General features: G+C 45.1%; 1 protein-coding gene across 1 annotated transcript; it reads right to left on the bottom strand.

Moving 5' to 3' along the window:
* Positions 1–3,747: 3,747 nt before the first annotated feature.
* LOC141134933 (C-type lectin domain family 4 member E-like) lies at positions 3,748–107,372 on the bottom strand. The gene is made up of 9 exons (XM_073624365.1): positions 107,266–107,372; positions 106,377–106,457; positions 96,172–96,270; positions 93,410–93,451; positions 81,022–81,063; positions 77,944–78,006; positions 71,790–71,941; positions 4,677–4,783; positions 3,748–4,477 (listed from the first exon to the last, which is right to left on the bottom strand). The coding sequence occupies exons 1-9, from the start codon at positions 107,297–107,299 to the stop codon at positions 4,345–4,347; spliced, it is 753 nt and encodes a 250-aa protein (XP_073480466.1). The 5' UTR covers positions 107,300–107,372; the 3' UTR covers positions 3,748–4,344.
* Positions 107,373–121,896: the final 14,524 nt, after the last annotated feature.

Below are 121,896 nucleotides of genomic sequence, written 5' to 3'. Positions count from 1 at the left end.
CGTCAGAGCCCTTCTGTTTCTAGACGGTGCTCCACCTCACCTTCCCCAACCAAATGCAGTAAGCCGGCTGCATGAGAGGCATTTTCCTTTTGTCCTCCAAAGTACCCCTACCCAACAAACCCCCCAAAAAAGATGTTGTGTCTGCAGCAATCGCAGATATAGGCGTGACACCCGCTATTATTGTCCCTCCTGTTCTGACAATCCTGGTCTTTGCATTGGTGAATATTTTGAACGCTATCATACACTAGTTGAGTATTAGCGTAGGGTACAGAACTGCACAGACTAGGCACACTAACACAGGGTCTCCCAAGATGCCATCGCATTTTGAGAGACCCGAACCTGGAACCGGTTACAGTTACAAAAGTTACACTTACAAAAAAAAAGGGTAAAAAAAAAAAAACACAAAAAAATATATAAAATAAAGAAACCAAAAATAGCTGTTGTTTTATTGTTCTCTCTCTCTCTATTCTCTCTCTATTGTTCTGCTCTTTTTTACTGTATTCTATTCTGCAATGTTTTATTGTTATTATCAATTATCAATTATCATGTTTGCTTTTCAGGTATGCAATTTTTTATACTTTACTGTTTACTGTGTTTTATTGTTAACCATTTTTTTGTTTCGAGGTACGCAATTCAGCTGCAGCGCGGATTTATTTATCTTGACAGCAACAGCGTTTGCTCTCATGATGCATAAAGCTGTGACTCCAGCGCTGTCGGAGGTGATTTCACCACCACAGTTAAAAAAAAGAGCATATATGCCGAAGCATGGGGGCAGCAGGGGCGGAGGTGCGATTTGCTCCTACCTTTTGCGGGTGGATGCCCCCATACTTCGGCAATCTATATATTTTAGGCACAGTTTGCGTTAAAAAATGTTTTATTTTTTATTTCTTTGTATTTGCTTTGCAGGTATGGTATGTCTTACTGTTATACTTTAATGTTAGTTAAATTGTTTTATTGTTAACAATCATTTGCTTAGCAGGTATGCCATTCAGTTGCAGCGCGGATTTATTTATCTTGACAGCAACAGCGTTTTCTCCCACGATACATAAAGCCGTGACTCCAGCTCTGTAGGAGGTGATTTCACCAACACAGTTAAAAAAAAGAGCATATATGCCAGAGCATGGGGGCAGCAGTGGGTGGAGGAGCGATTTGCTTCTAACTTTTGGGGTGGATGCCCCCATGCATCGGCATATATAAATGGTGCATGTATGCCCATCAAGGGGGTGGATGAAGGGAGATATTTTAATGGTGGGCATACCCACCGATCAATCTCTTTCTTTCATTCAGTCCACAGGCTGCATGAAAAAAAAGATTACAATATATGCCCAACAAGGATCAGCAATGTACTGGTATGTTGCTGGACTTTGAGTGGTTATGCCTGCAGGTTTAGGTAACATCTTGGTATCATTCTTTTCAGCCAGCGGCCGGCTTTCATGTAAAAGCAATCCTAGTGGCTAATTAGCCTCTTGACTGCTTTTACAAGCAGTGGGAGGGAATGTCCCCCCCCCCACCGTCTTCCATGTTTTTCTCTGGCTCTCCTGTCCCAACAGGGAACCTGAGAATGCAGCCGGTGATTCAGCCAGCTGACCATAGAGCTGATCAGAGACCAGAATGGCTCCAATCATCTCTATGGCCTAAGAAACCGGAAGCTACGAGCATTTAATGTCTTAGATTTCACCGGATGTAAACAGCGTCATTGGGAAATTGGGAAAGCATTTTATCACACCGATCTTGGTGTGGTCAGATGCTTTGAGGGCAGAGGAGAGTTCTAGGGTCTAATAGACCCCAATTTTTTCAAAAAAGAGTACCTGTCACTACCAATAGCTATCATAGGGGATATTTATATATGTATAAAGTGCAGCGCTGGACAAATAAATTTGTTATCAAAATGAATTAATAAAGTGCTAGTGAAATAGTGATAGAAAAATCAACACTTCATACAATTAAATATTCTTGAAATACCAAACTAAAATAGTGAAATGGTTCAAAAAATAGTGAAAGTCCAGAGAAAAAGTCCAAAGATGATTGCATATATGAAGAACGTGTTAAAAAATCCCCATACGATGCTCCAACTTAGTAGTGCTGCCCGTCACCAAGTGAAAGAAAGATGGAGGCTTACCAGAACACCTGCGACCGCCCTTACTCAGGGGGGTCAGTACAGGCTTAGTAGATCACCACGGGAATCACGGTAGGGTACTAGCTGATGGTCCTCGAATCCCCTTCCTCCTTCCCAAATGTATCCTTAATGGCAGCAGTGAACGCTCAAGAGGATGTAGTGACAGGATACCTTGAAACAGCGGGCACTCCAGGAGGGGTAAACTTATTTTACTTTATCTCCTCATTCTTCTCACAGTACCCATTTTCATTAAGGAAAGATGAAGCCATCTCTCTTTACTTCCTGGAACTCTGGGTTTGCTCCTTTCCAAGAAACAGGTGGAGCTCTCGGTATCTTCTCATTTGTTTTCCAGGCTAATCTTATTTGATCTGCCCACTTAGAAATTCTAAAGCTTGTTTCTGGGTGGAGGAGTTTAGTACAAACCCATGGTATGTATGTGAGCCACCCAGGCTGCAATACAAAATAAGAACCGCAGAGGTGATCAAATACCATCAAAAGAAATCTCTATTTGTGGGAAAAAAAGGACGCAAATTTTGTTTGAGTACAGCATTCCATGACCGAGCAATTAAAGCAATGCAGTGCCAAATTGTAAAAAGTGCTCTGGTCAGGAAGGGCTGAAGTGGAAAAACAGAAACTTTTTTATTTATTTATTTATTTATTTTTCTTCAGCTGCCTAAAACCTTGGCTTGTATAGCATAGCTTTGTCCCGTCTGCACCACAGCAACTACATTTATAAACATACATACAAAAGTACTTACCACTCTCACGATATTTGGATATAAGCAAGGGAGATTTCTAATTACTTTGTCCCTATTTCTGACTAAAATTCCTGATCGACCTTTTTTTTTTCCAGGAGCACCAAGCCTCCAATGGGCATGTACACTTTTCTACAGCATTTCCAAAATGCTTCTATAGTGTTCCTAAAACGCTTAAAGCCAACCTGGGCATAACATTATAGAAACTCCAAGCTGCTACAAAACATGCAAATAATCTAGCAATACCAACCAGCAATCATAAGTTATGTTACCAGTGTAGCAATACTAATCTGCACACACTTCCTACACTGAGGCGTTTATCCTATAAGGATAAAGGATTCGGACCTGGATTTGGTGGAGGGATATCTTTCCCTTGTCTTTGACCCATAATGCAAAATACTGTAGACCACTTTGACTGTCCTACCTTACAGCCAGTGTATCCACACCACAAATTATATTATTACTGCAACAGAAAGAAAAGCAAAAGTATATTGGGTCACTGAAGTATAATCCTCATTAACCATTTCAGCTCCTTCCCAAATGGACCTTCTCAGAGGTACTTTCAAAGGTGGATTTTCCCCAAAAATCCCCTATACACCAAGGCATGGCTCGTATCCCTTTTCTACATAAATTTAGTTTGAGATATTTAAATCAGAGCTAAGGCAAGAGAAAACAGTCTGTCTAAAAGACAAATAGATCCTTCTTACCAAAGGTGATTTTTTCATCCCACCGCTGCTACCATCTGAAGCAGGTAATACCGCCACCCAGGTGTACTTCAGGTAATGCAGGATAACTTTCAGTAACCCCCGGATCCATGAGAAATCAAATGAGACACGGAAACAGATTTGAGTGTGTTTGTAAGATCTCTGACTTTTACTGAATACTACCGTGGCTTATAGGCACAAGAAAGAAGGGAGGGGCTGTGTTTTAATGCATATGTTTCTAAAAGTTATACAAACTCAGTACTTTTCTTATCATGATTTAAACTGCTGACTTTAGTTAACAAGAACTAGCTGATAATTTTACTTACACAACAGGCTGCTCCATGAATCAGCTTAACCACAATGACTTGCAGGGTGTGTTTCTATGCAAACTGTTAGTTAAGCTAATTATGTCAAAACATATATATTCAAAAATTCATTTCTACTTAAATAAAATGGAGTCATTTATACATTCTATTACAGTAAGCATGTATTTATTATATTTTGGGGGTTCAGATACACTTTCTATTTTTCAGGAGTTCAGAATTTTTTTTTATGATTTCACTGGCTGCATGCTTTGTTCTGTATTAGGGCCTTTAAAGTATTCACATAAGAGATTCACCACAGCAACAAGGTAACTAAAAATTTTAGGGGAAGGTCAGGAATAGGGAGCCGACATGTTTACAATATATTTATATACAAGTAGTAAGAAGCGAGAGAAGAGATGATCAGATGGAGACGGAAGGTGGTTTCTGAGGTTCAGCAGAACAATTCACAATAATGACTTCTCGCAGATGTACCTATATCTAGAAGAACAACTTATGTCATTCAAGCCACCTTTAAAACCAAAATGACCGCAATCTTCTTGTTCTTGAAAACTATTGGGCTCACCCTCCTCCCAGAACCTGTAGGAGATAAGTATCATTAGTGACCAGGGGTGAAGATGATTACTAAGAAGGACAGAAGCAAGAGATTCTTAAAAAAGAACAAACCCAAAGCAGAAAACCTAGCTGATGGTAACATTCACAATATTAGGCAGATCACATTTATATGCCAATGTCACAAGGAATGGGATTTGGGGAAGGGGTGTTGTCAGTATCTCACTTTTCTGTATTAAGAGTGGTTCCATCCACCCATTTCCATTCCTCAGGTGTCACCCTTCTGAGACCGATCCATGGGTGCTCCTTCTTTAAAAGTGTAAGTAGGAAATTCTTAAAAAAGACAAAAAGATAGAAGTTGTTACAATCCAGTAATTTTCATCCAGTAATTTTATTATAATTGTTTTAATATTGCTGACATATACCGCAATGCTGTACACAGAGAGCAGAACCAGTCACATCAGTCTCTGTACTAGAGGAGCTTACATTCTAATATCCCCTCTCCCACAGTCACACACTATTTTTGGTATACATTTATATAGATCTGACATATACCACAGTGCTGCATAGAGAACACTGAGCCAGTCCCATCAGTCTCTGCCCCAGAAGAGCTTCTCCACCAGTTGGTGCTGTTGGCTCACTCTGCTGGGATCTCAGCTGAGAGAAGCAGCAAAGCCTGGGGCCTCTCATGCAGGCTTTCCCCAGGCAAGCATGGACCATATTGGGGAAGACGAAGGTGGAGGCTCTCCAGAGGCACTGAGGTCTACTCCATGTGCTCAAGCTGCAATGGATCCTGGGCCTGTTCCTACGCAAGAGGAGTCCTTACTAGGGATGAGCTTTATGTTTGGGTTGAACATTACTCGAACATTGGTTGTTCACCCGTTCATCAAAAAACGAACATTATGGGGCGTTCACGGCAAATTCGAGCACCGCATAATGCCCCACAATGAACTGCGACATTGCAGCGCATTTCTGTATGATGATTGGCCAAAGCATGCACCATGACCTGCATGATTTGGCCAATCCCAGCGCCCTCACCTAAGAGAGCCATAATTGGCCAAAGGCAGGGTGCCTTTGGCCAATTATGGCTCAGGGGGACTAAGTCCACGCCCCACACTATATAAGGCTGCCTACATGTCGGCCCTGTGTAGTGTATTGTTGGCGTGGACGGAGGGAGAGTGTGATTTAGATTGAGCAGGCAGGCAGGTTATTCAGTGAGCTGCAGTGTATTTAATATATATATATATATATATATATATATATATATATATATATATACAGTCAGTCTCGTGTATGTATATATATATATATATATATATATATATATATATATATATATATATATATATATATATATATATATATACTCTGCATCCAGTGTAGCTATATCTGACTGCAGGCCATTCCTGGTGTACTTTTTCTAATATACTTCAGGCAAGCAGGTTATTCAGTTAGCTGCAGTGTATTTAATATATATATATATATATATATATATATATATATATATATATACAGTCAGTCTCGTGTGTATATATATATATATATATATATATATATATATATATATATATACACACTGCATCCAGTGTAGCCGCCTATATGTGACTGCAGGCCATTCCTGGTGTACATTTTTTAATATACTTCAGGCAGGCAGGTATTTCAGTTAGCTGTAATGTGTGTATATATATATATATATATATATATATATATATGTAGCACTTACCCACGCAGGGGCTGCTGATTATATATTATATCTATAAATCCACCTAGCCCATCGCAGCCCATAGAAATAGAAACAGTCCATATTGCACTTTTCTCTTGCTTTATTAATATAACATAAACTGGGATGGCTGGGAGATGGATAGGAGAAGGATTTTCTGAGATGCCCTTTTGTTGCTTCATAATCTTTTCTTTGCCTTCTTGTGCAAAGACTTACAACAATGCGGACTATAAAAAAAAATCACTTTGAATGATTTCTTCAGTGGGGAAGACAGGAGTAGATTTACTAGAGAATATATAATAAAGAGTCACTCTGAATAACTTCTTCACCTGCAGAACTTTTTAGGAACAGTCTGTATCTCTACTTGTGCTGAGAGCTTTACTGCTGCCTTTTTACCACTACTTCCCGTCTGTATGATACTTCCAAGTTGAGCTAAAGAAGAGATTACTCTGAATAATTCCTCCCGCCTGACTGATTGGAATCCCAGGGTATTGTTGAACCTAAAGTCACAGGCCATCTACACCTGTCTCACTGACTTGCGTACCAACATCCCTCAGCCTCTGGTAGTACCCTACCCCTGGGCTTTCACTCACTTGATCAACAGTCCATGTGCCACTCATAAACGATCGATCGCCCAGTTGTCTTCCGCTTAGTTGCTACTTCTTCTTGAAATGGCTTCTCCATCCCTTCTCTCAGGTCTGGCACGCTCCCTTCCCCTCAGGGGCATCCAGCAACACCAGCGACTACATGCTGTCCGGTGTCATTAACTCTTCTGCAGGTCCCGGTCCCCCTCCTTCCCCGTGGGGGGGGAAGCTCTTGGCTCCCCGCAGGGGAACCTCTTCCCTCTCTGGGCACCAGACTGAACTACAACTCTCTTACCGCCACGCGACCCCAGCTTTTATGAGAGTCCCCCCTCCTGCCAAACAAATTAATGATTGGCCAAAACTCACACACAAGCTGCCTGTCACACAGATCCCAAGTCTAACCTCTCTTCCAGAACCACTTCACTGAAAGCAAGAGGAGGTATCTCTGGGTCCAAGCACAGATGGCCACACCCTGCACTACACTGACACTCCCAGTTCCTAAAATAAACAACCAGGCCTGTTATAATAGTACAAGCCTGCCTAAATTTTAGCAGAAACTGTACTTTGTAATTTAAACACAGAAAAGGTCACCTACAAGAAAGTAGGTGCCCGCTACATATATATATATATATATACAGTCAGTCTCGTATATATATAGATATATATATATATCTATATATATATATCTATATATATATAGATATATAAATATATCTATATATATATCTATATATATAGATATATATATATATATATATATACACTGCATCCAGTGTAGCCTATATCTGACTGGTGTACTTTTTATAATATACAGGTAGTGTACACAGTACCGTGCACCCATAGTGCAGTTGCAACTACTTTTCTGGTGGTGTGCACAGTACACAATACAGTGCACCATAGTTGCTATTAGACTTCTGGTGGTGTACACAGTACTGTGCACCCATAGTGCAGTTGCTACTACTTTTCTGGTGGTGTACACAGTACACAATACAGTGCACCCATAGTTGTTATTGCACTTCTGTTGGTGTACACAGTACCGTGCACCCATAGTGCAGTTGCTACTACTTTTCTGGTGGTGTACACAGTACACAATACAGTACACACATAGTTGCTATTAGACTTCTGGTGGTGTACACAATACCGTGCACCCCTAGTGCAGTTGCTACTACTTTTCTGGTGGTGTACACAGTACACAATACAGTGCACCCATAGTTGTTATTACACTTCTGGTGGTGTACACAATACCGTGCACCCCTAGTGCAGTTGCTACTACTTTTCTGGTGGTGTACACAGTCCACAATACAGTGCACCCATAGTTGTTATTACACTTCTGGTGGTGTACACAATACCGTGTACCCCTAGTGCAGTTGCTACTACTTTTCTGGAGGTGTACACAGTAAACAATACAGTGCACCCATAGTTGCTATTAGACTTCTGGTGGTGTACACAGTACCATACACCCATAGTGCAGTTGCTACTACTTTTCTGGTGGTGTACACAGTACACAATACAGTGTAGTGTGGTTTTGCTAAACAAAATTTACAGCATGTCTGGAAGGCCACCAAGGAGATACAGACGCTCACAGGTCACTAAAAGAGGGCAAGCAGGCTCTGTGTCTACAGTCAACAGTGCTGGTTGTGGACACGGTGCATCCTCAGCACGTGGCCATGGGGCACGCTTGTCCTTTTTTGCGGCAGCTGGCCGTGTTATTGAGCCACAACATGCAGAAGAGTTGGTGGAATGGATAACAAAGCCGTCCTCATCCTCCTCGTCCTCTGTCACCCAGCCTCAGAGTTTGCCTGCCAATGCAGCTGCCAAAGCGGTCTATTCCATCCACTCCATGTCAACAGTCACTCCTTCCCTAGCCCCACCATCATGCACGGAGGAGTCCCCCAAACTATTCGACCACAGTGTCGGGTACATGCTGCAGGAGGATGCACAGCGATTTGAAGGCTCCGATAATGGTACCCAGGTTGAGGAAGGGAGTAACGTGAGCCTAGAGAGAGGGGGTGCCCAAGAAAGACAAGAAACTGGCAGTCATGTTCCCCCAGCTGCAGCATACTGCCAAGTTTGCTCCGGTGACGAGGAGGAAGGGGATGATGAGGTCACTGACTCTACTTGGGTGCCTGATAGAAGAGAAGAGGAGGAGGCACATCTCCAATGAGGCAGGATGCCCTCTAGGGGCAGCCACCCTATTGCATCACACCGCAGAGCTAAGCAGGTGCAGGGCACTGCTGACTCCCCGCATATTTTGAAAAGTTCTTTGGTGTGGGCTCTTTTTGACACGTGTGCAGCAGATCGCACCATTGCTGTTTGCAACATATGTCTGAAGCATATCAAAACAGCAGCCGCTTGGGCACCACATGCTTGACCAGACATACGATGTCCTCCCATGCAGTCCGTTGGCAACAGCACTTAAAAGACCCACATCAAAGAACAATGTGGACCCTTTCCTTGCTCCTCATCAGCTGGGATCTCCAACCCCACTATAACTCCAGTCCTCTCAGAAACCTGCACTGAGAGGAATGAAGGTATAGAAATAGGTGTCCCAAGTACTTGAGGCCAATCTGCTAGCGATACTGTCACGGTACTACTTACAGTAAGCCCACAGACGAGCAGGTGACACGGGATCCCCCAGGGCGTGGAGTCTAAGAGCCAGCCGGTATTCTGCCAGGGACCCCCTCATGAGGGTTTGGGCTTAGCTGCATGCTGACCCCAGGTCACAACCCCCGGGGTTTACCCCACTCGCTATGGAAGTACCAGAAGACACTGTCAGACAAGGATGAATGGATGAAGCAAAGGAGAGCCGGATAGTGAGCCAAGGTCAGAGCAGGCTGCAGACAATGTAATCAGAACAAGCCGAGTCGATACACAAGAGATCAGTTCACGAGAGGTCAGGTTAAGGCAGGTTACACAAAGGGAGCTCAGAAACAAATGTTGCTCAAGCAACCAGAACTAGTCAGAGAGGGATTTAAATAGAGAAGCACATGAGGGCCTGGACAGGAAGTAGCAGGAAGGAATCATATAGTAAGAAACAGGTGAGGCCGGCAACACCCATAGCTGCAGAGTGCAGCAGAGCTGAACACAAGCTAGTGGAACAACAGGTGCCAGCCGGCCTACAGCAGTAAAGGTGAGATACAGACAGCTCCGCAGCTGATCTGTGACAGTACCCCCCTCTTACGAGGTCCCCCTACATGTCTGGGGACTGGCTTGGAGGGATATTTCTGATGGAATCTGGTCACCAAACGTGGGGCTGAGACATCAGTGGTGGGAACCCAAGACCTCTCCTCTGGACCATAGCCCTTCCAATCAACCAGATAGAGTAGCCTCCCTCTGGAGTACTTGGAGTCCAATATTTCTTTAATCTTATACTGATCCGTGGTATCAGCCAGAGGAGTGGGGTGAGAAGAAGGGCGAGAGAAATGATTGAGGACCAGTGGCCTGAGCAGGGAGACATGGAAGGCGTTAGGTATTCTGAGATGAGAGGGCAGATGGAGCTTGAAAGCAACTGGATTGATCTGACGGAGAATAGGAAATGGACCAATGAAGAGAGGGGCAAATTTCATTGAGGGCACCTGAAGTCGGATGTGCTTGGTAGAGAGTAAAACTCTGTCGCCAGGCAGGAACTTAGGAGCCGGATGGCGATGACGATCTGCTGCCGTTTTATGCCTGGAAGCAGCTAGATGAAGTTTCTCAGAGACTTCTTTCCAGATCGAGTTGAAGGACCTTTGAGTTTCAGCTGCTACTGGTACAAGAGGAGAAATGGGAACAGGAAAGGGAACACATGGATGCTGCCCGTAAACAGTGAAGAAGGGAGATTTTCCAGAACTGGCACTGGAGTGGTGGTTTAAGGCAAACTATGCCCAGGGCAAAAGGTCCACCCAGTCATCTTGGTGGGCTGAGATGAAGGCACGGAGAAAACGTTCTACATTTTGATTGACACGTTCCATTTGCCCATTGGACTGGGGATGAAAGGAAGATGAAAAATCCAATTTAATCCCAAAGGAGCTGGCCAAGGCTCTCCAAAACCGAGCAGTAAATTGAACTCCTCTGTCAGAGATGATATGTGAAGGCATCCCATGAAGACGAAAGATCTCCTTAATGAAAGTTGTGGCCAGACTGGGAGCAGAAGGAAGGCCTGGGAGAGGAATCAAGTGACACATTTTGGAGAACCGATCCACCACTACCCAGATGACTGTAGAACCTGTTGAGGGGGGCAGATCTGAGATAAAATCCATGGAAATACAACGCCAAGGTATATCAGGAACTGGTAAGGGCAAAAGCAACCCAGCAGGGGCGGACGTGGAAGATTTGAAAAGTACACAAACCGTACAAGCTTGAACGTATTCCTTGACATCCTTACGAAGAGAAGGCCACCAGTAATGACGCTGAAGAAGGTCAGAAGTACGAGGTATGCCAGGATGTCCAGAGAACTTGGAGTCATGTGCCCAAGCAAGGAGTTTGGGACGAAGTGCGGGAACTCCAAAAGTTTTACCTGGAGGAGGCTGCATAGACCGGAGCTGAGTAGTGGCTAGAATACGATGCGGAGGGATGATGGGACCAGGATCTAGGTGATTCTTAGAATCGTTGACATCAAATGACCTGGACAAGGCATTGACTCGAAGGTTTTTGGCACCTGGACGAAAAGTAATGTTAAAGTTGAAGCGGGCGAAAAAGAGGGCCCAGCGAGCTTGACGTGGGTTCAAGCGTTTCGCGGATTGTAAATACTGCAGATTTTTATGATCAGTATAGATGGTAATACAATGGGGAGAACCCTCTAGAACAGGGATATGCAATTAGCGAACCTCCAGCTGTTGCAGAACTACAAGTCCCATGAGGCATAGCAAGACTTTGACAGCCACAAGCATGACACCCAGAGGCAGAGGCATGATGAAACTTGTAGTTTTGCAACAGCTGGAGGTCCGCTAATTGCATAACCCTGCCCTAGAAGATGTCGCCATTCTTGAAGAGCTAGTTTAATAGCAAATAGCTCACGGTCCCCAATGGTATAGTTCTTCTCCACATCAGAAAACTTCTTGGAAAAGAATCCGCAAGGCTAGGCATGTGCATTACGTTTCGTTACGAATCGAAATTCGGACGAATTTTTCATTATTCGGAAATTCGGATGCATCCGAATTTCCGAATTACAAAAGTAAAGAATTTAAACGAATCCGAAAAAAAACGAATGAATTCGAAAACATATTCGAATCAAATTCGAAAGCATATTCGAATCGAATTCGAAGACAAATTCGAATCGAATTAGAAAAAAATAGAAAACGTTTTTCTAAAAAAACAATAGGATAGAATATAAAATAATAAAGCAATAGAATATATATATATATATATATATATATATATATATATATATATATATATATATATATATATATATATATATATAACTTTTTTTTATTATTCTCTTCTATTGTTTTTTTATGCTTTTCTTTTCTATTATTTTATATTCTATAATAGTCTTTTCAATTCAAATTCAAATTCATTCTATACGAAATTCAAATTTTGGAACATGGCTTCAGAAGTTTGAATTTCGTATAGAATGAATTTGAATTTGAATAGAGAAGATTAGAACAGAAAATAATAGAAAAGAATAGACTAGAAAAACAATAGAACAGAATAGAAGAAAATATATATATATTATATTTTCTTCTATTGTTCTATTGTTTTTCTAGTCTATTCTTTTCTATTATTTTCTATTCTATTCTAATCTTTTATATTCAAATTTGATTTCGGTCTATATGAAATTCGAATTTTGGAAGATGTTTTATATATATATATCTATATATCTATAGATATATATATATAATTTTCTATTCTGTTTCATTGTTTTTCTATGCTATTCTTTTCTATTCTATTCTAAACTTTTCTATTCGAATTTGAATTAATTCTATGCCAAATTCGAATTTCGGAAGATGGCTTCTAAAATTAAAATTTCGTATAGAATGAATTCGAATTTGAATAGAAAAGATTAGAATAGAAAATAATAGAAATAGAATAGACTAGAAAAACAATAGAACAAAAGAGAATAAAATATAATATATATTATATTTTTTTCTATTCTGTTTCATTGTTTTTCTATGCTATTCTTTTTTATTCTATTCTAAATTTTTCTATTCGATTTTGAATTCATTCTATACAAAATTCGAATTTCGTATAGAATGAATTTGAATTTGAATAGAAAAGAATAGAAAAGAATAGACTAGAAAAACAATAGAACAGAACAGAATAAAATATAATATATATATTATATCTTATTCTTTTCTGTTCTATTGTTTTTCTAGTCTATTCTTTCTACTCTATTTTAATCTTTTCTATTCAAATTCATTTTATACGAAATTCGAATTTTGGAAGATGGTTATATATATATATATATATATATATATATATATATATATATAAAAATATTTTTTCTATTCTGTTCTATTGTTTTTCTATTATTTTCTAGTATATTCTGATCTTTTCTATTTACAAAATTCGAATTTCGGAAAATGGTTATATAGAAATAGAATTAAATCAAATTCTAATAGAAAAGAATAGAATAGAGAAACAATAGAACAGTAGAACAGAATATATATATATATATATATATATATAAATAAAACCATTTTCTGAAATTGGGATTTGGTACAGAATGAATTCGAATAGAAAAGATTAGAATAGAATAGAATAGAATATTTTATATTTTTTTCTATTCTGTTCTATTGTTTTTCTGTGCTATTCTTTTATATTATTTTCTGTTCTATTCTAATCTTTTCTATTTGAATTCATTCTGTACCAAATTCCAATTTCGGAAGACGGTTTTATATATATATCTATTAGAATTCGATTTCATTCTATTTCATTCTGTTTCTGTATAACCATTTTCAGAAATTCAAATTTCGTATAGAATGATTTTGCATTCAAATAGAAAAGATTAGAATAAAATAGAATATAATAGAAAAGAATAGAAAAACAATAGACCAGCATAGAAAAATAAATAAATATATATATATATATATATATAGAATAGAAAAGAATAGCATAGAAAAACAATGGAACAGAATAGAAAAAAAAATTATATATATATATATATATATATATATATATATATAATCATCTTCCAAAATTGGAATTTGGTACAGAATGAATTCGAATAGAAAAGATTAGAATACAATATATTATATTTTTTTCTATTCTGTTCTATTGTTTTTCTATGCTATTCTTTTATACTTTCTATTCTATCCTAATCTTTGCTATTGGAATTCGATTTCATTCCATACGAATTTCAAATTTCGCAAAATGGTTATATATAGTTTACTTTTTCAAATTCAGTTATTGTTTTTTTCGAATGCGGTAGAATTTTTTCGAATTTTATAGTTTTTTTCGAATGTGGTAGAAATTTTTCGAATTTGATAGTTTTTTTCGAATGTGGTAGAAATTTTTTCGAATTTGATAGTTTTTTTCGAATGTGGTAGAATTTTTTCGAATTTGACAGTTTTTTTGGAATGTGGTAGAATTTTTTCGAATTTTATAGTTTTTTTCGAATGTGGTAGAAATTTTTCGAATTTGATAGTTTTTTTCGAATGTGGTAGAAATTTTTTCGAATTTGATAGTTTTTTTCGAATGTGGTAGAATTTTTTCGAATTTGACAGTTTTTTTGGAATGTGGTAGAATTTTTTCGAATTTGATAGTTTTTTTTGAATGTGGTAGAATTTTTTCGAATTTGACAGTTTTTTTCGAATGTGGTAAAATTTTTTCGAATTTGATAGTTTTTTTTCGAATGTGGTAGAATTTTTTCAAATTTGACAGTTTTTTTTCGAATACAGTCGAATTTTTTCGAATGCGGTCGAATTTTTTCGAATTCCAATACGAAACAAATTCCGAAAACGAATGTAACGAATGCAACGAATTTAACTAAACGAATATAGTTAAATAACGAATCGAAACAAAACGAAACTAAACAATTTTTTTCATCCTGCACAACTCTACGCAAGGCTGAGACTTGCCATTCTGAGCTTGGAGTAGGACAGCACCGACTACTACTGAAGAGGCATCAACCTCCAAAGAAAAGGGTTTTGTAATGTCCGGACGTAGGAGAATTGGGGCAGAGAGGAAGGCTGCCTTGAAATTGAGGAAAGCATCAATGGCTTCAGAGGACCAGAGCCGGGCATTGATACCCTTCGGAGTGAGAGATGTAATAGGGGCCACCAAGGTGGAGTAGTTACGAATGAATTGGCGATAGTAATTGGTGAAGCCCAAAAAGCGTTGGGTGGCTTTAAGACCAGAGGGCTGGGGCCACTCAGAGATGGCCCAAAGTTTGGCTGGGTCCATGAGGAGGCCCTGTGATGAGATTATGTAGCCCAGAAATGGAACTTGTGTTTTTTCAAATAGACATTTCTCCAATTTTGCATATAGACAATTGTCCCATAGACGCTGTAGCACAGCTTTCACATGAAGACGATGGGTAAATAAGTCTGGTGAGAAAATAAGAATATCATCCAGATATACAATAACACAGACATACAGAAGGTCGCGGAAGATCTCATTAACCAAATTTTGGAAGACCGCTGGGGCATTGCATAAGCCAAAGGGCATCACAAGATATTCATATTGTCCATCCCTGGTGTTAAAGGCGGTCATCCATTCGTCTCCTTCCCAGATTCTTTTTAAACTGTAGGCCCCTCTAAGATCCAGTTTGGTAAAAACAGACACGCATTCTGTCAAAGAGTTCCGAAAATAAAGGAAGAGGGTAAGGGTTCTTCATGGTGATGGCGTTAAGGCCCCTGTAGTCGATGCATGGACGGAGTGAACCATCTTTTTTTGCTACAAAGAGGAACCCAGCTCCCGCAGGTGAGTTTGATTTCCTGATGAAACCCTTTTGCAGGTTTTCCTGAATGTATTCAGATATGGCTTGTGTTTCGGGGATAGATAGAGGGTAGACTCGGCCTCGGGGAGGAGAGGTCCCAGGTAACAGATCAATGGAGCAGTCATAGTCTCTGTGAGGAGGAAGATGATCAGCGGACTTTTTGCAGAAAACATCTCGGAAAGACTGGTATTGGGAAGGCAAAATGGGAGTTGTGGAGGTCTTAGCCAGAGGAATGGAAGGATGAGGTAGCACCTTGAAAATACATTGTTGCTGACACGGAGGACCCCAAGCCAATTCTTGTCCAGAATTCCAGTCAAAATACGGGGTGTGTTTCTGCAAACATGGAAGGCCCAGGATGATGGGACTGGAGGATTTAGGCAGAGTTAGGAAAGAGATCTCCTCAGCATGCAAAACCCTAATGCGTAAGACAATAGGAGGGGTTTTAAACCGGATGGGGCTCATAGGCAATAAGGAGCCATCTACTGCAGTCACGGAAAGGGGTATAGCCAAGGCAACAAAGACAATGCCCAACTCAGAAGCTAAAGATTGTTCAATGAAATTCCCGGCAGCACCAGAGTCCACGTATGCAGAGAGTTGATAGGCATTTTGAGCCCAGTGGATAGCCATGGGAAGGGTGAAATGAGGGAAACAGACAAAATTAAAGGATCGGTCTAGATTACCTCCCTCCAAGTGACCTAGACCCTGGAGTTTCCCGGACAGACTGGACAGGAGTTCAAAAGATGTCTTTTATCGCCACAATAAAGGCACAAGCCCAATCCCATGCGTCGGGCATGTTCCTCGGGAGTGAGGCGAGTTCACCCAAGCTGCATAGGTTCTTCCAACGTGTGAGAGGTTGAAGACAGAGAGGGTTCCACAGGTCTTTGGACTACCTGCGCTGGACGGCCAGCAGGGGGATGACTGGATCTGGATTTCTCCAGGGCCTGCTCCTGGAAGCAAATGTCTATTTGAATGCTCAATGAGATTAAATCATCCAATGTGGTAGGAATGGTGCATCCAGCGAGTTCATCCTTGACACGCTCAGATAGGCCTTGCCAGAAAGTAGCAGTAAGGGCCTCATTATTCCATTTGAGTTCAGCGGCCAGCGTACGGAATTGAACTGCGTATTGGCCGACTGTCATTCCTTGCTGACAAAGACGAAGGAGGGCCCTAGCAGCCGAAGACACTCTGCCGGGCTCATCAAAAGTTTTTCGGAATGCATCCAAAAAGAGGTGGAGGTCGGAGGTGATAGAATTGTGTGATTCCCAGAGTGGGGAGGCCCAAGCTAGAGCATCACCGGAGAGAAGAGAGATGATATATGCGACTTTGGTGCGATCAGTTGGAAAATGGTGGCTGGAAAGTACAAAATGGATGGAACACTGATTAATGAAGCCCCAACAAGCCTTAGGGTCACCAGAAAAATGAGGTGGCAGCGGCAGATGCAGGCAGGGATTGCCAGGTGTAGCAGGTAACACGGGAGTAGCTGAAGCAGAAGCAGGAACGGGAGGAGCTGAAGTTGCAGCGAGTTGCAGACGATCCAGATGGGAGGCAAGATCCTGAAGGACCAGTATTATTTGCTCTTGATTTGCTTGCTGAGAGTTAAGTCTCTGAACTAGAAGCTGCATTTGATCCTCGGTCAGTGGCCGATTCTCAGAGGTACTAATGGATTGAACAAACTGTCACGGTACTACTTACAGTGAGCCCACAGGCGAGCCGGTGACACGGGATCCCCCAGGGCGTGGAGTCTAAGGGCCAGCAGGTATTCTGCCAGAGACCCCCTCTCAAGGGGTTTGGGCTTAGCTGCGTGCTGACCCCATGTCATGACCCCCGGGTTCACCCCGCTCGCTACGGAAGTACCAGAAGACACTGTCAGACAAGGATGGATGGATGAAGCAAAGGAGAGCCGGATAGCAAGCCAAGGTCAGGGCGGGCTGCAGACAACGTTATCAGAACAAGCCGAGTTGATACACAAGAGATCAGTTCACGAGAGGTCAGGTTAAGGTAGTTACACGAAGAAAGCTCAGAAACAAACGTTGCTCAATCAACCAGAACTAGTCAGAGAGGGATCTAAATAGAGAAGCACATGAGGGGCTAGACAGGAAGTAGCAGGAAGGAATCATATATTAAGCAACAGGTGAGGCTGGCGACACCCATAGCTGCAGAGTGCAGCAGAGCTGAACACAAGCTAGTGGAACAACAGGTGCCAGCCGGCCTACAGCAGTAAAGGTGAGACACAGGTCAGCTCTGCAGATGATCTGTGACAGGTACACCAATATCCGATTTTAGCAGGCAAATTTCCCTACCCCAGTTGCTAAGCCGTCAAAAGAAATTCGGTCCCAGCCATTCACATGTTCAGCGTCTGAATGCTAGCTTGGCCAAATTGCTAGCACTGCAACTGCTGCCTTTTCAGCTGGTAGAATCTGCCCCCTTTTGTTAATTTGTGGAATGTGCGATACCTCAGTGGCAGGTTCCCAAACGCCATTTCTTTTCACGGAAGACCATTCTGGCTCTCTACCAGCATGTGGAAGGCAATGTCTTGGCCTCGTTGGACAGGGCGGTCAGCAGTAAGGTGCATAATACCGCTGACTCATGGTCTAGCAGGCATGGACAGGGACGTTACCTTTCTTTCATGGCGCACTGGGTAACTCTGCTGGCAGCTGGGAAGGATGCACCACGCCTCCAAAATGATAGTTGTGATTCTGCCACACCTCTCTCCTCCACCCCCTCCTCTTCTTCTTCCTCTATGGCCTCTTCATCTGCAGATTTGTCCTCTGAACCAGCAGTGCTCCGTAGGCGTTCAAGGGGCTACACAAGCACTCAGGCATAAAGATGCCATGTGGTGCTTGAGTTGGTTTGCTTAGGGAACAGGAGCCACACTGGGTCAGAGATTCTGTCAGCTCTGCAGGGGCAGGCTCAGAGGTGGTTGATGCCATGCCAGCGTCAGCCAGGAATAGTTGTATGCGGCAATGGCACCAACCTCCTTACCGCCCTCCAACAGGGACCCATGTTCCCTGTTTGGCTCACATCCTTAATTTGGTGGTGCGGTTCTTGAGCAGGTACCCGGGCTTACAGGATCTCCTGAGGCAGGCCAGGAAAGTCTGTGGTCATTTCGGACAGTCATATAATGGCAGTGCTCGGCTGGCTGACCTTCAAAGGGAATGCAACCTGCCCAAGAAATGCTTCATTTGTGACATGCCCACCAGGTGGAACTCAACATTGGCAATGCTGCAGCGACTGCACACGCAGCAGAGGGCCATCAATGAGTACCTGTGTGAGTATGGCACCAGGACAGGGTCAGGGGAGCTTGGCTTTTTTTCACCATGCCAGTGGGTACTGATCAAGGATGCATGCACTGTCCTGTCACCATTTGAGGAGGCCACGAGGATGGTGAGCAATGACAGTGCATGCATCAGTGATACAGTCCCTCTTGTCTTCCTGTTGAAGCACACGCTTCATGGAATAATGGACAGGGCACTTGAGGCAGAACAGCACGAGGAAGAGGAAGACTTCCTTACCTCTCAAGGCCCCCTTTATCCAGATAGTATTCCTGCGGGCCCGCCGATCACACAGGAAGAAGAAGAGGAGGAGGAGGATTGTGTCAGCATGGAGGTGGAGGATAACACTCAGCATCAGCAACAGTCTTCAAGGGATCGTTTTCAGTCCCCAGAAACCCATGGAGTTGTACGTGGCTGGAAGGAGGTTTGCGGATCATGTGATCCTTAGTGACCCAGAGGACTCAGGATCGAATGCCTCTGCAAAATTACGCTGCATGGCCTCCCTGATCCTGCAAAGCCTGAGAAAGGCCCTAGAATTCATGGTATCAAGGAGAGGGATCATTACTGGCTAGCAACCCTTCTTGATCCACGTTACAAGGGTAAGGTTGCAGAACTTATCCAGCCTTCGCAGAGGGAGCAGAGGATGAAACATCTTTGGGAGGCCTTGCAGAAAGGTTTGTGCAATGCGTTTCCAGAGCCTGGGAGGTTACAATTTCCTGGTGCTGGACAACATGTTGCTGAGGCTTCGTTCAGTCAAAGAAATAGCAGTGGAGAAGGTGGCCGGCTGACCGATGCCTTCAGACAATTCTTCAGTCCTCAGCCCCAAGATATGATCGGCTGCAGCAACCATCGCCAGCGTCTGAATTACATGGTGTAGGAATATCTAGGGGCAAGATCAGACCTTTCCAATGGAACATCCACTGGGTTACTGGGTCTTGAGGATGGACCACTGGCCAGAGCTTGCTCGATATGCAATTGAGCTACTGGCCTGTCCTGCATCCAACGTTCTTTCTGAACGCACTTTCAGTGCTGCTGGAGGCTTTGTAACGATCACAGAGTGCGCCTGTCCACAGACTCTGTTGATCAGCTCACATTCATAAAATGAATCAGTCTTGGATCACCAGCTACAAAGCACCTGATGCTGATGTAACCGATTGATTTTTCTATGAATGTGGGATCCCTTGAAGACTGCCTATGCTGAGTGACTATCCTATTATGTTGAGTGACTATCCTTTTCCTCCTCAATCTTCATGATGATAGCTTCTAAGAATATTTTTGGTTCAGGGCACCACCACCACTGCCTAAGGCCCAATTTTTCTGCCCTTGTTTAACAGGGGCGTGTAATTACAATTTTTGATCAAATATTTCACAACAGGACCCGTTCCTGCACTCAACAAGAGTATTTGTGAGGCTTTACAGTGATGAGCCACCACCACCGCCTAAGGCCCAATTTTTCTGCCCCTGTTTAACAGGGACATGTAATTACAATTTTTGCTCTAATATTTCACAGCAGGGCTCGTTCCTGCGCTCAACAAGAGTATCTGTAAGGCTTTACAGTGTTGTGCCGCCACCACCACTGCCTAAGGCCCAATTTTTCCGCCCCTGTTTAACAGGGGCATGTAATTACAATTTTTGCTCTAATATTTCACAGCAGGGCTAGTTCCTGCACTCAACAAGAGAATCTGTGAGGGGTTACAGTGTTATGGCACCACCACCACTGCCTAAGGCCCAATTTTTCTGCCCCTGTTTTACAGGGTCATGTAATTACAATTTTTGATCTAATATTTCACAGCAGGGCCCATTCCTGTGCCCACCAAGAGTAACTCTGTGGGCTTACATTGTTGTGGCACCACCACCAAAGGCCCACTTTTTCTGCCCCTGTTTAACAGGGCATGTAATTACAATTCCTGATATAATATTTCACAGCAGGACCGTTCCAGCGCCCACCAAGAGTAATAGGGTGTACACACGGTCGGACTTTGTTCGGACATTCCGACAACAAAATCCTAGGATTTTTTCCGACGGATGTTGGCTCAAACTTGTCTTGCATACACACGGTCACACAAAGTTGTCGGAAAATCTGATCATTCTGAACGCGGTGACGTAAAACACGTACGTCGGGACTATAAACGGGGCAGTGGCCAATAGCTTTCATCTCTTTATTTATTCTGAGCATGCGTGGCACTTTGTCCGTCGGATTTGTGTACACACGATCGGAATTTCCGACAACGGATTTTTTTGTCGGAAAATTTTATCTCCTGCTCTCCAACTTTGTGTGTCGGAAAATCCGATGGAAAATGTCCGATGGAGCCCACACACAGTCGGAATTTCCGACAACACGCTCCAATCATACATTTTCCATCGGAAAATCCGACCGTGTGTACGGGGCATAACTGTGAGGGCTTCCAGTGTTCTGGTACCACCAACACCTAAGGCCAAATTTTCCACAGAGAATATAGGGCAGGCCATATAGTATATACAGGCGGTCCCCTATTTTCAAACATCCTACTTACAAGCGACTCCTACTTACAAATGGAGGGAGACAACAGGAAGTGAGAGAAAATCTACCCCTAGGAAGGGAAATTCTCTCCTGTAAGAGTTAATATGGGAAAAAGGTGTCTCCACTGATGCTTTATCACCAATCCTTGTTTCCCTAATAACCCAAAATTTTCAAAATCCAATTGTCATTGGGAAAGAAAGTGAGGTGAAATCTTCTGAATGGGGACTCAGAAAGGAAAATAAATGTTACAGGGGTCATAACCCTTCCCTATGTTATCCAAAAAGCTTAAAAATGTATTTTTTTGGCTGGAGCTACACTTCAAAAATGTACCTGTTCCAAATTACAAACAGATTCAACTTAAGAACAAACCTACAGTTCCTGTCTTGTTTGTAATCCAGGGACCGCCTGTATACTGCTGTTCAGAGTATATAATGCCTGGGGGCACCATGCCTTTTTTTTTTAAACTTGGGTGCGGGGTTCTTAATAATATCCATACCAGACCCAAAGGGCCTGGTAATGGGCTGGGGGAGGGGGGGCCATGCTATTTTTCTCAATGATTTTCATCTATATTTCCGGGACCCGACAATACATTACAGCCGCAAGCAGTTTTAAACGACTTGCTCACGATCGTGTGCATGCATCCCTGTACCTTCGGTGGTGGTGTGTCGCTGAGACACCGCTTACCACCGAGGGGGGTAAACAGCCATTGGGTATGGCTGTTTACCACATGATCAGCCGTGATGAAGTCATAGCCGATCACAGGTGGTACTGCCCCACTTTGCACGGAGCATGCGCACGATCGAGAGCACGCTGCGCGTGCACGTTGGTGGCAGTGTGTTCCTGGGAACACTGCTCGTCACCGACACTGGTAAACAGCCATTGGCCAGCGGCTGTTTACCACGTGATCAGCTGTGATCCTTTCACAGCCGATCACTAAATGTCTACAAACCGCAGTAACGAGATGTTACCGGGTTCTCCTACTCACACACCACATCGATCATGTGTGAGGAGATTGCGGTAACATCTTGTTACGGCTTACAGTGTACACCAATCACACTGATTGCCCCCCCCCAATAAAGAGGACCTGTCACCACCCATCAAAGTACCTGTCACAGTTCATCTGAGTACCTGTCAGTCCATATAAGTACTGGTCACAGTTCATCTGAGTACCCGAGTACCTGTCACAGTCTATCTGATTACCCAAGTACCTGTCACTGTCCATCTAAGTACCGGAGTACCTGTCACAGTCCATATGAGTACCTGAGTACCTGTCACAGTCCATATGAGTATCTGTCACAGGCCATATGAGTACCCAAGTACCCGACTACCTGTCACAGTCCATATGAGTACCCAAGTACCTGAGTACCTGTCACAGTCCATATGAGTATCTGTCACAGTCCATATGAGTACCCAAGTACCCGAGTACCTGTCACAGTCCATATGAGTACCTGTCACAGTTCATATGAGTACTGAGTACCTGAGTACCTGTCACTGCCCTTCAGAGTACCCGAATACTAGTCACCAGCTCATCAGAGTACCCGAGTACCTGTCACCAGGCCATCAGAGTACCCGAGTACCTGTCACCAGGCCATTAGACTACCCGAGTACCTGTCACCAGCCCATCAGAGTACCCGAGTACCTGTCACCAGCCCATCAGAGTTACAGAGTACCTGTCACCAGCCCATCAGAGTAACCGAGTACCTGTCACCAGCCCATCAGAGTACACGAGTACCTGTCTGCAGCTCATCAAGTTACCCAAGTACCTGTCTCCAGCCCATCAGAGTACCCGAGTACCTATCTGCAGCAGACGTCACTCAGTATCTAGGGATGCAGCCAACAGCTAACACTTAATCTGTAAAACTCCAGAGTGGCACTTTAATCAGAAATCGGTGGTCCCTTATTACAGGGGTCCACACTGGGCGAGTGGCTGTAACCCCAGCCCGGGATCTCACTGGCATGTACTGGGCTCCTTAGCGTCAGCGGGAATGATCAGCAGATAGATCGGTACAATGGGCAGTGAATTCACTGATGGTAGATGAATATAGACCTGGATGAAGATCTGTATGGTATATATATCCCATAGGGGGCAGATCTTCATCCAGGTCGTCTATTTTTGAGGGACATCCATATTCATCTACCATCAGTGAATTCACTGCCCATTGTACCGATCTATCTGCTGATCATTCCCGCTGACGCTAAGGAGCCCAGTACATGCCAGTGAGATCCCGGGCTGGGGTTACAGCCACTCGCCCAGTGTGGACCCCTGTAATAAGGGACCACCGATTTCGGATTAAAGTGCCACTCTGGAGTTTTACAGATTAAGTGTTAGCTGTTGGCTGCATCCCTAGATACTGAGTGATGTCTGCTTGATCCTGGGTATTATTCCCATTCTGTTACCATTCATCATGCACCGTGTCCCTGTATATTCAGCCCATGCATCTATGGTGGCCAGCTTAAAAGCCTGAAAAAGCCGATTTTTAGATCATATTCTCTCAAGCGGGAAACAGCCTTAGATGGATTGAAATTTTACCAGTGCTCGCTGAACCAGCCTATTTTCAAACCATCTATACCCAGCTCAACTCAGCTGAGGTTGTATACTGATGGTATGGATTCCTGGCTAATGTGGATGAATCAAAGTGTTCCCTGTCAACCACCGATCAGTTCCTAGTTTGACTTAGAGCCTGGTTACCACCGTGAGTCAGTAAGCACAATCTACAGCCACGGTGGTGGGTTTTTTCACTCCCCCCCCCTTCTCTTTTTGTGGTTTGTTCCTGTGTGCTCACCAGGGTGTTGGTATGTCTGTTTGTCCATGCTAAACATCTGATATACTACACTATGGCCAGTTTTTGTGTTGTTTTTTTCTCCTGCATCCATTGAGGGGACTACAATTTGAAAACGGATGGTGTGGATTGGTTTTTCATCCCAAAGGCCCTGGCTGGGTTTTATGCCATCCGTTCATTGTTACTGATGTTCTAGTAAGGGCAATCTTAGCTCATTTTGGATCGTTACTTATAATAAGCTGAACATGCTGCTATCTTTGAAGATTAATTCCATTTCACAATATCTGGACTTTTTTCTTTGTGTTTAACCCCTTCCCGCCGACCGAACGCATATATGCGTACTCGGCTTTCCGGGGTTATACCGGGATGATGCCCGCAGCTGCAGGCATCATCCCGGTACCGTTGTTTTCAGCGGGCGATCGGCTACCCGAATATAACAACCGATGCGGCTAAAAGTCGCTCGGTTGTTATACCGGAGGAGCGGGAGGGGACATCCCCCCCTCCCGCCGCCTTCCGCCGCTGTTACCGGGCCTCCCGTGCGATCGGGAGGCCCGGTGTCCGTTCCACTGCCTTCGGCGGCTGGGGGCGGACTGGAACGAAGCTGCGAGCGGCTTCGTTCCAGCCTTCTTCTTGTAAATGCGGAAGCGACGTCATGACGTCACTTCCCGTTTACTCGGCTGCCAATGGCGCCGAATTTAAAAAAGTACACAGTATTCAGAATCACCGTTTTCGGCGATCTGAATACTTTGAAGAGTAAAGGAGGGATGGGGGGTCTTTTAGACCCCCCATCCCTCCATAAAGAGTACATGTCACCACCTATTACTGTCACAAGGGATGTTTACATTGCTTGTGACAGCAATAAAAGTAAAAAAAAAAAAAAAAAATTTTAAACAGCGCAGCGAAGAAAACGCATACGGAAGTCGCGCCCGCATACGTAAACGGTGTTCAAACCACACATGTGAGGTATCGCCGCGATCGTCAGAGCGAGAGCAATAATTCTAGCCCTAGACCTCCTCTGTAGCTCAAACCTGGTAACCGTAAAAAATTTTTAAATCGTCGCCTATGGAAATTCAAAGGTACCGTAGTTCGTCGCCATTCCACGAGTGCGTGCAATTATAAAGGGTGACATGTTTGGTATCTATTTACTCGGCGTAACATCATCTTTCACATTATACAAAAAAATTGGGGTAACTTTACTGTTTGGATTTTTTAAAATACATGAAAATGTCACTATTCCAAAAATTTGCGTTTAAAACACCGCTGCACAAATACCGTGTGATAAAAAATATTGCAACAATCGCCATTTTATTCTCTAGATTCTCTGCTAAAAAAATATATTTAATGTTTGGGGGTTCTAAGTCATTTTCTAGCAAAAAATACGGATTTTAACTTGTAAACACCAAATTTCAAAAATAGGCTTAGTCATGAAAGGGTTAATATTGATTTTAATATTGGTAGGTAATACCTCCACCTTACCAACTGTAATTTTTGTTTAGCGCGGTTTATAATTTTTCTACATTTGATTGGTGTTGTCGCACTGTTTACTGCTGCTTATGTTATATGTGGTTCTAGCGCGGAATTTTTTACTATATAGAGTACCCGAGTACCTATTTGCAGCCCATGCCATATAGAATATACGTTGGGGTGTTTGCTTTCCAAAATGGGGTCATTTTGTGGGTAATTCCACTGGGCTGGTGCTCAAGGACCTTCAAAAGTGTGATAGGTAGGAATGAAATGAGATGTGTAATTTATGCTCCTAGAACGCCTGAAGGTACTACTTCAATGTTGGGCCTCTGTATGTGGCCAGGCTGTGTAAAAGTCTCACACATGTGGTATCGCCATACTCGGGAAGAGTAGCAGAATGTATTTTGGGGTATAATTTTTGCTATATACATGCTATGTGTTAGAAATATCTTATAAATTGACAACCTTGTGTAAAAAAAATGCGTTTTCATTTTTTTTTCCACATCCAAAAACTTCTGGAAAAAAATGAAATGTTCAAAAGACTCATTATGCCTCATAGATTATACGTTGGGGTGTTTGCTTTCCAAAATGGGGTCATTTTGTGGGCAATTCCATTGTCTTGGTGCTCCAGGGCCTTCAAAAGTGTAATAGGTGGTTGAGAAATGAGATGTGTCATTTATGCTCCTAGACTGCCTGTTGGTCCTTTGTATGTGACCAGGCTGTGTAAAAGTCTCACAGATGTGGTATTGCCTTACTCGGGAAGAGTAGCAGAATGTATTTTGGTGTGTAATTTGTTGTATGCATATGCTGTGTGTGAGAAATAACCTGATAATATGACAATTTTGTAAGAAAAAAAATCTTCATTTTGCAAAGAATTGTGGGAAAAAAATTAAAACTTAAAAAAACTCACCATGCTACTTACTTAATACCTTGGAATGTCTACTTTCTAAAAAGGGGTCATTTGGGGGGTGTTTGTACTTTCCTGACTTGTTAGTCTCAAGAAATGAGAATCACCTGATGTACTGAAGGCCTGATCAGATGTGATCAATTTTCAGTGATTGGCACCATAGTTTGTAGACTCTATAACTTTCACAAAGACCAAATAATATACAGTTGTGCTGCTACATATCTTTGGTAAAAATAACCCAAATTAGTGTACAGTTGTGCTCATAAGTTTACATACCCTGGCAGAATTTATGATTTCTTGGCCATTTTTCAGAGAATATGAATGATAACACAAAAACTTTTCTTTCACTCATGGTTAGTGTTTGGCTGAAGCCATTTATTATCAATCAACTGTGTTTACTCTTTTTAAATCATAATGACAACAGAAACTACCCAAATGACCCTGATCAAAAGCTTACATACCCCAGTTCTTAATATCATGTATTGCCCCCTTTAACAGCAATGGCAGCTTGAAGTCTTTTGTGGTATTTGTGGATGAGACTCTTTATCTTCTCAGATAGTAAAGCTGCCTATTCCTCTTTGCAAAAAGCCTCCAATTCCTGTAAATTCTTGGGCTGTCTTGCATGAACGGCACGTTTGAGATCTCCCCAGAGTGGATCAATGATATTGAGGTCAGGAGACTGAGATGGCCACTCCAGAACCTTCACTTTATTCTGCTGTAGCCAATGACAGGTTGACTTGGCCTTGTGTTTTGGATCATTGTCATGTTGGAATGTCCAAGTACATCCCATGCGCAGCTTCCTGACTGATGAATGCAAATGTTCCTTCAGTATTTTTTGATAACATACTGCATTCATCTTGCCATCAATCTTGACCAAATTTTCTGTGCCTTTGTAGCTCACACATCCCCAAAACATCAGTGATCCACCTCCGTGTTTCACAGTAGGAATGGTGTACCTTTCATCATAGGCCTTGTTGACTCCTCTCCAAATGTAGCGTTTATGGTTGTGGCCAAAAAGCTATATTTCGGTCTCATCACTCCAAATGACTTTGTGCCAGAAGGTTTGAGGCTTGTCTCTGTGCTGTTTGGCATATTGTAAGTGGGATACTTTGTGGCATTTGCGTAGTAATGACTTTTTTCTGGCGACTCAACCATGCAGCCCATCTTTCTTCAAGTGACTCCTTATTGTGCATCTTGAAACAGCCATACCACATGTTTTCAGAGAGTCCTGTATTTCACCTAAAGTTATTTTGTGGGTTTTTCTTTGCATCTCAAACAATTTTCCTGGCAGTTGTGGCTAGAATTTTAGTTGGGCTACCTGACCGTGGTTTGGTTTCAACAAAACCCCTAATTTTCCACTTCTTGATTAGAGTTTGAACACTGCTGATTGGCATTCTCAATTCCTTGGATATCTTTTTATATCCCTTTCCTGTTTTATACAGTTCAACTACCATTTCTCGCAGATCCTTTGACAATTATTTTGCTTTCCCCATGACTCAGAATCCAGAAACGTCAGTGCAGCACTGGATGAAAGATGCAAGTGTTTGTCGGGAGTCCAGAAACTCATTGACCTTTTATACACACACACACTAATTACAAGCAAACAGATCACAGGTGAGGATGGTTACCTTTAATAGCCATTCAAACCCCTTTGTGTCAGCTTGTGTGCATGTTATCAGGCCAAAATCACCAGGGTATGTAAACTTTTGATCAGGGTCATTTGGGTAGTTTCTGTTGTCATTATGATTTAAAAAGAGTAAAAACAGTTGATTGATAATAAATGGCGTCAACCAAACATAAACCATAAGTGAAAAAAATGTTTTTGTGTTATCATTCATATTGTCTGAAAAATGGCCAAGAAATCATAAAGTCTGCCAGGGTATGTAAACTTATGAGCACAACTGTACACTAATTTGGGTTATTTTTACCAAAGATATGTAGCAGTATAAATTCTGGACAAAATTTATGAAGAAAAATTACTAATTAGCAACATTTTATGACAGACAAAGAAAAAGGCATTTTTTCACAAAATTTATAGCACAAAACCCACTAGTGATTAAATACCACCAAAAGAAAGCTCTATTTGTGTGAAAAAAAGGACGCAAGTTTCATATGGGTACAGTGTTGCATGACTGAGTAATTGTCATTCAAACTGTGAGAGCGCTGAAAGCTGAAAATTGGTCTGGGCAGGAAGGGGGTGTAAGTGCACTGTATTGAGGTGTTTAAAGGAATATTTCACTTTTATTGTTTCACTTTAAGCATTATTAAAATCACTGCTCCCGAAAAAACATCAGTTTTTAAAACTTTTTTTGCTTTGATACATGTCCCCTGGGGCAGGACCCGGGTCCCCAAACACTTTTTAAGACAATAACTTGCATATTAGCCTTTAAAATTAGCACTTTTAATTTTTCACATTCGGGTCCCATAGACTTTAACGGTGTTCGCTCAAACTTTTTGTCAGTTCACATGTTCTGCCACGAACCAAACCGGTGGGTGTCCGGCTCATCCCTAGTCTTTACAGGATAAAGTGGTGAACAGAATTTGCCGCATTGGAGGAACAGAAACTTTCTGTCATGAAAGAAGATCTCAGGAAAAAGAAATGCCTGCATAGTAAGTCTGGAAACAGTAAGAGGGAAGTATTCAAGCTGAAGACTCTGGAGGAGGCATTGAAAAAGCAGAAGTTGGTTGCTTCTTTGTTCAGAGAAAAGTGTGAGAGTGAGGAGAGATTCCAAAAAATGAAGGATAGTGCCTGTGTGAGTACCAGCCAGAGGGTGGATGCCACAGCAACGGCGACAGTATGGATGGGGGGTAAGGAAGTGGCTTCACATGGAGGCCCCAGTACTACCCCTGTCCCAGGATCTGTTGCACCTGAGTCAGTATCTGCCCCCCTCCCTTCCCAGCGGCCTGGGTCATCTCAGGAGGAGGTTGAGGAAAATGGTGGATTGCTGCAGGCCATTACAGAAATGGAATCTTCCTTGAGTGGCACCGACTCATCAGATGAAGATCATGGGAATGCAGGAAGAGATGGCATGTATCCAGACAGAGAAGTTTCTGCTGGCCGTGAGGAGTCCCACTGGGACACTAACAGTGCAGAGCAGGAATGCCGCATGAACATTGAAACTGCAGAGCAGGAATGTCACATGAACATTGAAACTGCAGAGCAGGAGGGCCATATGAACGCTGAAACAGCTGGTGTTTTTTCTAAAAAGAAAACTTTACTTGATGATGGGACTGCTGGTAACTGTGGTACTTCTGGGACTATGATGAGCGGGACTGTTGTGCTGGAGGGGAGGAAGGAGGATCAAGTGGTGGGTAATTTACCAAACCAGATTTCTTTTTTTTTTAAATCTTTTTTATTGTATTTTTTGAACAAACAAACAAAGAAAACAAAAATAGAAAAAACAAAAACTATACACAAACATCAACCATTAAGTGCTTAACAATTATCTGCATGGTTAACATGTTGTCTGACAGTTTATGACTTTAAGTATGCTTACTTGGTGTGCTACTAGGTAACTAGTATTACTGATGTCTCCTCATAGTTTCGGAACCAGCTATTGCTTGGTCAATCATACTTTCCTCTGTTTACATATTTTGGCATATATGAGTACATGTTGATATGTACAACTTATTTGGTATCGTCTTCTCTCGGCCTTCAAGCCGTAGTGGGTTCAGCTAGCCATGCACTTCAAATTTTATCATATTTCAGGGGGCATTCTCTATTGATATATGTATCTTTGTACAGTGGAAGACTCTAGTTTATGAGACGTTTCTATTGAGCCAGAGAAGGCACCATGGGTTTTTTCCAATGCATAGCAATGTTTTTTTCTGGCATAAAAGAGCAGTAACCCAATCAATGTTCTTTTTGCAACTGTCGGCACTATTGTTTCTATCAGGCCCAAGAGACACACCTCCATCTTCATCGGTATTGTGACCGAAGTGACCAGATTATTCATATCTAGCACCTCAGTCCAATAACGCTGAATCTTAGTGCAGGCCCAGAAAATATGTGTAAAGTCTCCCGGGGAGGTGTTACACCTCCAGCATTCTGCGGAGTATTCAGGTTTCATTTTATGCCGCCATTACTAACTGTGCCGCCGTTACTAACTGTGCGGCAAGATAATATTTATAGCAATCTGGGAATGTCATACCCCCTTGTGTTCTTGGTCTCATCAAGGTGCTGAGCTTATATCTTGGCAGGGAAGGGCCCCATAGAAAGGAAGAGAAAATCTGATTAAGCTTTTTAAAGAAAGATTTGGGAATCCATTGCGGGGAATGTCTAAAGAGGTAAGTGAGTTTGGGGATGACTTTCATTTTGAGAAGGTTAACTCTGCCCCATAGTGACAATGGCAATTTTCCCCATGACTTAAGTTTGATCTTTATGTCTAGTATAACAGGGTCTAAGTTGAGAGGGATGTACTCTGTGGCTCTAGAGGAAACAATGACACCTAAATATTTGAAGGTGTCTACCCACTGAAGGGGGCTATCTGGAGGGGAGTTCGTCTTTGTGGCCTGGTCTATTGGGAATAGTAAAGATTTAGACCAGTTTACTTTTAACCCCGTGACTTTGGCAAAGGTGTTCAGTACTGTCAGTGCACCCTGTAATGATGGACCTGCATCGCTGAGAAAAAGTAGCATGTCATCAGCATATAGGGCCACTCTCTCCTCTAGCAGACCCTTAATATGTGGGGTAGTGCGCAGCGCCTCCACCACCAGTTCTATGGCAAGGGCAAATAATGCCGGGGAGAGAGGGCAGCCCTGCCTTGTTCCCCTGGAGAGCCTGAAGGGATCAGACAGTTGACCCCCCAGGCGCACCGTGGAGGTAGGGCATTTGTATATCACCTGAAGCCATTTAATAAAAAGCAGAGGGAACCCCATTCTATGCAATGTCTCCCATATTAAGGGCCAGTCAATGGTGTCAAAAGCCTTTTCAATATTTAAGGAGGCAACAGTTCGAGATCCCTTATTGATGTGTTGGGCATTAATATTTGTGAAGAGTCTATGAAGGTTAACATCTGTGGCTCTGGGGGGCATGAAACCTGTTTGATCAGGGTCTATTACGGAAGGTAACATGGGGTATAATCTAATGGCAAGGAGTTTTGTTAAAATTTTGAAATCATTGTTTAGTAATGCAGTGGGTCTGTAGGATGCACAGGAAGTAGTCTTTCTGAGGTTTATATATTAGGGCCAGATGTGCGTGGTACATAGATTCTGGTAGTGTCCCCTCCGAAAGGCATTTCGTATAGAGTGATGCCAACTGCAGTGCTAGCATCTCCCCATGTGTTTTATAGGAATCAATTGGCAGCCCGTCTGGGCCTGGTGCCTTTCTGAAGGGGAAGGATTGGATTGCGTTTAGAACCTCTATAGCTGTAAAAGGTTGCACCAATGTCTCACGTTCTGTGTCCGACAGCCAGCTGAGAGCCAGAGGATCTAACAGATCTTGTAGCTCCTCGGGCCGAAAGTCGGAGGGCAGACCGGAAGCATAAAGAGTTCCATAGACGTTATTAAATTCTTTTAGTATGCCTGAGGGGGTTGTTACCGTCTCACCCTCAGGAGTGGTTATTGTAGAAATGAGTGTGAGTGGTTGGTCATGTTGGGCCAGCATGGCTAAAATTCGGCCATTTCTGTCACCTTGTTCAAAGAATTGTTGCTTGTTTTTATACGTTTCTGGTTTAGTAATTTCTGCCAGGTGAAGGTTCGGTTCTCTCTGGACAGCTGCCAGAAGATCAAAGTGGCCTGGGGTAGGGTCTGAATTGTATGCATTAGTATGATCTACTAATGACAGCTGCAAGGACCAAACCAGATTTCAAAGGTTCCTATGCAGCCAGTTAAAATTCCTATGCAGCCAGTTAATATGTCCCAGTCAGGAGTTATGCTAAGGCTGTGTCGGGACAAAGTCATACTACTGGTGGTGGAAGGAAGCCAGTTGTGGAACTTTCACCTAACACACCTTCTTCCATTAAACGCAGGAATGTGGTACAGCTCAGGTGGGAAGGAGGAGATATTCCACCTATCAGGAGGGTGGTTGTGGATAAGATCCTAGCCATGACATTTAAGGCGGAGGATATTTATGCTCTCATTAGTCTGGCTGGTTCCTATGAATATGATTTGTCATTTGTGCGTTCAGAATCGCTGGATCTGTTTTGGGAGCGGTATGAGCATGTATATGGGGGCCAGCCGGACTGGAAGGGGCTTGTCCCCAAAGTTGACTCACGTCAGCCCTTGATTAAGAATGTGATTATCCTGACAAGGAATGAGTCTATACCCCCTGTGGATTTATGGGTCTGGTTGTGGAGGTTTGGTGAAATGTTGTGTACCCTAAAAAAGATTGTGGATGATAGAGGAATCTGAACGGGTGGGTGGTCGGTATCAATGAGGTTGAGAGTATGTGGGAATGTGGTTCAGCATTTGCCCTCCTCTGCCTTTATTGGTAGAGATAACTATAGCATGGTATGACACATATATAGAGTCTGAGAGGCTGCACACCCCGAATAGCAAATCTTAAAAAGAAGGAAAAATTCCCCGTGGGGTTTTTGAGCAGCAATTGAGAGTCAAAAAAGGATTTGTAAAAAATAGGTACTTTTATTATCAAAAAACAATAGAACAATACTATACAAAAGTTAAAACATGAGCTCTGGTATACATTTTGCGAGATTATAGGATTGGGAAAAGGGGAAAATGGTTAACAATACCAAATATAGTATAAATTTCAAAATTGTTTTAAAATTCTCAGCTTGCAATAAGTGAATTGTGGTTGTACTGTCCGATGTGCGAGAAAAAAGCCCCAATGTATTTCGACCTAAGTGTTAACGGTCTTCCTCAGGGGGTTCTCATATTTCCTCTCCACCAATTAGGCTTGCTTAACCAGAGGCTTCTGAAGCCTCATATTCCAGAGACCACAGTGTTCTAACAACCTTTATGTAGCAATCAGGTGTTGTTTGTTCCCAGCCCCTCTCCCTTTGGGGTTCCCAACTATTTATGACCACTTGTAAGCCCCACTGCCGAGGGTGGCCCCCTTCGGGGTGGAGGTGGGGATGGCCCTTCAGCATTTTCCAGGATCATCAATGGGGAAATCAACTGCTATCTCTGTGTGTGTTTTTTATTCATAAGAAGCCTCTGGTTAAGCGAGCCTATTTGGTGGAGAGGAAATATGAGAACCCCCTGAGACCGTTAACACTTAGGTCAAAATGCATTGGGGCTTTTTTCTCGCACATCGGACAGTACAACCACCATTCCCTTCCTGCAGGCTGAGAATTTTAAAACAATTTTGAAATTTATACTATATTTGGTATTGTCAATCATTTTCCCCTTTTCCCAATCCTATAGTCTCGCACAATGTATACCAGAGCTCATGTTTTAACTTTTGTATAGTATTGTTCTATTGTTTTTTGATAATAAAAGTACCTATTTTTTTACAAATCCTTTTTGACTCTCAATTGCTGCTCAAAAACCCCACAGGGAATTTTTCCTTCTTTTTATAGGTAGAGATAGGATTACCGTCTTTTACCCTGGTCAACCTAAGCTGTGCCATAAATGTGGAGTCAAGGGACAGTTCTCCTCTTCCTGTCCAGAGCAGAAGTGTTCTTTGTGTCAGGAAATTGGGCTTCTGGCAAGGGATATGTAACATCATTAAATGTAACCTATGTGATAAGGTTGGTCACCCTTATAGCCGGTGCCCTGAGACTTTGCACAATAAGCCAGAGTTAGTGCTGGAATTTTTCTGTCTGGATGGAGAAGAGTCTGGGTTGGTGGAGGTTGTACCAGGGAATCCTAGTGTCTCTGTCCCATCAGAATCTGTGTCTGTGAGGCCCTCTGTGGTGTCAGTGTCCCCCCACTCTGTGTTTCCCCAGTCAGTTTCAGAAAGTGTGGTTGTCAAGTCTGTGTCTGCACCTATTGTTTCTCGCAGTGTAGTGAAGGCAGTGGAGGGTGTTGGACCAGTGTGTATGGTTGTGCCAATACCTCCTCCTTGGCATGGCATAAGTGCGGCTGGAGGTCAGCAGACATTGAGGGGTGGAGTGAGTGATGGATTGGATGATGGTGGGGGATGGGAAGGGGAAGGAAATGAGAGTGGCTGGTGCAGAATGCAAGGTGAATGATGTGGAAGTCAGGGTGAAAGATGTTAAAGTTGGGGTAAATTATGTGGGGGGAGGGGTTAATGGGGGGGGTTTGGCTGAGGATGTCCTGGGGGAGTTCTGCTGTCGGGATTGTCAAATGATTGTCGAATGAGGATATAGAATGGTTGGAGGCTAAAAGTAAAAAGGGTAAGAGGCGGAGAAGAAGGAAGGATGTCAAAGCTCCTGAGCCTAGGAGGGTGGAGGTGGCAAATGCTTTTAAAATGGTATTCTGAGGTGCAGGGTGGAAGTTGTTGAGTCAGTTATTTCTATGGAGGAAGAATCACAAGGGACATTGAAGCGTGTAGGGTCTCCAGGTAGGGAGGAGGTTAAGCTGGCTAAGAAACGTATACCTCAATCATCCTGATGGCGGTTCCCACTCCACTGAAGGTGGCGACCATTAATGTCGCCAGCATAAAATCAGTAAGTGCTTATAACATGGCCTTATTTTTGCTCAGCAGATTTGATGCTGATATTTTCTTTTTGCAAGAGACCCGGTTGTCTAGTTTGGCTGATATTCATCTGGCAAAGGAGTGGAGGCACGGTCCCTTCTTCTCGTTTCTTGCGGCTGAGCCTTACACTGGAGTTGCGGTACTTTTTTCTGGCATGGTAACCTGTCGGTGGATTATTGAGGTAGAAATGCGGAGATGCATGGTCTTCGATGTCTCCATGGGGGGGGCAGGACCTGCTCCTGATCAACATCTATGGGCCCCAGACAAAGTGGGACAGGAAATGCCTCTTCATGAAGATCAAGCCTTTTCTTTTTACAGTCCAGCAAGTTGTCTTCCATGGTGATTTCAACACTGTCACTAGGACTAAGGACAGGAAAGGTACCTGGAGCCTGGCGTAACTGTGACATTTTTTTTTTAACAAAATAACTAGAGAGGCAGGTCTGGCTGATGTGCACATTCATTGCTGCCCAGACGACACAGGATTCACTTGTCAGCGAGGTAGTAGTCAGAGTAGAATATATATATATTTTTTAAAGGGGAACTTCGCCTTCTCGGCACCAGTGTGTCGGGCGGTGGAGTTTTCCGATCACTGTATTCTGTGACTCTGAATAGCCCCGATACACCACCTAGGGGGAGGGGGACCTTGAAACTAAATTCGGCACTCCTGGATGATGTGAAGGTAAGTCAATCCTTTGAGGATTTTTTTCAGGCACAGGTATCAATCATGGACTTTTGCAGCAGTAAGTTAGAGTGGTGGGAGCTCACAAAACAAAGGATCCTTAGGTTTTTCAAGACTATTGGAGGAAATAAACAACTTGATAACTACGTCACCTACCAGCGTTTGCGGAGAAAGCTTGATAGACTTGTCTTGATTAATCGAGATTCAGGGATGACCTCTGAGCTTAAACTCTTGTTTAGGGAGTGTCAATATGACAGGCATGCCTCTTTGCTTCTGGAAAAGGATTATGGGAATTATCACTCGCCCGACCCTTACCAGAATTGCAAAGAAGGTAGAGCAGTTAAGTCAGCTGTAGGCCTGGTTGACAGTATGGGTTCCTTGACAAAGTCCAAGCTGGGGATCCTGGAAACCGCCAGGTCATTTTTATGCTGACCTCCTTATGGGAGAGATCTTGATTGGGCAGGCATATCAAGTTTTCTAGATTCTATTCCAGGACTGGGAAATGGCAGTTCTCGAGTTTGACAGAGGACATCACAGCAGATGAGGTGGTTAAGGCTATTGATAAGCTTGCCATTAAGAAGTTGCCTGGGCCAGATGGATTGACAGCCAAGTTTTATAAGCACTTTAAAGAGTTCCGTCAAAAATTGTTTTTTTTTAAAGTCAGCAGCTACAAATACTGCAGCTGCTGACTTTTAATATATGGACACTTACCTGTCCAGGGCGCCAGCGATGTCCTCACCCAAAGCCGATCTGTCCCCGGCTCTCGGATGGAGGCGCCACCGTCTTTGGTAAGGGAATCAGGTAGTGAAGCCTGGTTCCCTACTGTCCATGCGCGAGTCGTGCTGCACTTCCTCACTGGTCCCTCTTGTTTTCTGGGACCTGTGTGTCTCCCAGAAGACAGCGGTGGGGGGGCGGACATGGCATAGATCACCGCGGAGCCTGTGGCGATCTATGCCCGGAAGTGGCAGCAAATACCTGTATTTTACAGGTATCTGCTCCCCCCTGAAAGGTCCCAAATGTGATACCGGTGGGGGGGGGGGGGGGGAATCCGATCAGCGGAAGTTCCATTTTTGGGTGGAACTCCACTTTAAAGTTACTCTGACCCTATATTTGGTGAAGGTTTTTAATGGCTGTCTGAGAGAGGGTTCGCTCTCTCCCTCCATGGAACAATCTGCGGTGATTCTCCTAACAAAAGATAAAGATTCTTTGTGAATTGAGAATTGGCTGCCCATTAGCCTTCTCAATGTTGATAGGAAGATACTGGCAAACATTTTTGGCGCTTATCCTCTGTAGCAGGCAATCCAGCCACCAGCAATGTATGGTTCAGGGTAGAAGCACTTTTTTCTGCAGTGTTAGTTGTCCGGGAGGCCCTTGAGCAGTGCAGGGCTGCAGGCTGGAGAAAGTACTTGCTGGCATTGGATCAGGCTAAAGTTTTTGATCGGGTCAATCGTGAGTATCTATGGCTGCTTCTTGGCAGGTATGGCCTGGAGGGGGGCTTTATCGAGAAGGAGGTGGTCTCAGTGATGAAGCAGTATGCTAAGGCATCTTGCTCAAAGATCAGCCAGGAGAAGAGTGAGGTTTTCTGGATGGGCTTTGTGCTTCCGGACGTCTTCCCAGAGCCGCGACAGGATTTAAAGTTTTAGGTAACAAATTTGGTCCCGGCAATTATGGCTTCACAAATTGGGAAAGCAGGCTACAAGATGCCGATGCCAAGGTTGCCAGCTGGAAGGATCGGAAACTCTATTACAGGGAAAGGATCGACCTGATTAAAACATACATGATCCCAATATTTCTGTATGTCAGCTTTGTCTGTGTTTTGCCAGTGTCTCTCTAGGCAAGAATCTACAGCTGTTTCTTCCAACTGTTTTGGGGGAACAAACTGAATCTCATTAAGAGGTCTGTAATCTACCTTCCCAGGGAGATGGGTGGCCTAGGTATGGTCAACTAGGTGGTATTTTTTTCTATGATGTTTTTGAAACATGCTAACATGCTGGCAGAGGAACTGCCTGGGTGGGTTGGTATTTTTCAGTCCTGATTTAGGCCTTTCCTGCGAAACTGGAACAATAGTGGGACAGTGAAAAAAGCATGGGGAGCTCCCGGCTTATGTTGCTCTGTGCCTGAAAATGCTTCGGCAGTGGTGAGTGATGGCAGAGGAAATTACGTCTCTTACTAGGAAGGTCCTGGAGAGGAGGGTTGTTGAATCTGCCTTTAGCGAGCCACTGGCCTTGAGGGATTGCCCAAACCCTGTTATGAGGGAGGGTCTGCATTTTCTCAATCTAGAGAGAATCCCTTCAAAGTTTTTGGATTTGGCCTGGCACTCGTTCCATGGCAGACTCTATGTGAAGGCAACCTGAATCATTGCTCTGCAGAGAACTGTGGTGGGGTGGAGCAGACAATGGACCATTTTTTGCTTCAGTGCCCTTTTAATCTAAAAGTCTATAAGCGGGTGGGTGGGGCTCTGGGTATCTCTTTCCCGCTTGAATTATGCAGAGTGGTCATACGGGTCCTTTGAGACGCATCAGGATTTTGATTTTGAGACACCTTCCATCCACTCCAAAAGAGAAGCTTTATTGTCCTTATTCAGAGAAGTAATCCAAGCCTTAATCTCAGCATTCATCATGTGGTTGTCCATACAGAATGATCTGCTCTCTCCATGAGCCCTAATCGTTGGGTAGGAGACTTGCCCCTAGTCCTCTCCAAAAGCCCCTGCCCTGGTTTGGTCTGGTCTATGACCCGCATGCTTGGCCAATCACAGCGCCGTCGGTAGAGAGAGCTGTAATTGGCCAAAGCCAGGGTGGCTTTGGCCAAATATGGCTCAGGGGGTTTAGAACACGCCCCACACTATATAAGGCCGCCTGCACGGCGGCCCTGTGTAGTGTGTTCCGGCGTACTGAGAGATAGAGAGAGAGAGAGAGACAGTGTCATTTCATTTGAGTTAGCTAGCTTAGGCAGGACAGTCAGTGAGTTAGCTGCACTTATAGTGTATTGTGTATATATATGCCTCCCAGGTGTTGTGTATATATATATATATATATATATATATATATATACACTGTATAGTTTTATAGTTTAGCTAGATCCGTTCCTGTTATCTTCCTACTGACAGACAGGCTTGTCTTGTTACAGTATTTACAGCTACCTGAAGAAAATTGCTGGTGTTCTTTTGATCCTATTAGTACCACAGTCAGGCAGCTAGACTATTTACAGTTAGTGTAGTGCGTTCTCCTCACAGTGTTCAGTTAAAGCTACAAGTTAGTTTAGTGTGACCTCTGCACAGTGTTCAGCTAAAACTACAAGTTAGTGTAGTGCACAGTGTTCAGCTAAAGCTACAAGTTTGTGTAGTGCGTCCTCCTCACAGTGTTCAGCTAAAACTACAAGTTAGTGTAGTGCGACCTCTGTAAGTGTTCAGCTAAAGCTACAAGTTAGTGTAGTGCGTCCTCCTCACAGTTTTCAGCTAAAACTACAAGTTAGTGTAGTGAGACCTCTGCACAGTGTTCAGCTAAAGCTACAAGTTATTGTAGTGCGTCCTGCTCACAGTGTTCAGCTAAAGCTACAAGTTGGTGTAGTGTGTCCTCTTCACAGTGTTCAGCGAAAACTACAAGTTAGTGTAGTGCGACCTCTGCACAGTGTTCAGCTAAAGCTACAAGTTAGTGTAGTGCGTCCTCCCCACAGTGTTCAGCTAAACCTACAAGTTATATTTTTGCGAGCTCTGCACAGTGTTTAGCTAAAGCTACCTGTAGAAGGTTGGTGGTGTTTTCCTGATCCTATCACTACCGCAGGCAGCTAAATAAGCTACAAGTTAGTGATGTGCGAGCTCTGCACAATGTTCACCTAAAGCTACCTGTAGAAGGTTGGTGGTGTTTTCCTGATCCTTTTACTACCGCAGGCAGCTAAATAAGCTGCAAGTTATTTTTTTGCGAGCTCTGCACAGTGTTCACCTAAAGCTACCTGTAGAAGGTTGGTGGTGTTTTCCTGATCCTATCACTACCGCAGGCAGCTAAATAAGCTACAAGTTATTTTTTGGCGAGCTCCGCACAGTGTTCACCTAAAGCTACCTGTAGAAGGTTGTTGGTGTTTTCCTGATCCTATCACTACCGCAGGCAGCTAAATAAGCTACAAGTTATTTTTTGGCGAGCTTTGCACAGTGTTCAATTAAAGCTACCTGTAGAAGGTTGGTGGTGTTTTCCTGATCCTATCACTACCGCAGGCAGCTAAATAAGCTACAAGTTAGTTTTTTGCAAGCTCTGCACAGTGTTCAGCTAAAGCTACCTGTAGAAGGTTGGTGGTGTTCTCATACTATAGGCAGGCATATATATATCCCAGCTTAGTGCAGCTACAGGCCATTAGTATGTCTGGAAGGCCAACAAGGAGAGGCAGACAGTCACAAGCCAATAAAAGAGGGCAAGCAGGCTCTGTGTCTAGAGGCAACAGTGCTGGTCGCGGAGACGGTGCATCCTCATCAGCACGTGGCCGTGGGACACGCTTGGCCTTTTTTTCAGCAGCTGGCCGTGTTGAGCCGCAACATGCGGAAGACTTGGTCGAGTGGATGACCAAGCCGTCCTCATCCTCCTCATCCTCTCTCACTCATGCTCAGGGTACTTTGTCTGGCAAAGCAGCGGCCTCTTCCCTCGGCTCAATGTCATCAGTGACTCCTTCCCTAGCCCCACCATGTCCTTCTGAGGAGTCCCTCGAACTGTTTGACCACAGTGTTGGGTGCATGCTCCAGGAGGATGCCCAGCGTTTGGAAGGCTCTGATGATGATACTGAGCTAGATGAAGGCAGTAACGTGAGCACGGACAGAGGGGGTGCCCAAGAAGGACAGCAATCTGGCAGTCATGCCCCCCCCTGCTGCAGCATACTGCCAGGTTTGCTCCAGTGATGAGGAGGGAGGGGATGATGAGGTCACTGACTCAACGTGGGTGCCTGATAGGAGAGGGGAGGAGGAGGAGCAGGCGGCACATCACCAACGAAGTAGGATGCCCTCCAGGGGCCAGCCTAAGAGCAGCACACTGACTGCATCGCACCCCAAATCTCCGCATGTGCAGGGCGCTGCAGTCTCTGCGCGTTATTCAAAATGTTCTTTGGTGTGGGCCTTTTTTGAGATGAGTGCATCAGATCGCACCGCTGCTATTTGCAACATATGTCTCAAGCGTATCTCGCGTGGCCAAAACATCTCCCGCTTGGGCACCACATGCTTGACCAGACATATGTTGACCTGCCATGCAGTTCGTTGGCAAGCATATCTAAAAGACCCACACCATAGAACAAAGAGGACCTCTCCTTGCTCCTCATCAGCTGAGATCTCCAACCCCACTATACCTTCAGTCCTCTCTGAGACCTGCACTGAGAGGAATGAAGGTGTAGAATTAGGTGTGTCACAGCCAAGTACTTGTGGGCAATCTGATTTTGGTACACCAACGTCAGATTGTACCAGGCAAATTTCCCTGTCCGAGCTGCTGCACCGCCGAAAGAAGTTCGCTCCCAGCCATCCACATGCCCAGCGGTTGAATGCTAGCTTGGCAAAATTGCTAGCACTTCAACTGCTGCCTTTTAAGTTGGTAGACTCTGCCCCCTTCCGTGAGTTTGTGGAATGTGCGGTTCCTCAGTGGCAGGTACCCAAATGCCACTTTTTCTCATGGAAGGGGATTCCGGCTCTCTACCGGCATGTGGAAGGCAATGTCTTGGCCTCGCTGGACAGGGTGGTCAGCAGTAAGGTGCATATTACCGCTGACTCATGGTCCAGCAAGCATGGACAGGGACGTTACCTAAGTTTCACCGCGCATTGGGTGACTCTGCTGGCAGCTGAGAAGGATGCAGGACAAGGTGCGGTAGTGTTGAAGGTTGTTCTACCACCACGCCTCCAAAATGCTACTACTAATGATTGTGACACACCTCTCTCCTCCACCCCCTCCTCTTCTTCTTCCTCCATGGCCTCTTCCTGTGCTTTGTCCTCAGAACCAGCGGTGCTCCGTAGCCGTTCAAGGGGCTATGCAAGTATGCAGGCCAAAAGATTCCATGCGGTGCTTGAGCTGGTGTGCTTGTGGGACAGGAGCCACACTGGGGCAGAGGTTCTGTCAGCTCTGCAGGGGCAGGTTCAGAGGTGGTTGACGCCACGCCAAATTAAGGCAGGAATGGTGGTTTGCGACAATGGCACCAACCTCCTCTCTGCCCTCCGACAGGAACAAATGACCCATGTGCCCTGTTTGGCTCACGTCCTTAACTTGGTGGTGTAGCGGTTCTTGGGCAGGTACCCGGGCTAACAGGATGTCCTGAGGCCGGCCAGGAAAGTCTGTGTGCATTTCTGCTGGTCATATAATGCCAGTGCTCGGCTGGCAGACCTCCAAAAGGAGTTTAACTTGCCCAAGAACCACCTAATCTGTGACATGCCCACCAGGTGGAACTCAACGTTGGCCATGCTGCAGCGGCTGCAAATGCAGCAGAGGGACATCAATGAGTACCTGTGCGACTATGGCACCAGGACAGGGTCAGGGGAGCTTGTTTTTTTTTTCCCCACGCCAGTGGGCCATGATCAGGGATGCATGCACTGTCCTGTCACCATTTGAGGAGGCCACGAGGATGGTGAGCAGTGACAGTGCATGCATCAGTGACACTGTCCCCCTTATCCACCTGTTGGAGCACACGCTGCATGGAATAATGGACATGGCACTTGAGGCAGAACAGAGGCAGGAAGAGGAGGACTTCCTTAGCTCTCAAGGCCCCCTTTATCCAGACAGTGTTCCTGCGTGCCCACCGATTACACAGGAAGAGGAGGAGGAGGATTGTGTCAATATGGAGGCACTCAGCATCAGCAGCAGATCAGTTCCAAGAAACACATGGACTTGTACGCGGCTGGGAGGAGGTGGCTGCGGACCATGTTGTCCTTAGTGACCCAGAGGACTCCGGACCGAATGCCTCAGCAAACCTACGCTGCATGGCCTCCCTGATCCTGCAAAGCCTGCGTCATGATCCTCGTATTCGTGGTATCAAGGAGAAGGACCAATACTGGCTGGGAACACTCCATGATCCACGTTACAAGGGTAAGGTTGCGGACCTTATCTTGCCATCGCAGAGGGAGCAGAGGATGAAACATCTTCGGGAGGCCTTGCAGAAAGGTCTGTGCAACGCGTTCCCAGAGACTGGGAGGTTACAAACTCCTGTTTCTGGACAACGTGTTGCTGAGGCTTCGATCAGTCAAAGAAGGAGCGGTGGAGAAGGTGGCCGTCTGACCGATGCATTCACACAATTTTTTGGTCCGCAGCCCCAAGGTATGATCAGTTCCAGCAACCATCGCCAGCGTCTGTTTTACATGGTGCAGAAATACCTAGGGGTAAGATCAGACTTGGACACCTTTCCCACCGAAAATCCTCTGGGTTACTGGGTCTTGAGGATGGATCACTGGCCAGAGCTTGCACAGGATGCAATTGAGCTACTGGCCTGTCCTGCATCCAGCGTACATTCAGTGCTGCTGGAGGCTTTGTAACCGATCACAGGGTGCATCTGTCCACTGACTCAGTCGATCGACTGACCGATGCTGATGTAACCGAATAATTTTTTTTAAAATCTCAGATCCCTTCAAAGACTGCCTATGCTGATGCTGAGTGACTATCCTGATTAATTATCCTCTTCCTCCTCAATGATCACGCTGATAGCTTGTAAGAACATTTTTGGTTCTGGGCCCCACCACCAGTGCCTAAGGCCCAATTTTGTAGCCTCTGTTTAACAGGGGCGTGTAATTACAATTTTTGATGCAATACTTTGCAGCAGGGCTCGTTCCTGCATTCCAACTAGAGTATCTGTGAGGGGTTGCAGTGTTGTGGCACCAGCACCAGTGTCTAAGGCCCAATTTTTCAGCCCCTGTTTGACAGGGGCGTGTAATTACAATTTTTGATGCAATACTTTGCAGTAGGGCTCGTTTCTGCGTTCCAACTAGAGTATCTGTGAGGGGTTGCAGTGTTGTGGCACCAGCACCAGTGCCTAAGGCCCAATTTTTGAGTCCCTGTTCAACAGGGGCATGTAATTGCAATTCTTGATCTAATATTTCACAGCAGGGCCCTGTGAGGGCTTACAGTGTTGTGGCCACAACAACACCTAAGGCCCAAATTTCTGCTGAGTATATAGGGCAGGCCCCTACTTTCAAACATCCAACTTACAAACGACTCCTACTTGGAAACGGAAGGAGACAACTGGAAGTGAGATGAAATCTACCCCTAGGAAGGGAAATTCTCTCCTGGAAGAGTTAATATGTGAAAAACGTTTCACCTTTCCACTGATGCTTTATCACCAATCCTTGTTTCACAAAAAAACCCAAATTTTCAAAAAACATTTGTCATTGGGACAAAAAATGAGGTGAAATCTTCTGAAGAGGAGCACAGACAGCAAAACAAATGTCTCAGGGGTGATAACCCTTCCCTATGTTTTCCAAAAAGCTTAAAAAAGATTTTTTGGCTGGAGCTAAACACGTTAAAAATGTACCAGTTCAAAATTACAAACAGATTCTACTTAAAGTGGGGTTCCACCCAAAAAAACAAAAATACCTGAAAAATTCTAAAAAACAAAAACAAAAAAACATTTGGATATTTTTTTTTTTTACTTACCTCTAAATGCCTGTTGCTAGGTGGTCCCTCGTAGTCTGCCTCTTCCTTTGCCTGGGCTGGTGACATCACTTCCCCCTCGGCACAGGAAGGGCTTGGCTCTGCTCCCTCCCTCCTGTCAATCATCTGGGACCCATTACAGGTCCCAGGTGATTGAGCGGCCAATCACGGCGCGCGGCGCCGCTCGCGCATGGGCAGTGGGTGCCAGGCTGTGAAGCCACAGCCTGGCACCCACAGTTGAAATGCCAGCACCGACGAGCGGAGGGGGGGGACGAGCGGGGCTTCGATCCCCCGCATCGCTGGACCCAGGGACAGGTAAATGTCCAATTAAAAGTCAGCAGCTGCAGTATTTGTAGCTGCTGACTTTTAATTCTTTTTTTTTTTTTAATGGACCCCCTGGGTGGAACTCCTCTTTAACAACAAACCTACAGTCCCTGTCTTGTTTGCACCGCCTGTATACTGCTGTTCAGAGTATATAGGGCCTGGTGGCCCCACGCCTTTCCTTTTTTTAATTTAGGTGTGGGGTTCCCCTTAATATCCATACAAGACCCAAAGGGCCTGGTAATGGACTGGGGGGTACCCATGCTGTTTGTCTCACTGATTTTCATCCATATTGCCAGGACCCGACATTACATTAAAGCCGCAAGCAGTTTTAAATTACTTTTTTTCCTTTAAAAATTACATTTTGTGCAGGGACTGTTCTAAGCACGGTAAACATGCGCCACTTCACAGGCATACTATAGACACCCCCCAGGTACGATATTTAAAGGAATATTTCACTTTTTTTTAACTTTAAGCATCATCAAAATCACTACTCTCGGAAAAACTGAAGTTTTTTTAATTTTTTTTTGCATTGATACATGTCCCCTGGGGCAGGACTCGGGTCCCCAAACCCTTTTTAGCACAATACCATGCAAATTAGCCTTTAAAATGAGCACTTTTGATTTCGAACTTTCGAGTCCCATAGGCGTCAATGGGGTTCTATCGTTCGTGCAAATTTTCGGTCTGTTTGCAGGTTTTGGTGCGAACCGAACCGGGGGGTGTTTGGCTCATCCCTATTTATTAGTAACAAAACCTCCAGCAGCACTAAATGCCCATTCGGAAAGCACACTGGGTGCAAGGAAGCCCAGCAGTTCAATAGCATACTAAGGTAGTTCTGGCCAGTGGTTTTCTCATGACCAATAAGCCAGTGGATCGTCAAATGGAAAGCTCTCCATCTCTGTTTTCACCCCTAGATAATCGTCCACCGTGTGATACAGGCACTGCAGATGGGAGGATTTGGAAGCTGACAACCCTGGGTGGCGAGGACTAAAAAAATTGTGAAATGTATCGCTTAGGCGGCCACCTTCTCCACTGCTCCTCTCTTGACCAACAGAAGCCTCAAAACTATGTTTTCCACCAAACACTAACCTACCAGAGTTGGGCAAAGCATTAGATAAACTTCTCTTTAACCGCTTGCCGACCAGCCGCCATCATTATACGGCGGCAGGTCGGCACAATCTCGCATGCCATCGAAGCTATACGTCGGCTCGCAGGATCGGGTTAGTAGGTGCGCACAGTGGGGGTGATGATGCTCATGGCCGATGGTTGCGATGACCGCCGGCCACGAGCGATCGCGATCAGGAGACAGAACAGAGAGTGTGTGTAAACACACACTTCCCTGTTCTGTTCTGAGAACAGTGACAGATCGTGTGTTCCTATTAGCTAGGAACCCCAATCCATCACTTCCTCTAATCAGTCACTTCCACCTACAGTTAGAATCACCTCCCAGGGAACACAATTAACCCCTTGATCGCCCCCTAGTGTTAATCCCTTCACTGCCAGTGACATTTTTACAGTAATCAATGCATTTTTATAGCACTGATCGCTGTATAAATGCCAATGGTCCCAAAAATGTGTCAAAATTGTCTGACGTATCCGCCATAATATCTCAGTCACAATAAAAATCGCAGATCGCCGCCATTACTAGTAAAAAAAAAATAATAATAAAAATGCTATAAATCTATTCCCTTTTTTGTAGACGTTATAACTTTTGCGCAAACCAATCAATATACACTTACTGCGCTTTTTTTTTTTTTTTATTTTTTAACAAAAATATGTAGAAGAATACATATCGGCCTAAACTGAGAAAAAAATTGCTTTTTTTAAAAAAAAATGGCGATATTTATTATAGCAAAAAGTACAAAATATTGTGTTTTTTTTTTTCAAAATTGTCGCTCTTTTTTTGTTTATAGCGCAAAAAATAAAAACCGCAGAGACGAACAAATACCACCAAAAGAAAGCTCTATTTGTGGGGAAAAAAAAGACATCAATTTTGTTTGGGTTCATCATCGTGTGACCGCGCAATTGTCAGTTAAAGCGACGCAGTGCTGAATCGCAAAAAAATGGCCCGGTCATTCAGCAGCCAAATCTTCCAGGGCTGAAGTGGTTAAGGTGTCCTCCAAAGATATCATCTTCTGCACTCTCTGTGGGGACAGGTCGAGTTCTGAAATTTTCCCCTTGTAACGGTGGTTAAGGAAGGTGGTCGACTAATAGTGATCCTTCTCCTTTACAGCACGTATTCTTAGGTCCTTTCGCAGGCTTTTAAGCATGAGGGAGCCCATGCATTGCAAATTTGCGGAGGCATTAGAAGCAGACTCTTTGGGTTCACTGAGGACTATAGTATCTGGAACTGCCTCTCCTCACAGCCACGTACAACTCCCAAGGGTTCTGCAGATGGAAAACCATCTCTTACTGTTTGACATATGTCTTCCTCTGCTTCAATGCCTCCAAAAGTGCCAGAATCCACCTCCTCCCTCTCTTCTTGTGTGTTCTGTGACATAGGAATGATGGTGTCCACATAAAGTGGGCCTTGAGAGGAAAGGAAGTCCTCCTCTTCCTCCCAATGCTCTGCCTCAAGTGCCCTGTCCATAATACCATGCAGAGTCTGCTCCAGCAGGAACACAAGAGGGACTGTGTCACTAATGCATGCATTGTCACAGCTCACTATCCTTGTAGCCTCCTCAAATGGTGACAGTGCAGTTCATGCTTCCTTGAGCAGCCATTGGCGTGGGAAAAAAAGCCAAGCCGGCCTGAGCCTGCCGTTGTGCGATGCTCACACAGGTACTCATTGTCGACCCTCTGCTGCGTGTACAGCCGCTGTAGCCTTGCCAAAGTCGAGTTCCACCTGGTGGGCATATCACAAATTAGGCGGTTTACGGGCAGGTGGAATTCCCGCTCAGCCAACCAAGAACTGGCTGTGTATGCCTGCCTGACATGGCTACAGACTCTTCTGGCCTGCTTTAGCAGATCTTCCAAACCTGGGTACCGATTTAGGAAACGCTGCACCACCACCAAATTGAGGACATGTGCCAGGCATGGCACATGTGTCAACTTTCCCTGTCTAAGGGTGGACAGGAGGTTTGTACCATTATCACACACCACCATTCCTGGCTTCAGCTGGCGTGGCGTGAACCACCTCTGGGCCTGTCCCTGCAGAGCTGCAAGAATCTATGCTCTGGTGTGGTTCCTGTCCCCTAGACACACCAGCTGAAGCACTGCAGGGCACCTTTTAGCCTGACTCATTGAATAGGCCCTTGAATGCTTAAGGGGTACTTGTGGTTCATAGGACAATTCAGCAGAGGAGGGCATGGAGCAAGAGATAGAGCTGACAAATCTGGCATCATCAAAACTAGCTTTATCGAGTCGAATGGTCACAACAAGCTGCAGCACTGAGCCCTGTCCTGCATCCTTCTGAGTTGCAAGCAGAGTTACTAAGTATGCTGTGAACTAAATATATTGTCCCAGATAGGGATGAGCCGAACACCCCCCGGTTCAGTTCGCACCAGAACCTGCGAACGGACCGAAAGTTTGCACGAACGTTAGAACCCCATTGACGTCTATGGGACTCGAACGTTCGAAATCAAAAGTGCTCATTTTAAAGGCTAATTTGCATGGTATTGTCCTAAAAAGGGTTTGGGGACCCGGGTTCTGCCCGAGGGGACATGCATCAATGCAAAAAAAACTTTTAAAAACGGCCGTTTTTTCGGGAGCAGTGATTTTAATGATGCTTAAAGTAAAAAAAAAAAGTGAAATATTCCTTTAAATATCGTACCTGGGGGGTGTCTATAGTATGCCTGTAAAGTGGCGCGTGTTTCCCGTGTTTAGAACAGTCCCTGCACCAAATGTCATTTTTAAAGGAAAAAATCTCATTTAAAACTGCTTGCAGGTTTAATGTAATGTCGGGTCCTGGCAATATGGATGAAAATCAGTGAGACAAACGGCATGGGTACCCCCCAGTCCATTACCAGGCCCTTTGGGTCTTGTATGGATATTAAGGGGAACCCCGCACCCAAATTAAAATAAGGAAAGGTGTGGGGCCACCAGGCCCTATATATTCTGAACAGCAGTATACAGGCGGTACAAACAAGACAGGGACTGTAGGTTTGTTGTTAAGTAGAATCTGTTTGTCATTTTGAAAGGGTACATTTTTAACGTGTTTAGCTCCAGCCAAAAAATCTTTTTTAAGCTTTTTGGAAAACATAGGGAATGGTTATCACCCCTGTGACATTTGTTTTGCTGTCTTTCCTCCTCTTTAGAAGATTTCACCTCACTTTTTGTCCCAATGACAAATGTTTTTTGAGAATTTGGGTTTTTTTGTGGAACAAGGATTGGAAAACATCAGTGGAAAAGAGAAATGTTTTTCCCATATTAACTCTTACAGGAGAGAATTTCCCTTCCTAGGGGTAGATTTCATCTCACTTCCTGTTGTCTCCTTCCGTTTGCAAGTAGGAGTCATTTGTAAGTTAGATGTTTGAAAGTAGGGGCCTGCCCTATATACTCATCAGAAATTTGGGCCTTAGGTGTTGTTGTGGCCACAACAACGTAAGCCCCCACAGGGCCCTGCTGTGAAATATTAGATCAAGAATTGTAATTACATGCCCCTGTTGAACAGGGGCAGAAAAACTGGGCCTTTGGTGGTGGTGGTGGTGGTGCTGGTGCCACAACACTGTAAGTCCTCACTCGCTCTTGGTGGGTGCAGAAATGGGCCCTGCTGTGAAATATTAGATCAAGAATTGTAATTACATGCCCCTGTTGAACAGGGGCAGAAAAATTGGGCCTTTGGTGGTGGTGGTGGTGGTGCTGGTGCCACAACACTGCAACCCCTCACAGACACTCTAGTTGGAACGCAGGAACGAGCCCTGCTGCAAAGTATTGCATCAAAAATTGTAATTACACGCCCCTGTTAAACAGGGGCAGAAAAATTGGGCCTTAGGCACTGGTGCTGGTGCCACAACACTGCAACCCCTCACAGACACTCTAGTTGGAATGCAGGAACGAGCCCTGCTGCAAAGTATTGCATCAAAAATTGTAATTACACGCCCCTGTTAAACAGGGGCAGAAAAATTGGGCCTTAGGCACTGGTGCTGGTGCCACAACACTGCAACCCCTCACAGACACCATAGTTGGAATGCAGGAATGAGCCCTGCTGCAAAGTATTGCATCAAAAATTGTAATTACACGCCCCTGTTAAACAGGGGCTGAAAAATTGTGCCTTAGGCACTGGTGGTGGCACCCAGAACCAAAAATGTTCTTACAAGCTATCAGCGTGATGATTGAGGAGGAAGAGGATAATTACTCAGGGATAGTCACTCAGCATCAGCATAGGCAGTCTTTGAAGGGATCTGAGATTTAAAAAAAAATTATTCGGTTACATCAGCATCAGGTGCTTGGTAGCTGGTGGTGATCCAAGACTGATTCATTTTTATGAAGGTCAGTCGATCGACCGAGTCGGTGGACAGACGCACCCTGTGATCGGTTACCACGCCTCCAGCAGCACTGAATGTGCATTCCGAAAGAACGCTGGATGCAGGACAGGCCAGTAGCTCAATTGCATACTGTGCAAGCTCTGGCCAGTGATCCATCCTCAAGACCCAGTAACCCAGAGGATTTTCGGTGGGAAAGGTGTCCAAGTCTGATCTTGCCCCTAGGTATTCCTGCACCATGTAAAACAGACGCTGGCGATGGTTGCTGGAACCGATCATACCTTACCAAAAAATTGTCTGAACGCATCGGTCAGACGGCCACCTTCTCCACCGCTCCTTCTTTGACTGACCGAAGCCTCAGCAACACGTTGTCCAGAAACAGGAGTTTGTAGCCTCCCAGTCTCTGGGAACACATTGCACAGACCTTTCCGCAAGGCCTCCCGAAGATGTTTCATCCTCTGCTCCCTCTGCGATGGCAAGATAAGGTCCGCAACCTTACCCTTGTAACGTGGATCAAGGAGGGTTGCCAGCCAGTATTGATCCTTCTCCTTAATACCACGAATACGAGGATCCTTACGCAGGCTTTGCAGGATCAGGGAGGCCATGCAGCGTAGGTTTGCTGAGGCATTCGGTCCAGAGTCCTCTGGGTCACTAAGGACGACATGGTCTGCAGCCACCTCCTCCCAGCCGCGTACAAGTCCATGTGTTTCTTGGGACTGATCCCTTAAAGACTGCTGCTGATGCTGAGTGCCAGGCTCCACCTCCATACTGACACAATCTTCCTCCTCCTCCTCCTCCTCCTCTTCCTGTGTGATCGGCAGGCACGCAGGAACACTGTCTGGATAAAGGGGGCCTTGAGAGCTAAGGAAGTCCCCCTCTTCCTGCCTCTGTTCTGCCTCAAGTGCCCTGTCCATTATTCCATGCAGCGTGTGCTCCAACAGGTGGACAAGGGGGACAGTGTCACTGATGCATGCACTGTCACTGCTCACCATCCTCGTGGCCTCCACAAATGGTGACAGGACAGTGCATGCATCCCTGATCATGGCCCACTGGCGTGGGGAAAAAAAAACAAGCTCCCCTGACCCTGTCCTGGTGCCATAGTCGCACAGGTACTCATTGATGGCCCTCTGCTGCATGTGCAGCCGCTGCAGCATGGCCAACGTTGAGTTCCACCTGGTGGGCATGTCACAGATTAGGCGGTTCTTGGGCAGGTTAAACTCCTTTTGGAGGTCCGTCAGCCGAGCACTGGCATTATATGACCGGCGGAAATGCACACAGACTTTCCTGGCCTGCCTCAGGACATCCTGTAAACCCGGGTACCTGCCCAAGAACCGCTGCACCACCAAGTTAAGGACGTGAGCCAAACAGGGCACATGGGTCATTTGTCCCTGTCGGAGGGCAGAGAGGAGGTTGGTGCCATTGTCGCAAACCACCATTCCTGCCTTAAGTTAGCGTGGCGTCAACCACCTCTGAACCTGCCCCTGCAGAGCTGACAGAACCTCTGCCCCAGTGTGGCTCCTGTCCCCCAAGCACACCAGCTCAAGCACCGCATGGCATCTTTTGGCCTGCATACTTGCGTAGCCCCTTGAATGGCTACGGAGCACCGCTGGTTTTGAGGACAAAGCACAGGAAGAGGCCATGGAGGAAGAAGAAGAGGAGGGGGTGGAGGAGAGAGGTGTGTCACAATCATTAGCATTTTGGAGGCGTGGTGGCGGAACAACCTCCAACACTACTGCACCTTGTCCTGCATCCTTCCCAGCTGCCAGCAGAGTCACCCAATACGCCGTGAAACTTAGGTAACGTCCCTGTCCATGCCTGCTGGACCATGAGTCAGCGGTAATATGCACCTTACCGCTGACCGCCCTGTCCAGCGAGGCATGGACATTGCCTTCCACATGCCGGTAGAGAGCTGGAATCGCCTTCCGTGAGAAAAAGTGGCATTTGAGTACCTGCCACTGAGGAACCGCACATTCCACAAACTCACGGAAGGGGGCAGAGTCTACCAACTGAAAAGGCAGCAGTTGAAGTGCTAGCAATTTTGCCAAGCTAGCATTCAACCTCTGGGCATGTGGATGGCTGGGAGCAAACTTCTTTCGGCGGTGCAGCAGCTGGGGCAGGGAAATTTGCCTGGTACAATCTGACGTCGGTGTACCAAAAGCAGATTGCCCACAAGTACTTGGCTGTGACACACCTAATTCTACACCTTCATTCCTCTCAGTGCAGGTCTCAGAGAGGACTGAAGGTATAGTGGGGTTGGAAATCTCAGCTGATGAGGAGCAAGGAGAGGTCCTCTTTGTTCTTTGGTGTGGGTCTTTTAGATACGCTTGCCAACGAACTGCATGGCAGGTCAACATATGTCTGGTCAAGCATGTGGTACCCAAGCGGGAGATGTTTTGGCCACGCGAGATACGCTTGAGACATATGTTGCAAATAGCAGCGGTGCGATCTGATGCACTCGTCTCAAAAAAGGCCCACACCAAAGAACTTTTTGAATAACGCGCAGAGACTGCAGCGCCCTGCACATGTGGAGCTTTGGGGTGTGATGCAGTCAATGTGCTGCCCTTAGGCTGGCCCCTGGAGGGCATCCTGCCTCGTTGGTGATGTGCCGCCTCCTCCTTCTCCTCCTCTCTCCTATCAGGCACCCACGTTGAGTCAGTGACCTCATCATCCCCTCCCTCCTCATCACTGGAGCAAACCTGGCAGTATGCTGCAGCAGGGGGAGCATGACTGCCAGATTGCTGTCCTTCTTGGGCACCCCCTCTGTCCGTGCTCATGTTACTGCCTTCATCGAGCTCAGTATCATCATCAGAGCCTTCCAAACGCTGGGCATCCTCCTGGAGCATGTACCCAACACTGTGGTCAAACAGTTCGAGGGACTCCTCAGGAGGACATGGTGGGGCTAGGGAAGGAGTCACTGATGACATTGAGCCGAGGGAAGAGGCCGCTGCTTTGCCAGACAAAGTACCCTGGGCATGTGTGAGAGAGGATGAGGAGGATGAGGACGGCTTGGTCATCCACCCGACCAAGTCTTCCACATGTTGCGGCTTAACACGGCCAGCTGCCGAAAAAAAGGCCAAGCGTGTCCCACGGCCACGTGTTGATGAGGATGCACCGTCTCCATGACCAGCACTAGACACAGAGCCTGCTTGCCCTCTCTTATTGGCTTGTGACTGTCTGCCTCTCCTTCTTGGCCTGCAGCTAGCAAAATCAACTGCCTGCCTGTAGTATGAGAACACCACCAACCTTCTACAGGTAGCTTTAGCTGAACACTGTGAGGTGGACGCACCCCACTTACTTGTAGGTTTAGCTGAACACTGTGAACAGGACGCACCCCACTAACTTGTAGGTTTAGCTGAACACTGTGAGCAGGACGCACCCCACTAACTTGTAGGTTTAGCTGAACACTGTGAGCAGGACGCACTGCACTAACTGTAAATAGTCTAGCTGCCTGACTGTGGTACTAATAGGATCAAAAGAACACCAGTAATTTTGTTCAGGTAGCTGTATATACTGTAACAAGACAAGCCTGCCTGTCAGTAAGAAGATAACAGGAACGGATCTAGCTGAACACTGTGAGCAGGACGCACTGCACTAACTTGTAGGTTTAGCTGAACACTGTGAGCAGGACACACCCCACTAACTTGTAGGTTTAGCTGAACACTGTGAGGTGGACGCACCCTACTAACTTGTAGGTTTAGCTGAACACTGTGAGCAGGACGCACTGCACTAACTGTAAATAGTCTAGCTGCCTGACTGTGGTACTAATAGGATCAAAAGAACACCAGTAATTTTCTTCAGGTAGCTGTATATACTGTAACAAGACAAGCCTTCCTGTCAGTAAGAAGATAACAGGAACGGATCTAGCTGAACACTGTGAGCAGGACGCACCCCACTAACTTGTAGGTTTAGCTGAACACTGTGAGCAGGACGCACCCCACTAACTTGTAGGTTTAGCTGAACACTGTGAGCAGGACGCACTGCACTAACTGTAAATAGTCTAGCTGCCTGACTGTGGTACTAATAGGATCAAAAGAACACCAGTAATTTTCTTCAGGTAGCTGTGAATACTGTAACAAGACAAGCCTGCCTGTCAGTAAGAAGATAACAGGAACGGATCTAGCTGAACACTGTGAGCAGGACTCACCCCACTAACTTGTAATTTTAGCTGAACACTGTGAGCAGGACGCACCCCACTAACTTGTAGGTTTAGCTAAACACTGTGAGGTGGACGCACCACACTAACTTGTAGGTTTAGCTGAACACTGGGAGCAGGACGCACCTCACTAACTTGTAGGTTTAGCTGAACACTGTGAGCAGGACGCACCCCACTAACTTGTAGGTTTAGCTGAACACTGTGAGCAGGACGCACCGCACTAACTTGTAGGTTTAGCTGAACACTGTGAGCAGGATGCACCGCACTAACTTGTAGGTTTAGCTGAACACTGTGAGCAGGACGCATCCCACTAACTTGTAGTTTTAGCTGAACACTGTGAGCAGGACGCACTGCACTAACTGTAAATAGTCTAGCTGCCTGACTGTGGTACTAATAGGATCAAAAGAACACAAGCAATTTTCTTCAGGTAGCTGTATATACTTTAACAAGACAAGCCTGCCTGTCAGTAAGAAGATAGCAGGAACGGATCTAGCTGAACACTGTGAGCAGGACGCACTGCACTAACTGTAAATAGTCTAGCTGCCTGACTGTGGTACTAATAGGATCAAAAGAACACCAGTAATTTTCTTCAGGTAGCTGTAAATACTGTAACAAGACAAGCCTGCCTGTCAGTAGGAAGATAACAAGAATGGATCTAGCTAAACTGAATACAGTGTATATATATATATATATGCAACACCTGGGATGCATATATATATATATACACAATACACTGTAAGTGCAGCTAACTGACTGACTGTTCTGCCTAATCTATCTAACTCAAATCAAATGTCACTGTCTGTCTCTCTCTCTCTCTCAATGAACGCCGGAACACACACTACACAGGGCCGCCGTGCAGGCGGCCTTATATAGTGTGGGGCGTGTACTAAAGCCCCTGAGCCATAATTGGCCAAAGCCTTCTTGGCTTTGGCCAATTACGGCTCTCTGTTCAGGCAGCGCTGTGATTGGCCAAGCATGCGGGTCATAGTGCATGCTTGGCCAATCATCAACCAACAATGCACTGCGATGCCGCAGTGAATTATGGGCCATGACGCGCCACACGAATTTGGCGCGAACGGCCCATATCGTTCGCAATTCAGCGAACGACCGAACAGCCGATGTTCGAGTCGAACATGGGTTCGACTCGAACACGAAGCTCATCCCTAGTCCCTGACCATGCTTGCTTGACAACGTGTCAGCAGTAACATGGACTTTGCAGCTGACTGCCTTGCCCAACGATGCCACAACATTGCCTTCCCACATGATGGTAGAGAGCTGGAATGGCCTTACGTGAAAATAAATAGTGACTGTGAACCTACCCTTGTGGTACAGCACATTCTGCAAATTCATGGAAGGGGGCAAAATCCACCAGACAAAAAAGGCAGAAGTTGTAGAGACAGCAGCTTTGACAAGCTTGCATTTAGACGTTGGGCATGTGGGTGGCAGTGACTATATATTTTTTTTCTTACTGCAGCCGATGGGGCAGAGAAATTTGCTGACTATAGTCTGCAGCTGGTGGTGTGCTGCTGGCAGATGTGCTGCCAGGACCTGGGACACTCTGCACTATATCCTCATCCCTGTCAGTGGAGGCTGCTGACAGGTCATGAGGTATAGCAAGGGCACACTTAGGTAAGGAGGATCGACGGATCTGTGGCCCTTTTGTGTGGCATTCAGGTGCTCTTGTCAACAGACTGAGTGGTGGGAGGTTAAATGATTTGTCAAGCATGTGGTACCCAAATGGCTGGTGTTTTTGCCACACTTGATATGCTTAAGACAAAGTTTTCAAATTGCATTAGTGCAATCGGCTGCATATGTGCTATAAAGGGCCCAGACAGCTGAGCTGTGGGAAATGGGCCGCGAGACAACAGCTCCACAATGTGATAGAATAGGGTGGCTGCTCTCTACTCTTCCATGATGGCTGCCTCATTGGGGTTGTGCCTCACCCTCACTTAACTCCTCTGCTCTATCTGGCACCCAAGTCGCGTCAGTGACCTCATCATCATCATCATCTCCTTCATCGCCATTACCATTGGAGACAACAAGGCAATACACTGTGGCTGTAGGAACATGACTGCCAATTTGTGTACCAGTGTTTTTCCCTCTCTGTAGATTCATGTTCCGGCCTTCCTCAACCTCAGAGTTAGAACCAACATCTGTGTTCAAATAACTCAGCTGACTTCTCCATGCCTGATGCATGGGCTATGGCAGGAAGAGCTGTGGACAAGGAGGCAGGTTTTTCCACTCTGGCAGCTGCAGTGGACTGTGCACTAGTCTCTACTTGGGTGACAGAGGATGGGGAGGATGAGGACGGTTTAGTAAGCCAGTCCACCACCTCCTCTGCATGCTGTGGCTGGATAGCATGGGCAACATCATTAAACAGAGGAAATTATGCCCTGCCTGAGGACTGACTATGCCCACCTTTGCCTGTGGACACATACTTTGCTGACCCCCTCACAGTGCCATGGGAATGTCTGCCTCTCCCAATTTATTCATCTCAGACATGATGGGGGGGGTGCTTATTAACACAATGTAATATAGATGTGGAAATGTGTACGTGGATACACTTTAATCAATGTAAAGTGGTGTTTGGTGCACTTTAACTTGAGTACTCACTACTACACAGACACACTACACTGATACACAATAATATACTGCAGTAAAACTGCACTGATACACTGCAATATACTGCATCAAGCGTGCACTAATGCACAGAAATGGAAGGTAACGCACTGCAATATATGGTGTTAAACTTGCAGTAATGTACTTAACTATACAGCATTAAATGGAAGATAATGCACTGAAATATATGGCATTAAACTTGCACTAACGTACAGAAATGAACTGCGTTAAACGGAAGATAATGCAACTTGCAGTAATGCATGGAACTGTACAGTATTAAATTGCAGTAACGCACTTAAATATACTGCGTTCAGCATGCTGATTGGATAGAGTCATCATGGCAGTGTCCAATCATGGCTCTGACAGTGCTCTGTGCCCTGATTGGGCAAAGCTTCCATTGCTTCAGCCAGTCGGGACTTTCAATGCACTGCTCGGCGGCGCAGTGCATTGTGGTCGCTCAGCTGCCGAACAAACAGTCAAATGCCTTAATTATTTGGTTGTTCAGCGAATGTGCAAACAGCCAATGTTCGGCCCTAACTCATGCTCGGGCCGAACCATTCGCCCTTCCTTAGTTGTCAGCAAACAAAGAGATTGAGCCATTTATCCCATCCTTTATTTGTGTTAAGCTTTTCTAGTCTTTTCTGGACTCTGGCTTCTGTTAGTCCCAGGGTACATCCTGTGACATTACTAACAATACAGTCATGGTTGTTATACCCCTCCTTTTTTCTTTTTAAAAACTGAGGAGAAGAAGGTATTAGTACAGTTGCCTCCTCCTTGTCATCAGTAACCAACTTCCCTTCTTCATCCTTTGTGAGGCCTATGTGTTCTGCCCCTCCGCAGTTATCATTTTTAAAGGCCTTTTTTTATCTTTACTATGACTTTTTATGTTTTGGTTTGCCACCCAGGTTTAATCTTCATTCTTCTGTATGTATTACCCATTGGAATGCACTGTGTGATGCCTGTATTTAACCACTTGAGCCCCGGACCATTATGCTGCCTAAGGACCAGAGGTCTTTTTCCAATTTGGCACTGCGTCGCTTTAACTGCTAATTGCGCGGTCATGCAATGCTGTACCCAAACGAAATTTGCGTCCTTTTCTTCCCACAAATAGAGCTTTCTTTTGATGGTATTTGATCACCTCTGCGGTTTTTATTTTTTGCGCTATAAACGGAAAAAGACCGAAAATTTTGAAAAAAAATGATATTTTCTACTTTTTGTTATAAAAAAAATCCAATAAACTAAATTTTAGTCATACATTTAGGCCAAAATGTATTCGGCCACATGTCTTTGGTAAAAAAAATGTCAATAAGCGTATATTTATTGGTTTACGCAAAAGTTATAGCGTCTACAAACTAGGGTACATTTTCTGTAATTTACACAGCTTTTAGTTTATGACTGCCTATGTCATTTCTTGAGGTGCTAAAATGGCAGGGCAGTACAAAACCCCCCCAAGTGACCCCATTTTGGAAAGTAGACACCCCAAGGAAATTGCTGAGAGGCATGTTGAACCCATTGAATATTTATTTTTTTTGTCCCAAGTAATTGAATAATGACAAAAAAAAAAAAATATTTACAAAAAGTTGTCACTAAATGATATATTGCTCACACAGGCCATGGGCCTATGTGGAATTGCACCCCAAAATACATTCAGCTGCTTCTCCTGAGTATGGGGATACCACATGTGTGGGACTTTTTGGGAGCCTAGCCGCGTACGGGGCCCCGAAAACCAATCACCACCTTCAGGATTTCTAAGGGTGTAAATTTTTGATTTTACTCCTCACTACCTATCACAGTTTCGGAGGCCATGGAATGCCCAGGTGGCACAAAACCCCCCAAAATGACCCCATTTTGGAAAGTAGACACCCCAAGCTATTTGCTGAGAGGCATATTGAGTCCATGGAATATTTTATATTTTGACACAAGTTGTGGGAAAGTGACACTTTTTTTTTTTTTTTTTTGCATAAAGTTGTCACTAAATGATATATTGCTCACACAGGCCATGGGCATATGTGGAATTGCACCCCAAAATACATTTAGCTGCTTCTCCTGAGTATGGGGATACCACATGTGTGGGACTTTTTGGGAGCCTAGCCGCGTACGGGACCCCGAAAACCAATCACCGCCTTCAGGATTTCTAAGGGTGAAAATTTTTGATTTCACTCTTCACTGCCTATCACAGTTTCGGAGGTCATGGAATGCCCAGGTGGCACAAAACCCCCCCAAATGACCCCATTTTGGAAAGTAGACACCCCAAGCTATTTGCTAAGAGGCATGGTGAGTATTTTGCAGCTCTCATTTGTTTTTGAAAATGAAGAAAGACAAGAAAAAACATTTTTTTTTTTTCTTTTTTCAATTTTCAAAACTTTGTGACAAAAAGTGAGGTCTGCAAAATACTCACTATACCTCTCAGCAAATAGCTTGGGGTGTCTACTTTCCAAAATGGGGTCATTTGGGGGGGGGGGTTTGTGCCACCTGGGCTTTCCATGGCCTCCGAAACTGTGATAGGCAGTGAAGAGTGAAATCAAAAATTCACGCCCTTAGAAAGCCTGAAGGCGGTGCTTGGTTTTCGGGGTCCCGTACGTGGCTAGGCTCCCAAAAAGTCTCACACATGTGGTATCCCCGTACTCAGGAGAAGCAGCAGAATGTATTTTGGGGTGTAATTTCACATATTCCCATGGCATGTTTGAGCAATATAACATTTAGTGACAACTTTGTGCAAAAAAAAAAAAAAAAAAATGTGTCTCTTTCCCGCAACTTGTGTCGCAATATAAAATATTCCATGGACTCGACATGCCTCTCAGCAAATAGCTTGGGGTGTCTACTTTCCAAAATGGGGTCATTTGGGGGGGTTTTGAACTGTCCTGGCATTTTATGCACAACATTTAGAAGCTTATGTCACACATCACCCACTCTTCTAACCACTTGAAGACAAAGCCCTTTCTGACACTTATTGTTTACATGAAAAAGTTATTTTTTTTTTGCAAAAAAATTACTTTGAACCCCCAAACATTATATATTTTTTTAAAGCAAATGCCCTACAGATTAAAATGGTGGGTGTTTCATTTTTTTTTTCACACAGTATTTGCGCAGCGATTTTTCAAACGCATTTTTTGGGGAAAAAACACACTTTTTTAAATTTTAATGCACTAAAACACACTATATTGCCCAAATGTTTGATGAAATAAAAAAGATGATCTTAGGCCGAGTACATGGATACCAAACATGACATGCTTTAAAATTGCGCACAAACGTGCAGTGGCAACAAAATAAATACATTTTTAAAAGCCTTTAAAAGCCTTTACAGGTTACCACTTTAGATCTACAGAGGAGGTCTACTGCAAAAATTACTGCCCTCGATCTGACCTTCGGGGTGATACCTCACATGCATGGTGCAATTGCTGTTTACGTTTGACGACAGACCGCCGATTGCGTTCGCCTTAGCGCGAGAGCAGGGGGCGACAGGGGTGCTTTTTTTTTTTCTTTATTATTTTTCTGCTATTTTTATCTTATTTTTAAACTGTTCCTTTCATATTTTTTTTTTTTAATCATTTTTATTGTTATCTCGGGGAATGTAAATATCCCCTATGATAGCAATAGGTAGTGACAGGTACTCTTTTTTGAAAAAATTGGGGTCTATTAGACCCTAGATCTCTCCTCTGCCCTCAAAGCATCTGACCACACCAAGATCGGTGTGATAAAATGCTTCCCCAATTTCCCAATGGCGCTATTTACATCCGGCGAAATCTAAGTCATAAAATGCTCGTAGCTTCCGGTTTCTTAGGCCATAGAGATGTTTGGAGCCACTCTGGTCTCTGATCAGCTCTATGGTCAGCTGGCTGAATCACCGGCTGCATTCTCAGGTTCCCTGTTGAGACAGGAGAGCCAGAGAAAAACACGGAAGACGGTGGGGGGGGGAGCATTCCCTCCCACGGCTTGTAAAAGCAGTCTAGAGGCTAATTAGCCGCTAGGATTGCTTTTACATGAAAGCCGACCGCTGGCTGAAAAGAATGATACCAAGATGATACCTAAACCTGCAGGCATCATTCTGGTATAACCACTCAAAGTCGTGAATGGCGTACCTGAAGACAAAAAAATGGTTAACAATAAAGCACAGTAAACGGTAAAGTATAAAAAATTGCATACCTGAAAAAGCAAACATGATAAAACATAATAACAATAAAACATTGCAGAATAGAATACAGTAAAAAAGAGCAGAACAATAGAGAGAGAATAGAGAGAGAGAGAACAATAAAACGACAACTATTTTTTTTTATTTTATATATATATTTTTTTTTTGACACTTTTTTTGTAACTAACTTTTGTAACTGTAACCGGTTCCAGGTTCGGGTCTCTCAAAATGCGATGGCATCTTGGGAGACCCTGTGAAAGTGTGCCTAGTCTGTGCAATGCTGTACCCTACGCTAATACTCAACTAATGAATGGTAGCGTTCAAAACATTCACCAATGCAAAGACCAGGATTGTCAGGACAGGAGGGACAATAATAGCGGGTGTCACGCCTATATCCGCGCTTCCTGCAGACACAACATCTTTTTTGAGGGGGTTCGTTGGGTAGGGGTACTCGGGAGGACATAAAGAAAATGCCTCTCATGCAGCCGACTGCATTTGATTGGGGATGTGAAAGGGGGAAGTACGGGCGCTGCAGAAGTGGTGGGTTCCCAATTAGGATTGGCGAATGCAGCAGGAAGGGCACTATGGGCACGACGGGCCTGTGTTTGTCTTCTTGGTGGCAGCGGGACACTACTTGTGCTTGTCACCTCACCAGCTTGAACTGCACTTATGGGACTCGCCACGTCACCAAGTGTTGCTGCAGTGCTGGTTTGACTACGACCGGGGTGTACTAGGCCGCTGGTGCTTGCCAGTTCACCAAAACGCTACCAAAAAAACTGTTAGCGATCGCAGGGATCAAGGCCTGACTCTGCGAACGCTGCAGTTATGTGTTTAGTGTTTTGTAAGTGTCAGTGATCGATCGATACTGCACTTGGGTGGGCTGGGCCGGGCGGAGGGGCAAAACACAGGTGCTAGCAGGTATCTGGGCTGATCCCGCTAACACTGCGTTTTTGGGAACCCTAAACTGCTGGGGACGCTAGTATAGATCTGATCGGATCAGATATTGATCCATTCAGATACTATACCACTAAGGGAGGTGTATGCTGCGTGCGTGGGTGTTAGCGGTACTGGCGCTAACCTGACGCTGCCTGGGGCTGGTGCTTGCCAGTTCACCAAAACGCTACCAAAAAAACTGTTAGCGATCGCAGGGATCAGGCCTGACTCTGCGAACGCTGCAGTTATGCGTTTAGTGTTTTGTAAGGGACAGTGATCGATCGATACTGCACTTGGGTGGGCCGGGCCGGGCGGAGGGGCAAAACGCAGGTGCTAGCAGGTATCTGGGCTGATCCCGCTAACACTGCGTTTTTGGGAACCCTAAACTGCTGGGGACGCTAGTATAGATCTGATCGGATCAGATATTGATCCGATCAGATACTATACCACTAAGGGAGGTGTACGGTGCGTGCGTGGGTGTTAGCGCTACTGGCGCTAACCTGACGCTGCCTGGTGCTTGCTTGCCAGTTCACCAAAATGCTACCAAAAAAACTGTTAGCGATCGCAGGGATCAGGCCTGACTCTGCGAACGCTGCAGTTATGCGTTTAGTGTTTTGTAAGTGACAGCGATCGATCGATACTGCACTTGGGTGGGCCGGGCGGAGGGGCAAAACGCAGGTGCTAGCGGGTATCTGGGCTGATCCCGCTAACACTGCGTTTTTGGGAACCCTAAACTGCTGGGGATGCTAGTATAGATCTGATCGGATCAGATATTGATCCGTTCAGATACTATACCACTAAGGGAGGCGCATGCTGCGTGCGTGGGTGTTAGCGGTACTGGCGCTAATCTGACGCTGCCTGGGGCGACGCATATCACCGCCGGGCGATCAGGGGGCTAAACCTTTATTCGGTAATAAACGGCGGGTGCCCTGACACTATAAAAAATAAACGAACTAACCAGCGTCAACCGTAACGTTTATACGGTGATCAGTGGTGAAAGGGTTAACTAGGGGGCAATCAAGGGGTTAAAACATTTATTAGATAGTATATGGGGGTCCCTGACACTATAAAACGCTGACGGCGAACCTAAATATTTACGTCCCTAACTAGCGTCACCAGTGACACTAATACAGCGATCAGAAAAATGATCGCTTAGCAACACTGGTGACAGGGGGTGATCAAGGGGTTAAAACTTTATTAGGGGGGTTAGGGGGGTACCCTAGACCTAAAGGGGGGTAATACTAACTGTCCCAACACTGTAACTGTCACAAACTGACACTATGCAGTAATCAGAAAAAAAAAAAAAAAAACCTGCTGGTGTCAGTTTGTGACAGGGGGGGGGGTGATTGGGGGGGGATCGGGGGGCGATCGGGGGGGGGATCGGGGTGTTTTGTATGCCTGGCATGTTCTACTGTGTGTGTAGTGTGTTGTGCACTTACATTGATGTCTTCTCCCCTCGGCGCTGGAACGGAATACCGAGCTGAGGGGAGATGACATCATTTCCTTTGCTGCTGTTTAGCATACAGCAGCAAAGGAATGTTCCCATTGGCCGGCGGCGATCGCGAGGGGGGGGGCCACGAACGGATGGCCTCCCCCTCATCTCGGATCGCCGGGGAACAGAACGGGACCGCCTCGGGCGGCGGGGGGGGGTCCGATCGGACCCCCCACCCGCGGAAGGCAAATCACGTACATGTACGTGATTTTGCCTGCCCGTGCCGCTTTGCCGACGTAAATCAGCGTTAGGCGGTCCTTAAGTGGTTAATATGTTCCTAAAGCACTCCATGTTCAATGTTTCCTCCATGTTCAATGTTTATAGGATTTGGTCCCATTTAACATCTTGTAGTATCGAGCACAGTTTAGAAAAGTTGGCTTTTTTAAAATTTAGTGTTCTTGTACTCCCCTCATGCCTCCTTTTCCTATGATTTATGCTGAATCTAATTATCCTAGTTCACAAGTTATCCCCTATTTCCACATCTGTGATCAGATCTGAGTCATTTGCAATTAACAGATCTAGCAATGCATTAATTCTAGTCGGGGCATCCACCAATTGGGACATGAAGTTTTCCTGTAAGACATTCAAGAAATGGTGGGCTTTTAACCCTTTCACTGCCAGGTCTGTACGACGTACGGACCTACAGAACTGCTTGCAGCTGGCCAGGTCCATTGTCGTATGAACCTCATTCCTCCTTGTGTCATAAGCTCATGCTTACTTCAGTGACCATGAGCTTATACCAGAACTGTTCAGCAGACTCTGCTGAATAAAACCTTAGCTCTGATCAGCAGATGACAGTCTTGGCTCACCTCTGCTCAGCTGGGCTTGGGCGTCAGAGATTCCAGACATGAGACAAGAGATGGTCGGAGACTTCAGACATGATACAAGAGATGGTCGGAGACTTCAGACACGATACAAGAGATGGTCGGAGACTTCAGACATGATACAAGAGATGGTCGGAGACTTCAGACATGAGACAAGATATGGTCAGAGACTTCAGACATGAGACAAGAGATGGTCGGAGACTTCAGACATGAGACAAGATATGGTCAGAGACTTCAGACATGAGACAAGATATGGTCAGAGACTTCAGACATGAGACAAGAGATGGTCGGAGACTTCAGACATGAGACAAGAGATGGTCGGAGACTTCAGACATGAGGCAAGAGATGGTTCCGAGACTTCAGACATGAGACAAGAGATGGTCTGAGACTTCAGACATGATACAAGAGATGGTCAGAGACTTCAGACATGATACAAGAGATGGTCAGAGACTTCAGACATGATACAAGAGATCATCAGAGATTGCAGACATGATACAAGAGAAGGTCAGAGACTGCAGACATGATACAAGAGATGGTCAGAGACTGAAGACATGATACAAGAGATGGTCAGAGACTACAGACATGATACAAAAGATGGTCAGAGATTGTAGACATGGTACAAGAGATGGTTACAGACTATGGACATGATCAGAGGCTGCGGAGAAGATCAGAGGTTGCGGACATGATACAGGAGACTGTCAGAAACTGCAGACATGATTCCCCATGGTCATCATAAGGAATAAAAAGCCATTCTCTCACTGTAATCATAGGAGGAAACAGCTTCAGGTTTTAAAACATGACAACAACTATTGTCCTTATTCACTTGCCCCCCCCCCGAGCCCAGCTGAGACCGCCTGAGCACAGCCGAGCCGAGAGGAGCTGAGACCGCCCCTCTGCTTGAGCACAGCTGAGCCGAGCCCGCCTGAGCACAGCCAAGCCTGCCTGAGCTGAGGGGAGCTGATACCGCCCCTCTGCTCAAGAATGCCCCTCACAGGCTCAAGCACAACCGAGATCGCCCACCCCATGCCCGAGCACAGCCAAGACTGTCCACCCAATGCCTGAGCACAGCTGAGCCAAAGGGAGCTGGGCCCAAGCCCAGCTGAGCAGAGGTGAGCCAAGACTGTCCCTGCCAGTAACTTTTTGCTGCTATATCCTTCCCCCCCGGCCAAGTACATCCCATAACTGGTGTCAGTCACTGCTCAGTCTGACCCATAAGCCGACGGCTGATGGGGACTGTATTTGTACAGTAAGCAGGAGCCAGGACTCAGGAGGGATTTGTTTTGTGTGGGGGGGGCGTCTTTCACTTAAATTGCCTGTCAATGAAACCTGCCCACTGAGCCATCGGCCCACCGAGAATCTCCTGGCAGTCCTGATGGCCAGTGCATGCCTGGGTGTACTTTTGTAAAGCAGGGAGAAATTTCAGTGTAGCTGCTGTGGCAGGGGGCAGATTTTTGGGGTTACAGCTCTGATCAACGGATTGTCATCTGCTGATCAGAGCTAAGGTTTTATTCATGTCTGCAATCTGACCATCTCCTGTTTTATGTCTGCAGTCTCTGATCAGGTACACAGTCTCTGATCATGTCCGCAGTCTCTAACCATCTCTTGTACCATGTCTGTAATCACTGACCATCTCCTGTATCATGTCTGCAGTGTCTGACCATCTCCTCTATCATGTCAGCAGTCTCTGATCATCTCCTGTCTCATATCTACAATCTCTGACCATCTCCTGAATCATGTATGCAGTCTCTGACCATCTTCTGTATCATGTATCATGTACCATGTATGCAGTCTCTGACCATCTTCTGTATCATGTATCATGTACCATGTATGCAGTCTCTGACCAACTCTTGTATCATGTCTGCAATCTCTGACCGTCTCCTGTATCATGTCTGCAGTCTCTAACTATCTCCTGTACCATATCTGCAATCTCTGACCAACTATTAAAGTGGAGCTCTAATAGAAAGAGATGGAGCCTAAAGAGGAAGGGGCGGGGTTTACAGATGAATGGGGTGGATCTTAAGCAGGAAGGGGTGGGGCAAGATGGGGCAGCACAAAACCAAAATACACCACTGGCTGTACTGCCTATAACAGAAATAAAGTAGAATGGCTATTGGCCAGTGAAAGGGGGGCTTGGGTGGCCATCGGGGTTGGTCGGTATGGGAGAGACCTGTCACCTGTACTGCCCATTACCTCACTTCATAGTGAGCAACCCGGCTCAGCCTTAGTGCCGCTGCATTGCTGAAATGGCTATGCAGCAATGCCGCTTTCTGAAATTCCAGCCATTGAGGCTGTAGCAATGTTCGTTAGCCCTCCCACTTGACTTGTTCACTTGTTTTTGTGTGTGTTTGCAAAATTATAGTGGGCAGGTCTGGATGAAGTCCAGGGCCAAATTTTTGTCCCAGTCCAGCCCTTTCCCAACGAACTAATCCCTACAGCACCGCTCATTAACAGTGTACAAAAACCCTCTCCCCCACCCCCCCCACACTGACCCTCCCCTGCAGCTTGAGGCTTTCCTCCTCTGCTCTCCCACCAGCTTATATGCTGAAGGGGAGGCACAAATGAGGGAGAAAAAGATTTATAACCCCCCTGCCGCCATTCTGCCCCCCCATGTAGTGCCCCGTTTTCCCTATCTCGGAGACACCTCCCTACACTGCAGCTGGCCAGCTTTCCCTCCCTGTCTCCCGCCAGCTTGTATGCTGCAGGGGAGACACAAATGGGGGGAAAAACTCTTTAGTCCCTTTCTCTGTCTAAAAGGATAGACATTAGAGGTCTGCTAAGAAGCCTGATGTCTCTCCAAAGACCTCCTCCCCCCATTAAAAAAAAAAAAAGGAAAAAAATAAAATAATTGTATCTGTTAAACAAAAAAACAACAAATCATAGCAAGGCTTTCACACAGGCACCGCCGTGGGACAGAATCCGCTTGCTCAGCAGGGGATCAGTCTGCTAATCCCCCCACGGATGACAGGTCCATCTCCGCTCCACTGTGCAGAGCAGAGACGGACACAGTCCCGCTCTCCTCTATGGGGAGATCGGGTGAAAACAGACCGCCTGTCCATTTTCATCCGATCATATCCGATCCACTTGACGGATGGAAAATAGGACCACCATCCATCCAGCGGCAGATGTCAGCAGACATGTCACCGCTGACATCCGCCACTCCATAGGGGAGGCTGGAGGGTCCGATCAGGTCCGCCTGAAAAACTGACAGGTGGACCTGATTGAACAGCCTGTGTGAAAGGGCCCTAAGGGTAGATTTAGACATGTGTCTAAATTGCCCTTGCCTCTGAAGCCCGGGGCTACCCTCCAGAGGCTACTGACAGGCGATAAGGAAGCGATGCAATGCCTCCTCACTGCCTGTTTTAACCCAATTTTTGCCGACAAATGCACCGCAACTGCATGCATTGCATGCAATTGCTGGGCGTTGGCGGCGAGGGACAGACCTAGCCAGGACAGAGGCTTTTGGAGAGAACCTTTTTTTCAGCTCCCCATGTCCCTTTTATGTCTAAGACACCCTGTGTCTATTAAGGGCACAGGGTGACCAAGCAAATGGGACAGTAATATTTATCCACAATATCTTTCAGGAAATATATAAAGACTAGTCCTGGTTTATTTGATTCTGAACTACATTACCTGACAGCAAGAATGTGTTTCCAGCGCGATCCCATTGCACTGGTTCTCAGCGACAGGGTGCTGTGCATCTCGCGCTGGCTCGCTGATCGGGAAAGAGACTGTTTTTTCGTTTCGCGATAAGCGACAGGCATTGCTGACAGGTGTTTGGTATGAATCATGAGGGGGAACGCCGCGCCAAATTTTAAATAAAAAAACGGCATGGGTTCCCCTCCAGGAGCATACCAGGCCCTTTCCTGATGAGCGAGCCAGCTCAGCGCTGGCTCCCGCGACGGGGCTTGCAAGTGTCAAATCTCACCGATAACAGCGGCGAGATTGACACAATATCGCGGTCACCTACTGTATACATGTTAATTGAAAGAGCGGATCACATTGGCCTCTGTACAATGTGGGAGACAGATAGTCTGCTACTGAGGGCTCCTGCTATTGTGAGACGGTGTCCTGTGTTTATACTTATGATAATGTGGATTGTGTCTTCTGAGCTAGAAGACGACACGGCTGACCTGAAAGGTCAGGCCTCTAAGTCACCTAGGCTTGTTAAATGATTAGTTAATTAGCTCATGTTAATTTATGTTTCTGGTTACAGTTTGTATTGTTAGGGTAATATGATCAGAAGGGGGGAACCTCCTCCTCAAGTGTTTAAAAGCCTGTATTCTTGTTCTAATAAACAGTTCTATTTCTGATGTACTCCAAAACTGGTGTTGTCTGGTTCTTGGGGTTACTATAGCCAGATCCATTGGTCTTGTGTTTCAGGACTTGAGAAGCAGCTTCTTGACGCAAATACCCAACAGGGTGTCCGGAGTCCGTCATGCCTTGCTTCCCCATTAATTTGAATGTGTAGTGTTCGGCAGGCGGTATCGCTAAAAGTCAGGTCAACTTTGCCATGGGCGCAAAGCATTGCAGCCCCAGCATGTAACCCCCCCCCCCATCTGCTGCCTAATGTAGGTTAAGTGGTGTGGTTGGTGGGTGGCAAAAATGCAGCTCAATCATGCACTTTTGCTGCCTCCCCCACCGTAAGTCTAAACTTTAGTCTTGTTCATGCAGGGCATACTACTACAAGGCCATGTTTAGCTGCAGAGGGGTGCACAGGCGTTCCATGCATTCCTGTGCAGGCAGTCTCATTCATGTCAATTGACACACAGCAGCTGCAAGGACAAAGCCACTGCTCTCAACTTGACAACCGTGTGGGTGCGTGTCCCTGAACTCACACTGTCTGCGATTGGGGCCCTGTACCTGCACCCACATGGATGTCAGATCTGTCCTTGCGACTGCTGCGTCCCAATTGACATTATTAGACTTGCCTGCACAGGGATGCACAGAATACTTGTGTATCCCTGTGCAGGTAAACATGGCCATCCATGGGTGTACACTTTAGAACACCTCTTTGCGCAAGGCCTTAGTAGGAATTTAGCAGAAATTACATAAGTTATATTGTGTTTATGTGTGCAAATAAGGATTTTAGTGTTTTTTTTCTGTGAAAAGTGATTTAAAAAAACATTTGTACAGAAATTGCGGGGCCTTAAAAATCAGTAGCACCTTCTTTTTATTATACTGGCCATGTGCTTTCAGAAAATATATGGTTTGGGGGGTCTTTTACAAACTCTGTAAATGAAAAATGAAAACCTCCAGATTTAAAAAGAAAAATTTTTGCATACTTTTTCGATTTTCACCATTTTGCAAAAAGATGCAATGTAAAAATTACAAATATGTGTTATTTATTACCTTCATACAGGTTAAGCTTTTGTATCTAGTAGGAATTTAGCAGAAATTTTGTAAAATTAACTGCATTTTTATCTGCTAATAATGCTTTTAGTGTATTGATAAACATTTGCGCAAATCTTGCAGGGCCTTAGAATTCAGTAGCACCTTATTTTTATTCTACAGGTCATGTGCTTTCAGAAAATATATGGTTTTAGGGGTCTTTTACAAATTCTTAAAGCTGTAAGGGAAAAATGAAACCTTCAGATTTTTTGAGAAATTTGGCTATTTACACTTTTGCGTCTGTTAGATTTTCACCAATTCGCAAAAAAAGCGCAATTTAAAAGTTACAATAAAAAAAGCAAAGGAAAAATTGCAAAAATGGTTTGGCTTGCTGAGTTTAAAAGTGGAGCACAGGGCCTGGCAGCGAAAGGGTTAATGAGTGAGTTGCCAGGACTTTAACTTTAATCACTTTAAAAAGTCACACAGTGTTTTAACTGTTTAAATACATTTTTTTGCACTAGATTTTTTACAGTGGACATTTTTTCATTATGTTTTAAATTGAACAACATTATCCTTAATAGCGCCACTATTTTCTTCTTTATATGTATATTGTACACCATCTAGATATTTTGAAGGATTATATACTGTGTGGCACTTTTTAGTGTTACAGTGGCAGCTTTAGTCACGTATTTGTTCATTTCATCTGAGGCGCGGTGGTGGTAATTAGAGTAAGGGGCGGTTGTTTACTTTAATACTTATAGCAGTCTTCCTAATCTGCCTCTTCCTATTCCGCGGCGTGTTCTGCTCCTAGCTAAGCGGCCCCGTTGCCTTCTGGGAACTGTGTGTGTTCCCAGAAAACCACGGGGCCATTCACAGATCGCCACGCCACTCGTGCACAGTAGGAAACTGGCAGTGAAGCCGCAAGACTCCACTGCCTGTTTCCCTTACTTAGGATGGCGGTGCCGGGACCCAAGAGCCGAGGGACGGGTCGGCCTCGGGCGGCTGACATCGCGGGCATCCAGGACAGGTAAGTGTACTTATTTAAAGTCAGAAGCGACAGTGTTTGTAGCTGCTGACTTTTAAAAAAAAATTATAGTGGCCGGAATCCCGCTTTAAGGTACAGCTTATCCCTACTAGAGAGATGATAACTGACTGAAATGTCAGCCCAGCTCTCCGGAAACCTTCCTACACCAGTTCCTCAGCCACTTGTTAAGTTCCCTAAGCTCCTGATGCCTGTCTGGTGTACCTTGCACTAGTTATTGGATGACCAAAGCAACTGCATTACTCCAACTGCTTGTCTTGCCAAATAGACCTTTTTTAGTGACTTTGCTTCATATCCCACATACAGCATGCTTATCTAAAAATTGTTCTTTCATACACCATAAACCATCATGCACCCCTTTAGAGTTACTTAAGACCAGGCTTGAAACAGTTAACAGCTTTACTGAAGATTTAGCAACACAGTTAAACAGCACAGAACACATAAACCAGAGTCCAGCCAAACTCACTAATACGGGCTGCCAGGTTCATGCCTTTCCAGAGAGCAAAGCCCACTCAGCATGAGTCCTAAGCTGGAAGGTTCCTATTCCAGGGAGTACCCCAGCAAGGTGGCACAGAAGAGAGTCCAGTGTTCCAAAAGTACTACATGCTGCAACAGATCTTCCTCAGTAAACTCCATGTGGAAGAGAGAGCCAGCTTTGAGCCCTCCCCTGATACTTATGTGGCTTGCAGCAGGGGGCAGGACTTCAGAAAGTCCGGGAAAAGAGTGTAGACACAGTTAATCCCTTTCCATTCTGGGCAGCCTGTAATTGTCTGCACAACTATACAATGCAATGAATACAACAGCAGAAACACAATAAATGACACCCCACAAGCACCTGCTTACAAAGTCATGGGGAGAAGGATCTCCTGACCAATGTCTGTATACCTCTAGAGCCTAAAACACACAGAGTTCCCCCAAACACAGTATCAGGAGCTTTTCAGGATGCAAGGTTATTCTCACAGATCCAGACCAGATCACACTTAGATGTGAACTGTGTAAGGTCTCCTTATCTCAAAACCATGTGTGATATTCTCAGACCCAGTCTAATGAGTGTTGTTTGTGTATGACAACTGCAACAATGTTTCATCTAGAGACCATCACATTCAGGTCATACGGGAGTCTCTATAACTCCATAAAGGTGCCTGGTAATCTTACCATCTCATCATCTTCATTAATGATCACCAGGTGGGACGCCATTCTCTGACATTTTTCTTTGGCGGAAAGCCACGATTTTCTACTTTTGGACTTGTAGTAACAACTGAGTTTATAGAACGTCCAGTCTTTTCCACAAATTAGACCAACAGTGCCTAAGAGAGAGAGGGTAAGAGAGGAAGGTGAGGTGCATATTGAACATCACATTATCCCAGGTGAGCCAAGTCCCTAAAGCTTTCTGTGCCCCCATTAGCGAGATTCACCCTCTTTATTTATCTTGTGTGCCCTTATTACCAAAAGTGAAAGTCAAAGAAAATCCAAAATTTGGGGTTGTTACCTGAATAGTATTGGAGGGGAAATCTTCCAATGGGAATGCTAGTTCTGGTGACCTTGGTGTCAACAAGGGATTCTTCACTTTGGAGAAATTTCCTCTCATTTCCTTTGGTGGCCATAGCACAGGAAGTGAAAGGAAGTCTCTGCAAAGAGACACAGAGGGCAAAAAAAAAAAAAATACAAGGGTGACCCTCCCTTACTCTATCCAAAGTTGAAAAATTGTGGACAGAGTAGGGAAGGGTAAGTACCCCTGTCAGGCTTTTATTGTTATCTATGGCTCCATCAAAAAAGATTTACACTCACTTCCTGCCTGGATGATATTTGAAATTTTTTTTTTTTTTTAGTATAGTTGGGGAGAGCTAGCACACCTTTTAAGGTTTTTATATCTGTTTGTGTCTCTGTTATTTTTTTCTCACCTGTTTAGTGAAACAGCAGTTCAGACCGGGGGTGAGTTTGAATCCCTCTTCCCTCAATCTATTCACAAGAGGGAATGTACTGTTCCCTAACATTTGCTAAGATAAGAACATTCAACCAGAATAATTACAGAATATTTGACCAAAAGAGGAAATAGCCCAGAGAGGCAAGAACATTTGACCAGCGGAGGAAATAACATTTAGCACTGTGTACAAAGTATACAGAGATTCCTGGGCTCTCTAGGGATGAGCTGTGGGTTTATAAATTGTTTGGGAGGTTTGACAAACAGCCAAACTAATGGGTATTTGGCTGCGTTGACCTTCCAGCTGCATTGAACTGTGAAAAATACATGAAGTGAGGTTCCCTATCAAAATGCATACCATGTCCTTAAGATGTGGTATGGATGGTAATGGGGATTCCACAAAAAGAAAACAGCATGAGGCCCCCGCAAAATCTATACCAGACCCTTATTCAAACATAGTCTTACTGACCAAGAAAAGGGGGGGAGTGAGCATGCAGCCCCCTCATCCTGAACTATACCTGACCTGACCACATGCCCTAAACATGGGGGTTATCTTGCTAGGTGTGACCTCCCTGGTAAAACAGCCCATCCCACATTGATGAAGACAATAGTCTCTTCCCCACAAACCTGACCCGGTGGTTGTGGGTGCCTGTAGGCAGGGGGATTATTTGAAACTGGAAGAGTAAGGGGTGTATGAGCTGTCCAATGCTAATAACGATGACCAATGCCTGCTAATCAGCTGAAAGAGAAAAATACCGCTGTGCAATAACATGAACCACTACTGTCGAATTGACAAGTCTTGGTCCCCACAACCCTTGGGGTGGGATGGAGTCTCCCTGGGGACAACATTGACCAAATATGGACGTGTCTATGTATGGTCAATGGCCAAATATGAGCATGCTCACCCTCCCCCATTTCCTGGCCTGCATGCTCGGATAATGGTCTGGTATTAATTATTGGGGGACCTTAAAGAGGAGGTCCAGCCCACCAGCAAAAAATTTAAAGTCAGCAGCTACAAATACTGTAGCTGCTGACTTTTAATATTAGGACGCTTACCTGTCCAGGGATCTCGCAATGTTGGCACCCCTGCCGATTTTCCGATCAGCTCTCAGATTCTGTCGTCGCCATTCGTGATAATGGAAACTAGCATTGAAGCCTTCCGGCTTCACAGCCGGCTCCCTACTGCGCATGAGTGCACTTTCTGACTGGCCCGGCAGCGGAGAAAGGATGAGGGCGGCTGAACTTCCGGGGGACCTTGCCTCATCTCGCCGCATCCAGGTCTCCCGGAAGTAGGGACAGGTACTTGTCAAAAACAGCTACCCGTTCCCCGCCCCCCCCGAAAGGTTTCAAATGTGGCACCGGTGGGGGGGAGGAAGCAAACAAGCGGAGTTTGCACTTTTGAGTGGAACACCGCTTTAAGCTTTTTTTTTTGTATGGTGTTCCTCCTCAAAAACTATATCAGGCCTGTATATAATATGGGGGGGGGGGGATCCCATGCTATTTATCTGTATATCTGACCTGAATGGTCTGATATGAAACTTGGAGGGCAACCTCACCCACTTCAACAATCCCTGCTTATTTGTTTACATTCACCCATCAGCTTGGAATCCCATTCTCCCATTCGCCATATGCCAGACCTCCTGACCAATGGATGAACCTACAGCTCATCCCTAGAGAAGACAGAACACTTCAAACACTTTGTACACAGTGCAGAGGCCTCCCTCCTAATATTTCCTCTTCTGGTCAAGTGTTCTTAGCCTACAGTGTTAAGCCCCATAAACACTATCAGATTTTCTGCTGATTTTTTCCTTCAGGTTTACCAAAACTATATAATATGAGGTCAAACCTTATTAGTTTCAATTTGTATGCAATCAGGCAGGCCCTTGCACTACATGGTTTTGGTAAATCTGAAGACAAAAATCAGCAGAAAATCTAATAGTGTGTATGGGGCTTAAGGATATTTCTCTATCAGACGAATGTTCCTTAACATTTTCTGGAACATTTCATTTTGTCTTTTGGATCTAATTTTAGGGAATGTTACGTTGACCTTGCAAAATTCAACAAATAGAAACTGACATTTCAATAATATTACAAACATTACGGGTGTTATTCGTGAGTCATTGACAAAGCAGTTTTTTTTTATACATAGACCCCTTGGCAGTGTGTGTCTAATTTGCCTTTTTTCTTTCAGAATTGGATGTGGATGAACTATGTTGGCTGATGACATAACTGGTTTATCTTCATACCCAAGACCCAAAATCCATGATCCATATTATCCTCCAATCCCTTGCACCTTCCTATTACCCAGTGTGGTCACCCTTGACAATTTGTGGCTGACCCATAATTCCCTGTTTAGTCTGTTAAAGGCCAACTGTAGCTAATATTAGGGGCGTGGTTCTGACTAATCCAGCCCCTCACTAAAAGTGTTCAGAGATCTTTACCAAACCCTAAAAGCACTTATTACAGTAATAATTTTTGCTTGCTATTTGAGGGCAGAGCTTTTGCTGTTGTCCCATCCATAACCAAGAAGTATTCATTTATGTTTTTTAAGTATGTATTTTTGTATTCATTTTTCTGTCTTGTACGTTGGTGGGATCCATAGCGATTCCAGAGTTCAAAATCCAAGAAGGAGACTATTAAAACATGGAAGGAGCACATAGAATGTGCTGCAGGAGAGACCTGCACAGATGTGATCACAGTGCTCAGCAAGACAGGAAAAATAGACCAGGATGTTGTCAAGGTATACTAGGATGACCTGGCCAAGAAACTCATGGAAAACATAATTTACGAAAGCCAAATGGTATAATTAGATACTCCCAATATACCTCTAACTCAGTGTTTCTCAAACTGTGGGAGAATTGCAGGCGTGCCGTAGGATCATTCATGTTGTTCGCCAGGCCTGGTGGTGGCCGCGCAGGCACCACACCGCAAGTCTCAGCGGCTCCGCCGGCATAGTGCTTGACTGTCACTTACTGAGCAAGTGTACAGGCCTCACATGGACATGCTCATCTGTGCTGCCTGGCCTGTGCTCGAATTGGATTGGTTGATGTTCACCGCCACCAGACCCCGCTAATCTAGATCGCAAATATGATTAGGCTGTGGCCTGGCTGCCAGCAGGTGCCGTGCCAGCCGCTTCAAGCCAATGAAGCACTGAGCACGGCACACTTCAGCCTGACATCATTCCTTCCTCCAGTCCCACCCACAACAGAGCAGAGGAGCCCGCAGTCCCTGGCTGTCCCACACGGTGTGGAGCTGAGAAGATAAGACGAGAAAAGAGATGGGGACAGACGGACCAGTGTGTGATTATATCAGCAGTAAATATAAGCAGCAGTCTTGTGTGATCCCCAAAATTATTGGGGATTACACAAAACTGCTGCTTTACATTATATTTACTGCTGACCACAAAAAATGTTAAATCTTTTCAGGTTTGCCACGAAAATTTTTAGATCTTATTGGTGCGCCGTAAGACAAAAAAGTTTGGGAAACACTGCTCTAGCTTATTAAATACTTTTTTACATTCATCACATTTTCAAATACATATCAGGTTGTAGGTTCCCCGCAAGTCTAGTTAGATGAAGATCCATGCCCCATAGATTCAGCTGAAGAGCCCAGTAATAAGGGTCAGCAAATACGCTTTAGGAATGGTCATTAACCTGATCCTGTCACGGTGGTTGGATGAAACCGTTCTTAAGGTTCTCCTGCATGTATAATTTCATCACATGCTGCTTATGTTAGGAAGACTTATGTTTTAGGTGGATTAATGGCAGGGGATCAATAAGTCAATAGTATGGGTATTGAGGTGGAAGAACCAAGGCGTTTTTTTCTGACTGGGGAAGGAGCCCACATAGAGGCCCCTGGCCTTGGAAAAAAGAAATAAGGAAAAGAAAGAAAATATTTAGTAGCAATAAAGGAGATATTTTTGAGTAAATGGAAACCTATATTAAAAAATAGATTTGGCTTGAAGGTAAGAAATCACTAGGGTTGTCCCGATACCACTTTTTTAGGACCGAGTACAAGCACTCGCCAATACCGATTACCGATACTTTTTTTTTAATGTCACGTGACAGTGTTTTGTTTTTTTTTTTAACAGTGCTTTCTTTTTTTTCGGGGGGGGGGGGGGTGAACGGTGTATGTGTGTGTGGTTTTTTTTTTTTTTTACAATTTTAATTTTTTACAATAATATTTTTTTTATTATTTATTGCAATGTGTGTTTTTTTTGTTTTGTTTTTTTTTTAATCAGCCCTGTTGGGGGGCTTTGGTGAGATATCAGGGGTCTTAACAGACCTCTGATATCTCCCCCTTGAGACAGAGAAAGAGACCGAGGATAGAGATTTCCCAGTCCCTTTCTCTGCAGCCTCAGCTGCACTGAAAATGAATGGAGAGAAGACAGCGGCTCCTCTCCATTCATAAACTGAGACATTGTAATCCTAGGAGATTACAATGTTTCAGTTATGTGAATGGACAGAGTCAGCTGACTCTGTCCATTCACAAAGGAAGGAGGAGGAGGACAGCATAACGGAGGGGGAGAGCGGAGAGGCACAGCAGAATGGAGGGGACAGCGGAGAGGCACAGCAGAACGGAGGGGACAGAGAAGGAGAGCAGAACAGAGGGGACAGCGGAGGGGGACAGAGAAGGAGAGCAGAACGGAGGGGACAGCGGAGGGGGACAGAGAAGTAGAGGGGAACGGCGGAAAGGAGGGGGACAGCGGAGAGGCACAGCAGAACGGAGGGGGACAGCGGAGGCGACAGAGAAGGAGAGAGGAACGGTGGAACGGAGGGGAACAGCAGAGGAGGACAGAGGAAAGGAGGGAGCATGGAGGAGGATGCAGTGACAGTCGGCGGTGACCGATCACCGCTGTATGTCACTAAAGTCGCTGAAAACCGCTGGGGGAGAATCTTGTAACTCCCCCATGCGCCAATCACAGCTGACTTCCAGGTATCGGGGGGAGCATCGGGAGCATTTGCCCGAGTACAAGTACTTGGGCAAATGCTCGGTATCGGTGCCGATACCGATACTAGTATCGGTATCAGGACAACCCTAGAAATCACATTTCTAAAAGTCAATGAAAATTTCTGTGTGGAGTACAGCTTTAGGGAAATTTTAATAATGGACACACTTTAATTGGCTCCTTTGGTTTATGAATGCTCCTTCAAGATGTCATTGACCTATCACCTTTAAGAAAGGAGTTGCTTTCTAAATGTAAACGTATCTGGTTAGGGTTTAGATCTAATTTAAGCAATATTAATTAATAGTGTGCATCAGTTAATTGTGTCTCCTTTTATAAGTCCAAGAACAAGAACTGTGCTACTCAACCAGGACATCTGAGAGGGGGCATGATATAAAGTAATGGCCTCCAGTAAAAGTTATTTTTTAAGTAATTCAATTTACCATTTACTAAAATAGAATTATTTGTGTAATTCATCTCGGTCAATCTACTGGTCATACTGGAGGCTGCAGAAAGAGGAAAACATATATCAATTTATCAATAAATTCAACAAAATTATTATACAACTAAAACTCTACTGTAAAAATTATATGCAAATTTATTTTGACCAAAAGAGCAGTGTGGAGGATATGACAGAGGGCACTATGTACAGGAGAGGAGTGTGGAGCATATGACAGTGAGCAGTATGTACAGGAGAGGAGTGTGGAGGGTATGACAGTGGGCAGTATGTACAGGAGAGGAGTGTGGAGGGTATGACAGTGGGCAGTATGTATAGAAGAGGAGTGTGGAGGGTATGACGGTGATTAGTATGTACAGGAAAGGAGTGTGGAGGGTATGACAGTGAGTAGTATGTACAGGAAAGGAGTGTGGAGGGTATAACAGTGAGCAGTATGTATAGAAGAGGAGTGTGGAGGGTATGACAGTGAGCAGTATGTACAGGAGAGGAGTGTGGAGCATATGACAGTGGGCAGTATGTACAGGAGAGGAGTGTGGAGCATATGACAGTGGGCAGTATGAACAGGAGAGGAGTTTGGAGGGTATGACAGTGAGCAGTATGTACAGGAAAGGAGTGTGGAGGGTATGACAGTGGGCAGTATGTACAGGAGAGGAGTGTGGAGGGTAAGACAGTGAGCAGTATGTACAGAAGAGGAGTTTGGAGGGTATGACAGTGAGCAGTATGTACAGGAAAGGAGTGTGGAGGGTATGACAGTGGGCAGTATGTATAGAAGAGGAGTGTGGAGGGTATGACGGTGATTAGTATGTACAGGAAAAGAGTGTGGAGGGTATGACAGTGAGTAGTATGTACAGGAAAAGAGTGTGGAGGGTATGACAGTGGGCAGTATGTATAGAAGAGGAGTGTGGAGGGTATGACAGTGAGCAGTATGTATAGAAGAGTGTGGAGGATATGACAGTGGGCGGTATGTACAGGAGAGGAGTGTGGAGGGTATGACAGTGGGCAGTATGTAAAGAAGAGGAGTGTGGAGGGTATGACAGTGAGCAGTATGTATAGAAGAGTGTGGAGGATATGACAGTGGGCGGTATGTACAGGAGAGGAGTGTGGAGGGTATGACAGTGAGCAGTATGTACAGGAGAGGAGTGGGCAGATTGTACAGGAAAGGAATGTGGAGGGCATGACAGTGGGTGGTATGTACAGGAGATGAGTGCAGAGGGTATAACAGTTGGCAGTATGTATAGAAGAGTGTGGAGGGTATGACAGTGAGCAGTATGTATAGAAGAGGAGTGTGGAGGGTATGACAGTGGGCGGTGTGTACAGGAGAGGAGTGTGGAGGGTATGAGAGTGGGCGGTGTGTACAGGAGAGCAGTGTGGAGGATATAACAGTGGGCAGTATGTACAGGAGAGGAGTGTGGAGGGCATAACAGTGGGCAGTATGTACAGGAGAGGAGTGTGGAGGGTATGACAGTGGGCAGTATGTATAGAAGAGGAGTGTGGAGGGTATGATGGTGATTAGTATGTACAGAAAAGGAGTGTGGAGGGTTTGACAGTGAGTAGTATGTACAGGAAAGGAGTGTGGAGGGTATGACAGTGAGCAGTATGTATAGAAGAGGAGTGTGGAGGGTATGACAGTGAGCAGTATGTACAGGAGAGGAGTGTGGAGGGTATGACAGTGGGCAGTATGTAAAGAAAAGGAGTGTGGAGGGTATGACAGTGAGCAGTATGTATAGAAGAGTGTGGAGGATATGACAGTGGGCGGTATGTACAGGAGAGGAGTGTGGAGGGTATGACAGTGAGCAGTATGTATAGAAGAGGAGTGGGCAGTATGTACAGGAAAGGAATGTGGAGGGCATGACAGTGGGTGGTATGTACAGGAGATGAGTGCAGAGGGTATAACAGTTGGCAGTATGTATAGAAGAGTGTGGAGGGTATGACAGTGAGCAGTATGTATAGAAGAGGAGTGTGGAGGGTATGACAGTGGGCAGTATGTACAGGAGAGGAGTGTGGAGGATATAACAGTGGGCAGTATGTACAGGAGAGGAGTGTGGAGGGCATAACAGTGGGCAGTATGTACAGGAGAGGAGTGTGGAGGGCATAACAGTGGGCAGTATGTACAGGAGAGGAGTGTGGAGGGCATAACAGTGAGCGGTATGTACAGGAGAGGAGTGTGGAGGGTATGACAGTGGGCGGTGTGTACAGGAGAGGAGTGTGGAGGGTATGAGAGTGGGCGGTGTGTACAGGAGAGGAGTGTGGAGGATATAACAGTGGGCAGTATGTACAGGAAAGTAATGTGGAGGGCATGACAGTGGGTGGTATGTACAGGAGATGAGTGTGTAGGGTATAACAGTTGGCAGTATGTACAGGAGAGGAGTTTAGATGGCATGACAGAGGGCAGTATGTACAGGAGAGGAGTGTGGAGGATATGACAGTGAACAGTATGTACAGGAGAGGAGTGTGGAGGATATGACAGTGAACAGTATGTACAGGAAAGGGGTGTTGAAAACATTGGTAATATAGTAAAAAAAAAAAAATCAATCAGATTAGTCTGACATGATCTACTCTTAGTAAAGCCATGCTGCTTTAGGTGATCAATGATCTTTCTTTTCAGGAGTGATTCCATTAATTTGACTCCAACTGATGTTAAACCCACTGGCCTGTAATTGCCAGCTTCTTCCTATCTGCCCTTCTTGTGGATATCGGGGAACAGGGAACGTCCCCTGTTAGAAAAGATTGATTAAAAAGATCTGCTAATGGTCCAATAGCTACACCTCAAAGTTCTTAGAACCCTGGGATGAATGCCATCAGGGTCCATTGTTTATTAAGCTTTACCTAAGCAAGTTCCTCTGCTACCTCTGTTTCCAGTAATCCTAAAAACAAATCATCATTACTAGAACCAATATGATTCCCCAACTTAGTACAATTTATTTTTGAGAGGTCTTTTTGTATATGATTTTTCAGTTTTGTTTTATTATCAAACCAATATCAATATCAAAGCAATGATCTGCATAAACCAAGAAACCATTTATAGAAGTTGCCAGACAGCAATACAAGCTCCTTCTTCACCTACCAGTTTCCCTCAGACGTGACAGCTCCTCGGTCATGTTCATATCTGGTCAGGATAAAACAATAATAGAAAATGTTATCCAATGACAGAAAATGCAAATAAGAAAACTTATTTTAACCCTGAGATTTGGATTTGGGTCAAATTTAACTTCAATCCCAATCTGGATTTCAAAACTAAAATACATTCTTGTTCAGTATATTTTCTCATTGATTTTTTCATTACAACGTTATAAGTGTAAACCATCACTTTTAATATTAGGACACTTACCTGTCCAGGGATCTTGCGATGTTGGCACCCCTGCCAATTTTCTGATCAGCTCTCAGGTTCTGTCACTGCCATTCGTGATAATGGAAACTAGAATTGAAGCCTTTCGGCTTCACAGCCGGCTCCCTACTGCGCATGCATGCAGCGCGCTGCACTTTCTAACTGGCCCAGCAGTGGAGAAAGGAGGGCGGCCGAACTTCCGAGGGACTTTGAGAACACAGAACACTCCATACACTTTGTACAAAGTGCAGAGGCCTCCCTCCTAATATTTGCTCTTCTGGTCAAGTGTTCTTAGCCTACAGTGTTAAGATATTTCTCTATTAGACGAATGTTCCTTAGCACTGAAGCACTGAGCACGGCACGCTTAAACGTGATGTCATTCCTTCCTCCAGTCCCACCCACAACAGAGTAGAGGAGCCCGCAGTCCCTGGCTGTCCCACACAGTGTGGAGCTGAGAAGGTAAGAGGAGAAAAGAGATGGGGACGGACGGGCCAATGTGTGATTTATATCAGCAGTAAATATAAGCGGCAGTCTTGTGTGATCCCCATTCCCCAATATTATATTATCAGCAGAAAAATATAATAGATACAAAAGCATAAGTCTTGTGTGATCCCCAAAATTATTGGGGATTACACAAGACTGCTGCTTTACATTATATTTACTGCTGACCACAAAAAAATGTTAAATCTTTTCAGGTGTGCCACAACATTTTTTAGATCTTATTGGTGCGCCGTAAGACAAAAAAGTTTGGGAAACACTGCTCTAGCTTATTAAATACTTTTTTACATTCATCACATATTCAAATACATATCAGGATGTAGGTCCCCTGCAAGTCTAGTTAGATGAAGATCCATACCCCATAGATTCAGCTGAAGAGTCCAGTAATAAGGGTCAGCAAACACGCTTTAGGAATGGTCATTGAATTCATTGACCGTAAGGTTTTGTCCTCTTCCTCTTCCTTTTTTTTTTTTTTTAATAAAAATAACCTGACCCTGTCGCGGTGGATGGATGAAACCATTCTTAAGGTTCTCCTGCATGTATAATTTCATCACATGCTGCTTATGTTAGGATGACTTATCTTTTAGGTGGATTAATATCTGGCAGGGGATCAATAAGTCAATAGTATGGGTATTGAGTAGGGATGTGCTGTCTTTTCGACTCGAACATGAGTTCGCTTGTTTGCCGAATTTTGAACATGGGCCGTTCGCACCAAATTCAAGTGGCGTGTCACATCCCATAATGCAATGTGTCATCGCAGTGCATTGCTGGATGATGACTGACCAAGCATGCACTATGACACGCATGCTTTGGCCAATCACAGTGCTGTCAGTAAAGAGAGCCATAATTGGCCACAGGCAGGGTGCCTGTGGCCAATTATGGCTCAGGGGGTTAAGTCCACACCCCATACTATATAAGGCTGCCCGCACGTCGGCCTCGTGTAGTGTGTTGGTGGCGTTTGTTCAGAGAGAGACAGAGAGACTGTCATTTCATTTAGATTGAGCAGGCAGACAATTCCTGGTGTTCTGTTGCTAGTATACTTATATACACAGGCAGGCAGACGAGACAATTAGATAGCTGCAGTGTATTTAGTATATATATATATATATATATGCGCATCTAGTATATTTATATATATATATATATATATATATATATATATATATATATATATATATATATATAAAAGATAGAAATATGTGGCGCTAGTCTAAATTAGCCAATCATCATACCTCTCCGTAGAAATCTCAATGTTTCCTTGATGCACAACAACCAATAATATCTTCTCTCATTAGGGGGCAGCTAAATCAGCCAAAATAATAAATACCATAATCCTCACATTAAATCATCCTAATAAATAATGGGTTCCTCAATCAAACTAAGTATAAAAAAAAAAAAAAAAAAAAAAAAAAAAAAAATGTGGCCAAAATTATTAAGTGATACTAGTGGGAATTCAACAAAGGTTCCTCAAGCTGTGTCATAAATAGTGCTAGATTTCCCTCACCTTGATCCAAAAAAATAAAATTACAAAATACATAAATGATTAATGCTGATAAATAAATAACATGCAATAAAAAATATAAAGTGCAACTCAATATCACATATGTGATGCAATAATAAATATAAAGTGCAACTTAATATCACATGTGTGAACAAAAGTGATCAGATGCAAAAAAGTGATGGTAGTGCAAAGCTGTGCATATATAAAAAATCAGATTCCGAACTGCACTCCAATAATCTATATATAGAACACCTCTTCCGCCTGAAAATTAATTCTTAAAATCTGAAAAACTGTGACATAATCTGTGATCAAGTCCAAAAGTAGTAATGCTTCATGCAGTGTATTTTTAAAATGTCCAACCCAATGGTTAATAATCAAGTGCCAGTATCGTGACTTTGTGCTGGATTCATTCACTTGACAAAAGCTGGTGCAGCACACAGGTGTTTCCCCCAGCCTCTCACCTTAAGCAGCGGCCCCCATTGGGCCAAGTCAGGCAGATAGTAAATGTTTAGCCATGAGGGATGATGATCCAGCAGCCGTCCCCTTCCTCCAACGGATGTGCGTGGGTCAGATTTTCACTAACTAATCACCAACACTCTCACCGACCCCTGCTGACCACCTTCCTGAAGCTTTTCTCCTCTCTCTGTTTACTCTGTCGGTGTCGGTGAGAGTGTTGGTGATTAGTTAGTGAAAATCTGACCCACGCACATCCGTTGGAGGAAGGGGACGGCTGCTGGATCATCATCCCTCATGGCTAAACATTTACTATCTGCCTGACTTGGCCCAATGGGGGCCGCTGCTTAAGGTGAGAGGCTGGGGGAAACACCTGTGTGCTGCACCAGCTTTTGTCAAGTGAATGAATCCAGCACAAAGTCACGATACTGGCACTTGATTATTAACCATTGGGTTGGACATTTTAAAAATACACTGCATGAAGCATTACTACTTTTGGACTTGATCACAGATTATGTCACAGTTTTTCAGATTTTAAGAATTAATTTTCAGGCGGAAGAGGTGTTCTATATATAGATTATTGGAGTGCAGTTCGGAATCTGATTTTTTATATATGCACAGCTTTGCACTACCATCACTTTTTTGCATCTGATCACTTTTGTTCACACATGTGATATTAAGTTGCACTTTATATTTATTATTGCATCACATATGTGATATTGAGTTGCACTTTATATTTATTATTGCATGTTATTTATTTATCAGCATTAATCATTTATGTATTTTGTAATTTTATTTTTTTGGATCAAGGTGAGGGAAATCTAGCACTATTTATGACACAGCTTGAGGAACCTTTGTTGAATTCCCACTAGTATCACTTAATAATTTTGGCCACATTTTTTTTTTTTTTTTTTTTTTTTTTTTTATACTTAGTTTGATTGAGGAACCCATTATTTATTAGGATGATTTAATGTGAGGATTATGGTATTTATTATTTTGGCTGATTTAGCTGCCCCCTAATGAGAGAAGATATTATTGGTTGTTGTGCATCAAGGAAACATTGAGATTTCTACGGAGAGGTATGATGATTGGCTAATTTAGACTAGCGCCACATATTTCTATCTTTTATTACGTTACTCCTTTGGGTGGGTGAGACCACCTCTTATGTTGGCAGCTTCTCTAATCTGTGTACCCTTGATCTTTTGAGAACGTGGTTGTGCGCATTAGTTTTCCATTATTTCGATTTATATATATATATATATATATATACACACTGTATACAGTTTAGCTTCATCTCACTGCAGGACCGTTTCTGGTGTACTGTCGTTAATATACTTCAGGCAGGTGGGCGAGACAGTTAGCTGCAGTGTATTTAGTATATATATACTATTATATATATAAACTGTAAACAGTTTAGCTTCATCTCACTGCAGACCGTTCCTGGTGTACTGTTGCTATATATACATCCCGGCTTTGTATATATATATAAAGCAGCCTCTTCCATCGGCTCAATGTCATCAGTCACTCCTTCCCTAGCCCCTCCATCATGCCCTGAGGAGTCCCCCGAACTGTTTGACCACAGTGTAGGGTACATGCTGCAGGAGGATGCTTTTGAAGGCTCTGATGATGGTACCCAGGTTGAGGATGAAGACAGTAACGTGAGCACAGAGAGAAGAGGGGGTGCCCAAGAAGGACAAGAAACTAGCAGTCATGTTCCCCCAGCTGCAGCATACTAACAGGTTTGCTCCAGTGGTGAGGAGAGAGGGGATGATGAGGTCACTGACTCTACGTGGGTGCCTGATAGAAGAGAGGAGGAGGAGGAGGGGGAGGCACATCTCCAACGAGGCAGGATGCCCTCCAGGGGCCAGCTTAAGGGCAGCCAACCGACTGCAACACACCACAGATGTGCAGGGCGCTGCTGACTCTACACGTTTTTCCAAAAGTTCTTTGGTGTGGGCCTTTTTGGAGACATGTGCAGCAGATCGCACTATTGCTGTTTGCAACATATGTCTGAAGCGTATCAAGTGTGCCAAAACAGCAGCCGCTTGGGCACCACATGCTTGACCAGACATATGTCGAGCTCCCATGCTGTCCGTTGGCAACAGTACTTACAAGACCCACACCAAAGAACAAGGCGGACCTCTCCTTGTTCCTCATCAACTGGGATCTCCAACTCCACTATACCTTCAGTCCTCTCAGAAACCAGCACTGACAGGAATGAAGGTGTAGAATTACAGTAGGTGACCGCGATATTGTGTCAATCTCGCCACTGTTATCGGCGAGATTTGACACCTGCGAGCCCCGTTGCAGGAGCCAGCGCTGAGCTGGCTCGCTCATCGGGAAAGGAAAACTTTTTTTTCCTTTCGCAATGAGCGACAGGCAGTGCTGACAGCTGTACCCCATACTCATTCACATAGGGTGGGGGGCCGGGATCTGGGGGCCCCCTTATTTAAGGGGCTCCCAGATTCTGATAAGCCCTCCACCCGCAGACCCCGACAACCAACGGCCAGGGTTGTCGGAAAGAGGCCCTTGTCCTCATCAACATGGGGACAAGGTGCTTTGGGGTAGGGGGGCCCGTGCACCCCCCCTGCCCCAAAGTGCCCACCCCCCATGTTGAGGGCATGCAGCCTTATAAGGTTCAAGAGGGGGGGCGCTCGCTCATCCCCACCCCCTTTCCTGACCGGCCGGGCTGCGTGCTCGGATAAGGATCTGGTATGGATTTTGGGGGGGCCCCATGCCAATTTTTTATTTAAAATTTGGCGCGGCGTTCCCCCTCAAGATTCATAGCAGACAGCTGTCAGCACTGCCTGTCGCTCATCGGGAAAGGTAAAAAAAAGTTTTCCTTTCCAGATGAGCGAGCCAGCGTGAGATGCACAGTACCCTGTCGTCGAGAACCAGCGTGATGAGATCGCGCTGGAAACACAATCTCGCAGTCAGGTACTGTAGGTGTGCCAAGTACTTGCGGGCAATCTGCTATCGCTACACCAACGTCTGATTGTAGCAGGCAAATTTCCCTACCCCAGTTGCTAAACTGGCGAAAGAAATTCTGTCCCAGCCATCCACATGCTCAGCGGCTGAATGCTAGTTGGGCTAAATTGCTAGCACTCCAACTGCTGCCTTTTCAGGTGGTAGACTCTGCCCCCTTTTGAGAATTTGTAGAATGTGCGGTACCTCAGTGGTAGGTTCCCAAACGTCAATTTTTTTCTCGTAAGGCAATTCCGGCTCTCTACCGACATGTGGAAGGCAATGTCTTGGCCTCGTTGGACAGGGCAGTCAGTGGTAAGGTGCATATTACCGCTGACTCATGGTCCAGCAGGCATGGACAGGGATGTTACCTTTCTGACACACCTCTCTCCTCCACCCCATCCTCTTCTTCTTACTCTATGGCCTCTTCCCGTGCAGATTTGTCCTCAGAACCAGCGGTGCTCCGTAGGCATTCTAGAGGCTACACAAGCACAAGCAAAAAGCCATGTGGTGCTTGAGTTGGTCTGCTTAGGGGACAGGAGCCATACTGGGGCAGAGATTCTGTCAGCTCTTCAGGGGCAGTTTCAGAGGTGGTTGATGCCACGCCAGCTTCAGCTAGGGATGGTGGTTTGCGACAATGGCACCAACCTCCTCTCCGCCTTCCGACAGGGACACTTCACCCATGTGTCCTGTTTGGCTCATGTCCTTAATTTGGTGGTGCAGGAGTTCTTGTGCAGGTACTCGATCTTACAGGATATCCTGAGGCAGGCCAGGAAAGTCTGTGGGCATTTCCACCGGTCATATAATGCCAGTGCTCGGCTGGCTGACCTTCAAAAGGAATGCAACCTGCCCAAGAACCGCCTCATCTGTGACATGCCCACCAGGTGGAACTCAACTTTGGCAATGCTGCAGCAGCTGCACACACAGCAGAGGGCCATCAACGAGTACCCGTGTGAGTATGGCACCAGGACAGGGTCAGGGGAGCTTGGCTTTTTTTTGCCACGCCAGTGGCTCATGATCAAGGATGCATGCACTGTCCTGTCACCATTTGAGGAGGCCACGAGGATGGTGAGCAGTGACAGTGCATGCATCGGTGATACTGTCCCTCTTGTCTACCTGTTGGAGCACACGCTGCATGGAATAATGGACAGGGCACTTGAGACAGAACAGAGGGAGGAAGAGGAGGACTTCCTTACCTCTCAAGGCCCCCTTTATCCAGACAGTATTCCTACAGGCCCGCCGATCTCACAGGAAGAGGAGAAGGAGGAGGAGGATTGTGTCAGCATGGAGGTGGAGCCTAGCACTCAGCATCAGCAGCAGTTTTCAAGGGATCATTTACAGTCCCCAGAAACCCATGGACTTGTACATGGCTGGGAGGAGGTGGCTGCGGATCAGGTGTGAAAGGACACTCGGATTCGTGTGATCAAGGAGAGGGATCACTACTGGCTGGCAACCCTTCTTGATCCACGTTACAAGGGTAAGGTTGCAGAACTTATCCAGCCGCCGCAGAGGGAGCAGAGAATGAAACATCTTCAGGAGGCCTTGCAGAAAGGTTTGTGCAATGCATTTCCAGAGCCTGGGAGGGTACAAATTCCTGGTCCTGGACAACGTGTTGCTGAGGCTTCGGTCAGTCACAGAAGGAGCGGTGGAACTACAGGCCTGTCCTGCATCCAGTGTTCTTTCTGAATGCACATTCAGTGCTGCTGGAGACTTTGTAACCTATCACAGAGTGCGCCTGTCCACAGACTCAGTTGATCGGCTCACCTTCATAAAAATGAGTCTTGGATCACCAGCTACCAAGCACCTGATGCTGATGTAACCAAATAATTTTTTATGAATGTGAGATTCCCTTGAAGACTGCCTATGCTGATGCTGAGACATTATCCTGTTACGCCGAGTGACTATCCTAATCCTCCTCAATGTTCATGTTGATAGCTTCTAAGAACATTTTTGGTTCTGGGTACCAGCACCAGTGCCTAAAGCCCAATTTTTCTGCTCCTGTTTAACAGGGGTGCGTAATTACAAATTTTGCTGTAATATTTTGCAGCAGGGCTCGTTCCTGCACTCAAATAGAGTATCTGTGAGGGGCTGCAGTGTTGTGGCACCAGCACCAGTGCCTAAAGCCCAATTTTTCTGCCCCGGCTTAACAGGGGCGCGTAATTACAATTTTTAAATCTAATATTTCACAGCAGGGCTCATTCCTGCACTCATCTAGAGTATCTTTGAGGGGTTGCAGTGTTGTGGCACCAGTGCCTAAAGCCCAATTTTTCTGCTCCTGTTTAACAGGGGCGTGTAATAACAATTTTTTCTGTAATATTTTGCAGCAGGGCTTGTTCCTGCATTCAACTAGAGTATCTGTAAGGGGGTTGCAGCGCACCAGTGCCTAAAGCCCAATTTTTCTGACCCTGTTCAACAGGGGCATGTAATTACAATTCTTGCTATAATATTTCACAGCAGGGCCTGTTCCAGCGCCCAGCAAGAGTAACTGTGAGGGCTTACAGTGTTCTGGTACCACCAACACCTAAGGCCCAATTTTCTGCTGAGTATATAGAGCAGGCCCCTACTTTCAAACATCCAAGTTACAAATGACTCCTACTTACAAACGGAGGGAGACAACAGGAAGTGAGAGGAAATCTACCCCTAGGAAGAAAAATTCTCTCCTGTAAGCGTTAATATAGGAAAAAGGTGTCTCCTCCACTGATTTATCACCAATACTTGTTTCCCTTAAAAACCCCAAATTTTCAAAATCCAATTGTCATTGGGAAAGAAAGTGAGGTGAAATCTTCTGAACAATGGCTCAGATAGCAAAACAAATGTTACAGGGGTGATGATAACCCTTCCCTATGTTTTCCAAAAAGCTTTAAAATAAATTTTTACACTTACAAAATGTACCTGTTCCAAATTACAAACAGATTCTACTTAACAACAAACCTAGAGTCCCTGTCTTGTTTGCATTGCCTGTATACTGCTGTTCAGAGTATATAGGGCCTGGGGGCCCAACACCTTTTGTTTTTTTAACTTGGATGCCCCTTAATATCCATGCAAGACCTAAAAGGCCTGGTAATGGACTGGGGGGTACCCATGCCGTTTGTCTCACTGATTTTCATCCATATTACCGGGACCCGACATTACATTAAAGCTGCAAGCAGTTTTAACTGACTTTTATTCCTTTAAAAATATCATTTTGTGCAGGGACTGTTCTAAGCACGGGAAACACGCGCCACTTTACAGGCATACTATAGACACCCCCCAGGTACGATATTTAAAGGAATATTTCACTTTTATTTCTTCACTTTAAGCTTCATTAAAATCACTGCTCCCGGAAAAACGGCAGTTTTTAAAACTTTCTTTTGCATTGATACATGTCCCCTGGGGCAGGACCCGGGTCTCCAAACCTTTTTTAGGACAATAACTTGCATATTAGCCTTTAAAATTCACACTTTTGATTTCTCACGTTCGAGTCCCATAGGCTTTAACGGTGTTCGAATGTTCGCGCAAAATTTCGGTCTGTTCGCATGTTCTGGATGCGAACCAAACTGGGGGGTGTTCGGCCCATCCCTAGTATTGAGGTGGAAAAACCAAGGCAATTTTTTCTGACTGTTGAAGGAGCCTACATAGAGGCCCCTGGCCTAGAAATAAAGGAAAACTAAGAAAGTATTTAGTAACAATAACGGAGATATTTTTGAGCAATTGGAAACCAATATAAAAAAAAATAGATTCGGCTTGAAGGTAAGAAATCACATTTCAAAAAGTCAATGAAAATTTCTGTGTGGAGTACAGCTTTAGGGAAATTTTCATAATGGAACACACTTTAATTGGCTCCTTTGGTTTATGAATGCTCCTTCAAGATGTCATTGACACCTTTAAGAAAGGAGTTGCTTTCTAGATGCAAACGTATCTGGTTAGGGTTTAGATCTAATTTAAGCAATATTAATTAACAGTGTGCATCAGTTAATTGTGTCTCCTTTTATGAGTCCAAGAACGAGAACTGTGCTATTCAACCAGGACATCTGAGAGGGGGCATGATATAAAGTAATGGCCTCCAGTAAAACTTATTTTTTAAGTAATTCAATTTGCCATTTACTAAAATATAATTAATCATGTAATTGATCTCGGTCAATCTACTGGTCATACTGGAGGCTGCAGAAAGAGGAAAACATATATCAATCTATCAACAAAATCATTATACAACTAAAACTCTACTGTAAAACTTGTCTGCAAATTTATTTTGACCAAAAGAGCAGTGTGCAGAATATGACAGAGGGGAGTATGTACAGGAGAGGAGGGTGGAGCAAAAGGCAGTGAGCAGTATGTGTACAGGAGAGGAGTGTGGAGGGTTTGACAGTGGGCAGTATGTACAGGAAAGGAATGTGGAGGGCATGACAGTGGGCGGTATGTACAGTAGAGGCATGTGGAGGGTATGACAGTGAGCAGTATGTACAGGAGAGGAGTGTGGAGGATGTGAAAGTGGGCTGTATGTAGAGGAGAGGAGTGTGGAGGGCATGACAGTGGGCGGTATGTACCGGAGAGGAGTGTGGAGGGTATGACAGTGGGTAGTATGTACAGGAGAGGAGTGTGGAGGGTATGACAGTGGGCAGTATGTACAGGAGAGGAGTGTGGAAGATATGGCAGTGGGTAGTATGTAAAGGAGAGGAGTGTGGAGGGTATGACATTGGGCAGTATGTACAGGAGATGAGTGTGACGGGTATGACAGTGGGCGGTGTGTACAGGAGATGAGTGTGGAGGGTGTAACAGCGGGCAGTATATAGAGGAGAGGAGTGTGGAGGATATGACAGAGGGGAGTATGTACAGGAGAGGAGGGTGGAGCAAATGGCAGTGAGCAGTATGTGTACAGGAGAGGAGTGTGGAGGGTTTGACAGTGGGCAGTATGTACAGGAAAGGAATAAGGAGGGCATGACAGTGAGCAGTATGTACAGGGGAGGAGTGTGGAGGATGTGAAAGTGGGCAGTATGTAGAGGAGAGGAGTGTGGAGGGCATGACAGTGGGCGGTATGTACCGGAGAGGAGTGTGGCGGGTATGACAGTGGGCGGTATGTACAGGAGAGGAGTGTGGAGGGTATGAGAGTGGGTGGTGTGTACAGGAGAGGAGTGTGGAGGGTGTGACAGCGGGCGGTATGTACAGGAGAGGAGTGTGGAGGGTGTGACAGTGGGCGGTATGTACAGGAGAGGAGTGTGGAGGGTATGACAGTAGGCGGTATGTACAGGAGAGGAGTGTGGAGGGTGTGACAGTGGGCGGTATGTACAGGAGAGGAGTGTGGAGGGTGTTTTATTTTTAATGAGTGGACACCTGTCTTGTTAAACTCCCCTCCATGAAAAAGTTTTATCCCTATTGTTGGTTCACCAGTATTTATAGATTGAAATCATATCCCCTCTCAAGCGTCTCTTCTCCAGAGAGAAGTTCAGTGCTCACAACCTTTCCTCATAACTAAGATCCTCCAGACCCTTTATTAACTTTGTTGCCCTTCTTTGTACTCGCTCCATTTCCAGTACATCCTTCCTGAGGACTGGTGCCCAGAACTGGACAGCATACTTCAGGTGCGGCCAGACCAGAGTCTTGTAGAGTGGGAGAATTACCGTTTTATCTCTGGAGTTGATCCCCTTTTTAATGCATGCCAATATTCTGTTTTCTTTGTTAGCAGCAGCTTGGCATTGCATGCCATTGCTGAGCTATATACTAGGACCCCCAGATACTTTTCCATCCTAGATTCCTCCAGAGGTTTCCCCCCAGTGTATAGATTGCATTCATATTTTTGCCACCCAAATGCATTATTTTACATTTTTCCACATTAAACCTAATTTGCCATGCAGTTGCCCACCCCATTAATTTGTTCAGATCTTTTTGCAAGGTTTCCACATCCTGCGGAGAAGTTATTGCCCTGCTTAGCTTAGTATCGTCTGCAAATACAGAGATTGAACTGTTTATCCCATCCTCCAGGTCGTTTATGAATAAATTAAATAGGATTGGTCCCAGCACAAAACCCTGGGGAACCCCACTACCCACCCCTGACCATTCCGAGTACTCCCCATTTATCACCACCCTCTGAACTTGCCCTTGTAGCCAGTTTTCAATCCATGTTCTCACCTTATGGTCCATGCCAACGGACCTTATTTTGTACAGTAAACGTTTTATGGAGAACTGTGTCAAATGCTTTTGCAAAATCCAGATACACCATGTCTACGGGCCTTCCTTTATCTAGACGGCAACTCACCTCCTCATAGAAGGTTAATAGATTGGTTTGGCAAGAATGATTCTTCATGAATCCATGCTGATTACAGCTAATGATACCATTCTCATTACTAAAATCTTGTATATAGTCCCTTATCATCCCCTCCAAGAGCTTGCATACTATTGATGTTAGGCTAACTGGTCTGTAATTCCCAGGGATATATTTTGGGCCTGTTTACCCTTACTAATTTGCCTGAGATTTATTGTACTCTTGGATGGTAGACTTCAGTAGTGTCCACTGATTACTGACTCCTGTCATTTTATTATAACATTTTTTGCTCATTTTTTATAAATTCCTCTATTTCATTTTTGAAATTTAAAACTTTACTTTTTGTATATGATTTTTCAGTTCTTGATTTATTATCAAACCAATATTGATATCAATATCAAAGTAATGATCTGCATAAACCAAGAAATCATTTATAGATGTTGCCAGACAGCAATACAAGCTCATTCTTCACCTACCAGTTTCCCGCAGATGTGACAGCTCCTTGGTCATGTTCTTATCTGGTCAGGATAAAACAATAATAGAAAATTGTATCCAATGACAGAAAATGCAAATAAGAAAACTTATTTTAAACCTGAGATTTGGATTTGGGTCAAATTTAACGTCAATCCCAATCTGAATTTCAAAATTAAAATACATTCTTGTTTAATATATTTTCTCATTGAATTTTTCATTACAATGTTATAAGTGTAAACCATCACATGTACATACAGTATCTTACAAAAGTGAGTACACCCCTCACATTTTTGTAAATATTTTATTAAATATTGTAAATATTTTATTATATCTTTTCATGTGCCAACACTGAATAAATTACAATTTTTCCACAATGTAAAGTAGTGAGTGTACAGCTTGTATAACAGTGTAAATTTGCTGTCCCCTCAAAATAACTCAACACTCAGCCATTCATTTCTAAACCACTGGCAACAAAAGTGAGTACACCCCTGAGTGAAAATGTCCAAATTGGGCCCAATTAGCCATTTTTCCTCCCCAATGTCATGTGACTCATTAGTGTTACAAGGTCTCAGGTGCGAATGGGGAGCAGGTGTGTTAAATTTGGTGTTATCACTCTCACTCTCTCATACTGGTCACTGGAAGCTCAACATGGCACCTCATGGCAAAAAAAACTCTGAATCTGAAAACAAGTTCCACTCAGAACAGGCCTCACCATGGTCGACCAAAGAAGTTGAGTGCACATGCTCAGCATCATTTCCAGTTGTCTTTGGGAAATAGACGTATGAGTGCTGCCTGCATTGCTGCAGAGGTCGAAGGGGTGAGGGGTCAGCCTGTCAGTGCTCAGACCATGCGCCGCACACTGCATCAAATTGGTCTGCATGACTGTCGTCCCAGAAGGAAGCCTCTTCTAAAGATGATGCACAAGAAAGCTTGCAAACAGTTTGCTGAAGACAAGCAGACTAAGGACATGGATTACTGAAACCATGCCTTGTGATCTGATGAGACCAAGATAAACTTATTTGGTTCAGATGGTGACAAGTGTGGCGGCAACCAGGTGAGGAGTACAAAGACAAGTGTGTCTTGCCTACAGTCAAGCATGGTGGTGGGAGTGTCATGGTCTGGGGCTGCATGAGTGCTGCCGGCACTGGGGAGCTACAGTTCATTGAGGGAACCATGAATGCCAACATGTACTGTGACATACTGAAGCAGAGCATGATCTCCCTTCAGAGACTGGGCCGCAGGGCAGTACTACAGCATGATAACGACCCCAAATACACCTCCAAGATGACCACTGCCTTGCTAAAGAAGCTGAGGGTAAAGGTGAAGCACTGGCCAAGCATGTCTCCAGACCTAAACCCTATTGAGCATCTGTGGGGCATCTTCAAATGGAAGGTGGAGGAGTGCAAAGTCTCTAACATCCACCAGCTCTGTGATGTCATCATGGAGGAGTGGAAGAGGACTCCAGTGGCAACCTGTGAAGCTCTGGTGACCTCCATGCCCAAGAGGGTAAGGCAGTGCTGGAAAATAATAGTGGCCACACAAAATATTGACACTTTGGGCCCAATTTGGACATTTTCACTTAGGGGTGTATTCACTTTTGTTGCCAGCGGTTTAGACATTAATGTCTGTGTGTTGAGTTATTTTGAGGGGACAGAAAATTTACACTGTTATACAAGCTGTACACTCACTACTTTACATTGTAGTAAAGTGTCATTTCTTCAGTGTTGTCACATGAAAAGATAGAATAAAATATTTACAAAAATGTGAGGGGTGTACTCACTTTTGTAAAATACTGTATAATATTCACACAACATAATCCAAACAATAAAAGGCCCAAATAAGGAAGCAACTGTGTATAATAAGGATTGTACTGAATCCTGAATAGCCTCTTAGTAAGGGTATGAAGATATAGTAGGTTGACTAAAAAACTTTTCAACGTAATGGAAGATAAAGAGAGTGGCTGGAATAAATCACTGAAGGCTACATGGAAAACCAATGAAGACAAATGTCATATTTACTGACCTGTCCGGAAGGGGAAGGGAAACAAGCAAGGAAGACCAGAGGCCCTGAACCGAGATCTAAAATACTTTTTCTTTTTCAAATTTCTTCAATTTCAACCCCTTTCAAATTCCAATCACATTTGTTTTCAGAAAACTTACACCCACCCATATCTACCACCTAGTTCAGTAAAATTCAAGTCTTTCCAGTGAAACATTATATCAATGCTACAGTGAATACATTTTTTAGACTATTGTGCCTTGTGGTAATAGTTTGGTGATGACCATTTATGGTTCTACTTTGACTGTGTCCCCGTGTACAAAACCAGCACCATAACCCAGTTGACCAGTTTGGTGTGGAGGAACTCAAATGTCCTGCACAGAGCCCTGACCTCATCCCTACTGAACACATTTAGAATGTTAATTATGAGCCAGGTCTTTCTTTTTGGTGCCCATTGTGAAGCCCAACATATAAGAAAGGTCTTCTTATCCAACATCAGTACTTGACCTCACAAATGGGCACAAATTACCACGGACACCCTTCCAAAATTATGTGAAAAGCATTCCCAGAAGAATGGAGCCTGTTGCAAAGGGGGGCAGCTCCATAAGAACTATCATAGTTTGGAATAGGATATCCAACAAGCTCATAAAGGTGTAATGACCTTTGGTCATGCATTGTAAACCAATGTTATGCCAAACTGAGGGAAAAAGTGGCTGCAAACCAAAAATCTCATGATAAATTATAACTGTATATCAGTAATACTCACGGGAGATGAACAGGAAGACTGTGACGACAAGCAGAGCAAGGAACAGAAAGAAAAGGACCACCAGGATCAGTATAAGCCAACCATGTGTAATCTTAGCACCTGAAATAATTGTAGACAGACAATTGTGAACAAGCCTGTAGCCATCAACTGTTAAAAAGGGAATTCTCATCCTTACTCAAAGCCATTCCAGCACAATCCTAAACAATGGAGTTGGCTATTCCCAGCATGCCATGCTGTTGCTTTAGTCATTTGTACTGAGTTTATGTGACATTTATGCCAGGTGCTGCTGAGTTGTACATATTCCTTCATAACCTTCTTCAAATAAATACAATTTAGGTATTGGTCTTCATACACCAATAATTGATGCCTGGTACACCAATGTATGTTGACCAGTAAGAAACTCTCTTTCATTGGCTTATGTGCTCCAGACAAATACAGCACTTTTTTATAGTTGCAAGATTTATAGAGCCGAGACTACAATATATGTGTGATAGTAAAAGGTAAATGCCCTATAAACTGAGGTGTGTGTCCTCTGATGGAGTAGGACCTGGAGAAGTACAGAAGGTTGTACCCTGTTATGCCCCGTACACACAATCAGACTTTCCAACAACCAAACCATGGATTTTTGTTCAAAGGACGTTGGCTCCAACTTGTCTTGCATACACACAGTCACACAAATGATGGCCAACAATTACGAACGTGGGAACACGGTGACATACAAGACGTACGACGAGCCGAGAAAAAGGAAGTTCAATAGCCAGTGCGGCACCTTCTGCTTGATTCCGAGCATGCGTGAACTTTTGTTTTGTTGGCGGAAAATTTGAGAACCCGGCCTGCTAGCCAACATTTGTTGGCGGAAAGTCCAACAGCAAATGTTCGATGGAGCGTACACACAGTCGGACTTTCCGCCAACAAGCTCACATTCAACATTTGTTGTCAGAAAATCCGATCGTGTGTACGGGGCATAATAGTAACAGCTCACCTTTGGCTTTTGCATCATCTTTCTTCCTCTGTGGATTGGGATGAAACAAAGATGTGTAGGCACCATCTTCATCATAGTTCTCTGATGACATAGATGTGAAAGAGCAACTCCTGGTATTATATTATACAATATATTATGGTGCAATGGGTACGGTTTACACTTAAAAAAATTGGAGAGTGCAAAAGCCGTTGCAGCTCTGTACAGAAACCAGTTAGCTTCCAGGTTTGTTTGTTTTTTGTCAAAGCTTAAAGAGGTTGTAAAACCTTGTGTTTTTTCACCTTAATGCAGCCTATGCATTAAGGTGAAAAAACCCCTGCCCCCCCTCCCCCGTTTTTACTTACCTGAGCCCGCTCATCTCCTCCACGGGGACGCGCTGTCTCTCCAAGGTGTTCTTGGTTCTTGATTGGATAGATTGATAGGAGTGCAGCCATTGCTGTCAATCAAATCCAATGACGTGGGCACCGGGGGGGCGGGGCCAAGTTCGGCATTCGTGTCTGTGAACGCAAATGCTGGACTCGGGTGCCGGCCCGCAAGGTAACCCCCTCAGAAAGCTCTTCTTCTAGGGGGTTATCTGAAGTGGGCAGGAGCCGCGAGACCCCAGAAGAGGTGGATGGGCGTCACTCTGTACAAAACGAGCTGCACAGTGGAGGTAAGTATGATATGTTTGTTATTTTAAAAATATAAATAAACAATCCTTTACAATCATTTTAATGGAAAAAGATGACGCTAGAAGCTGATTGGCTACCATGCACAGCTGCACCAGATTTTGCTCTCTGCAGTTTTAGTAAATCAACCCTGATGTGTTCCAATGCATAGTAAAAAGAAGATACGACAGAAGAGGTCTGTCAGTATTTTTGGGATACTCCACCAAAAACCAGGGGCTGAAGAGATATGGAAACCAAAGACCTGTAAATCTATTGAATACACCATTAAAAATAATTCGCTTGTTTCACTCATAGACCCAAAATTAAGGTCTGTTTTACAAAGTAAATTAGGAGTTATACAGTAATTATAGGAATCCCTAGTATTAGGAAAAGAATCACATCAAGTAAAATAAGTACAAGTTATTTTGTTACTGGGCCGGAAGCTTCTACATTCCAGAAGATTCCCATAATTCCTTTGGTTTTCAGTTCAAAACTAATTTTGGATGCCCATCTTTGCCCCCTTCATCAGCACTTAATGATAAGACAACGATGTACAGTTGTGCTCATAAGTTTACATACCCTGGCAACATTTATGATTTCTTGGCCATTTTTCAGAGAATATGAATGATAACACAAAAACTTTTCTTTCACTCATGATTAGTGTTTGGCTGAAGCCATTTATTATCAACTGTGTTTACTCTTTTTAAATCATAATGACAACAGAAACTACCCAAAGAACCCTGATCAAAAGTTTATATACCCCAGTTCCTAATACCGTGAGAGAGAGAAACACAAAAAGGCTAAGGAGAACTGAAAAATGAAATGGAATGAAATATCTGCTATAAAAAAGACTTAAAGGATATCATTTTGTTGAGTCCAGGTCAGGCAGTTGCATTGAGGCTCTTGATCCAGATGGTCTCTTTCTGGAGGATCGCTTTGTCCCAATCACCTCCTGTAGGACTTTGTTGAACCACTTCAAGAACAAAAAAACTGAACTTCTAACGATGAAAAAGACCAATGTGTCTAACTACAATAGTCAATTTACCATTGCCAGAATGGTAGAGATGGTCACCAATACGCTGTCTTAGTTCTCAAATGGTTTTCCCCACATAGAACGCTTGGCAGGTAGATGACTCCCTTGGTGCCGCAGTTGGAGAAGTTTCATGGAGAAAAATTGTCTCTATTGGGTAATAACAGCTTCCTACCCTCGAGGATCCACGGACAGCGAGGACAATCCCCACATTTAAAGGTACCATTGGGACCAGGTTTAGGTCCCTGTGTAGATGAATAATGGCTGTTGGTTAGACGATCTCTTAATGAGGGGGCTCTATGGAACAACAGTTCCGGAGCAGACCTCACATGTCTGCTAAGGACGTGATGCTCCGTGAGTAGATGCCAGTAATTTGAAAGAATTGTTCGAAGCTGGTTATGGTGGGCAGAGTATGTGGTGATAAATCGAACTGTATTGGTTGATACTGGTTTAGGTCTGGTATAGTGCTTGTCTCTGTGCTGTTTGGCATGTTGTAAGCGAGATACTATGTGGCATTTGCGTAGTAATGGCTTTCTTCTGATGACTCGACCATGCAGCCCATCTTTCTTCAAGTGCCTCCTTATTGTGCATCTTGAAGCAGCCACACCAGACACCACATGTTTTCAGAGAATCCTGTATTTCACCTGAAGTTATTTGTGGGTTTTTCTTTGCATCCCAAACAATTTTCCTGGCAGTTGTGGTTGAAATTTTAGTTGGTCTACCTGACCGTGGTTTGATTTCAACAGAACCCCTCATTTTCCACTTCTTGATTAGAGTTTGAACACTGCTGATTGGCATTCTCAGTTCCTTGGATATCTTTTTATATCCCTTTCTTGTTTTATAAAATTCAACTACCTTTTCCTGCGATCCTTTTGACAATTCTTTTGCTTTTTCCATGACTCAGAATCAAGAAAAGAGTCCAGAAACTCATTTTATACACACACACTAATTACAAGCAAACAGATCACAGGTGAGTATAGTTACCTTTAATAGCTATTCAAACCCCTTTGTGTCAACTTGTGTGTATTGTTATCAGGGGAAAATCACCAGGGTATGTAAACTTTTGATCAGGGTCATTTGGGTAGTTTCTGTTGTCATTATGATTTTAAAAGAGTAAACAGTTGACTGATAATAAATGCCTTCAGCCAAACACTAAACATGAGTGAACGAAAAGTCTCATAGACTTCAATTGTGTTACTTGTTTGGTTTTGAAACTTTTGCAATGTTGGAAAGTTCTGGCACAAACCGAACCGGGGGGAGGGGGTGTTTGGCCCATCTTTACTCTAGATGTTCTTGGACTGCTGACACATCTTTAGGGTAAGGGAAAGGTAGAACAGCACTGGGGCTCCCATCTAAAGCCTACAACTTCCTCTTAGATTTCCTTGTGGGGTCTAAGTTTCTACACCGCTGCCTTGTGTCTCTTTCTCTCAATGGAGTTCCCAGTTCTGGTAGACTCAGCCACTGTGCCATCAAACGCAGCCACTGTGCCCATCAAATGCTGCCACTGTGCCCATCAAACACAGCCACTGTGCCATCAAATGCTGCCACTGTGCCTATCAAACGCTGCCACTGTGCCATCAAATGCTTCCACTGTGCCCCATCAAATGCTGCCAATGTGCCCCCCCACCCGCCATCTGCCCAGCACTTACCCTGTCTCAATGGGGCAGCGGGTGATGGCGGTGTTCTCCATGCTCCTTCATGTCCTCGATTTCTTCTCCCGTCCTCTCCTCCCATCCTCTCCTATGATTGGAGAAGTACCCCGTTACCATTTCACACGGGGGGGCTGGGATCTGGGGGTCCCCTTGTTAAAGGGGGCTTCCAGATTCCGATAAGCCCCCCGCCCGCAGACCCCACAACCACCAGGCAAGGGTTGTGGGGAAGAGGCCCTTGTTCCCATCAACATGGGGACAAGGTGCTTTGGGGGGCTACCCCAAAGCACCGTCCCCATGTTGAGGTCATGTGGCCTGGTACGGATCAGGTGGGGGAGGGCGCTCTCTAGTCCCCCCTCTTTTCCTGTGGACTGCCAGGTTGCGTGCTCGGATAAGTATCCCTATGGATTGGTATAGATTTTGAGGGGGAACCCCTGCACAATTTTTTTCAAAGCACAGGGTTCCCCTTAATTTCCATATCAGACCCGAAGGGCCTGGTATGGATTCTAGGGGGACCCCCATGCAATTTTTTTTTAAATTTTGGTTCAAGGTTCCCCTTAATATTCATACCAGACCAAAAGGGCCTGGGTATAGACTGGGGGGGAAATCCCATGCTCTTTTTTTCAATGAGTTTTATCTATTTTGTCGCGAACCGACAATTCATTACAGCCGCGATCAGTTTTAAATGACAATTTTTCCTTTAGAAATGTCATTTTGCTGTGGTACTGTTCTAAATACGGGAAACATGCGCCACTTTACAGGCATACTATAGACACCTCCAGGCACACTATTTAAAGGAATATTTCATTTTTATTGTTTCACTTTAAGCATTAAAAAAATCACTGCTCCCGAAAAAACGGCCATTTTTAAAAAAATGTTTTGCATTGATCCATGTCCCCTGGGGCAGGACCCGGGTCCCCAAACACTTTTTATGACAATACCATGCATATAAGTCTTTAAAATGAACACTTTTGATTATTCATGTTCGTGTGTTCTGCCAAATTTTTTGCCTGTTTGCGTGTTCTGCTGTGAACCAAACCGGGGGGTGTTTGGCTCATCCCTACTTACCAGCACCCATAAATGCAGTAACACCAGCACCCATAAATGTGGCCTCACCAGCACCCACAAATGCAGCTTTACCAGTACCCCTAAATACGGCCTCACCAGCACCCATTAATGCAGCTTTACCAGCACCCGTAAATGTGACCTTTCCAGCACCCATAAATGTGGCTTTACCAGCACCCATAAATGTGATCTTACCAGCACCCATAAATGCAGCTTTACCAGCACCCATAAATGTGATCTTACCAGCACCCATAAATGTGGCTTTACCAGCACCCATAAATGCAGCTTTACCAGCACCCATAAATGTGATCTTACCAGCACCCACAAATGCAGCTTTACCAGCACCCATAAATGCAGATTTACCGGCACCCATAAATGCAGCCTCACCAGCACCCATGAATGCAGCCTTACCAGCACCCATAAATGCGATCTTACCAGCACCCAGAAATGCAGCTTTACCAGCACCCATAAATGCAGCCTCACCAGCACCCAGAAATGCAGCCTTACCGGGGGCGGGGGACCCCTTGGTGCATGCAAATCAAAGTGATTGGCAGATCATTATACATACACTATGGGGTTATTTACTAAAGGAAAATCCACTTTGCACTGAAAGTACACTTGGAAGTACAGTCGCTGTAGATCCGAGGGGGACATGCAAGGAAAATAAAAAACAGCATTTTAGCTTGCACATGATTGGATGATAAAATCAGCAGAGCTTCCACTCATTTCAGATCTACCCCTTAGATGCAGAGCGACTGCACTTTCAAGTTCACTTGCAGTGCAAAGTGGATTTGCCTTTCGTAAATAACCCCCTATATCTGTATACATGTAAATGCGATAATACAGTCTGAGACTCTCAGTGACCAGTGACTCAGTGACCAGTGACAGTGACTGAGGCTCTCCTCTGCAGCTCTTTCTGCATCCGATGACTTGACCCTGCCGCTGCCAGTGTGAGGAACTAACAAATTTAAACGCTGCCCGCCTCCGTGAGTCCAGGCAGGCTCTACCTGTCACCAAGCCCGGAGCACCGCCAGTGACTCCACTGACGCCTGCCATAGTTCAGGACAGGCCAGGTCCCAGTGGGAATTGTACAGTGTATGGGCACTCGGCAGGAGGGGGGAGAGGGTGGCCTTCATGGGGGGGGCCTCCTGGCTTACTCTCTTGCCACACGGCTGCTTCAGGCCTCCAGCCTAGGCCTTAGGTCGGCTCCTCAGACCAAAAGAGTTTCTTAGAGTCAAGCTCGCTCCTCGCTTACTCCCGATCAGCTCCTTGCTGCTCTGTCACAAACTATATCTGCCTCCTGCAGACATGCATGCCGTGGCTGCCCCATGCAGCCTCTGACTCCTCTCAGAGGAATGGGAGTCCACCCATAGTTGCCAACTGTCCCGAATTTCCTGGGACATTCCTGGGATTTAGACCCTTTTCCCGATTTAATCATTTCCCGGGAAACGTCCCTGAAAATTTGTTTTTTCCCAATTTTCGACGCCGAGGTCCGCGCAGCCGGCCACTAGAGGTCTGCGGCCAGCAGAGACAATGTCTCCGCCAGCCGCCATTTTCAAGAAGACCGTAGTAGCAGAAGTAGGCTGGCCGAATGGCTACAATAGATATTGAGCTGCGGCGCCGCCCACCCCCCGCCCCGCTGCCAGTCTCTGTGACCTGTTATGGAAAAGGGCGGGGGATGGGCGGCGCTGCAGCTCAATCACTATTATAACCACGCGGCTCCGGTTGACCAACTTTGGGGCCCATATAGTCTGGATGTCACAGGGTGGGGGCAATCTGGATGTCACGGGGGGGCCAGTCTGCATTTCACAGGGTGTTTTTACACACACATGTTCACTATCTGTATTTGCGCAACTTTTTGTGTTTAGTAACTAACTCAACAGGCAGCCGCTCCCGAGTCCCTCCGTACAGAGTCAGAGGCGCTGGCGCAGCAGCGACAGAGGACTGTTTCTATTATGAAGGAAGGGAAAGGAAACATCCCCTGCACCACTGCGTGCCCCTAATCCTCACAGTGCCACTGCCAGTGAGTGTGACCTGTCTGTGTACCACCACGCGTGGTCATGTCGTCACCGTCTCTTTTGTTCCACTCTGCCTTTCAGCCCAGTGCTGTGCACGTACGTCTCATGATTCCCCTGTGACACTGGGACCCTGTGCTACCTGGAAGATTGCTGGTTTACACCAGATTTTGGAGAGAAAGGCACGCTGATTGCTGGGCTATTTAGTTGGTACCTGACTATGGCTCAGGGCCTCACCCAACAGACAGGAAGTCTGTGCATGGGAGTCAGGTGGACCATAGTTGCCAACATTGTAAAAAAAATTTTAGGGACACTTTTTTTGGCTGTAGGCGGAGTCTAATTATAATTAGGGGTGGGGCATGCACTTGTAGGCGTGGCATAGTCAAAATAAAAAACAGCATCTCATTGATTGCCTTGCTTCATATGCATACATACTACGCTAAACTCATGCAAAAAATATATATACATATAAAAAAATATATATATATGTATATAGAAAAAAAGTCCAGAGCGGGTAGATGAAAACAGCTGGTGTGATCCTACGGACTCTGTAACACACCAACCTACAAACAAAGATAGATGATCAACAATTCAACACACAAGTGCATATGAAAAGGTGTATACTCCATAGAGTGTTTTAGCAAAAAAATAAAGTGGTTCTTTATTTTATCAGCTCAGCTCAGAGATTCCATTCAGGTTTTATAAAAGGAGAAAAAACAGAGGGGAGCTCATGTGCGGTAAATTCTTTAGGAGTATATTCCAACGATAAAAAACTTTTCCAAGCACATTTAAAAGGATAATATAAAAAAACACTCAGCAGCAAAAAAATTCATTCACATTGCCTGCTCATGTGTGGTGACGTCACGGACAGCTCTCCTACCGACCGGTTTCCTTGTAAAAAGCATTGACTGGGAATGGAGATATATTTCGATGCTTTTTCCATTCCCAGTCGTTGCCCAGCAGGCAATGTGAATGAAATTTTTGTCTGCTGAGTGTTTTTTTATATTATCCTTTTAAATGTGCTTGGAAAAGTTTTTTATTATTGGAATAAACTCCTAAAGAATATACCGCACATGAATTCTCCTCTGTTTTTTCTGCTTTTATAAAACCTGAATGGAATCTCTGAGCTGATAAAATAAAGAACCGTTTTATTTTTTGCTAAAACACTCTATGGAAATAGTTGTGTAACAAGACGGTGAGAGACCTGTGGCTCACCATCCAGGAAAACATATACCTGTGCAGGATGAATATGATCCGGCCACAGAGTCCGTAGGATCACACCAGCTGTTTTCATCTCCCCGCTCTGGACTTTTTTCTATATACATTATATATATATATATATATATATATATATATATATATATATATATATTTTTATATTTTATATATAATTTTTTGTATGTTTTATTTTTTTTGAGGTTTTATCATCATATATACACCTTTTCATATGCACTTGTGTGTTGAATTGTTGATCATCTATCTTTGTTTGTAGGTTGGTGTGTTTTAGGAATTTTTTCACTGTCATCATTTCACATGCAACATATATGACTCACTTTTACTTATTTACTTTTTTTGATTTTTTCACATAGTCCCTTTCATTTTATACAGTTTTTTTTTTTATTTTTACACATAAATCATTTTTTGCATTTTTATCACGATTTTTACAAAATTACATTAATTATTTTAAGGGTATTTTTACACACACATGTTCACTGTCTGTATTTGCACAACTTTTTGTATTTAGTAATATTGTTTGGACTAAGTATTTAATCTTAAAAGTTTGCGGCATTTATATTTTATATTTTCACCTTTTAGAGACGAACGCAGAATTTATTTACTTCTACATGTTGAGTTAGTTGCTGAGGGAGAGAGGGAGTAGGATAACCAGCGACCAGGCGCCCTAGGCGGCAGTGCGGCCTAGGCGGCTGCCTAGTTTGCCTAGTGGTAGCACCGGCGCCGGATGTTAAAACCCAAATTGAGACCTTGAGTCTGAGGCTTTGTAGATTCTTGGGAGGGATGACGTCTCCAATCCTGAGTCCATGTTTTGCAAGCAACCAGCTTGTGCAATCCCTTTAGTTTGGAGTGACTATGGCTCAAGGCTCCTCCATTCCCAAGGAGTCCAAACGGCTGCAAGGGAGCATGAGTTTAGCATAGTATGTATGTATATGAAGCAAGGCAATCAATGAGATACTGGTTTTAATTAACTCAATACAGATATAGTAAGAGGTGATATCCCATCGGGTGCTCTGGTTTATAGATATAGTATAGTTGTATTAATATTAGTAGACATGTGTCCTATAAATGGAGACTCGTGTCCTCAGCTAATGTATGAAGAGCATAGGTGTGTGCCAGGTGTACCTGGGCACACCCTAATCCTGGAGTTGGCTACCCGTCAATCGTGAGCAGGTGGCATGTAAGCCGTGATCTTACTTGCCGAACCCCAGAACATGGACAGGATAGGCGGCGGGGATGGAAATTAGTGGAACCGATCTGTATTTTCTTCTGCAGCAGCTGAAAGTAGGCTTCTCCTCCTCTCCCTCTCGCTGACATTTAGCTGCCACAGGAGGAAAATATAGGGGATCGGTACCAATATAAGCCACCCCTCTTATCCCAGTTCCTCTTCTTTCTGCTGCCCAGGTCCCCTGTGTGCTCCCCTGCTCACCCCCCCCCCCCCATTGTTTCAGGATGACGAGCGGGGAAGAGGTCAGTCAATATGTCACAAACGCATATTTATTGGAGCTTTGAGGTGCACACCCTAATGCAATAGGCTGCGCACATCTATGATGAAGAGTATACATTTTATTATAATAACATACATACCTTTGGCTTTTGGTGCATTCTTCATCCTCAATGCATCAAGATAACACACGTTGCCATACACATTGTCCTCATAAGATCGCCCTGAAGAGGAACATTTAAATAAACGTTGTAAATTCTGGTGGGGAGGCTGTTTTAGCAATTTGATTCAGATATAATGGTACAGTTTAAGCATTTAACAGAACTACATTGAGATTATTAGAATGTCATTTTATTATTACAGTCTCGGCATGGGAATCTACTCCCACTAGGGGTGGAGTGGCTGACCTGGACTGATGGCAGGGCAGATGGTGGTGAAAGCCACTGAGTTGACACAAAAGGTTGGGTGTGCCTGCTTGCTTAGCAATAGTGAGGTCCACCTTGGAAAAGGTCCAAGGTGGAGAATCTAAGGTACCGCCTGATCTTAACTAGAGCTCCTAAATGTGGACATCACTGCCAGCTTCTGTTTTTCCCATCCAAATGAAAGATCCCTGACAGCTTCTGTTAGTTCCCTCCAAATGAAATATCCCAGTCAGTTTAGTGAGATCCCCCACCGTGAATTTTTCTTGCACCCCTGGACTCTGGACTGCCATTTTAGGAGTACAAGCACTGCAAACATTTCTCAGCCCAGCCCCTGGCCAGACAAATGCAGCCCCATTCTTGACCAGAAAGTCATTAGTACTAATGGAGAGGTCTGCCTTCAACAGGGGACAAGACTTGTACACCAGGCTGAATTCAACCAGGGAAGAAAAGAGCCTTCCCACCTTATTACACCAGAACACTAACCAGCGCCCCCACTCGGCAAGAAGCATCAGCTTTCTTCCTCCCAAAAACTGATAAGTACAGATACTACAATTGATCTTGTCCAAAAGGAAAAGAAGTCCAGTATAATGAATTGTTATCTATGAATTACCTGTCACCATCTCAAGTTCTTCGTTCCTGCTCATTGCTCTCCGGTGATGGTTGAAATAGTGAGCTCTGCTATGCTTCTGGATAACCAGAGATGTTTTCTGATATAAACTTCTGAAGAAGAGAGATTACCCCACACTGAAATTCTCTCAAACTTCAACCACAAAACAGAGATAAAAAAACATGAGACAGGAAAGTAATTCTTTGCAAAGAAAAAGTCAACATGTTGTCCGCACAGCAGGACTTCATTAATGGGCCAGTCCACCCAAAAGTGAGACTTTATTTATAGGTGGAACCTGGCTTGCTTCTTTTTTGCATTCAATTCTCCAGCAGTGAGATCTCCAGATCATATTCTCTGACTCTGTTCTCACGCACCAAAGAGTTCCTTTGTGTGTTTCAGCTCTGCTTTTTACATTCCCCGCTGTATGAAATAAATATAAAAAAGGGTTAGTGGGAAGCCCTCATAATGAGCACAGTACATGTACAGACCTGGAAACTCTGCACAGGGATGGTGGGAATCTGCCATTCTGCTCCTTGACAGTGAGGTGTGAGGTTTCTGGTTCCTTAGCTCCTGTGCTTAAAAGAGACCAGGGGCTAGAGTTGCTTCTCTGTCCCAGGAAGAATGCTGGATGCTGGGAAGGACCCTGGCGGGGGCCCTCTAGGTAGGCCTGTGACTAGGCCTCAGCCTGTAGAAGATATCAAGCCTGGCAAAGGAGAGATGTAGAAACGAGGAACGATTCAGCCAAATGAGGAGAGTATGGAAAGTGACCCATTCAATGAGAAGATGCAGGTACCGACAGAGTCAGCAGAGAGTGAGAAAGTGGGCCTGGAGGATGAGCCCAGCTGTTCAACACCTCAGGCATCTGCTGACCCCTTAATGGTGGAGGCCTCTGTCTCCCTCCCTCTGCAGCAGCAATATGGAACATCTGAGCAGGAGGTTGAGGGAGATACTGGCATGCTGGAGTTTATTACTAAGCTGGAATCCCTTCTGGATGCGGATTCCTCAGGTGATGATGAGGAGATGGACACCATTCCTCACCCTGTGAAAGAGAGACCTATGGAAAGAGCAAGATCCACCATGAAGTCTGCAACAACTGAGGGGAAGTCTGGTCCCACCATCAACCATGACATTGTAAAGGCAAAAGCATAGCAAGCAAGTACAGTGTGTGTGCAAGATGGTAATGTGAACTTTAATGACAATGGGCTTGCTGAGGGTTGTAGTGCTACAGGCAGTCAGCCCAGACCCATAGACAATGTACAGCATACAATGCAATCTGAATTACCTGCTGAAAACAAAGCTTCAGATGAAATTGGTGAGAGTAACTGTCAGCTTCTGGGGAAGAGTCTGCAGAGAGGAGCGCCATGGACAATACAGTGACTTTGCTTGGACCAGACACAGCGGCTGTTCCTGAGAATGGTGGAGGAGATTCTGGGAGCAGTAGTGCTACAACTCTCTAGGAGTCTGCAGTGGACAGGACTGTGCTTGAACCCAGGAAATAAGCTGAGTATTCAGAGCAGGGGGAAAGTTTAGGTCCTGCCTCTGTTAATCCAAAGACTGCTATCCCAGCTGATTCAGACTCTCTGCCAGCAGGTTTGATTATGTCTAAGGACAAAACTGCAATTACTGGTGCTGTAAGAAAAACCTTTTCTGGTGTTGCTGCTACAGGATCTGGAAAGGGGGAGCAAGCAGGAAAGGAATATGGAAATGTTTTATCTTCCTCCCTGCTTAAAAGGAGGAATGTTGTGCAGCTCCGATGGGAGGGTGGAGGAATTCCTCCGCATAGGAGGGCAGTAGTGGATAAAATTCTCCAGATGGGGTTCAGGCCCACAGATATCTTCGAAATAGACAAAAATGCAGCACTCGATGAGTGCCAGCAATAAGAGATTGTTATTGATAATGTAAAAAATCAAGTTCATTTATTGAATGCACATCAAAGTTAAAAGTCTGGCAATGAAAAAATAAAATCAAACAGTAAAATCAAGCTGATTAAAAGCAAGTCACTGTCAGGATTGAAGTACTCTGATTGATAGTGTCAGCGATGCCGCCGTGACTCCAAATAACAAAGGGTTAATGTCAGCAAGTGTGCTATGTGTATCAAACCTCAGTAGCAGACTCTGTAGCTCCGCTCACTAAAGTGCAACAGATGGTGGAACGGGGAATGCCAGACTCACTGTGACCAGATGGTGTTCTGTAGATTGCGTCAAATAATTCCACCGGTCCTGCTGTCTAACCAGCCAAGCTGGGACCTGGCTTCCTGAACGGCACTCTGGCTTGTACACGGTGAATCCAAGGACCGGAAAAATCCGATCAGAGCCGATCAGAGCCGGAAGTGTGGAGAGACCAATGCTGGGCAGAGACAAATGCTGGGTGGATCGCAAGCTCTGTTATGTTGCCGTGGCGACCGTGACTAACATGTTTCACGCGCCTACGCTTTGTCAAAGTCACGGGCACTGACGGCAAGGCAAATAGATAAATAGGCATGTAAATGGGAGGCGGATGAGAATATCAGCTCTTGTGACGTTAACCCCTTGTGTGCAAAAACAGGTAATTGAATACAGATGTACAAATATTGCATAGACCCACAGTTTTAGATACAGAGAATATATTGCAATCAAAAAAAAAATATATAGCAATATATTCTGGATGATGGATGATGAGTCCCAGGGAGCAATGAAGCACGCTGGTTCTCTAGGGAGAGGGTGTAGTCAGGCTGCCTCAATTACCCTAATGGCAGTTCCCACTCCGTTAAAAGTGGCAACCATTAATGTTGCCAGATTAATATCAGTAAGTGCTCATCATATGGCCTTATTTTTGATCAGCGAGTTTGATGCTGACATTTTGTTTTTGCAAGAGACCCATCTGAGTAGTCTGGCCGATATACATCTAGCAAGAGACGTGGTCCCTCATTTTGGTCTCTTGGGGCCGAGCCTTACAGTGGGGTTGCAGCCCTTTTTTCTGGTATGGTAACGTGCTGGCGGGTGATTAAGGTAAAGATTGGGAGATGCATGGTCTTGGGTGTCTCTGTGAGGGGGCAGGACCTGCGCCTGATTAACATCTATGGTCCCCAGACGAAATGGGACAAGAAATGCCTTTTTACAAAGAGTAAGCCTTTTCTTTTTATGGCTCAGCAGGTTATCTTTGGAGGTGATTTCAACACCATTACTAGGTCTAAAGACTGGCGAGGTTTCAGAGATAAGCTGGGCTATGACACCCTCCTGGAAGACGAGAGAGTAAGACAATCCTTTGAGGATTTTTTTCAAGCACAGGTAACAATCCTAGACTTTTGCAACAGTAAGTCAGACTGGTAGGAGCTTGTAAAACAGCGAAGTGTTGGGCTTTTCAAGGCCATAGGAAGAAGGAAGCAGCAAGATAAGTATATCACCTACCAGTGTTTGCAGAGGAAACTTGTTTTAAATGGAGGAGATTCTGGGGTGATCTGTGAGGTGAAGCTCCTCCTTAGGCGACATCAATATGACCGGCATGCCTCTTTGGTTCAGGAGAGGGATTACCAGAACTGTAAACAGAGCATAGCAGTTAAGATGGTCAATGGCCTGAAGGACAGTACGGGCTCTCTGCCGAAGTCTAGGTCAGGGATTCTGGAGGTTGTCAGGTCATACTATGCCGATCTCCTGGGAAGAAGGAACCTTGATCGGACAAGGATGTTGGGTTTTTTGGACTATACACCAGGTCTGGAAAGTAATGTTCCTTTGATGAATTTGACAGATGAAATCACTGCAGATGAGGTAATCCAGGCTATTGATAAACTAGCCATCAAGAAAATGCCAGGGCCAGATGGTTTGACAGCCGAATTTTATAAATGTTTTAAGATGATCCTGGCTCCCTACCATGCAGAGGTTTTTAATGGCTGTTTGTATGAGGGTTCCCTACCTCTCTCCATGAGGCAATCTGCAGTGATCCTTCTGTCAAAGGGTAAAGATCCTTTGATGATTGGGAATTGGTGCCCCATTAGCCTTCTTAATGTCGATAGAAAGATACTGGCAAAGATTTTTTTCTGGCGATTATCACCAGTGGCAGGCAGTTTGTTATCCCACCACCAGCACTGCTCAGTCCAAGGTAGAAGCACTTTCTCAGCAGTGTTAGCTGTCCGGGAGGCCTTGGAGCATTGTAGGGCTGCTAGTTGGGGTAAATTTTTGCTGACATTAGATCAGGCTAAGGCCTTTGATTGGGTTAATCATGAGTACTTATGGCTCCTTCTTGGCAAATATGGCCTGGAGGGGGGTTTCATTGATTGGCTCAAGATTTTGTACAAAGGGGCTGAAAGCTTTCCTCTGGTTAATGGTTGGGTTGGGCAGCCCTTTGTGGTCAGCTCGGGTCTGCTTTATGTGTTTGAAATAGACCCCTTCATTAAAAGGCTAGAGAGAGGGCCATTGTGTGGGGTACCTTTAGGCATCGCTGGTGAGCCTCCTTTGAAGGCTGTGGCCTATGCTGATGATGTTTCTGTTTTTGTCTCTGGGACTGGGGAGGTGCAGAAGGTGGTCTCAGTGATAAGGCAGTATACAGAGGCATCAGGTTCAAAAGTCAACCAGGACAAGTGTGAAGCTTTCTGGATGGGCATGAAAGGTGAGAGCTTTGTTCTCCTGGATGACTTCCCAGAGCCCCAACAAAAGATTTGAGTTTTAGGCATTGAATTTGGCTCAGGTGACTATGGCCATGCAAATTGGGTGAACAGGCTGGAGAATGTCAATGCCAAGGTGGCAAGCTGGGAAGGTTGGCAGCTTTCCTTGAGGGAAAAGGTTGATCTGATCAAGACTCACCTGATTCGATTTTTTTGTATGTCAGTTTTGTTTGATTTTGCCAGTTTCTCTCTACCAGGGTCTATAGTTGTTTCTTCCAGCTGTTATGGGGCAACAGAATAAACCTTGTCAAAAGGAATGTGACTTACCTTCGTAGGCGGGAGGGTGGTCTAGGGATGATCAACCCTGTAGTCTTTTTCTCTCTGATGTTTGTGAAGTACAATCTTGGTAACATATTGGCAGAGTGACCGCCTGGGTGGGTTGGTATTTTCCAGTCCTGGTTTAGGCCCTTTCTGCGAGACTGGGAAAATGGTGGGCCAGTGAAAAGCCTGAGGGTCAAGCATGATAAGTTCCTGGCTTATGTTGCCCCATGTTTGAAAATGCTTCAGCAGTGGCAAGTAACAGCAGGAGAAGTCAGATCTCTTCCAAGGAAACTTCTTGAGAAGCAGATCATGAGCTCTGCTTTTTGGGAGCCAATGGCCTTGAGGGATTGCCCAAGCCTGGTTTTGGGGGTGGGTTTGCGATTGATTAATTTGGAGAGAATCCCAATTAAGTTTAGGGATCAGGCTTGGCTTGCCTTTCATGGAAAACTATATGTGAAGGCAAACTTGAAGTTTCTTTCAATGAGTGATCAGGACTGCCTGAGAGTAGAGTGTAGAGGAGTGGTGGAGTCCATGGATCACTTTCTACTTCAGTGCCCTTATAATATAGAGGTGTACAAGAGGGTGGGGAGGGCTCTGAATATACCCTTCCCCCCCATATGAATTATGCAGAGTGGGTGTATGGGGCATTCCAGACTCGTCAGGATTATGATTTGGAAACACTTTTTTTAGTTAGTCTAGTAGTCCGTTATTTCACATGGAGTGCACAGTGTCAGGTATCCTTATCGATTAAAATCCTCCCTGTCGAAGTGGTGGTGCAGGACATTCTGGGTGATGTTGGGAAGATTCAGGGTCTTGAGAAAGACAGGTGGCAGCAGGAGGCCTGGATAAGGGCGTGGAGGAATATCAGGACTCTGAAGCTGCTGCTTGTTGATCTCGGGGTGTGCGTCTTTTCTTTGTATTCTTGTTTCACTCCCCTAGATTTTCAGATCAAATTTATTTTTGATAAAAGGCTACATGCATGGTGACAGTGATGTTCCTTAGTCTGGCTCTCTCGTAGGGATTATGTTGTGCGCTATTTGGTTTGCACCGTTTATTATGTTCTTGTTTTTTTGTTTTGTATACTCATATTCAATTATTTTGTAACTATGTTTTATTTATTTATTATGGTTTTATTGTATATAAGTTTTTGTTTGTAAGATTTTTCAATAAACAAAAATAACCCCTCATAATAGACACAGCAGGTGTACAGACCGGGAACATAGCACAAGGATGGTGGAAACCCCTTATAATGGGCACAGCAGCTGTACAGACCCCAAAACTTAGCACAGGGATGGTGGGAACCCCTCCTAATGGACATAACAGGTGTACAGACCCGTGGACTCAGCACAGGCATGGTGGGAACCCCATCACAATGGACACAGTAGGTGTACAAACCCAGAAACTCAAAGAAGGGATAATGGTATTCCCTTATAATGGGTACAGGAGAAGCAGACCTGGAAACCCAGTGCAGGGATGGTGCAAACCCATATAATGGACACATCAGGTGTACAAATCTGGGAACAGAGATCGTGGGAACCCCTCAGAATGGGAACAGAAGGTGTACAGACCTGGGAACTCAGCACCGGGATGCCCATTTTTTGAAGACACAGGGACCCTTTACAGGCAGCCACAAAGTATAATACAGATTAGACTGAATTTCCCACAGATAAATGGTGACTAATAATAGTAAAAATGTGCTGTGATCTAATATTTTCCTTTACAATAATAGCCACTGATTGACTTCCATTACAGAAACCTGTTGTCCCCCAGTTACCAGATTGCTGGATCAGCACTGGAGGAAATGATGATGTCACATACAGTACATACACCCAGCTCCTCTGTGGATATCTATTAGCAGAAGCCACATCCCTGCCCCGGGTCTGTGGTTAACCATCCTCGGTGGTTATTGGATAGTGATCTGAGTTTTGGCAGTTTGCCGTGATCCTTCGTCTTTGTCTTGTGGAAGTACAGAAATGCAATAGAATTGCAATAGAAGTCTGACAAAAATAACAACATGTAACGATGATATAGAACAGCCCTCAAAATTTGCACTCGCCTGCTCGCATTTGGCGAGTGAATTTATGAGCAGTGCGAGTATGGACAGGGCTGTGCTGCATAAGGTATGTATCCAGTTCCCCTCCCACTGCGCACACACACACTCACAGTGTGGCCAGTTTAATATGTATTCTACACCTGCCCTGGACCACACATCTCTGCCCCGCACAGGCTCACAGCACGAGCTTTGCAAAGAAGGGGTGTACCAGCTAGTGCCGCCCCGCTCCACCCTCCACACATTGCTGCTTGGGACCGCCCCTCTTCACCTCCCACACACCCCCAGCACTGCACAGGCTAGCAGCAAAGCAGAGCAAGAGCCGCTCCTCTCCACCTTCCACACATCTCTGCCAATCCCCCCCGATCTATCATACCTATGCCTCCAATTCCCCCCAATCTATTTCCACTCGCCTGCTCGCATTTGGAGGCATAGGTATGATAGATTTGGGGGGGTGTGGAATTGGAGGCATAGCTATGATAGATTGGGGGGTGGAATTGGAGGCATAGGTATGATAGATCGGGGGGATCGGCGGAGATGTGTGGAAGGTGGAGAGGAGCGGCGCTGGCTCTGCTTTGCTGCTAGCCTGTGCAGTGCGCGGGATGTGTGGGAGGTGAAGAGGGGCGGTCCCAAGCAGCAATGTGTGGAGGGTGGAGCAGGGTGGCACTAGCTATCATACCTATGCCTCCAATTCTGCCTCCCCCAATCTATCATACCTATGCCTCCAATTCCGCCTCCCCCCAATCTATCATACCTATGCCTCCAATTCTGCCTCCCCCCAATCTATCATACCTATGCCTCCAATTCCGCCTCCCCCAATCTATCATACCTATGCCTCCAATTCTGCCCCCCCCCCATCTATCATACCATATGATAGATGGGGGGAGGGGGGAGTGGAACTGGAGGCATAGCTATGATAGATTGGGGGGGGTGAAATTGGAGGCATAGGTATGATAGAATGGGGGAGGGGGCGGAATTGGAGGCATAGGTATGATAGAATTGGGGGAGGGGGGCAAAATTGGAGGCATAAGTGCGCTGGTAAGGGGAGGTTGGAAGACAAGGTGCGCTGGTGAGGGGAGGTTGGAAGACGAGGTGCACTGGTGAGGGGAGATTGGAAGACAAGGTGCGCTGGTGAGGGGAGGTTGGAAGAGGAGGTGTACTGGGGGAGGCGTTGCAGGTAGAGGTGTGCTGGGGGAGGCGTTGCAGGTAGAGGTGTACTGGGGGAGGCATTGGAGGTAATTCTAAAAAAAACATTTAACAGTGTTATTTAATGAAATCATTTACAAGGTCATGTTTAGGGGCGGGGCAAGGTAGGGTTTGGGTGGGGGCAACAGGTGGTGAGTAACTCTTAAGACCTGGCTAGCAGCTCAGAACTTGAGATTTTGAGGCCTGGTATAGAATATTATCTGTGGCCCTGTGTATGTACAGACACGTTATGACAGTGCTGCACCACGCAGTGTTTGGGCACTGTATTATTATCAATACAGATAGTAGTATATGGTCACATTCATCTGGAATTCTTCTGTTATGTTTAGGCTTCTCCATGTCGTTTCTTCAGTTCTAATGAGTGTCGGGAAGACCCCTAACATGTATATGTACACAGGGACCACCGAAACCTCCATCCCATTACCATGGGGTGTGTAGATGTTGATTGTCCAAGAACAGGATGGAAGGTGCGAAGATGGCAGAATTACCCTGCTTTTGTTGCATAGTCCCATCCTCTGTGTCGGGAATAGGGATAAACCAAACACACCTGGCTTCAGTTAACCTCCTTAAAGTTCAGACTATTATTTATTTACTTATTTTTTAAGCCCATGATGTGTAAAACACACTCAGACTAACACCCGATGCATAATAAAAGTGCACACACAACACGTGAGAACACAAATAAAAAGTTCACAGGGTGTATACATGGTCCTCCTCCGAAGAGGAAGGACCCTTACCTTGATCCCCTGGGATGCAAGGTCCCTGTCAGGGACTGAGGTACTCACTGGCCCACCTAGCTGAAACCAGGTGGAACCCCCTTCTCCGGGAGGTCTGCCGAAACAGACCAAACCCAAGTACTAGGTGGGGCTCCCCCGAAGGAAGACCACCATGAGAGAGGGCGAACCAAGCCAGAAGGCCATGTCTACCCCCTCCCAAGACTTTTAGGGCAGACCCAAGGACCTACAACCTACTAATCGTCCAATGAAAGTATACCGTGCAAAAAGTGACAAATGTGACAAACACACATAAAAAAGGGGAAAATGAAAGGGGATACGTGCAAAGTACCATGGTGCAATACCACAGCAGGCTCACTAAACTTCAGATGCTGAACATGAACCGCATTGATGTCAATGGGAGTCGAATGCTAAAAAACAATAGTGGACATTTTCTAGGCTGATAGACAACGGATTGTCAAAGAAATGGCATGGGGGGGGGGGGGGGTGCTGGGCACTGCTCTGGGGACCATGTACTCAAGTTTTTTTTTTTTTTTTTTTTTTTTTAATTCAGTTTGTAAAAAAGCAGCAATTTTAATAATGTTTAAAGTAAAACATTAAGGCTTCATTCACAACAAAACAAGTCGGATGCTTCTCTGCATGCACATTTTTGACACGTTTTTTAGGCATTCAGGTGCATTCCCCCCTTCTTTTTTTCTTCACCTTAACCACTTGATGACCACCGCACGACGATATACGTCGGCAGAGCGGCACGGGCAGGCAAAAGGGCGTACATTTACGTCCCTTGCCTTCCCGCGGGTGGGGGGTCCGATCGGACCCCCCCCGGTGCCAGCGGCGGTCGCCTTTGGTCTGGCAGCAATCAGAGATGAGGGGGAGGCCATCCGATCATGCCCCCCCCCCTCGCGATCGCTCCCAGCCAATGACATTCTTCCCCTGCCTCTGTGTAGTACACACAGGCAGAGGATGTGATGTCATCTCTCCTCGGCAGTTTCCGTTCCGGCGCCGAGGAGAGAAGACTGAAATGTGAGTGCACCAAACACACACACACAGTAGAACATGCCAGGCACACATTACACCCCCCTTTACCCCCCGATCCCCCCCCTATCACCCCCGATCACCCCTCCCCCCCCCCCGTCACACTGACACCAAGCAGTTTTTTTTTTTTTCTGATTACTGCATTGGTGTCAGTTTGTGACAGTTAGTGTGGTAGGGCAGTTAGTGTTACCCCCTGTAGGTCTAGGGTACCCCCCTAACCCCCCTAATAAAGTTTTAACCCCTTGATCACCCCCTGTCGCCAGTTTTGCTAAGCGATCATTTTTCTGATCACTGTATTAGTGTCACTGGTGACGCTAGTTAGGGAGGTAAATACTTAGGTTCGCCGTCAGTGTTTTATAGCGACAGGGACCCCCATATACTACCTAATAAAGGTTTTAACCCCTTGATTGCCCCCTAGTTAACCCTTTCACCACTGATCACCGTATAACCGTTACGGGTGACGCTGGTTAGTTCGTTTATTTTTTATAGTGTCAGGGCACCCGCCGTTTATTACCGAATAAAGGTTTAGCCCCCTGATCGCCCGGCGGTGATATGCGTCACCCCAGGCAGCGTCAGATTAGCGCCAGTACCGCTAACACCCATGCACGCAGCATACGCCTCCCTTAGTGGTATAGTATCTGAATGGATCAATATCTGATCCGATCAGATCTATACTAGCGTCCCCAGCAGTTTAGGGTTCCCAAAAACGCAGTGTTAGCGGGATCAGCCCAGATACCTGCTAGCACCTGCGTTTTGCCCCTCCACCCGGCCCGGCCCAGCCCACCCAAGTGCAGTATCGATCGATCACTGTCACTTACAAAACACTAAACGCATAACTGCAGCGTTCGCAGAGTCAGGCCTGATCCCTGCGATCGCTAACAGTTTTTTTGGTAGCGTTTTGGTGAACTGGCAAGCACCAGTGGCCTAGTACACCCCGGTCATAGTCAAACCAGCACTGCAGTAACACTTGGTGACGTGGCGAGTCCCATAAGTGCAGTTCAAGCTGGTGAGGTGGCAAGTACAAGTAGTGTCCCGCTGCCACCAAGAAGAAGACAAACACAGGCCCGTCGTGCCCATAGTGCCCTTCCTGCTGCATTCGCCAATCCTAATTGGGAACCCACCACTTCTGCAGCACCCGTACTTCCCCCATTCACATCCCCAACCAAATGCAGTCGGCTGCATGAGAGGCATTTTCTTTATGTCCTCCCGAGTACCCCTACCCAACGAACCCCCCCAAAAAAGATGTTGTGTCTGCAGCAAGCGCGGATATAGGCATGACACCCGCTATTATTGTCCCTCCTGTCCTGACAATCCTGGTCTTTGCATTGGTGAATGTTTTGAACGCTACCATTCACTAGTTGAGTATTAGCGTAGGGTACAGCATTGCACAGACTAGGCACACTTTCACAGGGTCTCCCAAGATGCCATCACATTTTGAGAGACCCGAACCTGGAACCGGTTACAGTTATAAAAGTTAGTTACAAAAAAAATGTAAAAAAAATATATATATATAAAATAAAAAAAATAGTTGTCGTTTTATTGTTCTCTCTCTCTCTATTCTCTCTCTATTGTTCTGCTCTTTTTTGCTGTATTCTGTTCTGCAATGTTTTATTGTTATTATGTTTTATCATGTTTGCTTTTCAGGTATGCAATTTTTTATACTTTACCGTTTACTGTGTTTTATTGCCTTCAGGTACGCCATTCACGACTTTGAGTGGTTATACCAGAATGATGCCTGCAGGTTTAGGTATCATCTTGGTACAGTGCCTTGCGAAAGTATTCGGTCCCCTTGAACTTTTCAACCTTTTGCCACATTTCAGGCTTGAGGCTGGGTTCACACTGGTCCGACAAACGCTCCGACATTGGGAGCTCATGTCGCATGACGTGTGAAATTTAATGTTTCCCTATGGGAGCCGTCCTAACTGGTCCGACACAAGTCGTTCCGACTTTAGAAATGCTCCCTGTACTACTTTGGTCCGACTTTGATCCTACTTCAGCCTATTGACTATCATTGAAGTCGGATCAAAGTCGGATTGCCATCTCGCATGATCCGACTTCGGCACGCGACTTGTGCTCAGATGATCTTGAGGGGGAACTCCGCGCCAAATTTTAGATAAAAATCCGGCATGGGTTCCCCCTCCAAGAGCATACCAGGCCCTTGGGTCTGGTATGGAACTTGAGGGGAACCCCCTACGCCGAAAAAGCGGCGTGGGGGGTCCCCCCAATCCATACCAGACCCTTATCCGAGCACGCAGCCCGGCCGGACAGGAATGGGGGTGGGGACGAGCGAGCGCCCCCCCCCCCTCCTGAACCGTACCAGGCCGCATGCCCTCAACATGGGGGGTTGTTGCCTTGGGGGAGGGGGGCGCGCTGCGGCCCCCCCACCCCAAAGCACCTTGTCCCCATGTTGATGAGGACAAGGGCCTCTTCCCGACAACCCTGGCCGTTGGTTGTCGGGGTCTGCGGGCGGGGGGCTTATCGGAATCCGGGAGCCCCCTTTAATAAGGGAGCCCCCAGATCCCGGCCCCCCACCCTATGTGAATGAGTATGGGGTACAGCGTACCCCTACCCATTCACCTAGGAAAAAAGTGTCAATTTAAAAAAAAACACTACACAGATTTTTAAAGCATTTTATTAGACAGCTCCGGGGGTCTTCTTCCGACTTCGGGGGTCTCTCCGGTTCTTCTCCACGCTCTCCGGATCTTCTGCCGGGCTCCTCCGCTCTCTTCTGCTCTTTTGCCGCTCTTTTGCTAAAGCGGAGGAGCCTGGTCTTCAATCTTCTGTCTTCTGCCCTCTTCTCCTGATGTTGACACGACGCTCTCTGGGGCTAGAATGCTCTCTGTGCGCTCTGCTCTGACTTATATAGGCGGTGACCCCGCCCCCTTATGCCGTCACAGTCCCTGGGCATGCTGGGACTGTGACGTTTTAGGGGGCGTGGTCATCACCCGATGACCACGCCCCCTTATGCCGTCATAGTCCCAGCATGCCCAGGGACTGTGACGGCATAAGGGGGCGGGGTCACCGCCTATATAAGTCAGAGCAGAGCGCACAGAGAGCATTCTAGCCCCAGAGAGCGTCGTGTCAACATCAGGAGAAGAGGGCAGAAGGCCCGGCAGAAGATCCGGAGAGCGTGGAGAAGAACCGGAGAGACCCCCGAAGTCGGAAGAAGACCCCCGGAGCTGTCTAATAAAATGCTTTAAAAATCTGTGTAGTGTTTTTTTTTTAAATTGACACTTTTTTCCTAGGTGAATGGGTAGGGGTACGCTGGGGCGCTCGCTCGTCCCCACCCCCATTCCTGTCCGGCCGGGCTGCGTGCTCGGATAAGGGTCTGGTATGGATTGGGGGCGACCCCCCACGCCGTTTTTTCGGCGTAGGGGGTTCCCCTCAAGTTCCATACCAGACCCAAGGGCCTGGTATGCTCTTGGAGGGGGAACCCATGCCGGTTTTTTATTTAAAATTTGGCGCGGAGTTCCCCCTAAAGATTCATACCAAACACAGTGCCGGGCATTGGCGGGGATCCAAGTCGGATCCCCGTTCATTGAAAGTCGGACACATGCCGGCTTCATGTCGCAGGGCAAAGTCGGATCCAAAGTAGGACGGCTGTCGTGTCGCACCAGTGTGAACCCAGCCTCAAACATAAAGATATAAAATTTTAATTTTTTGTGAAGAATAACCAACAAGTGGGACACAATTGTGAAGTGGAACGAAATCTATTGGATATTTTAAACTTTTTTAGCAATTAAAAAACTGAAAAGTGGTGCGTGCAAAATTATTCAGCCCCTTTACTTTCAGTGCAGCAAAGTCACTCCAGAAGTTCAGCGAGGATCTCTGAATGATCCAATGTTGTCCTAAATGACTGATGGTGATAAATAGAATCCACCTGTGTGTAATCAAGTCTCTGTATAAATGCACCTGCTCTGTGATAGTCTGAGGGTTCTGTTGAAAGCACAGAGAGCATCATGAAGACCAAGGAACACACCAGGCAGGTCCGTAATACTGTTGTGGAGAAGTTTAAAGCCGGATTTGGATACAAAAAGATCCCAAGCTTTAAACATCCCAAGGAGCACTGTGCAAGCGATCATTTTGAAATGGAAGGAGTATCAGACCACTGCAAATCTACCAAGACCTGGCTGTCCCTCTAAACTTTCAGCTCAGACAAGGAGAAGACTGATCAGAGATGCAGCCAAGAGGCCCATGATCACTCTGGATGAACTGCAGAGAACTACAGCTGAGGTGGGAGAGTCTGATCATAGGACAACAATCAGTCGTACACTGCACAAATCTGGCCTTTATGGAAGAGTGGCAAGAAGAAAGCCATTTCTCAAAGATATCCATAAAAAGTCTCGTCTAAAGTTTGCCACGAGCCACCTGGGAGACACACCAAACATGTGGAAGAAGGTGCTCTGGTCCGATGAAACCAAAATCGAACTTTTTGGCCACAATGCAAAACGATATGTTTGGCGTAAAAGCAACACAGCTCATCACACTCAACACACCATCCCCACTGTCAAACGTGGTGGTGGCAGCATCATGGTTTGGGCCTGCTTTTCTTCAGCAGGGACAGGGAAGATGGTTAAAATTGAGGGGAAGATGGATGCAGCCAAATACAGGACCATTCTGGATGAAAACCTGTTGGAGTCTGCAAAAGACCTGAAACTGGGACGGAGATTTATCTTCCAACAAGACAATGATCCCAAACATACAGCAAAATC

Source organism: Aquarana catesbeiana, linkage group LG03, assembly GCF_042186555.1.
Source record: "Aquarana catesbeiana isolate 2022-GZ linkage group LG03, ASM4218655v1, whole genome shotgun sequence".
NCBI lineage: Eukaryota > Metazoa > Chordata > Amphibia > Anura > Ranidae > Aquarana > Aquarana catesbeiana.
This window is presented reverse-complemented; position numbering and strand designations above follow the sequence as displayed.

Excerpts from the sequence above, each read along its gene's own strand:
- LOC141134933 (XM_073624365.1), bottom strand. The coding sequence starts at position 107,299 with ATGAGCAGGAACGAAGAACTTGAGATGGTGACAG. Across the intron at positions 106,458-107,265 it reads AGAACTTGAGATGGTGACAG|GGCGATCTTATGAGGACAAT; the intron begins GTAATTCATAGA and ends GTTCCTCTTCAG. Across the intron at positions 4,478-4,676 it reads ACCACTCTTAATACAGAAAA|GTTCTGGGAGGAGGGTGAGC; the intron begins GTGAGATACTGA and ends TATCTCCTACAG.